The sequence below is a fragment of the Molossus molossus genome, unplaced genomic scaffold (assembly GCF_014108415.1).
Source record: "Molossus molossus isolate mMolMol1 unplaced genomic scaffold, mMolMol1.p scaffold_m16_p_4, whole genome shotgun sequence".
NCBI lineage: Eukaryota > Metazoa > Chordata > Mammalia > Chiroptera > Molossidae > Molossus > Molossus molossus.
Genome location: NW_023425377.1, coordinates 26,601,545 through 26,724,932, shown reverse-complemented (window position 1 = coordinate 26,724,932; position 123,388 = coordinate 26,601,545). Strand labels below are relative to the sequence as shown.

At 38.3% G+C, this 123,388-nt stretch overlaps 1 protein-coding gene across 2 annotated transcripts; it reads left to right on the top strand.

The window, feature by feature from the left end:
* Positions 1 to 12,827: 12,827 nt before the first annotated feature.
* On the top strand, positions 12,828 to 104,394 carry RBM27 (RNA binding motif protein 27). 2 transcript variants are annotated; one of them, XM_036240553.1, is made up of 21 exons: positions 12,828 to 13,048; positions 25,796 to 25,914; positions 27,317 to 27,441; positions 33,252 to 33,346; positions 34,031 to 34,224; positions 34,987 to 35,247; positions 36,664 to 36,957; positions 40,579 to 40,713; positions 51,826 to 51,990; positions 53,855 to 54,004; positions 58,717 to 58,861; positions 59,932 to 60,085; positions 63,984 to 64,262; positions 65,777 to 65,917; positions 70,733 to 70,852; positions 71,687 to 71,761; positions 71,895 to 72,059; positions 73,196 to 73,300; positions 73,428 to 73,616; positions 101,212 to 101,322; positions 103,214 to 103,672. In XM_036240553.1, the coding sequence occupies exons 1-21, from the start codon at positions 12,990 to 12,992 to the stop codon at positions 103,295 to 103,297; spliced, it is 3,165 nt and encodes a 1,054-aa protein (XP_036096446.1). In that variant the 5' UTR covers positions 12,828 to 12,989; the 3' UTR covers positions 103,298 to 103,672. The 2 variants fall into 2 exon arrangements, with proteins under 2 accessions (XP_036096446.1, XP_036096447.1); XM_036240554.1 differs by having other exon boundaries at positions 12,868 to 13,048; positions 34,984 to 35,247; positions 103,214 to 104,394.
* The last annotated feature ends 18,994 nt before the right edge of the window (positions 104,395 to 123,388 follow it).

The following is a 123,388-nucleotide window of genomic DNA, read 5'->3' as shown; positions in this document are numbered from 1 at the left end:
TTTATTACTGTCGATGGCATTCAACAGCCCAGAATTTAGAGATTTTATAACCATTTATGAACAATCTCCATTTTTAAGAGAGAGGTTGGTAACCTACCTGGTCCCAGTGCCAATCTCAGACTACTTCAACGGTGCTGCCGTTGAAGGCTGAGCTGTCTGGTGCGGTAGTCACCCGCCACATGTGGCTATTTAAATTTAATAATTAAAATTAAGTCTTTCAGTCGCACTAGCCACTTTTCAAGTGCTGGATGTCTTCTGTGGCGAGTGTTTACCCATCACCGGACAGTGAGGAAGCAGAACATTTCCATCATGGAAAAAAGCTGTTGGACAGTGGGGGTTCCCTCCGCGGTGTGGCTCCGCAGGTTGCGCGTCGTCCCCACGCACCGGGAGGTCGCCGGGTGGTCTTCCGATTCCGGCGGGGCACGTTCCGGGTTCGGGCTTGGTCCCGGTGGAGGGCGTGCGGAGGGAGCCCGTCAATGTTTCCCTCTCCCTCTTCCTTCCTCTCTCTGAAATCAATTTTTTTTTTAATTTTTTTAAGAAAAAAAGAAAAGTTGTGATTCCACCGGCCGGTAGCTTAGTTCTGGGTTGGAGCATGGTCCTGATGCGCCGAAGTTGCGGGTTCGATCCCAGGCAGGTCACATTCAAGAAGCCACCAGTGAATTCACAAATAAATAAGTGGATCTCGCTCTCGCTCGCCACTAGATGTGTCCCTTTCATGTCGATGTTTCTGTCTCTCTCTCTTCCTCCCACTCTATTTGAACAGAAATGGAAAAATGTCCTCAGGTGAGGATTAAAAAAGAAAAGAAAAGAAAAGAAAAGAAAAGAAAAGAAAAGAAAAGAAAAGAAAAGAAAAGAAAAGAAAAGAAAAGAAAAGAAAAGAAAAAGGACTAGGGGGGGGAAATATGTTTAATAACAAGAGGAGGTAATAGGGAGAATAAATGGTCATGGACAGAGACTTGGGGTAGTCAACACACAATGCAGTATACAGATGATGGGTTGTAGAATTGTGCATCTGAAACCAGTATAATTTTGTTAACCAGTGTCACCGCCATAATTTCAATAAAAATAAAATTTATTCTAGAAAAAAAATTTTTTTTTATAAAAATAAAATTTAAATTGTATATAATATGTACGAACTCCGAAAGAGTCTTGACTCTTTCCGACATTTCGCAGCCTGTGGGGGTCTGCTTGGAACAGGACTTCTGTAAAGGCAAATATGTCTGGAAGGCTGTGGTCCAAGGCCATTTTGCTGGCTATATGCAGGGTCTCTGGAACCAGAGGGAACACACAGCTCTTCTTAAAATTGAACATGTTTATGCTTGAGATGAAACTGAATTCTAACTAGGCAAGAGATGTGCTTATGTGTACAAGGCAAAGAACTAAACAGTGACATCTGGTGGCAAACTGAACAAAACCAGAGTAATCTGGAAAGGCAACTCCCGCTGATGGAAATTGGCATGGTTAGTGGCAAATTCTGAATCAACCTTCTTTCTAAGTCCATTGGACGTAGAATCTGCGTGATGCTGTACCCCTCAAGGATTTAGACTTATTAAAAAGTAAATAAATACAAGTGGATTTTTTTTCTTTTGTAAAGAAAAATAAAAGAGTCTGGAGGCTTTGGTTAGAAATAAATTATGAAGATTTAAGGATCTTAGGGTTTGCAAACCATAAACACAACTAGGCAACACCAAGTGTTTTGAAGAAGAAAGAAAAGTTAAGTGTTCCTACAGCAAAAAGTACATTCTGGAGAACAATCAATTTGCATTCTTATCCTGTGGGTTGGTAATCTTCTAGGTGACTGGTGGTCTGGATAATGGATGTCAGGTGGTCTGGATGTGTGAATATTCTTTCCTTAGTCTTTCAGGGGTAATTGGAGGGTTATCTAGAGGTCTTATGTGTATCCAGGCACTGATGCAGGACTGGAAAGTTCAAAATTTAAGTTTCCCTGATAGTGAAAACAAGAATAGAATCACTTCCTCATGCCTCAACCTACTTGATTTTAGTAATTTGGCAGCTTAACTATAATTTGGAAGACTCCATTGTATTTCTTCACTCTATTCACATATACATTTTTCAACAATAGTTTTGAAATACAAATCTAACGATGGCCTAACACAATGCCAGTCACATGATATGGGCTCAATAAAAATTTGTTGAATGAAAGGAGGAAGGAACCTTAGGCTATAGAGAACCTACCCATGGCATTCCTGCCTCTGGGCTCTTACACATACAAATACTCTCCATCACATTCCACACCTCCTTCCTTTAGCTACTAACCATTTTAACATCCCTTCCGGGCAGCCAAAGTCTGGGTTAAATGTCCCCTCCTAGATGTTCCCTGAAGCACCCCTTTCCTGCTCTCCTTCGGGAAATTTATCTCACTGAATTGTAACTGCCTGTTTATCACTAGACTGTAAGCTCAATGACAGCACAGGCTGCCTAGCACAGTGTCTGGTACGTAGCAGGTGCTTTATAAATATTTATTGAATTAATGAAAGAATCTTCATACTCCACAGCTCTTATAACTATGATTATACTTTCTTGTTCCAATTCTGCCCTAACCAGTACTATTTGTCATCTTTGATTCATCAGCTTCCAATCCACATTGGTGATTGAAATTATTCATAGAACAAATATGTATCAAGCACCTCCCAAGAAGCTGAGAAATTCTTCATAGAACAAATATGTATTAAGCTCCTCCCAAGAAGCTGAGTAGGGAACAAGACAAACATAGTTCCTAGCCTCATGGAGCTTACAGTCTAAAGGGATATTAAAGAAGAATATAAACAAGTAATTATGTAATAATAAATTATGAAAAATCTACTTCCATACTTCCAACATTATTTTTAATTTTCCTATTTAAGTGACAAATATTCTTCTTTTAAGGGTCATTTGGATTCCATTCATTCAAGAAAAATTATTTACCTTCTACTCTGTGCAAGGCACTATCCTAGATGCTGCAGACAACACTTGAACAAGACATGCGCCGCCCCCTCCTTGCAGTCTAGGGGAAGAGGGACACATTGAAGCAATGGGAGTGATGGGAAGCTGTGGAAGCATTTTAGTCAAGGAAGGAACATGATTCTATTTGTGTTTTATAAAGATCATTCTGAAGAAGGATTGGAAGGGAGCAAAAGTGGAAGCGGGAGGCTATCGTAATTGTCCAGGTGAGACGTCATGGTGGTTTACGCTATGGTGGTGGCAGTCAAGGTGGTGAAAAGTGAACAGATTCAAGAGATATTTGGGAAATGAAATTTATTACAGTAATATGGCTTTTTAATTGGGAATTGTCGACTCTTTGCTAGGCCGTGTGGAATCCCCTCTCTAGATAAATGAAATTAGAAAGGTTGCATAGTAAATAAGAGCTCAGACTTTGAATCAGACAGACCAAGTTCATCATTTACTAGCTAGGTGACCTCAGGCAATACAATTAACCACTCTGTAAAATAAGGGTAATAACAGTAAGTACCTCATAGGATTGCTATGAAGATTAAAGAAATCATATGTGTATAAATCACATATATCTATCTGAAATATAGTAAGCACTTTAAAATGTCAGCTATTTTTATTATTATTTTAGGAAAATTGGTCCATAAACATTAGTCTGAAAAACAGAAAAATTTTACCAGTGCCCCATAATAATCTCTTCCCTAGCCTAACTGAGCTAGTTATCACCATATAATTGTGTGGTATTCCTTCTCCAACTGTCAGATCACATCATGACATTCTTCAAAACTCCACAACAGAACTAACTTCCTCCTTGCTTTCTTTGCCCCAAACCCACCCCACCAGTAACTATACTCAATTCAATTGAGTCAGCATTTCTAAATTTAGATCCATAAAGCTATAATTAGCTTTGGCTTGTCTTTGAGTACTTTAGTATTTGTTTTTCATGCATATTTACCTGACTTCCCCACCCTTAGATGACACAGTCAAGGGAGAAATTGTGGGCACTTCTTTTGATACTTCTGTTCCACAAGCATCGGGCTCTCAGTGAATAGGGTGTCACTTCCCTGCCCTATTAGACACATTTTCTTTTTTGATTTTTTTCTTTATTGATTTTAGAGAGAGAGGGAGGAATAGGGAGAGAGATGGAAACATTGACGTTCTTACATTGATTGGCCGCCTCCTGCATGCCCCACACTGGGGATTTGGCCCCCAACCTGGGCATTTGGCCCCCAACCTGGGCATGTGCCCTGACCAGGAATTGAACCGATGACCTCTTGGTGCATGGGTCGATGTTCAACCACTGAGCCACACCAGCCAGGCTGACACCTTTTCTTTTCAAATGATTTTTTCCCATTAGTGTTCTACCTTTACTTTTATGCTTCCTTGAATGGTGAATAGATTTTTTTTTTAATGTTACAAGGAATGAGGATAAAGAGAAAATAGAAGAATCCTTCCAGGACTTATGGACTTAGCTGATCCTGGGCTGCTATGTACAACCTCTGAGAGCTAACAGACCTCAGAGGAACAGTATGTGCAGTGGTTGTGCTAACACGCTTTTGGAGTAAGATGCTTTGGTCTGAATTGAGACTGCTCTATCCCTTCAGCTTGGGACTCTGGGTCCTCATGTGTAAAATGTGGATGATCACAATATCTACCCCTTAGGCTTGCTATGAGAAAATGAGCTACACCAAGCCAGGTGATTAGTCCAATGCCTGGTTCAATGTAAGTGCTCAAGAAATACTAAGCTAAAGAGAAAAGAAAGAAAAATGTAGAACACTGGAAGGCAATTTGATCAGTGCTATGGTCTGAATGTTTGTGTCCCCCCAAAGTTCATATGTTGAAATCCTAATACCCAAAGTGATGGTATTAAGAGGCGGGGCCTTTGGCAGGTGCTTAGGTCAAAAGGATGGAGCCCTTATGAATGAGATTAATGCCTTATAAAAGAGAACCCACAAACTCTCCACCCTCTTCCACCTTGTGAAGACACAAAGAGAAGTGTGTGCCCTAGAACAGGGCCCTCGCTCAACCATGCTGGCACCCTGATCTCAGACATCCAGCCTCCAGAACTGTGAGAAATAAATTTCTGTTGTTTATAAGTCACCCAGTCAGTGGTATTTTCTTATAAGCAGCCCAAACAGACAAAGTCAGTCACTTAATGGAAATTCTAAATCTGACTAATGTGAACTAGGAACAAGTAGTCATGTTAATTAGGGAGAGTTTTATATTTAGACAAATGGAACCGAATTAGAGAAGTTGCACTTCTCAGGTACCAATGTTTTGAGCAGCCCCTCATGCCTCATTTTCTTCTGAAGGGGTAATATTTGTCATTCTCAGGAATTAGAAATCACTCACTCATGCTACACCACTCCAAACTAAGGATGCACAAGCTTCAGTCAGCCACCTTGTCAACATTCCACAGGGCATGGACAGCTCTGTCATGGGCTCGCATGGGAAATGTGACACCTGAGTCATCAAAACACTGCTTGTCACCAGCATTACCATCACCATTTGTGGAATAGTCCCAGGGCTCCTTAAGAAAAGGAAGGAAGGAAAAGAAGGAAGGAAGGAAGGAAGGAAGGAAGGAAGGAAGGAAGGAAGGAAGGAAGGAAGGAAGGGAGGAAGGAAGGAAAGGAGGCAGGGAGGGAGGAAGGGAGGGAAGGAGGAATAGACAAACAAGTAAAGACAACCCATCACATATTATTGAGATTCTAATTTCAGTTACTATATATATTTTTCTTTATCGATTTTAAAGAGAAAGGAAGGAAGAGGGAGAAAGAGAGGGAAACATCTATGAGAGAGAACATTGACTGGCTGCCTCCTGCAGGCCCCCTCTGGGGATTTGGCCCACAGCCTGGGCATGTGCCCTGACTGGGAATTGAACCAGTGACATCCTGGTGTATGGGTCAACACTCAACCACTGAGCCACATGGCCAGGCAGTAACTATATTTTTAAAATTTATTCTGTGCATTTTTTATGTTTACAAATTCTATTTTTACAGTATCAATGAAATTAGAGAGGTCTGAACTATATAAATAGGGGACATGACCACAGTTCCACTTTTTTTTTCCTATTAATTGCTCTGGTTCCCAATATTTTAGTAGCCAGAAGTAAGTATCTTTCTAGTTCTGCTATTTCACATAGAGTCTGGGAGTATGGACTCTAGTGTCAGATTACCAAATACTTGGTGTCATCCTTGATTTTTCTTTATGTTTCATACTGAAAATCTATCAATAAAACTGATTGATTCTACCTTCAAAATACATCCAGAATCCAACTTTTTCTCACCATCTCTTTCACTGTGAGTCTAGTTCAAACCACCACCAACTTTTGCTTGGTTCATTGCCTCCAGCCTGGTTTCCCTACCTCCACTTTTGTCTCCTCCAGTCTGATGACCATGAAGGCAGCCATAATGATCCTGTTTTTAAAACTTTTAAATGAGATCAGATCATTTTATTCCTCTGTTTAAACCTTCAGTCTTCCAGCCTCAATTAGAATAAAAATCCAGCCTGACCTGTGTGGCTCAGTGGATTCAGCAACGTCCCATGGATTGAGAGGTCCTGGTGGGGGCACATGCCCAGGTTGCAGGCTCCATCCCCATTAGGGGGTGTGCAGGAGGCAGCCAATCAATGTATCTCACATCGATGTTTTTCTCTCTCTCTCTCTCTCCTCTCCCTCTAAAATCAATAAAGGAAAAATAAATTTAAAAATCCAAAGTCCCTACCATGACCAACAAAGTCCTCCATCATCTGGCCTCTCTCTTTCTCTAACCTCTTCTGCCATTACTTTCCTCCTGGATCATTCTGCTCCAGCCCCATTGCTTCCCCCTCTTTTCAGAAACATGCCAAGCTAGTTCTTGCCTCAGGGTCTTTGTACTTCCCTGGAAAGTTTCTTTCCCAGATGTCCACATGAATAATACCCTTCCTATCTCCATACCACTGCTCAGAGTCCTTTTAGCTTCCACATCACTACCTTCTCACTTTACCTTATTTTTCTTTATAGAAGTATTCCACCTGACATATTATAGCTATTTATTTGTCATCATTCTCCTCCTGTTAAAATTGATCTCCAAGAGAATGACTATTTTCTTCACTGCTATATCCCCAGTGCTTATAACAGTGCTTTGCCTATGATAGGTTTTCAATCAATATTTCTTAAAAGGCAGAAAGGCTGAATGCACGCTAATCCATGCAAAGTTGCTTGGCAGAGAGCCTGGCACACAAGGAGTATGAGTTCTTATTATATGATGTGTCCAAACCCCAAGGGGCTATTCAATCCAAAGAAGAGAGGGCAGTTTTTCCCCTAGTGTCAGAGGAATAACCAGAGAGAACTGGAGTTTGGTCAGTCCACTACTGTTGCTGTTTCCTGCTGCAAATAAAATATGTCACTACTGAAGTGAAGCTGTGCACATTTCTCCTGGATGCTTTTCTAATCCACAAGGATGTCAGATCTGGGTCCCCACACAGATCCAAGAGGAACCCACAAAGACCTCAGTGAATGGGACAAAGACTGTTTCTGGTATGTGCACACTCAAAGATGCCACTTCGAAACTTTTCTTCCTGTTGACACTACTCTCAACTGTGTGAAGCAACTTTTTATTTTTTTATTTTTTTTTTAATCCTCACCTGAGGACATTTTTCCATTTTTTGTACAGATAGAGTGGGGGGGAGAGAGAGAGGAAGAGAGAGAGAGAAACATCGATGTGAAAGGGACACATCGAGTGGCTGCCACCCGCACGTGGCTGCCACCCGCACGACCAACCAGGGCCGGGGACAAACTGCAACCGAAGTACGCGCCCCTAGCGGGAACCGAACCCGGGTCTCTCCGGACCGCAGGCCGACGCTCTAACCGCTGAGCCAAACCGGCCAGGGCGCAACTTTTTTTTTTAAATTGACATACTTGTAGTCATTAAAGTTGTGAGAAATAATGCAGAGAGAACTCGTGCACACTTTTCCTGATTTCCCTAATGGTTGACATTTGCAAAACTATAGTACAATATCATAGTTAAAAAACTGACCTTGATACAAGTTTTAGTTGTATTCATGTGTGTATGTTTGTGTGTGCGTGTGTGTTGTGTATACACATATATATTTTATACAATGTTATTACTGCTGTAGTTCCTATATCCATCACCACAGTTGCTACAGAACAGTTCCAACAGCACAAGGATCCCTCATGTGGCCCTTTAATAACCACATCCACTTTCCCTCTGCAACCCCTATCTCCCTTCTCTGTTCCTAAAATTATGTTATTTTCAAAATGTTACATAAATGGATATATATATGTATACACACACACACACATACAATATGCAACATTTGGGATTGGCTTTTCTCCTTACTCAGCATAAGTCATCTAAATTGTTGCATGTATCAATAGTTCCTTCCTTTTTATTGCTGAATAGAATGCTATGCTACATATATATCCCAGATATATCCCAGTTTGTTTAGTCACTCAAATGTTTAAAGTCATCTGGGCTTATTCCAGTTTTGGGCCATTATAATATAAATATAGCTGCTATAAACACTCATATACAGATTTTTTTTTTCTTATCCTCACCGGAGGACATTTTTGCATTCATCTTCAGATAGAGCGAGAGGGAGAGAGGAAGAAAGAGAGAGACAGAAACATTGATGTGAGAGAGACACATCGACTGGCTGCCACCCATACGACCACAATCAGGGCGGGAGACAAACTGCAACTGAGGTACATGCCCTTAGTGGAAATCGAACCCAGCTCTCTCTGGTTCGCAGGCCGACGCTCTAACCGCTGAGCCAAACCGGCTAGGGCTCATATATAGATTTTTATGTGTGAACATAAGTTTTCACTTTTCTGGGATAAATGCCCAGGAGTATAATTGTTGGGTCATATGGTACTTGCAGGTTTAGTGTTTAGGAAAAATAATAAAAACAATTTGTTTTTCTGAGCAACTGTACTATTTTACATTATACCAGCAAAGAATTTGTGATCAAATTTCTTTGCATCTTTATCAGCATTCAGTATTGTCAGTATTTTAAATATGAGCCACTTTTATAGTTATATAGTGTGAAGCAACTTTTAAAAACTTATAACACAGTTCTCTTAGGAAAAGAAATCTACATTTTCATAACAAAGAGAGACTATCAGATTGACTCATTTGTAGGCCAATTCACCTTGTCTTTGTATAACTAAGATTCAAGTGACTTTTATTGAGGTGACTTTTCTCTGAGCCAGCTGGACTGCTCCAAGTGACTCAGACTCAGGAGAGACTGATATTTGATGGTTGTATTGTTTAATTAAATGATCATCTATAAATGAAGAGTCAAGATAGGGCAAGTATGAGCTTCCTTGTTAGTAATTCTACCAAAGCTTAGTTTAATTGTTTGTAAGGGAAGCACACTGTGATTGTAAATTTCACAGAGAAGATTGGAAATGACTCTCAGACTCTTTTGTTGTACATCTGGGACAGCTCTGACCACAGGGTAGAGAATAAGGACAAACAAAACAAAACAATTTGTGGGCACCACCTACTCTGATCCTGGAAGGCCTATGTACCCCTGTCAACACTTGTGTGAAATCTCATTGTTGACAATTTTTCTGGTTGAGGTCCAGTTATCCTCAAGCCAAGAAAGGAAACTTGCCCTGAATAAGGATGGTTTAGATGTCTGTTCTTTGTAGTCACTCTCTCTTCGGTGCCCCATATTAATAATCTATCTTTTCTTAGATAAATTGACATTTCTTTCTTTCTCCTCCTGTGAAGATAAAACTGAGAAAAAATAAATCTTTGTTAAGTAACCATTTTATCATCCACCTTAATTAAGGAAAGAACATTTGCCTGGCTGGTGTGGCTCAGTGGTTGAGTGTTGACTCATGCACCGGAAGGTCACTGGTTTGATTCCCAGTCAGGGTACATGCCCAGGTTGTGAGCCAAATCCCCAGTGGGCGGCATGCAGGAGATAGCCAATCGATGTTCTCTCTCATGGATCGTTCTTGGATGTTTCCATCTCTCTCTCCCTCTCCCTTCCTCTCTCTCTAAAATCAATAAAGGAAAATAAAAAGGAAAAAAAAAAAAGAGGAAAGAACATTTACTTAAAATCAGCCTTACTCTCTATTATTCAAGAACAGTGCCTAATAGATAATAAGGGGCTCAACACACATTTGTTGAATTACTTTTGAATAAATCACATATTTCACATTTCATTGTCTGATAGTGAGATAGTTAAGTGAAGGTTATAGATATGGGCTTTGAAGTCAAACACACAGAGTCAAAGCTGGGCCTTTCCATTCATTAGCTTCATGATCTTTCTGGGATGCAATTTTCTTGTCTGTAAATATTGTTTACTATCCAGGGGTACTTTGAGGATGAGTGGCAATAATACATTAGCACAGGGCATGTACTCAACAACTTTGGCTATGATTATTATTGTTTTTTTAAAGTATTTCCTTTGGCAGCACACTTTTTTTTTCTTTATTGATTTTAGAGAGAGAGGAAGGGAGAGGGAGAGAGAGATAGAAACATCGATAAGAGAGAACATCGATTGGCTGCCTCCTGCAGGCCTCCCACTGGGGATTTGGCCCACAACCTGGGCATATGCCCTGACCGGGAATCGAACCAGCAACCTCTTGGTGCATGGGTCAATGCTCAACCACTAAGCCACACCAGACAGGCTGAACCAGCTATTTAGCAAATAAAATGATCTGGGCATGGCAGTGGGATTGACTATATTGTGTCCCCTTTCCACTTCTGGAAAAGCAACTCTCCAACAGATGCTACTTTTTCAAGGTACGGTTTGGGATTCAATATCTACATTCAAAGCAGTAGTCCTAATATGTATATAACGTATTCAGTCTAGAAAAGTAATATAAAAACATCACAATTTGAAAAATAGAGGAAAGAGAAAAAATATTTTTCAGAGTCCCCAAACCCAAACATTACTATAGTAATCATGTCTGTTATACTCCCTGTAACATGCTTGGTTAAATAATGCCCTTGGTCACCAGAATGGCAGTATCTTAGCACCCTCACCCTGCGAAATGCATTCTATAAATACACTTGAAAAGTACTTTGAAATTCTTGCAGAGGAGTGATTTATTGCGATAAAGGCAATTCATGTTCCATTTCTTTCATACTATCAAGTTCCTGTCTAGCCTTAGGCCTAATCAAATCACTTTTACTTTTCTCTCTTTTAAATTTGTGTCATTTTGGCACAATACTTTATTTCTTTAGGGGAAATAAGTAAAGGAAATAATGAAGATAAGCACAAAGAAAGAAGGGGAGGAGGAAAGAGGGAAGAAGAGGCAACAGTTGGATGGGAGAAAGATCTGGGCTTGTTGTAAGATCTGAAAGCTTCTCTGCTCCATCTGCAGATGTGTGTGTTCTGGTTAAACCAGTCAGTCTCTTTGTGCTTTTTCTTCATTTGCAAAATTGGAGAGAGATATCAGTGAAGGTGGTTCATTAGAAGATTTCTAAGTGCATTTCATTTTTTATTACTTTATGTCAGGGTGTGCATAAACTGAAGCCAGCAAGCCAAACCCTGTTGGCACCTGTTTCTGTACACTTGTGAAGTGACCATTGGTTTTACACTTTTAAATGGTTGAAAAAAAAGAATCAAGAGAATAGTATGATGACATGTGAAAATTATCTAAAATTAAAATGTTCATGTAAGTTTTATTGGAACACGGCTGCAGTCATTTGTTTACAAGTTTACCTATAGCCTGTTTCATGCACAGGGCAGAGTTGAGAAGTTGCCAGAGAACTTAAGGCCCACAAAACTATTTACTATCGAGCCCTTTACAGAAAAAGTTTACCTGCTCAATATGCATATAGTATACCTGCTTATTTTGGGTTGACCCATCTCTTGTATATAAGGTCTTTGCTCATCAGGTATTTTTCAAAATATTATTATAACGCATAATCTCATAAACTGTCCAGCAACCTAAGAAGAGGGACTCAAGTTTGTTTTGTTCACAATTAGAATCCTACTGCCTCACACAGTGCATGCATATAGCAGGTGCTCGGTATTTGTTGTTGAATATACATTTTAACACCAGTGCAAAGCCAATTTCAAAACTCCATAAGGAACTTCTCGGTACAAACTAAGTTGCCTATTTCAGTAATTTAGATTAAAAAAATATATATATTTTTATAAAACTTTTTGCTGACCAAAATCCTCCCTGCAAAAACATCTCCACTGAATTTTAAAAATGCAATGAAAAGAGAATTAAAAAAAAAAAACTGTAATAGATTTTTCTGCCTACATAAAGCACATATGAAAAATACTGGTACATTTGAAATGGCCTCAGTTTTTTACATCCGTGCGCCACGTTTTAAAAATGACGGCTGGAATCCAAGGAATGGTTGTCAGAAACATTTCTGCGTAATTCAAGCAGAGCGGCAAAAAATACAAGCATGTGTATTGAGCAAAATGAATGTGTAAGAAAAAAAAGGTAAAATTTTGCATTCCTTGCAATGTGAATGTGTTGCATGTTGTGTTGCAGATTTACTACAGCTGAGTCATTTCGGGACATTAGTGCGTGTTTCCAGGAAAAAGGAGAGGAAGGAACCAGGCTGAGGGGCTCGTCGGGTTCCCCCAGGCACTCCCAGCAGCAGACACCAGTATTCCGCGGCGGGCGGCGGCGTGGTCAAAAAAGGCGCCGCGGCCCCTTTAAGAGGCACAGCACCTTCTCCAAGATACCATCTTGCACCAGGAGTTCACGTAAGCTCTCCACCTACCTTGATCCAGCCCTCCTTAACTGGGTACGACTGGCCGGCGGGGTGAACGAGCCCTCTCATTGGCTTTGCGTGCACGGCCCTCTGTCTTTTATTGGCTCTAGTGCCCGCCACTTCGCGCTATCTCCCGCCCTCCTGAGCCGTTGGGCTAGGTTGAGTGAGGGCTCTTGGGTTAGTTCCTGTTAGGCCCCGGCCGGGGGAGTAGGTTGAAGTCTCGTAAGATGCCCGGTGGGCTGGGGCACCGGGGGCTGTGAAGAAGGTGTGAGGAGGCGACGCGTGGAGACCGCGGCAGGCCCGAACGAGAGCGGCGGCCGAGCCCGCCTTCCCTGCACCATGCTCATAGAGGATGTGGATGCCCTCAAGTCCTGGCTGGCCAAGTTACTGGAGCCGATGTGAGTGAGCCTGGCTGGGCCGGGGCTGGCGAACGTGGGCGTTGGGGGCCCGTGGGGGCGTGGGGGGAGGGGAGGCGGCGTGAGGGAGGGCACAGAGCCGGGGCCGCCGTCGGGAGGTCCCGGCGTCGTCTTCTCAGTAGTACTATCACCATTGTGGGGGGGAGGGGAGAGAGGAGAGAGAGCCGGGGGCATAGAGACCGAGTGGCTGTGGGGCCTGTGGGGAAGGGGGCGAGGGCTTTAAAAATCTTGGGGTGCTCGCAGGGGTAGCAGGAACAGGGAGGGAATTAAAAACAAACATTGCTGTTTGGGAACTGCGAGGGATAGCAGGGCTATCGAGGGGTTTTTAAATGTGAATGTTGGCATCTTGAAGGGAATAGCAGGATATCGAGGGCTTTACAAACAATATTGTTCCGGAACCAAAAGATCCAGAAGCAGAGAGTATCGAGGGCCTTTTCAAAACATGAGGGCAGAAAGGGATGGGAGGGACATCGAGGGCTTTATAGCGATTAATGATGAGCTCTGAGAGTTCGGAAATATTAAAGTACTTGAAAAAATATGGGGTAGTTGAAAGGGAATTGTAGGCATTGAAGTATTTGGGGGAATTATTGGGGAGCTGATAAGTATGATAGCGAGGATTTTAAGGGACTTAAAAATGTTTTTGAGTTGATAGTACTAGGAGAACTGATTAATTTTAAATACCATTGAGGGTTGGGGAAAATTGAGATTTTTATACGTTTGGGGGTTGTAAGGGCTATTCTGGTATCTAATATTATTGTTGGAGGGGCTGAAGGGTATGTATACCTGCAGCATCTTGCTATATTCAGATATAGGGTATTGGTGGCCTGAAAGGAGTGATAGAAAGAATGAGTTATGGAAGTATTGTTGAAAGGTGTAGGGTTGTTGTTGAGGTGCTGAAAAGAATGAGGGGCTTGTTTTAAAGTAAATATTTTGGGTCGTATTAGGGACTCATGAAAAGGAGAGGAGAGGTACCAACTTTTTGTTTGTTGTATAACCATTTTAAAAGTGTAGTAGTGTGTATTTGGGACACTGAGGTATATATAGCTGATCTCTGAAACACATCTAGAGAGAAGGCTGGGGGGGGGGGCATTGAAGAGAGATATCATGAACTGTCTTGGGAAAGAAGGCGTGAAAAGGAAAGGGAAAGGATAGTTTCCTGCCCGCTCTCCTTTCTGCTGCTTGTCTTCCTTTTGGAGGTGAGGGCTTTCTGGCTGAAAGAAGGGGTAGAGGAAGAGATGGGCAGGCTTTGATTCATTAAATCAGATCACTTTAGTGGAAATACTGAGTTTTGCGAGGTGGAAGTGAAGAGTAGTTTGGGAGGTGTGTAGGTATGGTGAAGTTGGGGTTGTTGAGAAAGCTACTTCCCTGTTTATTTTTTAATCCTCCTGAGAAATCTTGTTAACCAACTTCTGTTGTTTTGCTACTCCTCCTTGTGAAGGCAAGATGTATAAGGGAGGCAACATTAAGGGAATTTTGAAGTCTGAAGTGTATTTGCATTATGAAGATGAGTATGTGAGTAGAGCAGAAGTATGAATAAATGTATACTAAGGGCTGCTGAATTTTACATTAGTGATGTAGGTGTAGTTAAAGTGAAAATGACTTATTGACACACTTGAAGGTTGGTAGAAGAATATGGGCCTCCTGAAGTGCATCATACTTTTTCTACAGTAGAAAGTTTTGGAGCACAAAGATGGAGATGGATTATGATGAAGGTGAGAAATAATAAAATTGATTTAGTAAAATTGACCATATTTGGAAAAGGCTGAAAAAAAGAAAAAAGTCTGTGTTTAAGAACACAAAAAAAAAAACAAAAACTTACCTCTTGCTTTTGTACACCTGCTGTTCATGTTGCCTTTGTGTGTGTGTGTGTGTGTGTGTGTGTGTGTGTGTGAGAGAGAGAGAGAGAGAGAGAGAGAGAGAGAGTTTTTCATACAAGCTCTGATTTTGTTTATTGGTAGAGAACCTTTTAAAAGTTTTAAATGTATATTTTATGTCTTGGATAGAAGGTGACAAGTTTTAATATTATAGTTAGTTGCTTTTTTTTTTAAAGCTCCCTAAAATGTTTTACTCTAGATAGTGTTTTTTTTTACCCCCCTTAATGTCAAAATTTAGTTTGGGTAGGAAGTTATATCTAAGGGTCTTTTCACTTGGCTTTTTTAGCTGTTTATATAGGTAAATGATCGTAGATATTCAGTAATTTTTATGGGTAAAAATTATCTTTTTGTTTTTTTAAATCCTCATCCGAGGACATTTTTTCATATTTTGTTCAGATAGAGGGGGGGGGGGGGAGAAACATCGACGTGAAAGGGACACATCGAGTGGTTGCCACCCACATGACCCAACCAGGGTCGGGGACAAACTGCAAGCCAGGTACGTGCCCTTAGCAGGAACCAAATCCAAGTCTCTCTGGACCACATGCAGGCTGATGCTCTAACCGCTGAGCCAAACTGGCCAGGGCTAAATATTATCTTTTAAAATGATTATTTGAGTTTAGTTTCCCCATTTGTTTTGAGTTTATGTTCAACTTAAAGTACATATCATGCCTCTTTTCTTTCTGTTCTCTTCAGTGTTTGTTACTTGTTTAGGATTTACAAAGATCTAGAATTACTATAACTTAGACTTTAACAATATAGTGGTGTTCATAGAATTAGAAAATTAAATACTTATTTTTAACTCACATAAGTAATGGTTTTGGATGGAAGGGTTTATAAGAAATAGTAAATACAAATATCACATGTATTTTCATTCTTAGTATGTTCTTATGGGAGATTATTTTTTGTTTGTTTAGCTATCCTAAAATGTAATAAATGATATGCTAAAGAGGGTTGTATTTGAAAATTTACTTTTTGCATATTCCAGATTTCAGAAAATTTTCATGGCTGATTGGCATGTTGCTACAACACAGCATTTCAGAGCAGTTGTTAGGCTTTCAGATAAATGTGGTTGCAGTGCATATGCTGGAATGGTACTGTGGCACGTGATTCCCCACTGCACTTTATTATTCAGCTTTCCAGTTAACTAAATTTATAACAGTTTTTATTTTTTAGGAGATTTTAAGCATATTATAGTTTATTTATGGTGAAATGAAAGCATGTAACGGGATATTTCTAAACCAATCCAGTTTACATGTGATTATTCCCTGTAGATAAGTTAGAAATACCATGTGCTGTTAAGAGCTCATCTCTTACCTACCACTCCTTTTGTAGATGTGGGACATATCTATTATTTGTATTAGAGGAAGACAGCCTGGAAGAAATTACTCCTTAACTGTCTGGGAAAAACCCAGGACCACTTTTTTAAAAAAATATTTTTATTTTATTGATTTTAGAGAGAGAGGAAGGGAGAGGGAGAGACAGAAACATCAGTGAGAGAGAACATCAACCAGCCACCTCCTGCATGCATCCCACTGGGGACTAGGCCCACAACCTGGGCATGTGCCCTGACTAGGAATCAACCCTGACTAGGGTCAGTGCTCAACTGCTGAGCCACACCAGCCAGGCCAGTACCACTTTTGTTGGCAATGCAGTAAAGGGGAGAAAAACCATCTTGGTCAAGAAGTTTCTATCTCTTTTCCTAGTGCTACATAAACAGACTGAACTCACAGATCTTATTTGGGGTCCTCATCTTTCCTCACTTTAATTTTTTTTTTTTTGGTACGTGCCCCTAACAGGAACTGAACCCGGGACTCTCTGCTCCGCAGGCCAAGGCTCCAACTGCTGAGCCAAACCGACCAGGGCTCTTTTCTCACTTTAAAAATATTTTAGATATCCTGGCTAGTGTGGCTCAGTGGATGTGCTTCGACCTATGCACCAGGAGGTCGCTGGTTCAATTACCTGTCAGGGCACATGGCCAAAGTTGTGGGCCCAGTCCCCAGTGTGGGGCGTGCAGGAAGCTGCTAGTCCATGTTCTCTCTCATTGATGTTTCTGTCTCCCTCTCCTTCTCCCTTCCTCTGTCTCTAAAATCAATAAAGAAAAAAACTTTAAAAAAAATATCCTAGATAACCTAGTCATAGAGGCTATGTAGGGATTATGTACAATTAGGAAATATTTCGGTTGCTTTCAATCAGGAATAACTGTTCATTTTAAGTATGGGAACCTCTTAAGTAAGGTTCTAAGTAAACCTTGGGGATAAATGAATCACTGAATAAATTTCTGCAAGTTTAGTGAAAGAAAGTTCAGGCAAGCGTTCTCAATAACATGCATATCTACCAAAAATGCCTTTAATGGGGAATGTTTTAATTTCTTTATATTATATGTTAAATATGTATAAACATATGCAATTCACTGATGCTTGTTTGGCTTATTGTAAATAATTAGTCTTTTTAAAAAAGGGTTTGTAATACTTTTTGGGAGTTACACCTATCCATCCATCCATTCATCCATCTTAGTAGAGCATCGTTATGTGAATCAGGCCATTTAGTTTGTAGTTCTGTGTCTTCAATTCACTGTGTGACTTTGGAGAAATTGTCTAACCTTTTCCTTTTAAACAGAGTTAATTTTATTAGCCTTTTACCTACCTTACAAACATGGTTCGAATACTAATGATGCAGACTTAATAGTGCTTTATGTACCTCAGAGTCATTAAATATAAATGAAATGTCATGGTTTTGAAATATGAAAATATACTAAACTTTGCAAAAGTATTTTACTTACTCTTAAGCCCCACTGCCACTTACAAAATGAAAATCAGGCTCAGCTCTGTGGCTCAGTGGTTGAGTGTCGACCCATGCACCAAGAGGTCGCCGATTCAATTCCCAGTCAGGGCACATGCCCAGGTTGTGGGCTAAATTCCCAGTGGGGGGGGGGCATAGAGGAGGCGGCCAATCGATGTTCTCTCTCATCGGTGTTTCTCTCTCTCCCTCTCCTTTCTTCTCTCTCTAACATTAATAAAGAAAAAAATATTTTAAAAAACACACAAGCCTTGGCCAGTTTGGCTCAGCAGTTAGAGCTTCGGCCCGTGGTCCAGAGAGACCTGGGTTCGGTTCCTGCTAAGGGCAAATACCTCGGTTGCAGTTTGTCCCAGGCCCTGGTTGGGGTCATGTGGGTGGCAGCCAGTCGTTGTGTCTCTCTCACGTCAATGTTTCTCTCTCTCGTCCTCCCTCTCTCCCTGTTGCTCTATCTGAAGATGAATGCGAAAGTGTCCTCAGGTGAGGATTAAAAAATAATAATAATAAAAGATAAATTTAAAAAACACATGAGCCCTGGCCGGTTTGGCTCAGCGGTTAGAGCATCGGCCTGCGGTCCGGAGAGACCCGGGTTCGGTTCCCGCTAAGGGCGCGTACCTCGGTTGCAATTTGTCCCCGGCCCTGGTTGGTCGTGCGGTGGCAGCCACTCGATGTGTCCCTTCACGTCGATGTTTCTCTCTCTCTGTCTCTTCCTCTCTCTCCCTCCCACTCTATCTGTACAAAAAATGGAAAAATGTCCTCAGGTGAGGATAAAAAAAAAAAAAAAAAAAGAAAAAAAAAAAAAAAAAAAAAACACATGAAATGACAGAGCTAGAATCTCATTGGGGGCTGCATAAGCAGGAACAGGAATTGCTAGTGCAAACCATAGTCTTGATATGCAGTTTCTGTGAGTACAGGCCATATCAAGGTCTTTTTAAGTGTCTGGGACATTGAATATATTGCCATCTCTGGTGGAAAAGGCAGCAATAAGGTTCACAGACTGAGATTATTTTATTGGTTCATATTTATTGGTTCATTGGTCATGGGGGGTATACTTTGTTAACTCCGGAGTGTTTACATGCTGCTATAGATTTGCAGTCATTATCAAGTTAAACTCTGACTAGTAATCTCTGCAGTTGCTTAAATGGTAGGAAAAATGATCACCTTGCAGCTGTTAGACCTGACCTCCCTGATAAATATACTACTTGGGTGAAGTGAGTATTTTGGAGGTATGTTCTTAAGGTTGCGAAGTACTGATAATTTTCTAACCTGTACTTAGTGGCTTCAAAGAATTAGTGTGCCTCTAAAGTGCTTGGGACTTGTTTAAGGAGACCATTCACTGTTTCATAGAAAAGGACATTATTTTGACCAGAAGACTTCTTGGCAAGTTTTAGTATACTAAGTTAAGAACATATTTGTTCTTATGTCTTTTGGTCTGACTCCTAAATATGTCTGACTTCATTCTTCCTGGCCCAATTGCTATAGGCTAGAAGCCAGAAGTTGCTTTTATAGCCCTATGTTTCCTACCAATGTTTCTCATCCTCTCACTGTGTTGTCTTTACACCATTATTAATGCCCTTTTTAACCATTTGTTATTTTGTACTGTAATTATTTGTTTTCACACCCATCTCTTGGCCAGTGACTACAGGGCAAAGTCTTTCTTGCTCAAAGTAATTCCATTACCTAGCAAGATGCTTGGCACTTAGTAAACATTCAGTAAAATGTTTAGATGGATGCATGTGCTCATATGTATATTTAGGTTGATGGACAATTACAAGAGTAAGATTTTTTTTTAATACGGTAGACCAGTTTTCTGGGTATACTTAGTTGGTGATTACTGCTCTGGGAGCCATAGTCCAAATATCAAAGTGATGTTTGCAGTTGATGCATGCATATATATTTTTTCCCTCCAAAATAAATTTACGGGTATTTTATTTCACATTGTATTCATTCATGAAAACCCTTAATTAACTAAAGGACAAATGAAAGCTTCTATTTGAAAAGAAGTAGAAGTACCAGTAATAATTACTCACTTATACTCTTTGATAAAATCAGCTCAGATTTTACTTATTTTTCCAGTAGTACTGTCTTATCAAAAGAATAATCTGAACACATCTCAAAGGCAGACTTTTTGTTTGTTTTTTAATTTATTTTTTTGTAAAATAGAAATGAAAGCATTATTGCGTTACAGCAAATATAGAAAGGAAAGAAAAGAATACAAATGTTGGGGTATATTTATTTCCAGTTTCTGTTCAGTAGCTGGTACCAGACTCAAATACACAGTTTTATTTTTTATAAAGTATTTTTTTTTCTTTATTGATTTTTAGAGAGAGGGGAAAGGGGAGAGAGAGAGAGAGAGAAACATTGATGAGTGAGAACATCAGTTGGCCACCTCCTGCATGCCCCCTACTGGGGATTGGGCCCACAACCGGGCATGTGCCCTGACCAGGAATCAAACTGGTGGCCTCTTGGTGCATGGGTTGGTGCTCAGTGACTGAGCCACACCAGCCGGGCTCATATACACAGTTGTTTTAATCTTGCTATCTCCAAGTGACTTTACATCAGAAGCATTTTTCATATTTGTGTATTGTTTCTATAACCATTACTTCAGATGCCTGTCTTATAAACATTGAACAATAAGAAAGGTTACCTTGACTTTACCTTTTCTGTTAAAAATAATGCTGTTTTTATACAGTAAACGTACATATTTTTAGTGTCTCTTAGGTACCAGTAGTATTTGTTGTATTTGGCTTTATCCTGAGACTGGTTTCCCATAAGTAAAACTACTATGCAAGTCAAGGAACGTGAACATTTTTTTTTTTTTAATCCTCACCCGAGGACATTTTTCCATTTTTTGTTCAGGTAGAGTGGGAGGGAGAGAGAGAGTAAAAGAGAGAGAGAGAGAGAGGAAAACATCAACGTGAAAAGGACACATGGAGTGGCTGCCACCCGCATGACCAACCAGGCCTGGGGACAAACTGCAACCGAGGTACGCGCCCTTAGCGGGAACCTAACCCAGGTCTCTCTGGAACTCAGACCGATGCTCTAACCGCTGAGCAAAACTGGCCAGGGCAGAATGTGAACATATTTAATGGTTGTAGATACACATTAGGATCAGGAGGTTTTTTTCCCCCTGTAGCCCAATAGCATATTCATTAATTATCTCACCTCTGAAACAAAAATTACACAAAGGGCCCTGGCCGGTTTGGCTCAGCGGTTAGAGCGTCGGCCTGCGGTCTGGAGAGACCTGGGTTCGGTTCCCGCTAAGGGCGCGTGCCTCGGTTGCAGTTTGTCCCCGGCCCTGGTCGGTCGTGCCCTGGGTGGTCGTGCGGGTGGCAGCCACTCGATATGTTCCTTTCACATCGATGTTTCTCTTTCTCTCTCTGTTCCTCTCTCTCCCTCCCACTCTACCTGAACAAAAAATGGAAAAATGTCCTCGGGTGAGGATAAAAAAAAAAAAAATTATACAAAGGTAGAACTTAAAATTGAGTCTATATTCAGAAATACATGGATTTTTTTCCTGACAGTGAAAAAGGTTTAAGTAGTCCTGGCTTTTTCCTGAGATAAATAGACTATAGTGATGTTTTAGTGGTGTTTCTTGGCTTGGGACCTAACATAAGGAAGGACCTTTACTCTTAGATTTTGGGATTGGGTATATGCCTGAAGTCTGTAAAGCTGATGTACTAGTTCAGTAGATTTGTCATACACTTGCAATGGAGATTTCATTAAGGAAGAGAAAAACAAATTTGAGGTTTTTACATATGAGACATTTTTAGGGTGATATTTTTGTTAACTTCCCCTGATAAAAATTAATCCTAATTGCTTTTTATTTTTTAAATAACTTAAAATAAAAGTTAGGTGATTGAGACATGTTCTTAGAACATTATTATGCAAGATGTGAGTTTTAAGGTCCTTATTTGGTTGAGACTTAGGATGCATTAGGTTGGCATGTAGATATACATTAGAAAAGTGTATATGCTGTGAAATAGATTTACTCCTGTGGAATTGCAGCTGAATTTTAGTTCCACAGGTGTGCTGTCTGCCTGATGTTGAGTAGACCACTTAATTTGTCTAATACATCTGAATTTATCAGTACAATGAATGAGAATTCATTGATTATACTGTTAAGCCTTTTAAAGACTCTTGGAGAATAGTAACTTTAGATAGGTATTATAACCTTTTAAAATCTGTTTGTTGTAATAGAACACCTTTTTTTGTCTAGACGTGTATAACATAGCCATGGATCCAAAATTTTCAAATCTGTTTTTTTCCAAAATATGCTTATTCCTATAGGTAAGCAGAAATGAATTTTCATAAGCTTTTGTTACAAATGAAGAGCTGAAAGGTTTTACTCTTGCTAGATATTACTTCTTGGGTAAGAGAAAGAAGAAGTGGCCTTGCGTTTGGGATCTTAGGCATGCGTAGATTTTTATGGCTTGTTAGGCTACTATTAGCGTGCTACCATAGCTATTATAGTATTGTCAGTTAAAAAATTTTTTTTTCCTTTATTGATTTTTTTTTTTAGAGAGATAGGAAGTGAGAGGGAGAGAGAGAGAGAAACATCCATGAGAGAGAACATCGACTGACTGCCTCCTGCATGCCCCCCACTGGGGATTGGGCCCACAGCCTGGGGATGTGTCCTGACCAGGAATCGAACCAGCGACCTCTTGGTGCATAGGTTGCTGCTCTACCACTGAGCCACACCAGCTGGACTTTTGTCAGTTTTTAAAGATTATATAGTAAGGGGTGGTGAAAGAATAAATAAGAACAAACATAAAGGTACAGAAATTGCTACATAATATTGCCCAGTGTGTTCAGTTGGTGTCAGTTATTATTTCAGACTGGCAGTTTCCCTCCTAGGGCACTTTATGGATATATACCAGGAGCTATCAATTTAAATAATCCCATTCCTTTGGCTATAAACATGCTTTTGTATTTGGTGCAGAATTCTATCAGTTATTAACAGTTAGTTCACTCACATTAAATAAATATTTATAATCTGTGATCACTTTCTTTTCTTGGTGTCTTGTCTTTTTTCTATTGTTTTACCTTCTCATAACTGTTCATCTTGAGTTTTAGCATTAGCACATAAAAATGTATTTCATTAGGAGCAGCCTAACTCTGCATTTGTTTTTAGAGCCTGAATACTAAATATATGTGTAAGACATCTGGGTATGTTTAACCCACCTCATCTATCCAGTAATCTGAATGTTTTGCCTATTTTTCACTAGAATATCCTTATCCAGCATTATACCATCAGGTCATGAGTCTCATTGAAGGTTCTCATAACACCAGAGGAAATAACATTGCTTCTTATTTATTTATTTATTTATTTATTTATATCATCACCCGAGGACACTTTTTCATTCTTTGTTCAGATAAAGCAGGAGGGAGAGAGAGAGAGAGAAACATCGATGTGAAAGGGACACATCGAGTGGCTGCCACCCGCACGACCAACCAGGGCCGGGGACAAACTGCAACCGAGGTACATGCCCTTAGCGGGAACCGAACCCGGGTCTCTCCGGACCGCAGGCCGACGCTCTAACCGCTGAGCCAAACCGGCCAGGGCTAACATTGCTTCTTTATGCCATTCTTTCTTATTTTTAAAAATCCTTTTCTTTCTGTGTTTAGAATATTTTCTTATCTGGGATCTGAACTTTCTAAGTAAAGGTAGAAATGTGATCCTCCTACCATTTGAATGCTGATTAGAATTATATTGTTTAAATATCTTAGTGTTCTCAGGAGTGAAATTAAGTCTACCTACATATCTCTATTTTGAGGTATTTATGGAATAACCAAAGTGCACATGGCATGTGTAACATATTTTTAAAGGCAGAAATGCTGTATATCCATTTTAGAATTCAGTAATTGCCCAGCTGGTGTGTTGCTCAGTGGTTGAACGTCGACCCAAGCACCAAGAGGTCACCGGTTTGATTTTGGTCAGGGCACATGCCCAGGCTGTGGGCCTGATCCCCAGTCGGGGGCATGTAGGAGACGGTCAGTTGATGTTCTCTCTCATCAATGTTTCTCTCTCTCTCTCTCCTCCCTTCCTCTCTTTCTAAAATCACTGAAGAAAAATTAGAATTTAGTAATTGGATTTACTAAGAATCTGTTCATGATTCTCCAAAATGTAATTTATACTTTTTACCTAAGAAAAATTCTAGCTTTCTTTTAAATTACATGTTTTTATTAATGTGTAACTTACCATCTTTGACACTTATAGTCTCTCCTAGTGCACTTTAACCCTTGTCCATAATTTATTTTTATTGGGTCTGAGTTTTGTAAAGTCGACAATCATTGAAATGTGCTCTCTTAGAATTTGGTGCATAAATGTGCATAAATGTTTTAAAAACGAGTCTTTCTCACAAAGTGTTAATACTGATAATGAAAAAATTACATTTTATTGGATTATGAATTTTTAAAAACATAGAAGAGAGTAAAGGTGCTTGTGCTTGATCTTTCTTTTGTTTGCTAATCTCATAAAGTTGTTGGAAATATGATTGATACTCCTGAGCTGAAACTAACTTTCTGGTTGACAATGGAGGTCCAAGGAGTATAGAACAAGATTAGTTGATTGGAATAGTGTTTTACAGGGATATGATCACTTTGCTTGCATATTGATTTTAATTACTGTCATTCTTAGTTTTTTCATTTTACCTTTATGAAGCCACAAAAGATAATGTGTTACTTAAATGTATATTCATGAAGAAAATAGAGTATTAATTATATATATATATTTACAACATAAAACTTTCAGTTCCATGTAATATAGATAAAATGTTAAGTCTGACAGATTGCTATATGTCAGGAGTTGGCAACTCAAGTATCATGTGCTGCCCTGGCATAAGAGATCATATAGGTTGTCAAAGTCAGGTTATTTCTGACTGGGGGAAAAAAAAGGTTAGAAGTTATCTCTTCCACCCCTTTTCTTAACCGTTCTGTTCTAACTCCCAGATCTTTTCTCTCTTGCTCATAGCTACTAAAGTGTTTGCCAGTAATATTTAAGATGCCATCCTTCTAGTGTTCTCACTTAAAAAATTTTTTTTTGTTCTTCATTGATTTTAGAAAGAGAGAAAGGGAAAGGGAGAGAGAGAAAAAGAAACATCAGTGAGAGAGAACATCTGTTGGCCACCTCTTGCATGCCCCCCACTGGGAACCAGGCCCACAACCTGGGCATGTGCCCTGACCAGGAATCAAACTGATGACCTCTTGGTGCATGCATGGGTTGACTCTCAACCAGTGAGCCCCACTGCCTGGGTAGTGTGTTCTCACTTTTTAAAAAAGATCCTTAAGGTACTTACAGAGAAGATTAGCAGTGCAGTTGATCTCCATTTTTGGATGGTGGTGCCTGGGGTTACAGGGAATGGGGAACATTGTCCTGTCACTTTCCCTCCTTCTTCCTCATTGATCCCATGGAACAGATAGCTCCTGAAGACATTGACAGTGTTTATGTGGGCCGGGAGTCAAGCTGAAGCTAAGGGTCAGTTGCCACCTTTTCCTTATTATGTTGAGAAAGTAATAAATACAGATTTGGTTCAAAATTCTGGGTATAATGGGAATAGGAGCAAACTATTTCATGAAAGTAAGGAGGAACGAAAACTCTTTTTTTGTGGTTGCTAATCCTCACCTGAGAATATTTTTCCATTGATTTTTTCGATAGAGTGGAAGGGAGGAAAAGGTGGGGGGGGGGTGGAGGAAGGAGGAGAGAAAAAGAAAGAAAAACATCTGTGTGAGAGAGACATTGATTGGTTGCCTCCCACCCCACCCCTATCGAGATGGGGGATTGAACCTTCAACCCAGGTATGTGCCCTTGACTGGGAATTGAACCCTTGACCCTTTGGTCCACTGGCTGTCGCTGGAACCACTGAACCAAACAGGCCAGAGCAGGAAAGGAAACTGTTACTTCCACTACATGTATGCTGTTTGTTATAATAGTTGCCTGTGTTTGCAGTCACTTTAAAATAAAGTTTTTGACATTTAGTTTTTCAAAATAGGGGCGACTTCATTCATGATACCACATTTGAAAAAACACGTTTTAAAATTTTTGTATTTTCTGTCCAACTAGATGTGATGCTGACCCTTCAGCCTTAGCCAACTATGTTGTAGCACTGGTCAAGAAGGACAAACCTGAAAAGGAATTGAAAGCCTTTTGTGCTGATCAACTTGACGTCTTTTTACAAAAAGGTAATTATTATGGGTTTTCCATCAAGTATTTAAGATTTTCAATGTAAAACTTTTTGATAAAATCTTGAAGATACATGCTTTAAAGGAAAGAAATTGGTCAGAGTCCTTTAATACTTGAATATACCCATTCATGCCTAATTATTTATCATGTATTTTGGCAGAACTGTTTTTACCTTTCCTTTCCTTTTCTATTTCTTTCCTATTTTGAAGCAGTGGTAACTAATGCTTTTTAGGTGAATGTTCTTTTGGGCTTGTGGCAGAGCCTAGTTAATGGTGGGGGGTGGGGGCTGGGGGTGGTATTAACAATTTAAAGATAATGAAGCTGATTATTCTTAGTATTTATTAAGGCACTGAAGCTTTCTGTTTTTTTCCCCTCTTGGCTGGGGCTTTTTGATACCCAAAAAGAGATGAGCATGTTCCTCTTCTGTTTGTGCCTTTAACTTCCCATCTTCTTACCACAAAGTCCTTTCTATAGTGCACAGAGATTCCTCGAGTCCTCCCCTGCTGCTTTTGTGACCTCATTTCCCACCTGTCCATCTCACTATTTATTCTAGCCACACTGACTGCTGTGCTGTTTTTTTCAACATGGCAAATATGTTCCCAGCTCAGGGCTTTTGAATTCTCATTACCCTTCCTTAAAACATGCTCTTGACTGGGAATTGAACTTGCGAACCTTCTGTGTGCGGGCTGACACTCCAACCACTGAGCCACACTGGCCATGACTGAAAAACAAATATTTTGACATTTATGTTTTTATTAAATTCATTTAGTCTCCTAGTTCAAAAAAGTTACAAAATAGAGCTGCTTTTAAGTAAAACGCAGAAAGATACTTTCATATAATTCTCATGCCAAAATTTATTTTTTCAACTGATAAAAAAATATTGTAATTAAAATTTTGAGTAGTCAGTGCCTTTAATCCAACAATATAAAGATGTACCATGAAAAGTCTCTCTCACATGTTCTTCATCTGCTCTCTTCTCCAGTACACATTTTTTGCGTCCTTTCAGAGTTTTTATGCAAATAAAAACATACAAATATTTGTTGTCTTTGAGATCTGATATTATCAGTACTCATTCTTTTCACATCTGCTCTGTATTCTGTATTATGTCTGTCACATTCATTTAAGTAGTCTTTTATTCGTGGAAATTTGGGTTTCCAATCGTTTATTATTATGTCCTAAAATAATCTTGCATATATATCATTTTGTACATCTGCAAGTATGTCCAAAGGATATAAAAGCCCAGAAATGGGATTATCCTCCAATAAGGGTTAGACTCGTTTTTTTAGTTCCACCAACAGTGTATGAGATGCCCCATTTACCTCAGCTTTGCCAGTAGAGTGTGCGTTAACAGATTTTTGGTTTCTCTATATGTGACACTTAAATATTACTTATCTTTCTTAGAAACTTCAGGTTTTGTGGATAAACTATTCGAAAGTCTCTATACTAAGAACTACCTTCCACCTTTGGAACCAGTTAAGTCTGAGCCAAAACCATCAGTCCAAGAAAAAGAAGAAATTAAAGAAGAGGTAATGCAAAGTTTTCTTTTGCTTTTGGGACATCTCAGGTCCTGTTACCAGTGTTATTCTTAGTTGGAAGTTGACCTCTTTATTAAGGAAGTGATTGATTAAAATTTGTGAGGTTTGAGCATGGTACAGATTCTTTTTCAGGGCTTCTTAGTTCCTTGGACTTGAAGAGTTGGAAGAATTTTGGATAGCTTGTTTAGAGATCCAAGAAATGTATTAGTAATATTGAAGAATTCAGAGAAATCTTATCCAGTGACTTTTAGAAAAAGAAAATTTGGTTAAATATGGAGGCTTAACCTGAAAGTAAAGTACTAATGAAACAAGAGAACTCATTAGGTGACACATTTTCATATAAATAGAGAAATAATTTCCTCTTTTTTAACCACATAGAGTTTTTTATAGTTAATGTAATTACAAATGTCACTCTTAGGAAAGAAAAGGAAAAAAATATTTTTACAATGTTGAAATACAAAATGTGATTATAGATGGTTTGAATTGTTTGAATCAAGGAAGAAATTTTATAAAGTTCATTTGTAATTCTTTTATGTATGGATAACAGTGTTTTGATAAGAATATATGTTTTAGTCCTGGCCGGTTTGGCTCAGCAGTTAGAGCACCGGCCTGCAGACCAATGAGTCTCCAGTTCAATTCTGGTCAAGGGCAAGTACCTTGGTTGTAATTTATCCCTGGCCCTGGTCGGGGTCGTGTGGGAGGCAACTGGTCGATGTGTCTCTCTCACATCAATGTTTTTCTCCCTCTCTCCCTCCCTCCAACTCTATCTGAAGATAAATGGAAAAATATACTCGGGTGAGGATTTAAAAAAAGAATGTGTGTTCTCAATTCAAGCTGTATGAGTTAAAGTAGTAGCTCTAAACTAAGTTACTGTTTCATTTGCATATCAGCAAAATGATGATCATAGTATTACTTATCTCTTTGAGGATTAAATGAGATTTTATGCACACATGCACACACATCCTAGTCCAGTGCTTGGCACATAAATGTGGTTATTATACAGAAATATTTTCCAACTTTTGTTTTTATTAATAACTTAATAAACTTTTATTTGTGAATAATTTTATACAATAAAAATTAGAATAGTACCACCAACACCTATATACCATCTACCTAGATTCACCTATTGAAAATTTACCCCATTTTCTCTCTCTATGCATACCCAGAATTATTTTTTTCTGACTCTTTGGTAGGAAGTCAGGTATATTGTGACCCTTCACCTCTGAATATTCAGTGTGTATTTTGTAAGAATACGGATATTTTCTTTAAAAAAATTTTTTTTCTTTATTGATTTTAGAGAAAGGGGAAGGAAGAGGGAGAGTGAGAGAGAAATGTTGATGAGAAAGAACATTAATTGGCTGGTTCCTGCAAGCCCCCCACTGGGGATTTGGCCCACAACCTGGGCATGTGCCCTGAGCAGGAATTGAACTAGCGATCTCTTGGTGCATGGTTCGACGCTCAGCCGCTGAGCCACACTGGCTGGGCTAATTGTCTCTTTTTGGGCTATGCTCAGTTGATGCATTTGTTCTGAGCAGGGTACAGAGGAGCAGATCCATCTAAGAACTAGCCATTTTGACTCTTTTTTTTTTTTTTTCTTTTTTTTTATTGGTACATGCCCCTAGCCGCTAGGGCCTAGTGGGAACTGAACCCGGGGCTCCATGGTCCACAGGCTGACGCTCCAACCGCTGAGCCAAACTGGCCAGGGCTGACTCTCTTTCTTGTTACCCACCTGAAAGAATTTGGATCATTGGAACAACTCATCCTGGTACTGGAAAAACGCTTGGGAGATATGTGCCATGATTTATGAAGCACAGTGCATTTAATATACAGTTGGAATGTTATTTGTAAATTTGTTGTAGTTATAATCGTTTATCAAACCCTGTACCCTGTCTTAGTTCATGAACATGCAAAAGAACAACCCATGAAGATAATAGATTAAAATTCCTTAATAACACTATACCATGATCATCTAAAGTGTTAGGTAGTTTTCTGAGATCCAACACATAGATTTATGACTAGAAGTGTGAGAACGTCTGGTACAGTTCTCCTCTCTCCCCTTTGGTTTGTCTGGAAATATCTTTGTTTCATTTAATTTTAGAAAAACCTATTATAGAAAATTTTCAACAGACATCAAAAAGAGATAGCATATTATAGTGAATTCCCATGTATTCATCACTCACCCCTAACAACCTATCAACCCAAGACCAGTCCTGCCCCTATCTAAAATGGTCTGATGAAATGGGGGGGGGGGCCTCAAAACTTGTGTGGCATGACAGGTTAAGATAATGAATTAAAACTTCTTATATATGTGTATAATGATAAGACTTCTAATAGATGTGAGATAGAAAAATTCAAGTCAGATCAGGCCGGTGTGGCTCAGTGGATTAAGCGTCATCCTGTGGACTGAAAGGTCCCGGTTCGATTCCCAGGCAGGGCACATACCCAGGTTTCAGGCTCAATCCCTCGTAGGGGGTGTGCAAAGGGCAGCCGATTGATGTTTCTCTCCCACATTGATGTTTCTATCTCTCTCCCTAAAAAAAAACAATAAAAAGGTATTTAAAAAAAAAAAAATTTAGCTCTGGCCGGTTTGGTTTAGCGGTTAGAGTGTCGGCCTGCGGTCCAGAGAGGCCCAGGTTTGGTTCCCCCCAAGGGCATGTACTTTGGTTGCAGTTTGTCCCCAGCCCTGGTTGGGTCGTGCGGGTGGCAGCCATTCGATGTGTCCTTTTCACATCGATGTTTCTCTCTCCCTTCCTCTCTCTCCCTCTCACTCTATCTGAATAAAAAAATGGAAAAATGTCCTCGGGTGAGGATTAAAAAAATAAAAATAAAAATAAATGTTTAAGTCAAGTGGACAACAAAGAACAAATTTTCAAAAAAATTGATTGATAGAATTTAGAGAAAGAGAGGAAGGGAGGGAGAGAGAAACATGTTTGTTGTTCCACTTATTTATGCATTTATTGGTTGTTTCTTGTATGTGTACTGACCGGGGATCAAACCCTCAACTTAGGTGTATTGGGACAAGCTACCTGGCCAGGGCAAAAACAACTTTTAAAATTAACATGCCCAACCCTGGCCGGTTTGGCTCAGCGGTTGGAGCGTCAGCCTGTGGACCAGAGAGTGCCGGGTTCGGTTTCCGCTAGGGGCGTGTACCAAATATAAAAAAAATAAAAAATAAACTTAAAAAAAATTTTAAATTAATGTGCCTGGTCATAATCTGATTCTATAAAGAAATCTACTTTTCATAGTCTTAGAATAATAGGATAAAAGTAGGTAAGAGGGTTTTGGTGTATGAAGTTTACATATATATTACAAATTCAAGAAATATAAGTCAATACCATGCCATATAATAACTTATTTCAGAATAAAAGTTTAAAATAATTTTGGAAAAACATGTTGACTACAGGAAGTTGTGTACAACAAACATGATGGTTTTTATTGTATTCAGAACTGTGCAATCTATCACCATGATCCATTTTAGAATATTTTCATTATCCAAAAAAGAAACCCCGCTACCCAGCAAATTAAATGGTTTTGACCTCAAGACTCCTGGAGCTGAGGGACCTCAGGAGACCAATGCAGCGAGTTTTAGAAGCTCCTACCAACCCTAATGTTTGCTGCTTTCACAAAGGAGACTTCATTAAAGACTGCAGTGACCTGTGGACGTCAGTTGAACTCTCTAAACAAGAAGCCATCATCTACCCACTTGTGTAGGGTGCCTCTCTAAAAAAAAAAAGGAGAAAGAAAAGCAAAAAAAAAAAGTACCCGTTAGCCATCACCCTTCAAGTCTTCTTCCCTACCCCCCATTCCTAGATAACCATTAGTCTACTTTCTGTCTCTATGAATTTGTCTTTTCTGGACATTTCATATAAATGGAATCATACAATGTATAGTCTTTTACGACTGGCTTCTTTCATCTAATTAGCATACTGCTTTCAAGATTCATCCAGGTTATAGCACGTAGGAGTATTTCATTTTTTTAAAAAATATGTTTTTATTGATTTTTTTTTTTTTTTTTTAAAGGGAGAGAGACATCAATGTGAGAGTGAAACATCAGTTGGCTGCCTCCTGCATGCCCCCTACTGGGGATCGAGCCCACAACCTGGGCATGTGCCCTGACCAGGAATTGAACTGGGAACTATCAGTTTATGGGATAATGCTCAATCCACGGAGCCACACCAGCTAGGCCATTTTCTTTTTTCTTTATTGATTTTAGAGAGAGGAATGGGGCGGGGAGAGAGAGAGATGGAAACATCAGTGAGAGAGAACATCTATTGGCTGCCTCCTGCATGCCCCCCCACCAGGGATTTGGCCCACAACCTGGGCATGTGCCCTGACTGGGAATTGGACCAGCAACCTCTTGGTGCATGGCTTAGCACTCAACCACTGAGCCACACCGGCTGGGCCATTTTTTTTTAATGGCTGTATGGTTATATCACATTTTCTTTGTCTAGTCATCAGTTGATGGATATTCGGGTTGATAGACAAGTGCTTTACACTTTTTGGCTGTTATGAGTAATGCTGCTGTGAACATTCATTCACAAGTATTTGTGTGGCTTTATTTTTCTTTTTTCTCCTGGATCCATGGACTTTTTTTTTTTAATCCTCACCTGAGGATAGGTTATTTTAATTGATTTTTAGAGAGAGAAACATCTATGTGCTAGAGAAGCATTGATCAGTTGCCTCCCATACGCACTTTGACTGGGGAGCCAATCCTAAACCGTTTTTTTCTTTCTTTTTCTTTTAATGCTCACCAGAGGATATTTTTTCATTTAGAGCAGGAGGGAAGGAGAGAGAGAGAGAAACATCAATGTGAGAGAGACACATGAACCACAACTGAGGTACATGCCCTTGACCGGAATCGAATCTGCGATTCTTTGGCCCAGGGGCCAAGGCTCTAACCGCTGAGCCAAACCAGCCAGGGCCCCAACCCTAAACCTTTTTGTGTACTGGACGATTCTCCAACCAACTGAGCCAACCAGCCAATGCCCTTTGACTTTTTTAAGAACGGTTTTTCTCGTTAGGAATTAACACATGTTCATCAAAGAGGTCCTTGAGGAATGCAAAATAGCCAAAAGAAGGAAAAAGATTTCCAAGTTGATGTCTTTTAAGTCTCAGTCTTTAAATCTTCATACCTACCTATGTGTCCCTTGTTCTTTTCTTCACCTGTTTCTTTTCCGTAAATTTTATTTTGTTGAAGAGACTCAGTCATTCGTCCTGTAGAGTGTTTACTGTCGATTTTGCTGATTGCATCCCAGTGAAGTAATATATCCTCTGCATTTCCTGTTAATTGGTAGAGAGAGTGATTTTCAAACCTATCTAACAATTGTGTAGTGTTTTTCCCAGCACCATATAGTTGGCATATTGTGGCTGCCATTTTATAACATTCGTTAACTTTTTGTTCCTGAAACCTTTTCTATGAAATAAATCTAAAGTTCTCCTCAAATGAATTATATGTACGAGTGTATCTTATAATTAGGAAAACATAAATCATTTTACTATATGATGCTTAGAAACAGAGATTTACTATTTCTGCTGTTTGAATTTAAAGAATGAATTTTTGTTTTCCTCCTACACTGCTATTTTCTACCTTAAATCAACACTTAAAAATGAACATATTGATGGTAATTTCAGCATCTTTTTTATGTTTCCCTGTTTCCAAACTTGTGTAGATGCGATTTGACTTTAGTATTTCAATTTATTTATTTATGCCCTCTTTGTGCCAGAAAGATTATCATCAGGTGGATGTGTTTTGTAATTTGTAGAAGAACTATTCTTGTTTATAATGAGTGTTTTCTTAATAGGTATTTCAGGAGCCAGCAGCAGAGGAAGAACGAGATTGGAGAAAAAAGAAATATCCTAGTCCCCAGAAGTCTCGTTCAGAATCTAGTGAACGAAGGTTTGTGTATATTTTTAATTAGAGGGACATTAATAACTCACTTTTTAGTTACATTACAAGGGCATTAAGAGGGATTTTAAAAATACGAACTAATCTCTCTCTCTTTCTGTACTGATTAAAGAAAGAGAAAGTTACCTTTATTTTTTCCATTCTCCCTTTTTTTGTCTTTGTCATACTTTGTCTTTTTTTTTATAAACAGGCATCATTATGTGCTTTACTCAAGAGCTCAGGGATAAAAGCAGTCTCCTTAGAGAATAATAATGAAATGTTCCATTTGGTTAGGGGTGCTTAGTATTAAAATCGTCAATCATATTTTATATTATAATTAGTGCATTCTATATTTTGAATCATCAACCTACCATCAAAAAATGAGTCTTTGTTTAGGAAAACTTTGTTTTGAGCCTTTTTTTTCTCTAGTTTTAAATATCTGTATTTTCCCCACCCCTTCCTATATTTTGGATTCACCTTTTTTTTTTTTCCATTTCTCCCCACCCAGTATACTTGAGGGAATGTTGTTTCTTTTTATATAGTGGATTGGAGAAATTATGTGGTGGTCTTATGGCCTCTAAAAAAGCATAGATGTTATGAATTTTGATTCATCAAGGAGAGCATTTCATACCATCGATTTGTTTGCAGGCTTGGTTTCTATAGTGTACATATGGCTTTTATATCTGTGTATTATAGGACACGTGAGAAGAAAAGAGAAGATGGCAAGTGGAGAGACTACGACAGGTACTTTGAACGGAATGAATTGTACCGCGAGAAGTATGACTGGAGAAGAGGCAGGAGTAAAAGCCGGAGTAAGAGCCGAGGCCTGAGTCGAAGCCGAAGCCGAAGTAGGGGTCGCAGCAAAGACCGGGACCCAAATAGGAATGTTGGTGAGTAGATGAGGGTTCCCCCTAAAGACTACATAGTTGCTTATCTTCCTATATCACAAGAGTACCAGAACTTCTCTTAAAGGCAGATGGTACCTTTAATATGTCTGAGCAGTGAATAATCTGTAATTGTCTCCAAAAACTTAATAACTGATTTTGTTACAAAGATAGGGCTTTTTTCTTGGGATACTATCAAAGGAGTTTTAACTCAAAGAAAGCTATGCATAAGTGCATTATAGTATGTACATGTCTAGGCTTAAGTCGGGTTGTCTAATTGAAACAAATGCCCTTTAATCAACAAAGCTATCACTGGAGGAGGAGGATTGCTGGTCCTTGCCCTCCCACCCCCTTTTCTCTCAAAAAATAATTGATTTGCTTAAAGGTTGCCTAGAGTTTATAAAATTAAAAAGAAAAAAAAGTATATACTGGGACCCCAACCACTGATCTCTTCGGATGTCATTTTTGAAGTCAATTCTTAGATAACATTTTTATTAAATATCAGTGAGAAGCTGGCCTTTCTTTAGTGTATATTGGTGTTGATGTTATAAAAGATGATTTTATACAAGTAATTGGTTAAGATATGTCACATTGTTGATGTTCCTGCTTTTAGAATATATTAATAATGAAAGCACTTTGACATATCGATAGCTTAGTAAATTTACTACAATATTCTCTCTCCTATTTTTTAAGTGCAAAAATAAAGTTATTTTAAAAATAAATGTCTGATCTCACTTGTTTCTTATTTTTATTTTGTTTCTAAAGCAGAGCACAGGGAAAGATCCAAATTTAAGAGTGAAAGGAATGACTTGGAGAGTTCATATGTGCCTGTGTCTGCACCACCTCCAAACTCTTCTGAGCAGTATTCCTCGGGGGCCCAGTCTATTCCCAGCACTGTTACTGTGATCGCACCTGCGCACCACTCTGAAAGCACAACGGAGAGTTGGTCTAATTACTATAACAATCATAGCTCTTCCAATTCTTTTGGTCGAAACCCACCACCAAAGAGGCGATGCAGAGATTATGATGGTAAAAATTCTCTTTTATTCTGTACCCAAAAGTACTAGTAAAGCAGATGTTGCTCATACCTTTTCATTGTAGTTCAGATTTTATTAAAAGGGATGAATGAAGTGGATCTTTTTTTAGGCAGATGATTATTTACTTGTTTGATTTAGTAGTTTGGCTCTTGTTAAGAGAAATGTCAAATTTGACCTTTTGCTTTTTGTTGTTTTGTTTACTTCAGACACTGTAAGTATACCACAAAATTTGGTAGAAACTAGGAATCATAAATGTGTTTACATGTTATTTATTATTTAAGTAGGACATAGAATTAAATCATAATTCAAGTGGTACCTTACTTTCACCCTAGTCTCCCAGCCACAGAGCTCTCCTTCCCAAGGCCAGTTTAATGTGATTAATTTCTTGTGTATCTTTCTAAGCATAGTCTCTGCATAAAGAGCTTCCTCAATATTTTTAGGCTTCTTAGTATTATGTATGTCCAAAAATGTGTTTCACCTTTATTGATGCACTTTTGGGGTGAAAAAATGCTGCAATGAAGAACCTGGTACATGGTGTCCATTTGAATATTTTATTTATTTTTTAAAATATGTTTTTAATGATTTGAGAGAGAGAGAGAGAAAGTGAGAGGGAGAGCAAGATAGAAACATTGATGAGAGATCAACATCAGTCAGATCAAACCTGCAACCCAGGCATGTGCCCTGACCTGGAATCAAACCAGGACCTCTCAGTCCATGGGACAACACTCAGTCCACTGAGACACACCGTCTGGGCTCCACTTGAATATTTTAAAGATTCAACTTGCAGATATAGCAAGAATGGTTGCTTTAGAATAATATGAAACTAGGTAGTGGAAATTAGATAATCTAATTCAAGTCTTTTATCTCCCCCCAGCCTGCTCCCATCCTTTGTTAAATTGATATTCGTTAAAAAATATCTGAATTTTTATTATGAAAATTTTATAGTAAATGAGTTAATAGTAGCTAGTAGCCTGTTCTTGACTCTATTATAATTTGCTAGCTCAACAAATCATAGTGTCATAGTGTAAAAAGTAGAGTACACCTGCCCTGACCTCAGGGATATGTGATGATTTATAGAATGACACTTAAGAAGGGTTTAGACTCCTTAAAGAAAAAAATTTTTTTCAAAAAAAAATCGATGTGAGGGAGACACATTGATTGGTTGCCTCCTGCATGACCCTGACCAGGGTCAGGGACCGAGCCTCAACCGAGGTATGTGCCCTTGACCAGAATCGAACCCACGACTTTTTGGTCTGTGAGCTGATGCTCTCTAACTGCTGAGCTAAACCGCCCAGGGCTTCCTTGGAGAAAATTTTATAATTTTGATTGGTGGGTGTTTTGGGAATTTTTTTGTTTGTTTTCTGAACTTTAAGTAGATCATAATAAGATTCTTCTTTTGTTGTTACAGAAAGAGGATTTTGTGTACTTGGTGACCTTTGTCAATTTGACCACGGAAATGATCCCTTGGTTGTTGATGAAGTTGCTCTGCCAAGCATGATTCCTTTCCCTCCACCTCCTCCTGGGCTTCCTCCTCCACCACCTCCTGGAATGTTAATGCCTCCAATGCCAGGCCCAGGCCCAGGCCCAGGTCCAGGCCCTGGCCCTGGCCCAGGCCCAGGTCCAGGTCCTGGCCATAATATGAGACTTCCTGTTCCCCAAGGACATGGCCAGCCTCCACCTTCTGTTGTGCTTCCCATACCAAGTAAGTATGTATTAATTGACTTTTTCTTTATTGCAGAATTACATTCCAAAGAATCTGTCCCTTTCAGCTCACTTGACATTACATTTAAAGTTTTTGTAAAGTAAATTAATAATGGAATTCAGAATATATTTGTATAATTAAGATATTATTTCCTTTTTCTCATCCATTGTTGCATGCATTATTTGTTGCACTCCAAGTGTAAATTTTATCAGTAGTGGCCTAAGCTATATTGACCTGGAGTCAAAATCTTGCTAAGTTGATAGCATCTTTAAAAAGCAAGTATTTTAAAGATGTCAGAGAAAAGAACAGCCAGTAACCTTGGCCATTGTGGCTCAGTTGGTGGGAGCGTCATCCCGTGCACTTGAAGTTTTCAGGTTCAATTCCCAGTTGAGGCACATACCTAGGTTCCGGGTTTGATCCCTAGTCAAGACGCATATGGGAGGCAACTGATTGATGTATCTCTCTCCTTTCCTGTCTCCCTCTCTCTTCCTCTCAAATCAATTAACAACAACAACAAAAAGAACATGCCAATAGTTTAATGAAGTTTCCTAGTCTTTAAAAAAAATTTCAAAATATTTAAATAATTTTTTTTTTTTTTATCCTCACCCGAGGACATTTTTTCACATTTTGTTCAGATAAAGTAGGAGGGGGAGAGAGAGAAACATCGACGTGAAAGGGACACATCGAGTGGCTGCCACCCGCATGACCCAACCAGGGCCGGGGACAAACTGCAACCGAGGTACGCGCCCCTAGCGGGAACCGAACCCGAGTCTCTCCAGACCGCAGGCCAATGCTCCAACCGCTGAGCCAAACCGGCCAGGGCTATTTAAATAATTTTTAAAAACTTTTATTAATTAAAGTTTATATTAAACTTTATATTTTTGAAATTGTAATAGACTGACAAGAAATTGCAAAGATAGTTTAGCATGATTCCGTGTATCAATCACCTAGCTTTCCTGCAACAGTGTTCTATATAGAACACATTTCATTCCAGTTGCTAAAGGTTTTGAGATATTTAGTACGCTTTTATTATAAAAGCGGTTGGAGCATTGGCCTGCAGTCTGGAGAGACTCGGGTTCGGTTCCCGCTAGGGGCGCGTACCTCGGTTGCAGTTTGTCCCCGGCCCTGGTTGGGTCATGCGGGTGGCAGCCACTCGATGTGTCCCTTTCACGTCGATGTTTCTCTCTCTCTCTCTCTTCCTCTCTCTCCCTCCCACTCTGTCTGTACAAAAAATGGAAAAATGTCCTCGGATGAGGATAAAAATAAATAAATAAAAAAAATAAATAAATAAAATAAAATAAAAAAAAACTTTTATTATGGAAAATTTCAGATATACACAGAGATGGAATAATATGTATACCATATGTCCCATTATCCAGTTTCAGTGGATTATCAATATTCATCTGTTTTTGTCTCATCCACCCCTCCATCTTTTTTGGTTTGTTAATTTTTGCTGGAGTAAATGTCAAGTGTCATATTATTTTTCAAGTATATGCTTCAGTATGAGTCTCTTCACTGAAAGAACTGTTTTTTGTTTTTTTATAAAAAAATAGTTAACATGTTGTTATTACATCTACCAAAATTAAGATTAAGAAATATTTGAGCCCAGCCAATGTAGCTCAGTGGTTGAGTGTCGACCCACGCATCAAGAGGTCGCTGGTTCGATTTCTGGTCAGGGCACATGCCCAGGTTGTGGGCCCGATCGCCAGTGGGGGGTATGCAGGAGGTGGCCAGTTGATGTTCTCTCTCATTGATGTTTCTATCTCTCTCTCCCTCTCCCTTCCTCTTTCTCTAAAAGCAATATAGGAAAAAAAAAGGAAAGAAATATTTGAAAATTATCATTTAAAAAACCTTAACAGTTCTGATTTATGAGAAACAGAAGTAAGACTAAACTTTTTAAATGTAATTGAAAAAATTATGGGGTGAATAAATTACATATGTGCAACGATATAAGAAAATGTCTACTTGATGACATTGTTAGGAGATTACAAACTGTTATTTTAAAAAATAATTATCATTCAGTTTAAGTGGTAAAGCACCTTAAAATTTTATTTATTTATTTATTTATTTATTTATTATCCTCATCGAAGACATGCTTTTATTGATTTATTTTTAGAGAGTTAGGTAGGGGGGTGGGGGAAAGAGAAACATCAAGAGGGAAACATCTTTTGCCTGCTGTGCATGCTCCAACCAGGGATCAAACCCGAGACCTTTTGGTGTACAGAGTGATGTTCTAGTCAACTGAGCCATGCTGGCCAGGGCTACTTTTTATTTTTGAAATTGTAATAGACTGACAAGAAATTGCAAAGATAGTTTAGCATGATTCCGTGTATCAATCACCTAGCTTTCCTGCAACAGTGTTCTATATAGAACACATTTCATTCCAGGTGCTAAAGGTTTTGAGATATTTAGTACATAAATTTGGTCAATAAAATATGTTTTTTTTTAACTTAGCATTTGGGAATATTTACTATTGTCATGTAACTAGTACAATTGTAAAGCTCAAGTTGAGATTTTATTTCCAGGTAAAATAGTATTTTTATGTATACAGAATAAAAATTATCTCAGTGTGGTAATATAATTTTTTAAAAGTTAAATCTAAGACTGTCATTTCCCCCCAATATTTTGCTATGAAAAATTTTAAGGAAACAGAAAAGTTGAAAGAACTGTACACTGAACATCCATATATATTCACCATCTAGGTTCTGTAATTAACATTTACCGTATTTGTATTATTACATGTCTTTTCATCTTTTATTTATTTCAGTGTGTTGCAGTCATTAGTATGCTTAAAACACGTTTAGCTTGAGCGTTCTATAGAACTTGACTGTCACCCCAGAGAGTTTGTTCAAGTCTCTTCCCAGCCATTTCTCACTCCTACCCTCAGAGGCAACCAATGCTGCTTTTTTCACCCTAGATCAGTTTTCTGTTTTAGAACTAAATGTTTTAATTACATAACTTCACAGTGCTTAAGCCTCCATATATCAAATTCCTTAATTCTGTTCTAAGCCAAAGTAGTATTTAAAGTATGACTATCCAAATTAGTACTTGTATAGTGAGGTTTTTTTGTTTTTCTTTAATTTTTTTCTTTACTGATTTTAGAGAGCGGGGAAGGGAGAAGGAGATAGAAATAGAAACATCGACGAGAGAGAACATCATTTGGCTGCCTCCTGCATGCCCCCCACTTGGGATTGGGCCCACAACCTGGGCATGTGCCCTGACCAGGAATCGAACCGGCGACCTCTTGGTGCATGGGTGGATGCTCAACTACTGAGCCACATCAGCTGGGCAGGTCTTTTTTTTTTAATCCTCACCCGAGGATATTTTTCTCATGGATTTTTAGAGAGAGTGGAAGGGAGGGAGGGAGAAGATAGAAAGAAAGAGGGAGGGAAACATCAATGTGAGAAAGACACATTGATTAGTTGCCTCCCACAGTGCCCCCATTGGGGGCCGGATATTGAACCTGCCACCCAGGTATGTGCCCTTGACTGGGAGATGAATTCACGACCCTTTGGTGTGTGGACTGACACTGTAATAACTGCGCCACACCGGCCAGGGCTATAGTGAGTATTTTTATTAGTTGGGAAATATTGATGATCTTTCACTTTTTATTTTCCACAGGACCACCCATAACACAGTCAAGCTTAATAAACAACCGTGACCAGCCTGGGACAAGTGCAGTGCCCAATCTTGCACCAGTGGGAGCAAGACTACCTCCTCCTTTACCCCAGAACCTCCTTTATACAGTATCAGAACGTAAGTGAATGTTTGACCTAAAATTGCTAGGCTGTAGAGAAGCCAGTTTTTTTCATATCAGTGTTATACTTTAAAAAATATATTTAATTTGTATTTCTATGGATTGTGCTATGTAAAATTGTATTTACAGGGTAGTTTACTGTGTGGTTATGCTATATAGCTGGATTTTAATTTTGTGTGATAATGGGAGAGAAGAGCAAGTTGTGTGTTGGAGAAGTCTGCTGTGCTGTAGGGCAGCAACATTTAGTCTCTTCTAAAGTAAATTTACTTTGAAGCTTCTGTTAAAAAATTGTTCCTCTGATTGAATATCCAAAACATAAGACTTTATTTCCTAAGAGCATACAAAAGATTGGATAAAATGTACCTAATAATTATTTAACTTGTATACTGAAATGAAGATAGAGAGCATCATTTAAATTAATATTTAGTGTTAGGTTATTTATGGCATTATATTTAAGTGTAGTAATATGTTTTTCTTGAACTCTAATTCTTTTTTATTTATCAGGTGATTTCTTTTGTTGTTTATAGTTTGCCGAGGCTTTTAAAAACGGTCTTTCTCCAAAAACATAAAAATAAGGTAGTTGGTTGTTAAAAATGTTGGATTGTGAGATTTTCTTTATAGAGCCAGGTAACTATGGATACATTTTTTTATGTAACTTTATCATAAACATTTTTTCATCTCTATCATGTTATAGAGAGGCAGTTCAGCAAAGTAATTAAGCCCAGGTTCAAATCCTGGTTTTATTCCTTCATTGTCATTGTGACATTGGGCAATTTACTTAACTACTCTGTATCTCAATTCCTGTTCTGTAAAATGGAGATCATAATAACATTACTCACCTCATTAAGGTTGTTTTGAGGAATAAATTAATTAATGCATATAAAGCTTCTAGAATGATACCTGGCATCTTGTAAGCTATATGTAAGGATGTTATTATATTATTGGAGGTATTATTACCTTGTTAAGCTTCAGCCTCTCTGAAATCATACCTGTTATTTTCTAATTAAGTCTCTACCTCTACCATCTCTGTCTTTATTTGTCAATGGAAATGCCACCCACCTAATCACCTGGAATGAATCTGACAGGACTGTCTCATTGCTTTGCTTTTTTATATTTAATTAATCAAAATAAATTTTTCTGTTTTTCTTTGAAGTAGCCCTTTCTCTCTGTTTCTACTATGGCTTCTGCTCTCATCCACACTTGAATCACCTCACATTTGATTACTGCTACTATCTTCTTGACCTCATTATGTTTCACCTCACTAAGTCACATCACATAATGTTGCTAAATTAATTTTTCTGAGAAAAACTAGTTCCTTGTGAGAACTCTTCAGTGGCCACTTACTTCCTTCTAAAGCATAAATGAACCTCTCTTTATGGCTTCTAACTCTTTCTATAATGTACCTCTCCCTTCTTGGTAATGTCTTTTCACTATTTCCTAACATGCATCTTCTCTGGTCAGGTCCTGTCTGTGCCCCTGTCATGGCTCAACTTTCTTTTTCTGTCTTTAGTCCTAGTAATATGCTCTCCTATTCCTTTTTTTAAATCCTCACCGGGGATATTTTTCCATTGATTTTCAGATAGAGAGGGGGAGGGAAGGGTAGGGGCAGGAGAGAAACATCGATGCGAGAGAGACACATCAATTGGTTGCCTCATTCACTACCCCAACCAGGGCCAGGATCGAACTGCAACCAACGTACGTGTCCTTGACTGAATCGAACCTGTGACTCTTTGGTCTGCGGGCTGATGCTCTAAGCACTGAGCCAAACTGGCCAGGGCTGCTCTCCTATTCCTTTAAGACCCACATCTTCTAAGTACATGGGGAGCATCATTGCTCTCTTCTAAACTCCTACGGTACCAAAAAGCATTTGTTACATAAAGACATGTAATTGTATATAGGCCTATTGTTTGATTTCTTTTCACATATGTAAATCTTATGTTCAGCTAAGCTTCAGAACAGAAACCATATCTGATTCTTAAGTAATTGTTCTTCCTATTTCATACTTAGTATGTCATAGTCTTCTAATTACTATAGCGTCTTTTTAAAGTGTATGTTGGTTTTACTGCAGATCTCATTTTTAATAACGGAAAATTTCAAACATATATAAAAATAAAGAAGACAATATAATGAACTCCCATGTACCTATCACCTACCTTCAATGGTTATCAATCCTTTTTCATCTATTCCCCCTGAATCAACTCCTAACACTATTTTGTAATGCCTTTGAACCTGTAAATATGAAAATGGATTATTTTTCTGAGAGTTGAGTCTGTTTTATATAGCACATCTTCATTTTATTACATTTAGCATTATGACTCATGATAAAAATTCCATTTTGTTCTTATTTTTTTGGTTAATCCTCACCTGAGGGTATTTTTCCATTGATTTCTTAGAGCAGGAGGGAGAGAGAAAGAGAACATTGATGTGAGAGAGGCACATCCATTGGTTGCCCTCTGCACAACTCTGATCAGGGCCAGGGATCGAACCTACAACCCAGGTGTGTACCCTTGACTGGGAATCAAACCTGCAACGCTTTGGTCCACAGGCCAACATCCTAACTGCTGAGCCAAACCAACTAGGGCTTTTTCTTAAAATCTGGCAATTGTTTATTTTAATATTGTTAAATTTGACATTGTGACTTACTTTATAAAAATTCCATTTTGATTTTAATTTGTAAAAATCTAGCAGTTATCATTTCATTGACTCAGCTTAATATTCATTAATTCAACATTTATTGAGTGCCTACTATGTGCTAGGCATTGTACTGTATACTGAAGAGCCAAGATGAACAAGATATCTGACCTCATGTTTCTTGAAGATGATTTTCTGTTTCTTTGTTTTTTAAGTTTATTTCCTTTTATTGATTCTAGAGAGAGAGGAAGGGAGAGGGAGAGGGAGAGGAAAAGGGAGAGAGAGAGAGAGAGAGAGAGAGAGAGAGAGAGAGAAACATCAGTGAGAGAGAACATTGATTGGCCACCTCCTGCATGCTCCCCACTGGGGATCAGGCCCACAACCTGGGCATGTGTCCTGACCGGGAATCGAACCGATGACCTCTTGGTGTACAGGTCAATGCTCAACCACTGAGCCACACTGACCGGACAGATTTTCTATTATTTTTTTTAAAACAAGACTATCTTGTGGTATATTGTAAAGGCCTTTTAGAGCAGAAATTCCAAACTTCTGTTTTTCAGAGGCTGGCAACATTTCTAAGAAAATTTGGGAGACCAGTAGAGTTAGCAACTTCTTATTTTGCCACATTAAGGACTTTATATGAAAATATCTAATATTTCAATTTTAAAAATACATTCAAACCCTGGCCTGTTTGGCTCAGCAGTTAGAGCGTTGGCCTGCAGTCTGGAGAGACCTGGGTTCGGTTCCCTCTAAGGGCATGTACCTCGGTTGCAGTTTGTCCCCGGCCCTGGTTGGGTCGTGTGGGTGGCATCCACTCAATGTGTCCCTTTCACGTCGATTTTTCTCTTTCTTTCTCTCTCTCTCTCTCTCTCCCTCCCTCCCTCCCTCCTACTCTATCTGAACAAAATATCGAAAAATGTCCTCGGGTGAGGATAAAAAAATTAAAAAATAAATAAATAAAATAAAGATACATTTAATATTCCAAAAAGACAACATCAAAATAAAGGACAATTCTTTTATATTTGATTTCATGAAATAGTGTTTTTTTTCTATTTTGACTCAGACCAATGAAAGGTGATAACTTTCTGTTTACATTTGTGATTTACTGCTTTAGAGGAGAATAGTCCTCTAATAATATAATAATATTATAATAATCTGTGTCAGTGTTTATAAAGAGATTTAGTTGGTTGGCAACTGAATATTTGGAAAGCTAGAAATATTCATATTGGGAAATTTAATTTTTTATTTAATGACATTTATTTGAAGTGGTTTGGGGGAGGTAGCTTGAAGATTGTAGGGGAAGTAATTAAAGCCCCCAAAGTCCTTGGCATGGTCTTTGGGACTCAAAACACAGGCTGTGATTGGTGGGCACTTTCCTCAAAGCCCACATAAGGGTTTGGCTTTGTTCTGCATAGCCAGTGCCCCAGGACAGGGCTGATTGAGGGACCAGACAAAAGTGCTGGGCTGGAAGGATGGACAGGATTCCACAGGATATCGGACAATTTAAAACTGTGCTATGCGAACTACTTTTTACCTTTCTTTAAAGTTAAAATTTGATCTAAAATTTATAGAGAAATTTGAAAACCTAAGTAATAGTTTCTGTTAGCAATCTTAACATAAACATTTTTGGTATAGTATTGTTTTTTTTTTTTTCTTTTTTACAGATAGAGTGGGAGGGAGAGAGAGGAAGGGAGAGAGAGAGAGAAACATCGACGTGAAGGGACACATCAAGTGGCTGCCACCCGCACGACCAACCAGGGCCGGGGACAAACTGCAACCGAAGTACGTGCCCTTAGCGGGAACCGAACCCGGGTCTCTCCGGACCGCAGGCCGACGCTCTAACCGCTGAGCCAAACTGGCCAGGGCTTTTTTTTTTTTTTTTTTTTTTTTTTTTTTCTCTGTATTGTTTTTCATTCATACATTTTTTTTATGTCTTTCTATTCAGTTGATTTAAAAAAAAAAATTGTTTTAGTGCTTTAATAAAATTGCCTTTCAGAATTATTTGTTTATTTTTGTAAATACTATAATCAGTAATTTCAAAAAAAATTTAGAGCTTCTTTCAGTTCAAATTAAGTAAAAAGCTATATGTATGTTTGTATTATAAGAGAGAACTTGAACTATTCTTAAAAGTTGAACAGGTTGAGAGATTTTAAATTATGGATATTTTATCATTAAAATTACTATTAAAATTCATAGCATAGTCTGGCCAATGTGGCTCAGTGGTTGAGTGTTGGCCCATGCACCAAGAGGTCTGCTGGTTTGATTCCTGGTCAGGACACATGCCCAGGTTGTGGGCCCGATCCCCCGTGGGTGGCATGCAGGAGGAGGCCACTCAATGTTCTCGCTCATTGATGTTTCTCTCTTTCTCTCCTTTCCTCTCCCTTTAAAATCAATATATATATATATATGTATGTATATATTATATGTTTAAAAATAAATACAAATAAAATTTGTAGTACCGAAAATGGAATAAATGGAAAACAGCAAATCAAACAGTATTTAGTTGTGAAAATTATGTCATTAGGGACCCAAAGTAAATATAGAAAAATGAAATCTCAATTTTTGTAGGTTAAACATATAGGACTGTGCTCAGTGCTAGCTATATACTGATGAATAAGGAATGATTTTTCTCTTGAGCAAAAAGTATAAAAATGGGAAAGAAATATGTAAAAAAAACAAAACAAAACTCAAAACCAATTACAGTGTATAAAAACTAAGTGAACACAGTGCCTCAGAAACACAAGTGACAAAGGAACTAATTCTGCCAAAAAGGAAACATTCATATAATCTGTAATTGTCAGTTGTTTTGAAAGAGGAAAATTGAATGTTTAAAGAAAAATAAATCAAGTATAAATCCTAGATATTTAAAAGTTAATGTCAGATGCTTTTGGTTTAAGAAAAAACCTTTCAACTTTTGTTAACATGTCACAGATACTGTTACCCTGAAAAGGAATGAAATAATAAGGTGTAAATGGAATTGTTTGGAAAGACAGCAGTATCATACACCTATTAAAATCAACTATTTCCTCTGAAGTATTTAAACATTTTACCCAAATTTGAAGTCATCAACTCAGTATCTGTTGTTTGGGTTTTCACAGGATCATTTTTTAAATTTTTTATCCTCACTCAAGGACTTTTTTTTTTTTCTTATCCTCACCTGAGGACATTTTTTCATTTTTTTGGTTCAGATAGAGTGGGAGGGAGAGAGAGAGAGAGAAACATTGACATGAAAGGTACACATTGAGTGGCTGCCTCCTGCACGACCCAACCAGGGCTGGGGACAAACTGCAACCGAGGTACATGCCCTTAGCGGGGACCGAACCTGGGACTCTCTGGTCTGCAGGCTGGCACTCTTAACTGCTGAGCCAAACTGGCCAGGGCCACAGGATCATTTTTAAATGGACTCTTTTCTGTCTTAATTTTGGTCTTTTCTTTTGCTTCTTTGTAGAAGATAGTAGAAATATTTTATTACTGCTAATCTCATTGTACTAGGTGTGTAGAAAATAGTAAGTAGAATATAACATCCTGGATTCTAGAGACTGATTTTTAGGTTGAAGGCAGTTGTCCACCTTCAAATGAATTTACATAAATTATCTTTATCTTTCTGTAACTACATTCCCTATTATCAACAATGTAAAATTATTCATACACTATATTCCTAAACTTGAGATTCCTCATTTAATTCTGTGGAAGGTATATTATTTCTCTGTGCACAATCATGAGTTTTGATGTTTAGAGCAGTAAATCAGTCTCCAGCAGAATCATTGTGTATTGTTTAGTTTTTCTCCCTTTGTGTCTTACTTGGATTTGTGTTGTAGTAGTTGTCTTTTTGCCTATTTGAACATAGAAATATTCATTCAAAGAAATAATTGTCATTGGGATATTTTTAATAAATAAGCTTTCATCTCTTCTTTAAATGGCTCTATTGAGTTTCTACTATGTACCAGGTATGGTGTAAGCCCTGGAACATCAGAAAGTGTGCCAGGGACCTTCGATTTGCTAATAGAGAAGACACATGATAAAATGGCCCAATAATTTGGAAGTATAGCTGTGTATTTTTTCTAACTGGGCTTTTAGTTTAAACTTACCTTGGGGTTTTTTTTCCTTGCAAATTCTCTTTAAAATAAAATCAGGAAAATTACAAAGAATAGCTAAATTTTGAGTTTGAATAAGGACTGTCTTCATCTCACCAGAGTTCATAATAATGTGAGTATGTTACTGTCAGGCATGTAAGATATGAACACATTAAGATATGAATATGAACTTGGCATGTTTGGAGTTTGGAATTATGCAGTCATACTCTGCACTGATTAAAACTAAACTGAGTGCATATAAATTGTGAATGGCTCATCTTCTGCATTTTTGTCACCTATTTGTTTTTTTAAAAACTTTGTTATGGAAAATTTCAAATATACACAGAAGAGCAAATACTATATAGTAATCCTTATGTACTCATTTATCGGCTTTGGTGTTTATAAACATATGATTAGTCTTGCTTCATTTAAAACTCACCACTGTCTAGATTATTTTGGAACAAGCCCCAAACATAACATTTCATCTGTAAAAACTTAGTTATGTACCTCTAAAAGATGAAGATTAAACACACATGATCAGAGTACTTTATCACACTTCCCAAAAAGTGTAACAATTGCCCTTTGTCAAAAATGCAGTCAGTGTTCCTGCCCCCCCCCCTTTTATCCTCACCCAAGGAAATTTTTTTTTGTGTTTATCTTGAGATATAGCGAGAGGGAGAGAGGGAGGAAGAGAGAGAGAGAAACATCGATGTGAGAGACACATTGAGTGGTCGCCACCCACATGACTCCAACAGGGGGCAGGGACAAACTGCAACCGAGGTACACGGTCCCCAGCGGGAACCAAACTCGGGTCTCTCTGGTCCAAGGACTGATGCTCTAACTGCAGCGCTAAACCAGCCAGGGCCATATTTCCCTTTTATAGCTGATGAATTTGAAGCTGGATCCAAAGTACATCTATTATACTTAGTAGATATGTTTCTTAAGTCTTTAAAATAATTTCCTTTCCTTTCTTTTGTTTCCCCCTTGATAGTTATTTTTTGAAGAAAGATAATTTGTTTTGAAGAATTTTTTTTTACATTCTGGACTTGGCACATTTATCTCCTGGTGTCATTTAATCATTCATCTATCCCCTGTATTTCCTGAAAATTGGAGGTTAGAGCTAGAGACTTAATTAGGTTCACATTTGGCTTTTTCTTTTGGGGGCATGAATATTTTATTGATGGTGTTATATACTTCCTACTGCAGTACATCATCATGTACATAATACCAAGTTGTCTCCTTTCTGTGTTATAAATATTCATCAGTTTGTATAGGTGTTTTTATCCTGATTCATCCATTTTAACGGTTGCTCATGGTTTCAGCAGCCATTGCAATTATTGCCTAGATCTGTTGTTTCATTAGGGGTTATAAAAGTGTGATATTGTGCCCTGGCCGGTTTGGTTCAGCGGTTAGAGCGTCAGCCTGCGGTCCTGAGAGACCCGGGTTCGGTTCCCGCTAAGGGCGCGTACCTAGGTTGCAGTTTGTCCCCGGCCCTGGTCGGTTGTGCGGGTGGCAGCCACTCGATGTGTTCCTTTCACATCGATGTTTCTCTCTCTCTCTCTGTTCCTCTCTCTCCCTCCCACTCTACCTGAACAAAAAAAAATGGAAAATGTCCTCAGGTGAGGATAAAAAAAAAAAAAAAAAAAAAAAGTGTGATATTGTAATTATATAATTTCTTCTATGTTTATTAGCTAGCATTCTACAAAGTAAAACTCGGCAGTGTTTACTATTTGGTTAACCTAAAATGCAGTTTTGACAGGAAAGACAGGATCAATGCTTGTTTCTTTTCATTTATCGGTTTCAGAAAAATGAATTGGTTTCCTAGTATCTTCCAAAGGGGACCACTGTATTTTTCTTTGAATATCATAATGAACTCATGGATTTTTAATATTTGATATGTTTCACTGCCTTACTGCACTTTTCGATGTCCAAATTTCATCTTTGAGTGTCTTCATGTTGGCTCCTGCACGTTGTTTTGTTTTTGACATGCTAGTGTTTGATAGCCATCTTGCTTCTGGAAGAATAAGGTATAACAAGGCGCACCACCAGGTTCATCTTATAAATTGTTTGCCCAAATCTAGAATCAGCCTTTTATCAAAGGAACTGTTTATTTTTGAAATAGTATTTAAGAGACTTCAATATGTGTTGAAGAAAATTAGGCTTCATCTGAGTAAACAGCCATCTTTCTGAAGTGTTTGAACGCATGTTCTTTGTCATTTGTTTAAAAAAAAAAGGCATTGTGTAAGCTAGCCCTTTAGTTTCCAATTTACTTTGAGATAGTTACTAATTAAATATACTTGGTACATTGAGTGCTGTATCATAAATTTAAACTAGTCACATGGACTGAAATGTGTACTTCTGTTTTTTTTCTCCTTAGCACACTACTTCATTCTGCAAGGAATTGTCTGCAGTAGGTCATTCTCACAACTTTTCGATCATTGAGGATATGTTGAATTGTTTTTGCAGTATAAAGATTGATCTTTTTCTAATGTAAATTTTGAAGGGATTGGTGCTGGGCATACAGTATGTAGTTTGCTGTACAGTTTATGTGGCACTTCCTCCTTTGTTTGTATATGGGAAGAGAAGGTAATAAAGTTTAGCACATCCATTTCCCTTCTACATTTACTGTGAAATCAAGTGGTTGCTTTGTGGCTTGTCCTATTAAGGTGTATTAAAAATCTCATGGAATTTTACAAGTTTTAGGTCATTTTGTTACTAGAAAGGAGCCTGGCCCTGAGTGGGTCTGCCTAGGGCCAGCCGGTAGTATGTGTGTGTGGGAAGAGGGGGGGGGGGGTACTTGACTTCATGCAGGAAAAGTTTTATAACATGAGTCCAGGTGAATTTTAGAGGACATTTATTAAAACTGGGGACAATGAAACAAGGAAGGGCTGGGGAAATGAGCCTAAGCTAGTCTGCTTTGGCTTACTAAGTGAGAGGAAAAAGAGGCCTCGGGGACAGGTTCAGGGGAGTTGTCTGGGACAAACTGCTGCTGCCCATTGCTGTCCTGATTGCAAGCCTCTCAGGTCCCTTAGGGTTTAGGAGATGCATGCCTGTGGGGGAGAAGCGCAGGTATTCTCCTGGGAAGGAGAGTTTGAGATGGGTCTTTTGTCTTGAGGCTTTTATTTCTCTCTTGTAGGTGGGAATATTAGCAGGGTGGGTCTCAGGAATCTTAGGGGTGGTGGGGAAGGGTTTCAACAGAATATTCATGTTTTCTAGGTGTGCTCCTTCAGGGTTGTGGTCTTCACTGATTGGTCAGTGTCAGGGGGGGTCATTAGTCATTGCAGCTGGTCCTGGTGTCGCCCACCTGGTTTTGCTGCTTTTCTAGGTCTGGAGCTAAAATACAACTTGAGATCTACATGTTACCTTTAGGGAGGTGATCTTTGTATCTGTTGTAAATTGCTGTCAGTTTGTTTAGTTGTCTGCCTCAGTTTCTCTATTCCACATATCCTGGCTTACTGGCCTGTCTCAGTTTCATCAGGTGTTTAAAAGATTCTGAATTCACTTTATTTTGTCACTTAGTGAATATCTGACTTTAGATATAAAATGTTAAGTAAATCTTATAAATAGGTCTCATATGGGGTAGTTTGTGAAAAAGATACTATTAAATGACTAACCAAAGGGAGGTTTTGCTCCTTGATACCTTGTCTTTTTAATCTTGTTCTACAATATTTGGCTTCATTGTGTCTGTTCTTACATCAACATATATAACCTTAAATGTGCTTCTTTTGCAAAGTGATTCTTTATATTGTGATAATTTCATATATACAGTGGCTTGTCTGTTTATCTGGGGGTTTGTCGTTTTTTTCCTTTGTATTTGTTACCCACCTGCTTATGGGATAACAAATTTTCACTTTCTTAATTTTTTTCTTTTGAACATTTCTTATTCTTTATGAGGTTATGCTTATGGTGGATTGTTTTTTTATTTTTTTATTTTCTAACGTTCTTTTATTACTGTTTTTTTTTTTTTTTTCCCTGTTCCCAGATATGGGAGTATATTTTTGTGCCAACCTGAAATTATGTGTTTGAGGAGGAGTGTATTGGTTTTGTCTTTTAACAGATGTGACAGCCTTTAATCGCATGTCTCATTGGATACAAAACTACATGCATAACAGCTCAGAGTTCATAACTCTGATATGGTTGATTGTTCAAATTAGCACATAGTTATTTTACTTAAATGTATAAAAGATGAAGATTATGCAGTTTTACTACCTATTTCTTACTCTTTCTTTATACCTCAGTGCATCCTAACCAGTTTGCATGTTTATTTCTTGAGTTACCTCTTTCTCAAATACTGTTCCTATTGGTGTACTTTCTTTGTTCTTGGCTCGAATCTTGGGAAGTACATCATTACCTAAGAGAAGCTTGTGACCCTTGAATCCAGCTGCCCTCCTATTCTTTTCTCTATAGGACAGCCCATGTACTCTCGTGAACATGGTGCTGCTGCATCTGAGCGACTTCAGTTGGGGACACCGCCTCCTCTGTTGGCAGCTCGTTTGGTGCCACCTCGAAACCTCATGGGATCCTCCATTGGGTACCATACCTCAGTCTCCAGCCCCACCCCTCTGGTCCCAGGTAAGCTTTGCTACAGATGGCCATCCACCTCTCTGATCTTGTGTACCATATGCTGGCCAGCCTAAGAGGACCTGGCATCCTGATCTGCTGTCAGAGATTCCTGTTAAAGCTCATAGGTAGTTTTTTTTCTGTTCTTCTTTGGTTTGTCCCTAGTGGCTGCTAGATGATGAGGCCTCCTGTGTGTCTATCATCTCTGGTGTCTTCTGTATTTATTTTCAGTGCCTCGGTAACAAAAGTCATGCTTGTTCCTTAAACTAGTTTCTAATATGATAGATAGGAAGAGAATATGTACTTGTATGTTTTCTAATCAGTTATATATTACAAGAAAAACTAGGTTAATTTGTCTTTAAAACAAAACAAAAACATCTGGTTTCTCTCTGATTGTGGATAAGCATTGTCTTTTTTTTTTCTCTGCCCCTTGTATGGACTGGCTGTATAACGTAGTGATTTCTTGAAAACTCTTTTCTATTGCATGTACATTTTGAAGATCTATGGAGTGCTTTGTGGGTTCTCATGAAGTTTTTAATATTTCTCACTTTGCCTTTCGATTTCAGTTCATTATAATTAACTACATAAAGGACTTTTAAGTTTCTTGAGTTTTGTGTTACTCCCAGGAATTATAGAACAAGGTCATTTGATTATGTAACGTCAAAACTTTCTGCAGCCTTAACTTGTAGATTTTCTGTCAAGAGAACCAAGTGGTACTGAAAACTTTTTTTGTTATAATTTGATGGTCTTACACTCTGAATCATAGAACTGATTGGTCAGTAGTAAAGATTTTATAGCTGAAATTTAATCTGAATGACTTAAAGAATTTTTCCATTGAGGAAAAATGAAGAAATGCGAGGACTTCTAAATCACAGTTGTGAAAATCAGTGTCTTCATTCAGTCTTAAACCTTTCATTTTATATAGGATGAAGAGGATAGATACCATTTGCAGATCAACACATTCAGAATTTTTATTAACACTAACAAAATAGTTATTTAGCATTAGAATTTTAAAAATTAAAAAATTGGCTGTTTAGAAGATACAGGGCAAGCAATAAATGTGGCATTGATGGGGTGGGTGGTAGTAAGATAATGATTACATTGATAAATATAAAATTTATCTTATTTAGCTTTTTGAAATAAAACACTTGAAATATGTATTATGTATGAAACCACTGTTGTCTCTCTAGTTTAAAGTGCAGATAACCTAATTAATAGATCTGGTTTTTTTCCCCCTAATTAAAAGAGTACCTAGAAATTGGTGAGACATAATAACAGAGGAAACTCAACCAGTCTTTTAATTTTTTTTATTTTTTTTTTATCCTCACCCGAGGACATTTTTCCATTTTTTTTTTTTTTTTTTTTGTACAGACAGAGTGGGAGGGAGAGAGAGGAAGAGAGAGAAACATCGATGTGAAAGGGACACATCGAGTGGCTGCCACCCGCACGACCAACCAGGGCCGGGGACAAACTGCAACCGAGGTACATGCCCTTAGCGGGAACCGAACCCGGGTCTCTCAGGACCGCAGGCCAACGCTCTAACCGCTGAGCCAAACCGGCCAGGGCTCAACCAGTCTTTTATATAAGGTGTTCCATGTATGTGGAAATTTCACTTAAAAATGTGTATTAAAGTTTGGATAAGGTATATCAATAATTAAGAATGGATTTGTCTGTCTATGTTTTGTGATGAAGCACTTTTATTTATTTTCCTTCCAATAGGTGTATCTATATATATGCTATAACTCATAGAGAAGTAAATATGGATATAATTATATTTATTGAAGAAAATTTATTTTTTTGCAGTTATTTTATAGTAATGAGAAATTATTTAAATACTCTCTGACTTGTTGTGTTTTGTTGTCTTATTATTCCTCAGATACATATGAACCAGATGGTTATAATCCAGAAGCTCCTAGTATTACTAGTTCTGGCAGATCTCAGTACAGACAGTTCTTTTCAAGAACACAGACACAACGCCCAAACCTGATTGGCCTAACATCTGGAGATATGGATGCAAACCCAAGAGGTGAGAACGCCTCGAACTTTTTCTGATGCTAAGTGTTATGCTAGAGCTGAGTATAACATTTCTAACCTCACTGTGGTCTAAAAGTACTTAATACCCTATCTCTGAAGGATGCTATGTAGTCACCTCAAATAAATGTTTTTGAATAGTTTATCTCCAAAGTTTATTTTAAAGCTATAATCAGAAAGTATTTTTATTTTTTATTCACTCTGAACCTTTATTAATTTATTTTTGTTACAGATGTTTCTCCTTTTTTCCCCATTGACACTCTCCTCTCTATCCCCCCCACCCCAGCATGGTTGTCTATGACCATTGGTTACGCATACATGCATGTAAGATCTGCGATTTATCTCTTACCCTCCCCACCTCCTCTTCTGAGGTTTGTCAGTCTGACCATTGGTTACGCATACATGCATGTAAGATCTGTGATTTATCTCTTACCCTCCCCACCTCCTCTTCTGAGGTTTGTCAGTCTGTACCCTACTTCTATGTTATCAGTTTGTTTTGTCATTATGTTCTACAAATAAGTGAGATCATGTGATACTTGTCTTTCTCTGATTGGCTTGTGTCGCTTAGGATAATACTCTCTAGGTTCCTCCATGTCGTCTCAACAAAGTATTTTTAAGTGAAAATAATACTAATGGTATTTAACTGCTTTTTTGTAGGACTTTAGGCTATTTAGCTATATAGTGGCACTATCCTAGATATAGGCCTAGAAAGATGAAATGCTATGGTTCCTTGCCCTCAAAGAACTGCTAATTTAAGGACCTACTTTGTATCATAAGTGCAGTCTTTTGTACTAGTAACAATTAAGAACATAAAATCTTGCAATGAAACTGACCATTTTTAATGTTTATGATTATACAACCATATGTTAGGACCTTTACAAAACAGAGTCACAAACCTTAAATGTAAGCATTTACCTTCAGTATGGGTTGATAACTTTCTTTCCCCATCTCAAAAAAAAATGTTTGGAGGAAGAATGATGAGATTTCAACATGTTATTATTATTTGAATGACTGGTCATGGGCCAACCTGACAATATTTTTCTGTTTCAGTTATATGGTGAACATTTGCCTATACTTTCCTATCCTGATTTTATTTTCTTTACTGCCACTAATAACATTATTGTCCCTACAGGTCAAACAGTTTTGTGTCAACTAAACCAAATGCTATTATTTGTATTACTATCTTTCATATTCTTTTTTTTTTTTTCCCCCACATCTTTATTGTTGAATGTAAAATGTATTACAGATGTTCCACATTTTTCCCCCATTGACCCCCTCCTCCCCACTCCCGCCCCCCTCCCACCTTTTCCCAAACTATTGTCTATGTCCATTGGTTATGCATATAAGTTCTTTGGTTTATTTCTTCCCACCCCCCCAACCCCTTTCCCTTTGAGGTTTGTCAGTCTAGCAATGAATTTGTGCTTCTTAATCCCTTCACCTTTTTATCATCCATTCCCCCAACCCCTTTCCCAACTGGCAACCAACAAAATGTTCTCTGTATCTATGAAAATGTTCCTGTTCTTCCTGTTCATTTTGTTTGTAGATTCAATTGTCGATAGATATGTATTCATTGCCATTTTGTTTGTTCATACATTTTATCTTTTTCTTGAAAAAGACCCTTCATCATTTCATATAATAACGGTTTGGTAGTGATGAACTCCTTTAACTTTTTCTTGTCTGGGAAAGTTTTTATATGTCCATCGATTCTAAATGACAGCTTTGCAGGATAGAGTAATTTTGGTTGTAGGTTCTTGGTTTTCATCACTCTGAATATTTCTTGCCACTCCCTTCTGGTTTGCAAAGTTTCTTTTGAGAAATCAGCTGACAGCCTAATGGGTACTCCCTTGTAGGTAACTAGCTGCCTTTCTCTTGCTGCTTTTAGGATTCTCTCTTTGTCTTGAACCTTTTGCATTTTGATGATGATGTGTCTTGGTGTGGGCCTCTTGGGGTTCATCTTGTTTGGGACTCTCTGTGCTTCCTGGACTTGTATGTCTGTTTCCTTCACCAAGTTAGGAAAGTTTTCTGCCATTATTGTTTCAAACAGTTTTTCGATTTCTTGTTCTCTCTCTTCTCCTTCGGGCACCCCCAAGATGCGAATGTTGGCACGCTTGAAGTTGTCCCAGAGGCTCCTTACACTATCCTCATTTTTTGGGGTTCTTTTTTCTTTTTGCTGTTCTGGTTGGGCGTATTTTGCTTCCTTATATTCCAAATCGATGGTTTGCTCCTTGGATTTACGTACTCTATTATTGAAGCTATGTAAATTATTCTTTATTTCAGTTAAAGCCTCCTTCGTTTCTAACTGTGCAGCGATCATTTCTGACTGGTACTTTTTTATGCTCTTGAGGCCCTCACTGAGTTCATTGAGCATCCTTATAAGCAGTATTTTGAACTCAGCATCTGTTAGGTTGCTTATCTCCATTTCGCTTAGTTCTTTTCTTGGGGTTTTGTTCTGTTCTTTCATTTGGGACCTGTTTCTTTGTATCCTCATTTTGGCTGCCTCCCTGTGTTTGTTTCTGTGTATTACTTAATGAGAGGTATGGGGCTCGCTGAGACCCGATGCTGCTCGTTTGAAAGAATTTAGGAAAAACCTGAAGCAGGATCCAAGACAGGCCAATCCGGTCTGGATGTAGCTGCTTTTTGTTTTTTTAATTCCGTAGTTGTAGGACTTCCATTCAGCTTGATTTCAGGCGGTTTTGGATGATGGTTGTTCTGTAGTTTTGTTGTAACTTGGATGTGGTTGTGGGAGAACGCGATATTGCGTTTCCCTACGCCGCCATCTTGACCGGAAGTCTATCTTTCATATTCTTTACCAACAACTTCTTAAAAGAGGTACTATTTTTATTCTCTTCTTACAAATACAGATACTCAGACTTAGAGAGGTTAAAGAATTTACCCCAGGTCACACAGCTATCAGTGGCAGAACTGGAATTTGAATCCAGGTCTACCAATTTCCAAGGAATATGCTCTTACTTTCTTTGCTATAAAGTATATATTGTTGCCAACTATGGAAATTAGTGGGAAGATCATATTCTTAAATTTTCACATCTTTGTCACTAGTTGATCTTTCTATGCATTTATATACAGCAATCCATTGATCTCTGTCAATGTAGAAGTTACATGGATTTTATGCAACAGGCTTGCATTGTCATCTTGGGCAATCACTTAATCTCTAGCCCTGTCTTTCTTGTTTATAAAGCACTTCAGTAAAGAAAAGCATTAGGCAATGTCAGGTAGTGGTGATGACTATTTTAGGGAAGACCTAGCATCTCACATTTTAGAATGCTTTATGTCATCACACTTGTTCTCTCCATTATCCTCTGAAAACACAACCCCAAGGACAGGGATCATATTTATTTTATTCACTAATTTATCCCTATAGTATAATACAGTTGTTGAGCTATAGTAGAGGCTCAAGAAATACATGGTAAATGAATGAATCTACATCATAATTTTCCTGTCACGCAGATGAAATGGAACATACCAGCAACCCCCATTCTTACCCCAACATCCAGTCTTACATATGTTGTTCTTTGCTGCTAATTTTACTTTTGATGGACTTACTAAAGTTAGGGAGAATACTCAAAGTATAGCAAGCATAGTTTTGTGTTAGTTTACCTTTTTGTTTATCACCCTCTTCCCACCCAGAGATAATCCATTGTAAGGTCAGTTTATCTTATAGTATTTTAATCTTAACTGTTGTCAGTGAAATGTGCTAATTACTGGCTCTGGACTCCCCCCCCCCCCCCCAACTTTTGAGTTTAAAATTTTTTAAACCTATAGAAAATCAAAAGAGTACAATAAGCACCTAAATACCTTCACTTAGATTCACCAATTGTTAATGTTTGTCATCTTTGGGCATGAATTCTTGTTTATGTGCTCACACACTATTTTCTCTCTCCCTTCCTCCTCTTTCCCCTTTCTTTTAAAAAAATTAAATTTATTGGGGTGATATTGGTTAATGCATTATATAAGTTTCAAGTGCATAATTCTATAATACATTATCTGTATATTGCACTATGTGTTCACCACCCAAACTCTAGTCTCCTTCTGTCACTGTATATTTGGTCCCCTTTACTCTATTTACCCTCCCACATTTGTTTCTTGAACCAACTGAAACTGTAAATTGTGACACTTGTTTATATCTAAGAATAAGACATAGTCCTATATAAGCACAGTATTATTGTCACACATAAGAAAATTATAATTCCATAGTAATATCTTATCCAAGTGAACTTCTTTTTTTGTTGTTGTGTGTTATGTGAACTTCTTATTTAATTACACCAGGGGACAAACAATTTTACTGTATTTATGGTGTAAGTTTGATTGCTTGCCTAAGGTGATAATTGTTCAGTATTTACACTGTAAAGTAAATAATTTATGGATAGATACTTTGGTAACAGATAAATATCTTGTTCTCCAAGAACCTTTCACTGATTTTTTTTTTTTTTTGCATCTGTTAATGATTCTTGCCTAAATCATTTGTTACATTGGGGTTGCCTATTTTTAAACTTAGATAATGTATGTTTTTTAAAAAGCAGGAAAAGGAAGCAGTTGATAAGTTTTTCTTGTTGCTTGGGTGTTTCTGAAAAGGAAATGGTAGTAGTTGGGTGCTATTCAAAGTGCTTCTTAGCTTTTAATCATTTTTGAAATTCTGAAATTCTCCAAATGTAATTCAGTGTCAGTAATGTTAATTTTTGTTTCCAACAGCTGCTAACATTGTCATCCAGACTGAACCACCAGTTCCTGTTTCAATTAATAGCAACATAACCAGAGTAGTTCTTGAACCAGATAGCCGAAAAAGAGCTGTGGGTGGCTTGGAAGGGCCACTCACAAAGAAACCTTGGCTCGGAAAGTAAGACCATTTGCTAATTAGTAACATCTAATTTGTGCTTTTATTATTTCTGTTTGCATTAGTAAATTTGTATGATTAAGAGTTGTCAGTCATTGATTATCAAACTATGTCTCAAAGTCAGGGTTCACAGAGACATCCTTAGAATCTCTTAAAAATTGAAAAGCTGCCCTGGTCAGTTTTGCTCAGCAGTTAGAGCATCAACCTGAGGACCAAAGAATCTCGGGTTCAATTCTGGTCAAGGGCATGTACCTCAGTTGCAGTTTGGTCCCTGGCCCTGGTCGGGGTTGTGTGGGGGCAACCATTTGATGTGTCTCTCTCACATCGATGCTTCCACCCCTTCTGTCTAAAAATTAATGGAAAAAATATCTTTCAGTGAGGATTAAAAAAAATAAAATTGAAAAGCTAACAGAATATTTATAATAGATATTAGCAATTTGTACTATTTATTTCTAGGCCTAAACCAATATTAAGAATTGAGACTCAGGCCCTGGCCCGTTTGGCTCAGCAGTTAGAGCGTCGACCCTCTAACCAGAGAGTCCCGGTTCGGTTCCTGCTAAGGGCATGTAACTCAGTTGTAGTTTTTCCCCGGCCCTGGTTGGGGTCGTGTGGGTGACAACCACTTAATGTGTCTCTCTCACATCAATGTTTCTCTCGCTCTCTTCCCCCCTCCCTCCCGCTCTATATGAAGATAAATGCAAAAAAAAAAGAGAGAGAAAAGAATTGAGACTCAGGAAATGAATGGAAAAGACAAAAATTCTGTACTTTTGCAGAATTTGAAAAATACATCATAAAAATAATACTCTTTTCTTGCTTTAATGTTAGATTCCTTGATAATTGTGGTGGATCTTTTTAGCATGATTTAAAAATCTTAGTTGGGCCTCTTCTTTTTGTGATTTTAGCCATTCAGCTCTTTTAATAAGGATGTGAAAATTATTTAGTACTTTCTGAAGAATGTTAAGTGCTTACAAAAGACACTTGAATAAATGTAAACTTACAGTCTTTGCTAACATATCTCTTGGCTAGGTACAAGGTGAGAGAATTAACCAAGATTTATTATTTTTTTCTTTCAGGCAAGGGAATAACAATCAGAGTAAACCAGGATTCTTGAGAAAGAATCAGTATACGAATACCAAATTAGAAGTCAAGAAAATCCCTCAGGAGTTGAATAATATTACCAAGCTCAATGAACACTTCAGCAAGTTTGGAACTATTGTTAACATCCAGGTAAATGTGCTTCTTTTTTTTTTTTTTTGGTTAATCCTCACCCGAGGATATTTTTCCAATGATTTTTATTTTTTATTTTGTTTTGTTAATCTTCACCTGAGGATATTTTCTCCATTGATTTTTTTTTTTTTTTTTTTTAGAGTGAATGGAAGAGAAGAGTGGAGAGAGAGAGAGAAATATCAATGTGAGAGAGACACATCTATTAGTTGCCTCCTGCACAAGCTTCTAGGGTATTGAACCTGCAACCCAGGACATGCCCTTGACTAGGAATCGAACCCATGACCCTCTGTTGCACGGCTGACACTCTTACCACTGAGCTATGCCAGCGAGGCTCCATTGATTTTTAGAGTGGGAGGGAGGGGGAGAGAGAGCCACATTGGTTGGTTGCCTCCTGCACAACTTCAGTCAGGGCCGGGGATTGAAATTGCAACCCAGGTGTGTGCCCTGGACCACGAATCGAACCCTCTACCCTTCAATCTGCAGGCCGACGCTCTAACCACTGAGAAAAACTGGTCAGGGCTATTTTATGCATTTAAAAAAAATATTTCTATCAACTCAGCTTGCCTAAGTGAGCCAGTGATTAATCTGATCACCTCTGCTAAACATAACTGTATGCCCAACTTGATGATTGAATTCTTAAGCTCAATTTATTTATTTATTTTATCCTCATCCGAGGACACTTTTTCATTCTTTGTTCAGATAGAGCAGGAGGGAGAGAGAGAGAGAGAAACATCGATGTGAAAGGGACACATCGAGTGGCTGCCACCCGCACGACCAACCAGGGCCGGGGACAAACTGCAACCGAGGTACATGCCCTTAGCGGGAACCGAACCCCGGTCTCTCCGGACCGCAGGCCGACGCTCTAACCGCTGAGCCAAACCGGCCAGGGCTCAATTTATTTTTTTAAATTGATTTGGTTCTTTTGTGCAACCTCTTCCTGAAAGACACCAGGCTACGTACTGTATTTTTATATTTTTATCTCTGGGCAAATGACTTTATTGCCTGGTTTAGTATTCTAACTAGGTAGGTGAGTTCTTTGGTCATTTCTAAGATTGTTATTTTATCTACTAACTGACTTTTATATTGTGAAGTCGTTTTTGGTTAAGGATGGTGCTAATCTTGAGAATTTTAGGCAGTGCAACATATTTTCTAACATCAAATTGTAGCTTTTGTATTTTGCTGTCTACTCATTAGATATTTGAATCCGTGGTTGAGTGTTATGCTATAATTGACTGTACTGGGAGACCTGTTTAGGTTGAAATTCTAGTCAGTTACCCCTGATACTTAGTGGTACCATCAAATAAAAATATAACTTATATAACTGAGCTTAAGAAGGTGGCCCTGGCTAGGTAGCTTGGTTGCTTGGAGCATCATCCCATGCACCAAAAGGTTGCAGGTTCCTGGTTGGGGCGTGTACAGGAGATAGCTGATTGATGTTTCTTTCTCACATTCATGGTTCTCTGTCTTTGTGTCTCTTCCTCTCTCTAAAAAAATCAATAAAAGCAATAAAATCCTCAGGTGAGGATTTTTTTTAAAAAGGTAGTATTGGGGGACTTGGTATTTCTTTTTTTTTCAAATATTTTTTTTCTTTATTGATTTTAGAAAGAGAGGAAGGGAGAGGGAAAGAGAACATCAATGAGAGAGAACATTGATTGGCGGCCTACTGTATGCTCAACTGGGGATTGGGACCATAACCTGAACATATGTCCTGACTGGGAATCGAACTAGCGACCTCTTGGTGCATGGGTCGACACAGCCACTGAGCCACATGGGCTGGGCAGGGGGATTTGGTATTTCAAAGAGAGTTGAGCCAACTATTCTTTTTGAGAGATATTTAAGCAAGTTTTATCCCTGAATGCAGAAGTAGTACATGTTTAATTTTATAGATTATTGGGAATACATTAAATAAAGTAAATAAACAAATTGCTCAAGTTCACCATGTAGCAATAACAATTGATAATCTTTGGATGAAAAGACATACTGTATTTATTTGTATGGAAGAATACGTACCCACACACTTTTTTTTTTTCACATTAAAAATGCTTCACACACTTAAAAAATACAAAAGATTTAATCACACCAAAAGTCTCTAGCTACTTTAGTTTTTAAAAATTTTTTCCTAGGTCATGATTCTTTATGGCTTTTAGAAAAATTATATGGCTTAGTGTAGATGAGTGTATTTGTCTGCTTGGGTTGCCATAACAAATCCCATAGGCTAGATGGCTTAAACAACAAAAATTTATTTTTGGGAAATTTAAGAACAAGGTGCTGGCCAAAGTGATTTATTATGAGGACTCTCTTTGTGGCTTGTAGTTGACCGCCTTCTTGATCTGTCTTCACATGGTAGAAGAGGAGAGATCTCTTCCTATAAGGCCACCAATTCTATCTGATTAGGGCCCCACCTTTATGACCCCCATTTAACCTCAATTACCTCTTTATCCTTAAAGCTTATTTCCTAATAATCACATTGGGTGGTTAGGGCTTCAACAATGAATTGGGGTAGGGGACATAATTTAATCCATAGCAGTAGACTGTAATTTATTTAACTGTTCTCTGTTGTTGGAAATTTATGTTGTTTCTATTTTATATAAAAACAACGTTGTGTTACCTGGCTGGTTTGGCTCGGTGATTGGAGTGTTGGCCTGCAGACTGAAGGGTCGTGGGTCCTGGTCAAGGGCACATACCTCAGTTGCAGGTTAGATCCCCAGCCCTGGTTAGGGTCTTGTGGGAGGCGACCAATCAATGTGGCTCTCTCACATTGATGTCTCTCTCTCTCCCTTCCTCACTTGGAATCAATGAAAAAATATCCTCGGGTGAGGTTCCCTCCCCAAAAAAGTAATGTTGTGGTGAGCCTCCATGTAGATAATTCTTAAATTATTTTTTAGTGATGCCTTGTAGCATTAAAGGGAATTTTAAGACCTTTCATTTGAACTCTCAAATTCTTCTTCAAAAGGGTTGTGTCAATTGATAACTCCCAAGTGCATTGTCTAAAACCTCATCAGCACTGTAATATGGATTCATTAAATTTTTTAATGAGTTTCTTAAGTGAAAATTTTTTTTTTAAATTACTATGTATACTAATTTACATAGATCATTTACCTATCCATTGTCTTTGCCCATTTAAAAAAAATATATTTTCTTTATTGATTTTAGAGAGAGGGGGAGATAGATAGAAACATCATTGAGAGAGAACATCAACTGGCTACCTCCTGCATGCCCCCCATGGGGGATTGGGCCCACAACCTGGGCATGTGCCCTGACTGGGAATTGAACCGAGACCTCCTGGTGCATGGGTTGATGTTAAACCAGTGAGCCACACCAGTTGAGCTTTGCCCATTTTTTATGAAAGCATTTATAATAATGCTTTCCATAGCTTTTGCTTGTCATAATTTAAAAATACTTTTTCCATTTGTTATTAATTTTGTTGATGGCATGTTTGGACTGACATAGGTCTTAAAATTTTACATTGTCAAATCTGCTCTTTGTCTTTATGGATTCTACCTTAATAGGTATGCACACAAGGGCTTTTCAGACCCTGAGATTATACAGATACTCACCTTATTTCTCCTGGGTTTTTATGGGGTATTTTGTTTGTTATTGTAGAATATTTTCTCTCTCTGGAGTTAATTTGAAGGTGAGATATTATGGAGGGATCTAATAGCTCTTTCCCAAGTGGTTAGGTAACAGATTATTTACTGAGTAATCTAACATTCTTCCATATATAATTTTGAAATAGGTTTGAAATAGGCATATTGTCTTTAGAGAACTTTATTTACAAAGGATTCACAGTGGATTTCAGCAGGCTATTTTCTAATTCTGAATTATTTATCAAGTTAATTGCATTTAGCTATTTATTAATATCTGTATTTTTGTTGTTGGCTTTTGTATTTTCTTACAGGTTGCTTTTAAGGGAGATCCAGAAGCAGCTCTCATCCAATATCTTACCAATGAGGAGGCCAGGAAAGCCATTTCCAGCACGGAAGCCGTTCTAAACAACCGATTCATTCGAGTCCTGTGGCATAGAGAAAACAATGAGCAACCAGCACTACAGTCCCCAGCACAGCTGCTCCTGCAGCAACAGCAAACACTTAGTCACCTGTCACAGCAGCACCATCACCTGCCACAGCACCTTCATCAGCAGTCTCCTGCTGCAGCAGTACATGGAGGTATCCAGAAGGTAATCTACTAGTTCACATGGAATTAGAGGTCCTCTAGTCCTACCCTCTAGATCAGTGTTTCTCAGTTTGGGTTCTTTGGCCTTTTATATCAGAGCCCCTCAGTTTGATCTGCTGACCAGCAATATCTGATCTCCTGGGAGCAATTTCTTGGGCCTCACTCCAACTATTGAATCAGAATTGCTATGTGTAGGGCCCAAGAATTTGTGTTTTAAAAAGATCTTCAGGTGATTTTTTTGTACCCTAAAGTTTGAGAAGTGCTGTTCTGTTCTACATCAGAATCACTTATCTGGGTACAAATTCCTAGGCTCTTTTTTTTCCCAACCTACAGCCAGTCTTCATATTTAAGAAATACCCTTAGTGATTTTTTTCAATACTAAAGTATTAAACAGTTCTGAACCTAGAACTTTTGAGTTTTGGGGTTAGAATCAGTTACCCTTGTACCTATCCTTTTGTTCTATTTTTTTCTATGTAGAAAAATTCTGTTCCTTTTAGAACTGTAAAGGAAGCTGCAGGAGAATGGGATTTTGTCTGTTGTATTTATTCTATCCGTAGTCCATAAAACAAGGCCTGGCACATATTGCTCAGAATACATTTGAATGAGTAGAAGAAGGGAGGAAAGAACAAACCACTATGCATTAGAGCCATTTAGATATTGATGGTAATGATAATCTCCTCCTGATGTTCTCTTGTTTGGATTAAATGCATTCAGATTTTATTTTAAAGTATTCCTTACATAGTCTTATCTTCATTCATCATCCTGCTCATTTGCACCTCTCTTTGCATTTCTTTTGTCTAATCCCCACTTCATGTTAGGGACCAACGGTGTATGCTTCCCCTAGATGTTGTAAATAGAAAAGTGATATCGTCACTTCTGTGATCATTAGACCCTGGTATATTGATGCAATCTAAGATTATATTATGTTTTGGGAGTGGTCATTACACACTGTTATTGATATTAAAGTACTGTCAGTTAAAATGCTTAAATCTGTCAAAGCATTACACATTAAAGGGAACATAGAAAAATTATTAGAAATGTTTTTCTGTGTGAGTATATACATATATATTATTTTGTTGCGATGTATTTCAGACATCCAAAAACAATAACATAACAATCATTGATGTATCTACCACTCCATTTAAAAAATAAAACCTTATAGCTTGTCAGTGTAGCTCAGTGGATTGAGCATTGTCCCATGGACTGAGAGGTCCCAGTTCGATTCCCGGTCAGAGCATATGCCAGAGTTTCGGGCTTGATCCTCAGTAGGGGGTGTGCAGGAGGCAGCCGATTGATATTTCTCTCACACATCGATGTTTCTATCTCTCTCTCCCTTCCTCTCTAAAAAATCAATAAAAACATTTTAAAAATAAATAAAGCCTTACAGATAATTAAAGCAACTTCCCTTCCCATTTTCATTCTTATCTTCCTCTTCAAGGTAATCACTATCCTAAATTTGTATCATTCCTGAGCATTCAAAAAATTTTGACCACATGCATGTTTATTTTGTATATACAGATAATGAGCAAACCCCAGACACCGGGTGCATATGTTCTTAACAAAGTTCCTGTGAAACATCGTCTTGGACACACGAGTACTAACCAGAGTGATGCAGCACACTTACTGAATCAGTCGGGTGGTGCTGGAGAGGATTGCCAGGTATGTGTTTCTGTGAGCCTCAGCTATGTTCAGAGTTGTTAACAAATTAATAATCATCCAGATTTGTAATGTCGTATTTCCCTCAGATAAGTGTCATAGCTAATGTAAATGTGGTAGGTATACTTCCCTAATTTTCATGATTCATCCAGAAATTTGCTAGTTAAACTAGTAAAGAGAGCTAGGAAAACTCTGAAAAACAACAAGGGGGCTAGCTCTACTTGACATCAAAAAAATACAATGAAGTCTATGTAACTAAAATAGTTTGATACTGGCACATGAAGAAACAAACCAGTGGAACAGAATAGAAGATAGAAAAATAGGCACACTTACATATAGGAATTTATTTGCCAACACGGTATCTTAGATCAGTGGGGGAAATATAGACTTTATGATAGTGGTGTTGGGCTAACTGGATAGTCATATAGAAAAGATAGAATAAGATTCATTTTTAAAATTACATAATAAACCAGGATATTTTCCAAAAGTATCTGAGATTCAGATGCTGATAGAAATGCTAAATGGTACAGCCCTCATGAAAGGAAATTTGGCAATATCTGGCAAATTTATATGTGCATTTACTCTAAACCAGTAATCTTCCTTCTAAGAATCTATGCCAAAAGTATGCTAGTCAAACTATGAAAAGAAATATGCAAGACCTGTAGACTCTGTATAATAGAAGACTGGAAACAACCCAAATGTTCATCAGTAGGGTACTGGTTACTTAATATGTAGTACATCTACACAATAGCAGATGTTCAGTTTTACAAAGGAATGAAGAACACACACACACACACACACACACACCCCATGTGCTTATTACTAGGATGTATTTAAGTTAAAAGCAAAATGGAACAAAAATGTATAGTCAGCCACTGTTGGTATCAGAAAGGTGCAGTGAACACATGTAAGCAGTTGCTTATAAAAGGGGAAAAAAATTCATATATATCTTGTGACTGTGACAAGAAGGGAAGAAAATAGGTAATTTTGACTCTCTTGTTATGTAGATTTGTCTTAGAACCATGTAAATGCTGCATGTAATTGTAAAAGAAAATGAAAGTAATCCCTAAAAATTAAAAAGAAAAATGAATTACCATGTCTGCATAAAGAGTCATTAAAACACATTATTTGACTATATATTCCTAATGAGATATACCCTGAGGACAAAAGCAATTTATAAAAGCTCAGCAGTCATATGGTTGGCTCTGTTGGTATTCTGAAACTGGTTTGTGAACATTGTAGGATAAATCAAATGAATTATACTGGTATCATTGACAACTGAGATTTTCATTGTGGTTGAAAAAAGAGATGTAATATAGATAAGGTGAAGTCAAAACACTGTAGTCCTGCATTTGAATTGAAATATCAATGCAAATTCAGGTTGTATTTTATCTTAAAAAACAAATAAGCAACAAAAAAACTCCAAAGCATCTTCCTAAGTCTATTCAGTGAAAAGCTCTAGAAACAATGACCAACCCAGTGGTAATGTTTCCCACCCCAAACCCCTAGCACACGAAGGAACCAGAGAAATGGCTTCTCCAAGATATGGGGCTGACAATGTTTCAGATGATCCTAGAATATTTTATCGAACCAGAAAGTGAGGATGTTGTCCAAGATCACTAGAATTCTGTCAAAGAATGAAATAATGTCATAAAAGCTTTATCTACTCACCAATCTTTTAAAAATTTAGAGGACAGAACAGTTAAAGGGTAACAGACTCTGGTGAATGCTAAAGGATTAGTGACCTGGTTTCTTCAACAAATAATTTTTAAGGAAAAGAAAGAGAGGGAACAGTATTAAAAGTGACTTTAAAGAAATATAACCAGTTACACTGTATGGAACTTTATAGATCCCAATTCAAATGAGGAAAATATTTAGCAAATTATAATGCAATCTGGCAGTGGGAATATTTGATATTAAAGAATTAGCCCTGGCCGGTTTGGCTCAGCGGTTAGAGCGTCGGCCTGCGGTCTGGAGAGACCCAGGTTCGGTTCCCACTAAGGGCGCGTACCTTGGTTGATGTTTGTCCCCGGCCCTGATTGGGTCGTGTGGGTGGCAACCACTCGATGTGTCCCTTTCACGTCGATGTTTCTCTCTCTCTCCCTCTTACTCTATCTGAACAAAATATTGAAAAATGTCCTCGGGCGAGGATTAAAAAAAACCATAAAATAAAAAGAATTATTCTTGCACGGCCAGTGTGGCTCATTCATTGAATGTCGACCCATGCACCAAGAGGTCGCTGGTTTGATTCCTGGTCAGGGCACATGACTAGGTTGTGGGCCCCATCCCCAGTGGGGGGCATTCAGGAGGGGGCCAATTTGCTGTCCTGTCTCATCGATGTTTCTAATTCTCCTCCTCCCTTCCTCTCTTTCTGAAATCAATAAAGAAAAAATATTTTTAAAAATATTAACTCTTTAAGTGTGGTGATGGTATATGGTTATGTTTTAGAAGTCTTTATCTTTAGAGATATAACTAAAATCTTGACATATAAAATGATATGTTTGGTATAAAGATGTAATTAGGGATTTAAATAAAACAAGGTCATTTTATGTATATTGATAATTGGTGCTGCTTGGTGATGGATATATCAAGTTTTTTATATAACTATACTGCTGTCTGTTTAAAAAAATTCCATTATACAAAGATAGGAAAAAAAACCCCACAAGTTATATAGTTAGACAGTCTTGACTTAACCTGCTTTTTTATTAGTTGTGTTAAATAATTCATGAGCTTTGGTTTCCTTTTCAATAAACTGACTTTCTGTGAAGATTAAAAAATTTCATGTTGGTAAAGCATGAAGGGAAAGTGCTTAGCACACAGTAAGTGCTCAGTAAATTTTAAGTATTGTCATTTAAAAAAAATATTTTTCTTTATTGATTTTAGAGAGAGAGGAAGGGACAGGGAGAGAGAAATGGAAACATCAATGAGAGAACATTGATTGGCTGCCTCGTGCATGTCCCCCACTGGGGATTGGGCCCACAACCTGGGCATGTGCCCTGACAGGGAATTGAACCCACGACCTCCGGGGCATGAGTCATAGCTCAACCACTGAGCCACACCAGCTGGGCTGTCATTTTTGTTTTAACCAATAATAATAGTAACATGAACAACAGCTGTGCAGGGTTTCTAACTACTTGAGAGACTTTTCTGTGTAAAGTAACTTAAGTTTGAGGATAATTAAGCATTGTATGATCGAGGGTGGTTTTGTATGTTGATATATTATTTACATGATTGAATTTTTCATGAATTTCTTAATATTATATCCTGTGTCCCTTATATCACATATTCAGTTAATTTAAAAATAAAGAGCAGAATGTGTTAGCGAAGACTTGAACCAGATAGATTGTAGCGTAACATGTAGCTAGCTTTGCTGTGCCTTAAAGAGGGGAAGTTTAACTGGAGAGTTATCTGTTCAGAAGAGGAAAGGAATCTAAATACCAAAACTAGCACAGTAAAGATAACCACCACCTTGCTTGCAAAGTGAGATCTGTGAGCTAGCTACTTAGGTTTTATTATAAACTCATAGCATTTGATTAAATATAATACTAAGATTATGATTACAGAGTACCTTAATTAGAATTGCAGTTACTAGAAACATGAGTTCTTATTTGGCATTTCATGTGTGGTACCTTTCAGCCAAAAACCACCAGGAACACACCTAGAGTTGAACAAGTTGAGTTTATTCAGCAAGGGATGGTACACAAACTGGAGGGCACCTCAATTAAGGGGTTCTAGAAAGGACTTATTTTAGGTTTAGGCTGTGTTAGGTGATGTGGGGTAGGATTTAATAAAACAGGAATAATTCTATGATCAGATATCTTAATAAATCTAGCTAGAAGGAGGGAAAACTAGAATGAGGAATATAATTAGTAAAGAAGTTGTAGTAATTTCTACTAGCCAGGATAGAGAGATGATTAGTCATTTTTACGATAGCATTTATATTTTTTTCTGTGTTCAGTCATGATTATGGAGTGATCTTGTTATTGTCATGGTCAAAGTCAGATCTATCATGTTCATAAGAGTGGCCTTGTTTGAGGGGGTGATATTCTGTGAAATTGTTTATGGGGTTTTTGTTTTGTTTTGTTTTAATCTTCACCTGAGGATATTTTTCCCATTTATCTTCAGATACAGTGGGAGGGACAGAGGCAGGCAGAGAGAGAGAGAGAGAGAGAGAGAGAGAGAGATCGATTGGTTGCCTCTCACCTGACCCCAACCAGGGCTGGGGATTGAACTGCAACTGAAGTATGTGCCCTTGACCAGAATCAAACCCAAGACTCTTTGGTCCATGGGCCAACGCTCCAAACTGGCTAGGGCAAAACTGTTTGTGTTTAATAGGAAGAGCTAGCTGTGAGGTGCAGGACAGCTCATAGATGTCAGGGCTTGTAGTTCTTTTCATCAAAATTAAAAGAGAGAAGAAAAATATGTGATTGCACTCAGAAACACATTATTGCAAAAAATTAATTTTTTAAAAAATTTGAACGTCAATCAAATTTATGTTTAAAGAGCTAGTCTTATAAGTATGGCTTTTAAATGTAAAATATAAAATTTAATCCCCCCCCCCAAAGAAATATATGCACTCTTTTTAAAATAACTTTGAGGCCCTGGCCAGGTAGCTCGGTTGGCTAGAGCGTCTGTCATCCCAATATACTAAAGTTTCAGGTTTGAACTCCTGTCACGGTACATATAAGAATCTACCAATGAATGCATGAATGGGTAGAACAGCAGACCACCCCCCCAATCAATCAATCAATCAAAAATTTTAAATAAAAAGACTAACACATTTCTAAGATTTAATTCAATCATATTTGTGTTTCACAGATATTTTCATCTCCAGGCCATCCAAAAATGATGTACAGCTCCTCAAACTTAAAGACTCCTTCAAAACTTTGTTCAGGGTCTAAATCTCACGATGTTCAAGAAGTTCTTAAAAAGAAGCAGGTAAAGCTTTGATTCTTCTTTTGTTAAAGAGGAAAGAATCCACTAAATTCTTAAGTGATATGTTAATAACATCAACAGTTGATGTTGTTATGGAACTCCATCATCATGTTTATTTAGCTACTGCTGGATACAGTGTACACTTGAACATAAGGTGAACAAACAGAAAAAATGTTTTGCAATTGCCTGTGATGGCTTCATCAAGCACAAGGAAAGGCTTTTTTCTGTATAAAAGTAAACAATAGCGAGCTGTAATTTTTTTTTTTTTTTCATTCTGCAAGGGATTGAAGCAGACATAATTCATTATTTATTTTCTTTTTCATATCATCTTAGATTTAAACTCACAGAGTTTTTCAAGTAAAATATAGGTATTATCTCAGTATAATTTGAGATTTAGTTAACAGGGATGAAAGGCAACATTTTTCTGGCAAAAGATAAATTTTGCTATTGTTTCTAATCTGTAGTTCATCTCACATTTTTATACTTCAAAAATAAGGATTTGGCTTATTTACATTGGCAAGGGAGAACACTTGTTTTTCCTCATAGGTACATTTAGGTTATTCAAGTGAATAAACCTCATAGATACAGCTAATTAGCATTCAGTCTTTTAAATATTTTTTTAAAGTAGTTATAAATGTATACTCCTTTGTATTGGAAGTGTTGGGAAAATAAATTTAAAGCTCTTATCTGTGATTTCAGCTATTTTTTGATTAGGGGGGAAATCTATCTTTATTATTGGAATGGCCCAGAAGAAATGAGTAGAGAATAAAGTAGCCTTATTTATCGTTGGCAAATTTTGTCATCCATTGCTAATTTTTTCTTTAACTGTTCATCTAGGAAGCAATGAAGCTACAACAAGATATGAGGAAAAAAAGGCAAGAAGTGTTAGAAAAGCAAATAGAATGCCAGAAGGTAAGACAAGAGCTCTTTATTTGACTGTTGGAATTGATATATAGAATGGGATCCCTAATGGTAAAAAATGTTAAGGGTTATTGATATTAAACTTTACTAAGCATAGTTTTACTTTTCCCTGTTTGTTTTATAGATGCTAATATCCAAGCTAGAAAAAAACAAAAACATGAAACCAGAAGAGAGAGCAAATATAATGAAGACTTTGAAAGAGCTTGGTGAGAGGATCTCACAACTGAAAGATGAATTAAAAACATCTTCTGCAGTCTCTACACCATCTAAAGTAAAGACTAAAACAGAGGTATCTGTTTGCATTTTTTATTCAACATGGGGATATTGAATGTCTTATGTGCTCGGCACTTTGAAAGTACAGTGGAACCCTTATGTGTCTAATATTCTCATGGGGAGATAATTATACTAACAAGTTTTAAAAATATTTCTATAGATATTCTGTACTCTCTTTGAAAGAGATGATAATACCCTGTTTGAATAAAGGTGTGTTGTTTTAATAGAAATTTTTAGTTCTCTGTGCTGAAAATGAAGCTGCTAGAGTGATGGCGAGCAAAGAGGTTATTTCCTATTTCAGCGGTTTTATAATAAATAATACTGTTGAAAAAAAATTTTTTTTTACAAGAGTCATTTGCTGTAGTATAGGTAAAAATGTGGCATTCTATTGGAAAGAATAATTGGAAGTTCTATATCCATTTAAGTCTAATTGTTAATTTTTGTTTTTTTTAATCATAGGTGACTACTTGCTTTACGCAGTGGTTCCATTATTATACCTCAGCTGTGTAGTGGGATTTTAGGTTAATTTTCAGCACTTTGAGATCAAGAATATGTCAGATATAAAGAACACAAAATCTTTATTTACAGTATTATATTACATTTGAAATTGTGGTTAAGATTGTTTTTTAAAAATATAATAAAAATGTTTTTATTGAAATTTCCCCCAATTGTGAAAATTAAAGAGAATATATATGGGAGAAAAATAATCTCTCATAATCACTTACCTAAAGACTGATTATTTGTCTCGAAAGAGTGGCAGTGGTTATAGGGTTCATATCTAAAAGCAGTTATGTAACTATTGTTTGTACTATGAATGAATTTTTACTGTATCATTTATTTTGCCCCTACTGTGTTTTATTTATGATGTTAATTATGTGAAAATCATTCTCAACCCCTCATCTCAGATGACTGTTTTCAAAGTGTGAGTTTTAGGCCATCTTAAGCAGTGAATTGCTATTTTTACTGATATCATTATAATCTCTACATGTTGTCAGTATTATATTCGTAAAGTTACTTTCTCTAAAACACCCGTGTTTATTGCACCCTCTCTCATTTTCCCAAGAGATCTGTGTCATTCTGTAAGTATAATGTTTTGAATAAGATCTTGGAAGTAATCCTAAAGATATACTTTAACTCTTAATTTTCCCCAAGGCCCAGAAAGAACTATTAGATACTGAGCTGGACCTTCACAAGAGGCTGTCTTCAGGAGAAGATACAACAGAGTTACGGAAAAAACTCAGTCAGTTACAGGTTGAGGTGAGACTTAAGAGGAGTTACTGACTCACCACGTTTAACATCTCAAAACATAGTTTTCTCTTTTTCTATTTTCAAAGTTTAATCTAACAGTGTATATTTTATTCTACCTTTGGTTGCTTTTATTCAGGCTGCACGGCTAGGTATATTACCAGTGGGTCGTGGAAAGACGATGTCCTCCCAAGGTCGAGGAAGAGGCCGAGGTCGTGGAGGAAGAGGAAGGGGCTCACTGAATCACATGGTGGTGGACCACCGGCCCAAAGCACTATCAGTTGGGGGACTCACTGAAGAGGAAAAAGATGACTTACTTCATTTCTCAGTAAGTTTTTAAAGTAGCAAATACTAACTCTAAAAACACTGTATTCAGCATTTCCTGGCGGCGTTCTTTATAAGTGTCAAATGTTTTATGGATTAGAAAGTAAGTTGTAAAAATATGGGTACTAGTAAATTTTTATTTATACATCTGAAGGTCAAGAAATAGCTCATGTTCTGTAATTCCATAATGCTACTCATCCCAGTGCTATCTCTGACTTTTATTTTAGGGCTGTTGCATGCTTTACCAGGTGTTTGTAGTTAAGTGAAAAGGATCAGGGATGAAGGCAAAATTCAAAGGAAGAATTTAATAGGATACGAGACATATTTAGTCATGTTCTGTATACATGTGCGACCATTTACTTACAAAGAAACGTGCAAATAGAGGTTTGATACAGGTAAACATCTTTATTATTTTGCACATAAACGGTATCTTCTCTTTTCAACAACTCATTAATTCACTCAGTAAATACTGAGTGTTATTTGTGCTGGAGCATTTGCACACATTATCTCATTTATTCTTAAACAACTGTACAAAGTGCATGTGAAATCCCATGTGTACAGATGGGAAAACTAAAGCTTAAAATAAGTTAACCAAGATGAAACAGTTAATAAGTGGTAGAACCAAGGTAGAAACGCACAATTGGCTGTTAGCATCAGAATCCTTATTCCTTAGATTGCTTTTTTTTTACATTTTTTTATCCTCACCCGAGGACATTTTTTCATTTTTTGTTCAGATGGAGTGGGAGGGAGAGAGAGGGAGAGAGAGAGAGAGAAAAAAAAAAACATTGATGTGAAAGGGACACATCAAGTGGCTGCCTCCCACATGACCCAACCAGGGCTGGGGACAAACTGCAACTGAGGTACGTGCCCTTAGCAGAAATCAAACCCGGGTCTCTCTGGACCACAGGCCAATCGATGTTCTAACCGCTGAACCAAACCGGCCAGGGCCTCAGATTGCTTTTTTAAGAGAAAATGTTTTCAGCCTTATTAAGCATTAAAGGTGGTGGGGGAAATCTTAAAGAACAAGGCTTCATTCCAGAATTACTTACTAGCTGGTGCTCATTAATCCTGTTTCACCCTATCGGAAAATTGTGGGTTGTAACCAGGTGTCCAGATTTTAGAATCTTTGGGCTGTGGCCTGTTCACTCTTGAGCCAGTTCTTTTACTAATCTGCCCCTTATTTTCTTTTTTTGTAAAGTGGGAGGCTAGCTTTAAGTGACTTCTTTGAGAAATAAGATAATATTTGGAGCACTAGACATGGGCAGGTTATTCGGTGGAAGCTGGGTGAATGTTAATTTTTTTCTTTTCTTTTTTTTATTTTATTTTTTAAAAATTTTTATTGTTTGATGTAAAATGTATTACAGATGTTCCACATTTTTCCCCCATTGACCCCCTCCTCCCCCCTCCCGCCCCCCTCCCACCTTTTCCTACACTATTGTCTGTGTCCATTGGTTATGCATATAAGTTCTTTGGTTTATTTCTTCCTACCCCCCATCCCCTTTCCCTTTGAGGTTTGTCAGTCTAGCAATGAATTTGTACTTCTTAATCTCTTCAGCTTTTTAACCCATTCCCCCAAACCCCTCCCTACTGGCAACCAACAAAATGTTCTCTGTATCTATGAGAATGTTTCTGTTCTTCCTGTTCATTTTGTTTGTAGATTCCATTGTTGATAGATATGTATTCATTGCATTTTGTTTGTTCATACATTTTATCTTTTTCTTCAAAAAGACCCTTCATCATTTCATATAATAACGGTTTGGTAGTGATGAACTCCTTTAACTTTTTCTTGTCTGGGAAAGTTTTTATATGTCCATCAATTCTAAATGACAGCTTTGCAGGATAGAGTAATTTTGGTTGTAGGTTCTTGGTTTTCATCACTCTGAATATTTCTTGCCACTCCCTTCTGGTTTGCAAAGTTTCTTTTGAGAAATCAGCTGACAGCCTAATGGGAACTCCCTTGTAGGTAACTAGCTGCCTTTCTCTTGCTGCTTTTAAGATTCTCTCCTTGTCTTGAACCTTTTGCATTTTTTTCCCCAGTATAATTTCTTTTTCATTTATGTTTTTGTTATAGATATTTTACCTTTTTTACCCCATTGGCACCCCCCACCCCACCCCACCTCCGCCCCGTCCCCGGCTTAGTTGTCCATGTCCATTGGTCATGCATACATGCATTATAAGTTCTGTGGTTTATCTCTTCCCACCCCCCCACCCCCTCTTCTGAGGGATGTCAGTCTGTGCCCTACTTTCATGTTTCTGGGTCTACTGTATTCCTCAGACTGTTATGTTAATTATATTCTGTATATAAGTGAGATCATGTGGTATTTGTCTTTTTCTGCTTGGCTTCTTTCACTTAGGATAATACTTTCCAGGTCCCTCCATGTCGTCTCAAAGGATAAGAGATCTTTCTTCCTTACTGCTGCATAGTACTCCATTGTGTATATGTACCACCGCTTTTTTATCCATTCGTCTACTGATGGACACTTGGGCTGTTTCCAGATCTTAGCTATTGTAAATAGTGCTGCTATGAACATGGGGGTACATATATTCTTCCTGATTGGTGTTTCAAGCTTCTTAGGGTATATTCCTAGAGGTGGGATCACTGGGTCAAATGGTAGTTCAATTTTTAATTTTTTGAGGTAACACCATATTGTTTTCCACAGCAGCTGCACCAGTCTGCATTCCCACCAGCAGTGTACTAGAGTCCCCTTTTCTCCACACCCCCGCCAACACTTGTTGTTTGATGATTTGTTGATGGCGGCCATTCTGACAGGTGTGAGGTGATACCTCATTGTTGTTTTAATTTGCATCTCTCTGATGATTAGTGATGTTGAGCATTTCTTCATACGTCTTTTGGCCCTTTGTATGTCCTGTTTGGAGAGGTGTCTGTTCAGCTCCTCTGCCCATTTTTTAATTGGGTTCTTTGTCTTCCTTTTGTTGAGTTGTATGAGCACTCTATATATATTGGAAATTAACCCCTTATCTGATACATCATTGGCAATGATGTTCTCCCATACAGTGGGTTGCCTTTCCATTTTGATGATTGTTTCTTTTGCTGTGCAGAAGCTTTTTAGTTTGATGTAGTCCCAGGTGTTAATTTTTTCCTTTATTTCTGTTAGGGGATGTATCAGTGAAAATTCTGCTCCGTATGATGTCCAAAATTTTGTTGCCTACATTTTCTTCTAGAATTTTTATGGATTCACGGGTCACATTTAAGTCTTTTATCCATTTTGAGTTTATTCTTGTGTATGGTGTAAGTTGGTCTAGTTTCATTTTTTTGCATGTAGCTGTCCAATTTTCCCAACACCATTTATTAAAGAGGCTGTCTTTACTCCACTGTATGCTCTTGCCACCTTTGTCAATTATTAATTGAGCGTATTGCCTTGGGTCCATTTCTGGGTTCTCAGTTCTGTTCCACTGGTCTATATGCCTGTTCTTGTGCCAGTACCAGGCTGTTTTGGTTACAGTCGCTTTGTAGTATAACCTGATATCTGGTATTGTGATCCCACCAACTTTGTTCTTTTTTTTCAAGATTGCTGTGGCTATTCGGGGTCTTTTTTGGTTCCATATGAACTTTTGAAGAATCTGTTCTAGTTCTATGAAATATGTCGTTGGTATTTTGATGGGGATTGCATTGAATCTATATATTGCTTTGGGTAGTATGGACATTTTAATGATGTTAATTCTTCCAATCCATGAACAGAGTATGTGCTTCCACTTTTTTATATCTTCCTCTATTTCTTTTTTCAGTGACCTGTAGTTTTCTGCAAATAGGTCCTTTACTTCTTTGGTTAAGTTTATTCCTAGGTATCGTAATTTTTTTGGCGCAATGGTAAATGGGATTGTTTTTTCAGTTTCTCTTTCTGTGAGTTCACCATTGGTGTACAAGAATGCCGTCGATTTCTTGACGTTAATTTTGTATCCTGCTACTTTGCGAAATTCATTTATTAAGTCTAGTAGATTTTTGATGGAGTCTTTAGGGTTTTCTATGTATAATATCATGTCATCTGCAAATAATGACAGTTTCACTTCCTCCTTTCCAATTTGGATCCTTTTTATTTTTTCTTCTTGTCTGATTGCTGTGGCTAAGACTTCCAGTACAATGTTAAATAAGAGTGGCAAAAGTGGACATCTCTGTCTTGTTCCTGTTCTTAATGGAAATGTTTTTAGTTTCTGTCCATTGAGTATGATGTTGGCTGTAGGTCTTTCATATATGGCCTTATGTCGAGATATGATCCCTCTATTCCCACATTGCTGAGCGTTTTTATCAGAAATGGATGCTGGATTTTGTCAAATGCTTTTTTAGCATCTATTGATATGATCATGTGGTTTTTAGTCTTCATTTTGTTTATGTGGTGTATCATGTTTATTGATTTTCGAATATTGTACCAGCCTTGCATCCCTGGAATGAATCCCACTTGGTCATGGTGAATAATTTTTTTGATGTATTTCTGGATCCGATTTGCTAATATTTTATTCAGGATTTTGGCGTCTATGTTCATCAGGGATATTGGCCTGTAGTTTTCTTTCTTCGTAGTATCTTTATCTGGTTTTGGAATTAGAATTATGCTGGCCTCATAGAACGTGTTTGGAAGTCTTCCTTCTTCTTGAATTTTTTGAAATAGTTTGAGGAGAATGGGTGTTATTTCTTTTTTGAATGTTCGGTAAAACTCCCCCGTGAAGCCATCTGGGCCTGGGCTTTTGTTTGCTGGGAGAGTCTTGATTACCTCTTCAATTTCCTTAGTTGTTATTGGTCTGTTCAAGTTTTCTATCTCTTCCGGGAATAGTTTTGGGAGACTGTGTGTTTCTAGAAATTTGTCCATTTCACTTAGATTTTCGAATTTGTTGCCATATAGTTGTTCATAGTAGTTAACAATCTTTTGTATTTCCGTAGTGTTGGTTGTTACTTCTTCTCTTTCATTTCTGATTTTGTGTATTTGGGTTCTCTCTCTTTGTTTCTTGGTGAGTCTAGCTAAGGGTCCATCAATCTTGTTTATCTTTTCGAAAAACCAGCTCTTTGTTTCATTGATCCTTTGAATTGTTTTTTTGGTCTCTATGTCATTTATTTCTGCTCTGATCTTTACTATTTCCTTCCTTCTACTTGCTCTGGGGTTTTCTTTTTGTTTGCTTTCTAATTCTTTAAGTTGTGAGGTTAGATAGTCAATTAGAAATTTTTCTTGTTTTTTGAGGTAGGCCTGTAGTGCTATAAACTTCCCTTTCAGAACTGCTTTTGCTGCATCCCATAGATTTTGTGTTGTTGTGTGTTCATTTTCATTGGTTTCCAGGAAGTTTTTAATTTCTTCCTTGATCTCCTCGGTGACCCATTCATTGTTTAATCACATGCTATTTAGCCTCCATGTGTTGAAATGTCTGCATGTTCTTGTTGCAATTGATTTCTAGTTTCATGCCATTGTGATCTGAGAATATGCTTGATATGATTTCAGTCTTCTTGAACTTTTAGATATTTAGTTTGTGTCCTATCATGTGGTCTATCTTTGAGAATGTCCCATGTGCACTTGAGAAGAATGTGAATTCTGTAGTTTTGGGGTGTAATTCTCTGTAGATATCTATTAAATCCATTTGGTCTAGTGCTTCATTTAGAGTCTCTGTTTTCTTGCTAATTTTTTGCCTTGAGGATCTATCCAGTGCTGTCAACGTGGTGTTGAAGTCCCCTGCTATGATTGTATTGTTGTCGATTTCTCCTTGGAAGTCCTCCAGAAGATTTTTAATATATTTTGGTGCTCCTATATTGGGTGCATATATGTTTATCAAGGTTATATCTTCCTGTTGGATAGATCCTTTCAATATTATATAGTGGCCTTCTTTGTCTCTAGTTATGGTCTTCATTTTCAAATCTATGTTATCAGATATGAGAATTGCTACCCCAGCTTTTTTTTGCTTTCCATTTGCTTGGAAAATATTTTTCCATCCCTTCACTTTCAACCTATGTGAGTCTTGTTGAGAGATGGGTCTCTTGTAAACGACGTATAGATGCGTCATGCTTTCTTATCCAATCAGCTACTCTGTGTCTTTTTATGGGAGCATTCAATCCATTTACGTTTAAGGTGATTATTGATATGTACTTATTTATTGCCATTTTTGTTTAGTGTGGTTCTATTTTTCTTCCCATTTCTCCTGCTAATTACAGCAGTCCTTTTAACATTTCTTGCAGTGCTGGTTTGGTGCTAATGTATTCCCTTAGCCTTTTTTTGTCTGGGAAGCTCTTTATTTGATCTTCTATTTTGAATGATCGCCTTGCTGGGTAGAGTAGTCTTGGATTCAGATTCTTGTTTTTCATGACTTTGATTACTTCATGCCATTCTCTTCTTGCCTGTAGTGTTTCTTGTGAGAAGTCAGCTGAGAGCCTTATGGTGTTCCCTTTGTAGGTAACCTGTTGCTTATCTCTTGCTGCTTTTAGGATTCTCTTTGTCTTTAATTTATGGCATTTTAATTACTATGTGTCTTGGTGTGGGCCTGTTTGGGTTCTTCTTACTTGGGACTCTCTGTGCTTCTTGAACTTGAATGCCTTCTTCCTTCACCAAATTAGGGAAGTTTTCTGTCACTATTTTTTTTTTTAATATATTCTCTATCCCTTGCTCATTTTCTTCTTCTTCTTCTTCTTCGGGGACTCCTATGATGCGAATATTATTACGTTTCCAGTTGTCCCATAGTTCTCTTAAGCTGTCTTCCTGTTTTTTAATAGTTTTTTTCCTTTTGTTTTTCTGATTGGTTGATTTTTTCTTCCCTGTCTTCTAATTCACTGATCCAGTCCTCAGCTTTTTCTACTCTGCTTTTTAAACCTTCCAATGTGTTTTTAATTTCTGATATGTCATTTTTTATCTCTTCTTGATGGTTTTTAATTTCCAGTTGGCTTATTTTCAGTGTCTCTATGTCTTTACTCATGCTGTTCAGCTTCCTCAAGATCATGGCTCTGAATTCTAGCTCTGTTAACATGGCTAATTCCTCCACATTGATCTCATCTTCGGTGGAGGTCTCTTGCTCTTTCATTTGGCTTCTGTTTCTGTGTTTCACCATTTTGGTTATCACTGTGGGCTTTAGAGCCTGTCAAGTTTTCCCTGTGGGTGTTGGTGTTCTGCTGTTTGTGGCACCCTCTCCTGGGTTTAGATGAGCGAGGGAGGACCCACGGTGAACACTGTCAAGTCTTACTTTCCTGGTTAAAGTTGCCAGCCCAGGAAAGGTACTGTACTGTTATCCTCTTGCTTTTTGCCTGGAGGCTAGCAGTTGAGGTTACTTGATGAGTTTTGGGTTGTCAGTTGATTGAAAAGCTCCCTCAGGTGCTTAGCACAAGGGGATTTCCCGAGGGTGGGGCAGATGCTGGTTGTTAGTGAGCCTCAATTAGCACTTCAATGGCCCACAGGGTGGGGTTGGATCTCCGAGGGAGGGGCTGCTGCCTCTCCCCAGAGCCCTGGGATGGAGCAATGTGGCCACCGTCCTGGGTGGCTGGTACTCCGCAAACGCTCTGGGTGCCCTCCAAATCCCGAGTGTCCCTACACAGCTCCAGTCTGCCCTCCCTCTGCCGGAGCCCATGGTGAGTGACTGTGACTGTTTTAGCCTCTGTCCCGGCTCTGCGCTGTGGAGCCGCCTGGGAGTGTAACTTGAGGGCACTGCTCCCAGCTAAGGCCGCTGCCGAGCTGCTGACCGGGGGCTCCCAGCCCCGTCTCGTGCCTTGGCAAGCCTACCGGGATGGAGTCAGTGTCCTTCGTTGTATGGTCCTCGCAAGCTGCTTTTCTGTTGGTTTTTCCCGTCAATTTGTCTGTGTTATAGTTGTAATTCCAGTTTGGTTCTGGGAGACGGTCTGTGTAGCTTCCGTTCACTCCGCCGCCATTTTTCCTTTCCTAATTTTTTTCTTTTAATATTGAGTATATAAAATTAAAACCCCCTTGCCAAATAAGTTGGGCATTTAGACCCAGTGCCACCTCAGATGAGGTGATACTGGGTGATGTAAAGCAGAATTTTTATAAATTTGTCTCTGCAGAAAGTTCTAGTTATAAAAAGTAGGTATAATCATAGGAAGCTGCATGCTCTGTCCTGAGTGTCACTGGAGACAATATATAGATGTTTTAAGTTTTAACCCAGAAGTGACGCTCATATGGCTCTTTCCTTTTCATAAGCAGAATCATTCTAGATCATCTCATGATAACCAGTTTTTACATAAATGCATGCTATAAGTATGAAATATAGCGTTTGGTTTGTGGAAAGAGGCATGGCCAGGCGTTTGGGGAGGGAGTAAACAAAGCTAAGGCAGATGAGGGAATTTCAAGGAGGAGACACTGCCATTGGTCTTGATGGTGTTATTTGGGGGTTTTTTTTTTTGGTTTTTGATAAAGTGCTTATCAGATAGTCTTGAGTACTAGAAACACATTTACCCTGGTAACAGATACTTGGCAGTATAGTATTCATTCTTTGCAAGAAATTTTGAAATATGTATGCCTATATATTACTGTAAATAGATTTAGCAGGTTTAAAGGGTAACTCTTCTTCAAGATATTTTATATCCTGCAAAGGCTATGGTAAAAATGTATGTTTTTACTGTCTTTAATTATTGTGAAAGGATCATGGAAGATTCATATTTGTATGAAAAATGATGCATCGGTTCAGGTGAAGTTATTCTGAAGAGTGCAGACCTAATTTTGGAGTCCTTCAGTTTATTTTTTATCCAGCACTCCACTTCTGAGAACTTAATCACAAGGGAATTGTTGGGGTTGTATGCAAACAATACCTGTGGGTATTCTCAGTGTAGCATGCTTAATATTTGGAAATGGAAACAATCTAAATGGTCATGGATACTTTGCTGCAATTTAAAAACTTGTTTTTAAAGAATAGTGACACAAGAAAATTCTCAGGATTGACTTTTAGGTTACAAATAAGTAGGATGCAAGATTAAATATAAACAAAAAAATAAAAGTGCATTAAATTGTTAGTTGGGTGACAAAATTCGTTTTTCATTTTTTTCCTTCGAAGCACTTCTCTATTTTCCTAGCTTTCCAAATGAACATATATTGCTTTTTAAATTAGGCCTTTTAACCTCACATTCACTTTTAGGTGAAACGTCAGCATTTTTATGGTGTATTTTAAAACCAAATTTGAGGATATGTGTTAATATTGGGCTTTTAGGTCCCAGATACCCATATAAAATATGTGTAAATTAAAGTATACACAAATTTAAAATATATAAAATATTTAACATATTATTCAAGCTTTATATAACAACATAAAACATATGTAATAATATATAAATATTTAAATAGTATGTATCAGAGATCAGCAGACTTTTTCTGTAAAGGACCAGATAGTAAATATTTTAGGTTTTTGAGGACTACATACAGTCTCTGTCACATTTTCTTTTTCTCCTTCTTTCCCCTCATCTGCCCCCACCTCTCCTTTTTCCTTCTTTTTCTTTTAAAAATATAAAAGCTGCCCAGCCGGTATGGCTCAGTGGGTTCAGTATGGACCCATGCACCAAGAGGCTGTCAGTTTGATTCCTGGTCAGGGCACATGCCCAGGTTGTAGGTCCAGTCCCGAGTGGGGGAGCATGCAGGAGGCGGCCAGTTGATGTTCTCTCGCATCAATATTTCTCTCTCTCACTTTCCTCCCTTTCTCTTTCAAAAATTAATCAAGAAAAAAAAATTTTTTTTTTTAAAGAAATTGAAAGCTATTTTTAGGCTCATGCCAGTTTGGCTAAGTGGTTAGAGCATTGACCCGGGGAACAATGGGGTATGGGTTTCATTCTTGGTCAAGGGCACATATCCTGGTTGCAGGTTCAACCCCCAGCGTATATATAAGACATATATAAAATTGTTCATAATAGTGGAGGGAAAGAGAAGAGAAACACCTTAAGTAGCCATCAGTAGGCAGTAACTATCAGTAGTTCACAAAAGAGGCGTTTTGGCGGAGGAAGGAAGGGAAAGGAGTACTTTCTGGGAAGGTTTATCTCACTGTTTTTTTTTGTTTTGTTTTTTTGTGTTTTTTTTTTTTATCCTCACCCGAGGACATTTTTCCATTTTTTGTTCAGGTAGAGTGGGAGGGAGAGAGAGGAACAGAGAGAGAGAGAAACATCGATGTGAAAGGAACACATCGAGTGGCTGCCACCTACCCAACCGACTGGGGCCGTGGACAAACTGCAACCGAGGTATGCGCCCTTAGCGGGAATCGAACCCGGGTCTCTCAGGACCGCAGGCCGACGCTCTAACCACTGAGCCAAACCGGCCAGGGCCCACTGTTTTTTTATATATATATATATTTTTTTAGCAAGACAGAAACATTGATGTGAGAGAGAAACATCGATTGGCTGCCTCCTACATGCTCTCTACTGGGAATTGAGCCCACAGCCTGGGCATATGTCCTAACGGAATCAATCTGGGACCTCTTAGTCCCTGGGGCGATGCTCAATCCCAGCCACACCTGCCGGGCATAGAAAGAACTTTTTAAAAAAGAAGTCTTATTTGTGTTTCTTTCATTTAACAGAAGTCTGAGGATATTAAAGACCTTCCTGAAGAATTTCCTTTAAATATTTATTTTTTATTTTCTTTTAACATTATATATTTTTTATTTTATTTTATTTACTTATTTATCCTCACCCAATTTTTTCATTTTTTGTTCAGATAGAGTGGGAGGGGGAGAGAGAGTGAGAGAAACATCGACGTGAAAGGGACACATCGAGTGGCTGCCACCCACACGACCAACCAGGGCCTGGGACAAACTGCAACTGAGGTACGCGCCCCTAGCGGGAATCGAACCGGGGTCTCTCTGGACCACACGCCAACGCTCTAACCGCTGAGCCAAACCGGCCAAGGCTTATTTATTTATTTTTTTATTAATTTATTTTTGTTACAGATGTTTCTCCTTTTTTCCCCCACATTGACTCCCTCCTCCCTGTCCCCTCCCACCCAGTCCCCAGTTTTGTTGTCTATGTCCATTGGTTATACATACATGCATATAAGTTCTGTGGTTTATCCCTTCCCTCCAACCCCCCTTCTGAGGAATGTTAGTCTGTACCCTACTTCTATGTCTCTAGGTCTGTTTTGTTCATCAGTTTGTTTAGTTCATTATATTCCAGAAATAAGCGAGACCATGTGATATTTGTCTTTCTCTGCTTGGCTTGTTTCGCTTCGGATAATACTTTCAGGTCCCTCCATGTCATCTCAAAGGATAAGGGATCTTTCTTTCTCATAGCTGCATAGTACTCCATTGTGTATATGTACCACGACTTTTTTATCTACTCATCTACTGATGGGCACTTGGGCTGTTTCCAGATCTTAGCTATTGTAAATAGTGCTGCTATGAACATAGGGGTGCATATATTCTTTATGACTGGTGTTTTAGGCTTCTTAGGGTATATTCCTAGAGGTGGGATCACTGGGTCAAATGGCAGTTCAATTTTTAATTTTTTTGAGGTAACACCATAGTATTTTCCATAGTGGCTGTACCAGCCTGCATTCCCACCAGCAGTGTACTAGGGTCCCCTTTTCTCCACACCCTCACCAGCACTTATTGTTTGATGATTTGTTCATGGCAGCCATTCTGACAGGTGTGAAATGATAGCTCATTGTTGTTTTAATTTGCATCTCTCTGATGATTAGTGATGTTGAGCATTTCTTCATATGTCTCTTGGCCATTTGTATGTCCTGTTTAGAGAGGTGTCTCTATAGATCCTCTGCCCATTTTTTAATTGGGTTCTTTGTCTTCCTTTTGTTGAGTTGTGTGAATATATATTTTGGAAATTAACCCCTTATCTGATAAACCATTGGCAGTTATGCTCTCCCATATAGTGGGTTCCCTTTTCATTTTGATGGTTGTCTCTTTTGCCATGCAGAAGCTTTTTAGTTTGATGTAGTCCCATGTGTTCATTTTCTCCTCTGTTTCTGTTGCCTTAGGTGATGTATCAGTGAAAATTCTGCTGCGTATGATGTCTGAAATTTCGTTTCCTGCATTTTCTTCTAGGATTTTTGTGGAATAATGAGTCACATATAAGTCTTTTATCCATTTTGAGTTTATTCTTGTGTATGGTGTAAGTTGATGTTCTAGCTTGATTTTTTTTTGCATGTAACTATCCACTTTTCCCAACACCATTTATTAAAGAGGCTGTCTTGACTCCACTGTATGCTCTTGCCCCCTTTGTCCAATATTAATTGAGCATATTGTCTTGGGTCAATTCCTGGGTTCTCTGTTCTGTTCCATTGATCTATGTGCCTATTCTTGTGCCAGTTCCAGGCTGTTTTGATTACAATGGCTTTGTAGTCTAACCTGATGTCTGGTAATGTGATCCCTCCTACTTTGTTCTTTTTTTTTTCAAGATTGCTGTGGCTATTCAGGGCCTTTTTTGGTTCCATATAAACTTTTGGATTATTTGTCTAGTTCAGTGAAGTATATCGTTGGTGTTTTTTTTTTTTATCCTCACCCGAGGACATTTTTCCATTTTTTGTTCAGGTAGAGTGGGGGGGAGGAGAGGAACAGAGAGAGAGAGAGAAACATCGACGTGAAAGGGACACGTCGAGTGGCTGCCACCTGCACAACCAACCAGGGCCGGGGACAAACTGCAACCGAGGTACATGCCCTTAGCAGGAACCAAACCCGGGTCTCTCAGGACCGCAGGCCGACGCTCTAACTGCTGAGCCAAACCGGCCAGGGCTCGTTGGTGTTTTGATGGGGATTGCATTGAATCTCCCTTTAAATATTTTAATATTAAAGTTTAGGTCAAGAGCTGAAAATTTTAAGTGATAAAGACTTGCTTAAGGGCATGTGCTTAAGGTGCATTTCTTCACCCTTGGTTAAAGAGAGGTTCATCTAGTTTCAACAGGGAAGGTAATGTATACTAAATCTTTGGAATACTTAACCTGTACTTTAGCATTTTTAGCATATACATCAGTTTTTTTCTTCTGTTTCTTTTTATTTATTTATTTTTAAGAGAGAGACATTGATTGGCAATATGCATCAATTTAACTACAAGATTTTTGGTTGTTTGATTTAGCTGTTATACTCAGTGATGTAGGGTAAAACTTGATTTTTTTTATTATGAAGGTAATACATGCTTTTCAAGATGCATTTGGCTGCGAGTAACAGATAAGTAAGTTGAAAAATAGGGACATTCATTTTATTTTTTCAAGAAATCTAAAGGTAGGAACTTTTAGGATCGATTAATTTAGAAACTCAGCCACACAGGTTCTTTTCATGTTTTTCCTCTGCTCTCCTAGGATGTTGGCTTTTGTTCTTAGGTCTTTTATTTTATGGTGTCGGGATGGCTGCAGCAACAGCAAACATCACAGCTTCTAACAAGTTCGTTCGTTCAAAGGCAGATAAGGAAGAGTACCTTTCTTATGACATTTTAAAAAATAGTGAGATAGCCCTGCTGGTGTGGCTCAGTGAATTGATCGTCATCCCAGGGACTGAGAGGTCCTGGTTCAGTTCCTGGTTAGGGTACGTGCCTAAGTTGTGGGCTCGATTCCCAGTAGGGGGCGTGTAGGAGGCAGCAGATTGATGTTTCTATCTCTCCCTCTCTCTCTAAAAAAAATCAATAAAAATGTATTAAAAAATAGTGAGATAGACCTTCCCAGAAAGTATTCCTTTCCTCTCCTTCCCTCCTGAAAACAATTCCTCTTTTGTGAACTAATGATGTTTGCTACCTACTGATGGCTACTTGGGGTGTTTCTCTTTTTTTTTCTTTTTCCACTATTGCAAACAATTCTATATATGTCTTACTGGATTTGGCATGTTTGATTATTTGTTATGTGGGACAGATCTCCACATTGCAAGACCTTTAACACCTTTTGTCCCACCTAATGAAAGCCAGAAAGTGATGTTTAGTCAGTGAGACAACCAAAATGCCCCGTTGAGTGACGTTATTGTACTCAGTTGAGAACCATTGCTTTAGGTTAGTTTGTAGGAGTGAGATGATTGGAGCAAAATGCATGCATATTTAAAATTTTGGTACAACTTGTCAAATAACCTCCAGGAATGTTTTACAAAACTATACATATAGTGACATTGGCTGAGAGTACCTGTTTGCCCATACCCTAAACAGCACTTGATTTTTGTATTTCCACTAATTGTTTTTTGTTATTTTAGAGAGTAAAAAAGTGAGAGGGGAGGGAGGGGGAGAGAATGAGGGCAGGGAGAGAGACATCAAAACATCATTGTGAACCCTGGCCAGTTTGGCCCAGTGGTTTGAGCATCATCGGCCTGCAGACAAGTTATGTGTTCAATTCCGGTCAAGGGCATGTACCTTGGTTGTGGTTTGGTCCCCGGCTCTGGTCAGGGTCATGCGGGAGGCAACCAGTTGATGTGTTTCTCTCACATCGATGTTTCTCTCTTCTCTCTTTGTCTTTCTCCCTCCCATCTCCCCCCTCCCACTCTATCTGAAGATAAATGGAAAAATATCCTCAGGTGAGGATTAAAAAAAACAAAACATCAATGTGAGAGAGAAACACTGATTGGTTGCTTCCTGCATGTGCTCTGACTGGAGGCCAGGGATTGAACCTGCAACCCAGGTACGTGCCCTTGACTGGGAATTGAACCCCCGACCCTTCATTGTGTGGGCCAACGCTCTGACCACTGAGCAACACTGGCCAGGGCTGTGTTTTTCTCTTTGCCAGTCATGTGATTGATGAATGATGATTGACATAAATTTGGTGTCAGTCTCTGATCTGGGAAAATGGCTGGCTAGATGAATTTCTCTCTGAGTAACTTCTGCCTCTAAGGTTCCAAGTACTTTAAAGTTATTTCATATAACTTTTCATGGATGGTACATAATTGATTTGTTCATATTTATACATATATTCTAATGTTAACATTTAATTTGAATTATTTTATTTGTATATGTAAACACATATACAAAGTGTAAAAGAAATAACAGTGTATCCAATGAAAAATAAGATTTCCTTCTACCTCCAGTCACTCAGTTTCACTCCCCATAGGGAATTATTGTTACCCATTTCTCACATATTTTCTCAAAGATATTCTCTCTATATCAGTGGTTCTCAACCTTCCTAATGCTGCGACCCTTTAATATAGTTTCTCATGTTGTGGTGACCCCCAACCATAAAATTATTTTCGTTGCTACTTCATAACTAATTTTGCTACTATTATGAATTGCCATTAGAAATATGTGTTTTCTGATGGTCTTAGGCAAGCCCTGTGAAAGGGTCGTTTGACCCCCCCAAGGGATCGCGACCCACATGTTGAAAACCACTACTCTATATATATGTATTATTTGATCTCTCTTTTACACAAATGGTGGTATGCTCTACAATTTTTTTGTATATGCCCTTTTTACTTAATATGTATGAGATTAACAAAGATTATACTAGCACATATGGCTGCTTTATTATTTGTAATGGCTGCATGGTATTTTATTGCATAGATGTACCATACTAGGTTTAAACAGTCCCATATTAATGGACATCTCACTTGTTCCCAATATTTCATTATTTCAACCATATTACAGATATATGTGTGAGAGAATATATTTATGTTTGTGTAGAAAAATAGATATTTTAATGGGTATGTCACATTTTAATAGGTCAGTCTTAAATATTTTAAAGTATTTTTTGGAATTTTTTTGATAAAGTTAATATAGCCCTCACCGGTTTGGCTTAATGGTTAGAGTGTCAATCCACATACCAAAGAGTCGTGGATTCAATTGCCAGTCAAGGGTACATACCTCAGTTGTGGGTTCGATCCCTGGTCTTGGTTGTGGTTGTGAAGGAGGCAGCCAATCTATGTGTCTCACGTCAATGTTTCTCTCTCTTCCACTCTATCTTAAAAAAAAAATCAGTGGAAAATCCTCCGGTGAGGATTAAAAATAAATAAATAAAAGTTAATGATGTAAATGGTTAATAAAAATAAAAATAATTACTTTCTTAATTGTTACTTGCTTTTAAAAGGTAGGCACTGTTCTTGCATAGCTTTAGGTATAAAAAATTATGAAAATAAGAACACATACAGCCCTGGCCAGTTTTGCTCAGTGTTTAGAGTGTCAGCCTGCGAACCGAAGGGTTGCAGGTTCAATTCCTGGGCAAGGGCACATACCTGGCATTTGATCTCTGGTCCTGGTGGGGGTTTTGTGGGAGGCAACCAATCGATGTGTCTCTTTCACATTGATGTTTCTCTCTCTCTTTCTTTCTCCCTTCCACTCTGTTTAAAACTCACTGGAAAAATATCCTCAGGTAAGGACTTTAAAAAAAAAAAAGAATACATACATGAAGCTCTCACTTAGAAAAATATTACCACAGTGATATCATGTTATAAATACAGGACTGCATTCCAAACCTTGCTTTTTTAAACATAAATATCTTAGTCATTTAGTAGTTTCTTAAACTTACAAAGATAATACTCAGTTTAAAAAGTTTATGGAAGCAAACTATACCAATTAGAAATGTATATTCAATGCTTTATCAGAAGGTAAAGTCCCATATACTTGTTTCTCAGGTGAAGAAATAGAATACTCCCAACACCCCAAATGCCTCCTCCTGTGCCCCACATCACTGTCTTCTCTCCTCCTCAGAAAGTAACCATTATTCTCACGTTATGATAATTGCCTTCTTACTTTCTTTATACAGTTGATCCTCATTATTTGTTATTTGTAAATCCACCTATGCATTAAAATGTATTTGTAACCTCAAAATCAATACTTGAGGTATGTTTGTAGTCATTTTCAGACATGTGCAGAGCTGTAAAAAATTTGACTCAGCTGATACGTGCTTTCCCAGCCAGCTGAGGTCAGTTGAGGCAACACTCAGACTGCTTGTTTACGATCTTGTGCTGTATACGAGTTCTTTTCACAGCCTCTTTAGTGCCATCTTTTACTCATTTTTGTGCTTTTTATTAGTGATTTCACTATTTAAAATGGCCCTATAAGTGTGCTCCTGAAGTGTGCACCTTCCTAAGTTCAAAAAGGCTGCCCTGACCGGTTTGGCTCAGCGGTTGGAGCATCAGCCTGTGGACCAGAGTCCCAAGGTCGGTTTCTACTAGGGGCACATACCAAAAAAAAAAAAAAGAGGTTGAGAAGTGCCTTAATGGTGAAGATGGGTGTTAGATCATCTTTGTTCAGGCATGAGTTATTGTGATTTTGGCTGTTAATGAGTCAATGTTCAGGAATCAATAATATATATATATATAAATTAGGTGTCTTTAAACATAAAGCAAGGTTATGTATTGATCAGTTGAGGAAAATGTTTTGACCAGAGGCTTATAGGAACAACACATCAGTATTTGCTAATTCAGTCCTTATAGTGAACTTTATATGACTACTGCAAAAAAAATAGCCAGCTGAGGTTTTATCAGCTAATTGTGCATTTATAAATGTTATAGTATTATTCTGCCTGTTTACAAAATTTATATGAATGGAACTGCACAGTATCTGATCTTTTTTTTTATTGTTTAAGATTAAATTTTTAGATTTTATTTGTGTTGTTACATGTAAAACTAGTTTGCCATTTTTATAGATACTCATTTTCAGTTGTATAGAAACGATTTATTTTTTGGTCTCTATTAATAGGTTGTTTTGGGTTGTTTTTGCTTTATTTTTATTTATTATTGAATTTATTGGGATGACATTGGTTAATAAAATTATGTAGGATTCAGGTATACAATTCTATAATATATTGTCTGTATATTGTATGGTGTGTTCAAGTCAAGTCTCCTTCCATCCATTTATTCCCCCTTTACCCTCTTAAATCTCTTTCCACCCCTCTGTCCCTCTGGTAATCACCATACTGTTGTCTGTCTGTGAGGTGTGTTTTTTGATTTTGCTTAATCCTTCACCATTTTCACCAGCCCTCCTGTCCTCCTCCCCTCTGACAGTCTGTTCTTGGTATCTATGAGTTTGTTTCTATTTTGGTTGCTAGTTTATTTTGTTCGTTAGATTCCACCTATAAGTGGAATCATACGGTACTTCTCTTTCTCTGACTGGCTTACTTCACTTAGCATAATACTCTTCATGTCAATTCATACTGTCAAAAAAGGTAAGGTTTCCTTCTTTGTGGCTGAGTAGTATTCTGTTGTGAAAATGTACCACAGCTCTTTTATCCACTCATCTACTGCTAGACAATTGGACTGCTTCCACACCTTGGCTATTATAAATAATGCCGCAATGAACATAAGGGTGCATATATTCTTTCAAATCACTGTTTCAGGTTACTTCAGATATATTCGCAGAAGTGGAATAGTTGGGTCATAAGGCAGTTCTCTTTTTAATTTTTTGAGGTAACTGGATAGTCCTTTCCACAGTGACTATACTAATCTGCCTTCCCGCCAACAGTGCAAGATGGCTCCCTTTACTCCACATTTTTGCCAACACTTGTTTCTTGATGTATTCATGATAGCAGTGGCCTTAATTTGCACTTCTCTGATTATTTAGTGGTGTTCAACATCTTATATGTCTGTTGGCCATGTGTATGTTCTCTTTGGAGGTCCTTTGCCCATTTCTAAATTGGATTGTCTGGTTTTCTGGCGTTGAGTTCTTTAGTATAAATTCTTTTTCTTAAAAAAAAATTGTTTTCTCTTATTGATTTTAGAGGGAGAGGGAGAGATAGAAACATCAATGAGAGAGAACACATTGATTGGCTGCCTCCTGCATGCCCCCCACTGGGGATTGGGCCCACATTTTGAGCATGTGCCCTGACCAGGAATTGAACCATTGACCTCTTGGTGCAAAGATTGACGCTCAGCCACTGAGCCACACTGGCTGGGGGAGCTGTATAATTCTTTATAAATTTTTTACATTATACCCTTATATATATCACTGGCGAATATGTTCTCCCATTCAGTGGGTTGTCTTCTGATTTTGTGTATGGTTTCTTTTGCTGTGCAAAACCTTTTTAGTTCGACGTAGTCCCATTTGTTTATGTTGTTTTGTTTCCCTTGCTCAAAGAAAGGCAAGCAGAAAAAATACTGCTACGAGAAATGGCTGAGATTTTACTGCCTGTGTTTTCTGTTAGGACTTTTATGGTTTCAAATCTAACATTTAAATCTTTATTCATTTTGAGTTTATTCTTGTGTATGGTCTAAGAAATTGGTTTAGTTTTATAGAATACACTGTCTTTACCTCACTGTATGGTCTTGCCTTCTTTGTCAAATTTTGACCAGAAAGGCATGGGTTTCTTTCTATGCTCTTTATTTGTTTTATTGATCTATATATCTATTTTATATGCTAGTACCATGCTGTTTTGATTACTCTGGCCTTGTAGTATAGCATGATTTCTTCAACTTTGTTCTTTGTCAAGATTGCTGTGGCTGATCTGGATCTTTTGTGGTTCCATATAAATTTTTGAAATATTTGTTCTACTTCTGTGAAATATCATATACCATTCGTATCTTGATAGGAATTGCATTGAACGTATAGATTGCTTGAATAGTATGTGCATTTTAATGATGTTAATTCTTCCTACCCATAACATGGTATATGCTTCCCCTTATTTGTATCTTCTTCAGTGTCTTATAATTTTCCAATTAAAGTCTTTTACATCCTTGGTTAAATTTATTCCTAGGTTGTTTTTTTTCTTTGCTTGTTTTTTGATGCAATTATAAACGACAATGGTTTCTTAGTTTACTTTTCTGTAAGTTCATTATTGGTGTATAAAAATTCAACTGATTTCTGGATATTTATTTTGTATCCTGCTACTTTACTGAATTCATTTATCAGTTCTAGTGACTTTTTTTTTTTAATCCTCACTCAAGGATATGTTTATTGATTTGAGAGAGAGATAGGAATGGAGGGAGGAAAAAGAGAAATATTGATATGAAACAGAAACATAGATCGGTTGCCTTCTATATGTGCCCTGACCAGGAATCAAACCCACAGCATTTTGGTGTACAGGACAACGTATCAACTATCTGAGCCACTCAGCCAGGGCAGGTGTAGTAATTTTTTGGTGGAATCTTTAGGGTTCTTTATATACAGTATTATATCATCTGCAAATAATGACAATTTACTTCTTTTCAATTTGGATGCCTATTCGGTTTTCTTTGTCTGATTGCTGTGGCTAGTACTATGTTGAATAAGAGTGGTGAAAGGAGACATCCTGTTTTTTTCCTGATCTTAAGGGGGAAACACTTTTAATTTTTGCTTATTAAGTATGGTATTGGCTGTGGGTTTGTCATATGGCTTTTATTATGTTGAGGTATGTTCTCTCTGTTCCCATCTTGCTGAGAATTTTTGTCATAAATGGGTGCTGGATTTTAACAAATGCTTTTTCTGCACCTATTAATATGATCATGTGATTTTATCCTTAATTTGTTTATGTGATGTATCACATTTATTGATTTGTGCATATTGTACCAAACTTGCATCTATGAAATAAATCCCATTTGATCATGGTATTTTTTATTTTTTTTTATTTTTTATCCTCACCCGAGGATATTTTTCCATTTTTGTACAGATAGAATGGGAGGGAGAGAGAGGAAGGGAGAGAGAGAGAGAAACATCGACGTGAAGAGACACATCGAGTGGCTGCCACCCGCACGACCAACCAGGGCCGGGGACAAACTGCAACCAAAGTACGTGCCCTTAGCGGGAACCGAACCCGGGTCTCTCCGGACCGCAGGCCGACGCTCTAACCGCTGAGCCAGACTGGCCAGGGCGATCATGGTATTTTTAATGTATTGCTAGATCCCGTTTGCTAATATTTTCTTGGGGATTTTATCATTTGTGTTCATCAGAGATATTTGCCTATAGTTTTCTTTCTTTGTAGCGCTTTTATCTGGTTTTGGAATTAGGATAATACTGGCTTCATAAAATGACCTTGGGAATCTCCACTCTTGAATTTTTTGGAATAGTTTGAGACAAATAGGTGTTAGTTCTTCTTTGGTTGTTTGGTAAATTCACTGGTTTTTGTTTGTTGGGAGTTTTTTAAATTATTGCTTCAATTTCAATAGTTGTAATCTGTTTATTCAGATATTCTGATTCTTCCTGATTGAGTTTTGGGAGATTTTATAGTTCTAAGAATTTATCCATTTCTTCCAGATTGTCCATCTTGTTGGCATATAGTTGTTTGTAATATTTTATTACAGTCTTTCATATATCTGTGGTATCAGTTGTTACTTCTCCTTCATTTCTGTTTTTATGTATTTGGGTCCTCTCTCTTTCTTGACGAGTCTTGTTAGAGATTTGTCAATCTTGTATATCTTTTTAAAGAACCAGCTCTTGGTTTCATCGATCTTTTTTTTTTTTAGACTTTATTGTATTTATTTCTGCTCTGATCTTTATTATTTCCTTTCTTCTACTTGCTTTGGACTTTGTTTGTTGTTCTTTTTCAAGTTTGAGTATAAAGTTAAATAGTGTATTTGAGATTTTTCTTGTTTCTTAAGGTGTACCTGTAATGCTATGACTTTGCCTTTTAGGACTGCTTTCAATGTGCCCTGTAGATTTTGGGTTGATGTGTTCTCATTTTCATTGGTTTCAAGCTATCATTTGATTTCTTTCTTGATCTCATTGTTAACGCATTCATTGTTTACTAACATGTTATTTAGCATCCATGTCTTGGTGTGTTTTTCAGTTTTTCTCTTGTTATTGATTCTTAGTTTTATGCCATTATGGTCAGAAAAGATGCTTGAGATGACTTCAGTCTTTTCAACTTTCTTACAACTGTTTTGTGTCCCATAATGTGGTCTATCATAGAAAGTATTCCATGTGCACTTGAAAAGAATGTATATTCTGCTACCTTAGGGTGAAATGCTCTGAAGATATCAATTAAATCCATATGACCCTGGCCAGTTTGGCTCAGCAGTAGAGCATTGGCCTACGGACCAATGAGTCGCAAGTTTGATTCTGGCCAAGGGCATGTACCTCGGTTGCGGTTCGTCCTTGGCCCTGGTTGGGGTCATGCAGTCAATCAGTCAATGTGTCCCTCTCATGTTGATGTTTCTCTCTCTCTCCTTCCCACTCTATCTGAAGATAAATAGAAAAATATCCTTGGGTGAGGATTAAAAAAAAAATTCATATGAACTAGTGTTTCATTTAAGGCTGATGTTTTCTTGTTGAAGATCTATCCATTGATGTCAATGGGTTGTTAAAATCTCCTACTATAACTATTACTGTTGATCTCTCCCTTGATGTCCATTAAGATTTGCTTTATATATTTAGGTGCTCCTGTGTTGTGTGGTGCATAAATGTTTACAAGGGTCATATCCTTTTGTTGGATTGTTACTTTTATCATTATGTAGTATCCTTCTTTGTCTCTTATAGCCTTTGTGTTAAAGTCTGTTTTGTCAGATATAAATATTGCTATCCCAGCTTTCTTTTCATTTACATTTGCATGATATATCTTTTTTGATTCTTTACTTTTAGTCTGTGTGTATCTTATGTTCTGAGGAGGTCAATGTAGACAGCATATTTATGTAGACAGGTTCTTGTTTGTGTATCCATTCACTACCCTATGTCTTTTGATTGGAGCATTTAAGTCATTTACATTTAAAGTGATTATTGATAGGTATGTATTTATTGCCATTTTATTCTTTTAACTTTCTGTGCTGGTTTTTTTCTTCTTAAAGAAGACTCTTTAATGTTTCTTGTAATATAGGTTTGGTGATAATGAATTTTTTTAGCTTTTTTTTTATCTGGGAAGCTCTTAATTTCTCCTAAAATTTTAAGTGATAGCCTTTCTGGGTAAAGGAGTCTTGCTTGTAGGTCCATGCTTTTCATAACTTTGAATATTTCATGACTGTCTACGGCCATACCGCCCTGAACGCGCCCGATCTCGTCTGAATATTTCATGACTGTTTTTGTTCAGAAATCAGTGATAGTCATATGGGAGCTCCCTTGTAGATAACTGTCTCTTTTTTTTTTGCTGCTGCTGCTGCTTTTAAGATTCTCTCTTTGTTTTTAACGTCTGCTATTTTAATTAGTATGTGTCTTGGTGTGGGCCTCTTTGTATTGATCTTGTTTGGGACTCTCTGTACTTCCTGAACTTGTGTGTCTTTTTCCTTCTCCAGTTTAGGGAAGTTTTCAGTTATTATTTCTTCAAATAGGTTCACTATTTCTTGCTTTATCTTTTCTGCTTCTGGTACCCCTATGATGTGAATGTTTTTATATTTCATGTTGTCTCAAAGATTCCTTAAACTATCTCCAATTTTTAAAATTATTTTTTCTTTGTGCTGCTCTGATTGGGTATTTTCTGCTACCTTGTCTTTCAAATATATGATTCAATCTTCTGTTTCATCTAACCTACTGTTTTATTCCTTCTAGTGTAGTCTTCATTTCACATATCATATTCTTCATTTCTGGCCAGTTCTTTTTTATGGTTTTTATGTCCTTTTTCATGCTGCTGCTCTCACTAAGTACCTTGAGTATCCTTTTAACCTTTTTTTAAAAACTCTATATCTGATACATTGCTTGGCTCCATTTTATTCAGCTCTTTTTCTGGAGAGTTCTTCTGTTCTTTCAGTTGGAAAATGTTTCTTTTTCTCCCCATTTTGGTTGTTTCTTTGTATTTGTTTCTGTGTATTAGATAGACCTGCTATGACGGCCAGTCTTTGTAGGGTGGCCTTATGTAGTAGGTGTCCCGTGGGACCCAGTGGCACAGTCTCTTTTGTCACTGAGCTGTGTGCTTCATCCCTTGTGTGGGTTATATGGGCCCTTCTGTTGTAAATTGAGTCTTGATTACTACTGACCCATTTGTGTGTGGTGTCAATCCTCAGGCTGGCTGACTGTGAGATTAACCTCAATCACAGTGTATGAGCTGCTGTGCAAGTGTTGACTACATGAAGCGGAATTTGCCTCTGCAGGGTCTGGTGCCTGCCGAGACTTCCCTTTTGATATGGTGCTGGTGAAGCTAATTGGATGCAGCTCTGAGGTCTGAAGCTGGCCCCCTGGGTGTGTTGATTCTGGGGCCTCTTGCGAGGAACTCTGGTGCTAGCCAATGTCAAATGCTGACTGTGACTGGCCCTGGGGAACCTGTTTGGAGCTATAAGTGATCCAGTTTTTGGCTATTCTTGCTGGGTCTGGGTGTGTGTGGAAAGGACCAAGCTGCACACCAAGGCTACCTTTTATCAGCACTAGGCTCAGGAGCAGGTCAGCAAAAGTCCCAAGGTACCCTGGGACCTTCTTCCACCTGCCTCTGCCTGCGGATGCTTATTAGGCTCAGTCATTGAAGGAGCATCTTTCAGTGCTCAAGTTGAATGAGGTAGGTTTTCAGTGAGTCACCAGGTAGCAGCAAGTATTGTTCACCAGATAGATAACAGGTTCAAACTCAGTGCCATTGTTGGGTCTGAGGCCACTCAGCATATGTCTCAGGGTATACCAAATCTGACTCTCACCTGCTGGTGTGAAGGGAGGGCTCTGCACCCATCGAACATGCAAGGGAAAAATGGCCCCCGTCCTAGAGCTCCACAGTTCAATGTGTCTCAGATTCTACAGCTGCCCGATCTCAGCAGGGTGGGGCCGTCAGGAGGATGGGGCTAGTTATCTCCTTTGAGGGAGAGGTGCTGGTCAGGCTTGGGGGTAGTGGCCACTTTCTCAGAGCCACAGAACTCTGTCCCAGATTCTGCCCAGACCTCAGCAGGGCAGAGCCATCAGGAGTTGGGAGGGTGGGGTTGCTGGGAGCCCGGAGAGTGGGGCTAGCAGATTTCCCGTGAAGGAGAGACACCAGTCAGGTTCATGGAAAAGTGGAGGAATGGCCCCTGACCCAAAGTCACACAACTCAGTCACTGACATCTCTTGAGTCTGCCCAAATCTCTACACCCGAGCCCAGGAGCCCAGGCAGCCGACTCTTCAGCAGGGTATAAGCTTCACAAGGGATGCAAGGGGCAACAAGGATTTTAGAGGGTGGGGCTGTTGCATTTCCTTAGGCTGATGCATCATGGAGGGGAGTGCTCCTACCAAGAAAGATGGTATCGGTGGTGTGGGAGTTTGACTTGGCATAGGGATCCTGGGACTGACCCTTCAGCTCTCTTCCCCAGAACCACAAACTCTGGTCTCTCCTCATACGACTGTAGTCCATCCACCCTCCCTCTGCCAGAGCCCAGGGTGAGTGTCTGCGAATGCGATTTTGTGTCTTGGCCCTTTAAGAGGGTGCCTGTGTCTCTACCTGGCAGACAGAATTTCTGCTGCTTTTCACAGCCAGATGTTATGTGGGTGCCTCTTCTCAGCTCTGGTGCTCTGGGCTAGGGCGTCTCTCTTGGGGTTGAGACCCCACACTTCTCAGGGGAACCTTTGCAGTTTAGATATCCCTCTGGAATCTCAGCTGATGCCTGTGGGAGCGGGGCCAGCCCTTTTTGCGTCTCCGCACTTTCTGCTAGTCTCGATGTGGCCTCTTCTGTAAATCCTTGTTTATAAAACTCCTCTTCGGCTAGTCTTCAGTTGGTTATTCAGGTTGATTGCTCTATGTTTTAGTTGTAATTTCAGTTTGGTCCTGGAAGGAGGTGAGTGTAACATCCACCTACTCCTCCACCATCTTGGATTTGATCTAACTTTTTTTGATTAATGATGTTGCCATGAACATTTTTATAGATGTCTTTTACTATATATACATACACATTTCTGATGGATATATGTGGAATTGTTGAGTGAACTGCATGAGTTTTATTAATTTAAATGCCAAGAGTTCCTAACTTAGTATTATTAAAATACAGTTGACCCTTGAACAACATCAGGGTTAGGGGTACTGGCCATCTGCACAATTGAAAAATCTTCATGTAATTTGAGTTGGCCTTCTGGATACTTGGATTCCCAGTCATGGATTAAAAATACAGTTGACCCTTGGAATCGCTGTGTGTAAGTGGATCTGTGCAGTTCAAACCTGTGTTGTTGAAGGGTCAACTGTACATCTTTATTCTAATTCCTAATCTAATTTGTTATAAATTAGATAGTGGGAGTTTATATTTTTAGTTCTTGGCTACATACAAATTAAAATTTTAATAATTTCTCTAGTAATTTGCATATATGCAATATGTTTAATACCTTAAAGTTCCTTTTGGAAAAAAAGAATGCTACCTTCTTTGGAGGGCAACAGTTAATATAGGTTAAAAATCTATGTATTTTTCTGATTATAAAAGTAACATGTCTTTATTTAAAGTTCAAATAACAAAGTCTAAGGATTTAATAATGTATAACATGGCTGCAATAGTTAATAATCATGTATTGTATAATTAAAATTAGCTAAGAGAGTAGGACTGTGAGGTGATGTCTGTGTAATTAACCATGGGGGGAATACCTTCACAACGTATAGATCAGATCATCATGTTGTATACTTGAAATATCTTACCATTATATTTGTCACTTATACCTCAATAAAACTGAAAAGAAGAATTCAAATAATTACAAAAACCAACAAAATAAACAGTTTCTCTATAATTGGGCTATGTGTTAAGGGATAGAGTAAGGGCAAGGGATGTCACACACACTACCTGATTTCCCCCCCAGGTTTATTGAGATATAATTCACATATTAGTTTACATTAGTTTAAGATGTACAGCATAATGATTTGATATATGTGTAATTCTGAAATGATTACTAAAATATGTTTAGTTAACATTCATCACCTTACATAGTTATTTTTTGTGGCGAGAATTTTTAAGATCTGCTCTCTTAGCAACTACCTGATTTTTGAAAGGTGGTGGATGTGCATTTTGATACATCAGTTTAGTATATCCCACGAGTCTAATGTTTGTTTTCAGGTTATAAACAATTAACCCCAACAAGGAATAATGGGAAAATTTCCTTAGATCACAGGCCAATATCTATGCCTCACTTAATGTACACTATTTCAATGCAGTGATCTGAGTATTCTGTGGAAACATTTGGCAAATGTTTCATGAAGCTTATCAACATTTTTCTTAGAAAAAACTAGAGTGAAATCCCACATTTAAAAGAACCCCTTCTATCACGTTTTTCGGGATTGAACCAAGAATTGGGGTTATTCTACAATCCAGCAGGGTTAGTAGGAAAGCTGTAGGAATAACGAAACTTTCCCTTTCATGAAACTTTGGGTTCCTATTGTTTTGTCTCTGTTGCTTTGTCTTTAAAATTAAACTTTTGCTTTCTCTTATTACTGAAATAATGCCGAGGAGGGGGGAAATGTTTGTACTGTAGTACAGAGGAATAATTTGAAGCTGAGCAAGTTTACCTTGAGTTAGGATAGTAGGTGTTTAACATTTGTTGAATGTGTAGATGAGCTGGGGAGTACTTGCTTTAGTTGTATAACATTTCAGAATAGAAGTGAAAATAGCTTTGTCAAATAAATATAGGTGGGTTTGAAAGAGATGCCATATGATGAATAAACAGTTTTTAAAATAATTACATTTTTAAGGTTTCAGTCTAAATATGTAGATTATCAAAGCAGTAGGCTAGTAATTGTATTAAGATAGTATTTGTTGTCCTTATGATGACTTTTCTAAGTAATTTATTATCCAACCAAGACAGATTTTATTTACATGACAGAAAAATAAAACATGGACTGTTAGGGCAAACCCGAACATATGGTCCACTAGTTAAAATGAACTTCATTTTTTCTAGCTTTCATTGGAGATTGTTCATAGATCCACTTTAACAGACTTTTCTCCCGGTCATTACACTTTTTAAGTAGCACACAGTTTGAAGGAATCATTAGTAAATGTGAGTACACACTTCTGTGTTTTTCTAAAATCTGTTTTAGGCTGCAAACCAAGGGTCAAAATTCAAAGACCGTCGGCTGCAAATATCATGGCACAAGGCCAAGGTGCCTTCTGTATCCACAGAGACCGAGGAAGAAGAAGTCAAGGAGGAGGTAAATTTAACAACTGAAAATAAGAGTTGAAAAAAAAAAAGATTCAATTAGATTATTTCCCAATTATATATTTTTTTCTGACATTAAAATAAGTAGTATAAAAAATAAATATTGAATTATTTCATGAATGCAGTTAGCTAAGCCTAGTCTAGAAGTTTATTAAAGCATCAACAAGTACAGAAATATAAAATGCTCTTTGGGGGATTAGTTTCTGGTGTAAGAGAGACTTTTTTTATTGGCCTTTATTTGGGCTCTAGATATTTTTATTATGGTAAATGAGGACATGGATTATATGAACAAATTAAGTTTAGCTGGTTATTTAAGCTTTTTGCTTATTTAAGTTCCATAAGTAATAGATTTTAGTTTCTTTCTTTCTTTCCTTCTCTGTATAGTTGGTTAAAATGATAGTATAAGAAAGATAGACACAAGAGGGAAGACTAAGAAAGTCGGGTTTGTTTGTTTGTTTGTTTGTTTATTTATTTATTTATTTATTTATATTTTTTATCTTCACCCGAGGGCATTTTTTCACATTTTGTTCAGATTGAGTAGGAGGGGGAGAGAGAGAGAGAACAATCGACGTGAAAGGAACACATCGAATGGTTGCCATCCTCAGGACCCAACCAGGGCCGGGGACAAACTGCAACCAAGGTACATGCCCTTAGCAGGAACTGAACTCAGGTCTCTCTGGACCACAGGCCGACGCTCTAACTGGTGAGCAAAACCGGCCAGGGCAAGTCAGGGGCTTAAATAATACAAGTACTAAATAATCATCTTAAAATATATGAGAATTGATTTTGTCTCTTATTCCTATATTTCTGATTAGCTTGTTAAAATGAACACCCATCCAACATTGCAATTTATTCCTTATTTATCACAGTTTTGGTTTAAAAGATATTTAGCATTTATGGTTGGTCAAGAGTCTTTTAGCCATATAGATAATGTTATATAATAAAAGCAGAAACATTTCCTGTGTTAAAAATGAAAATCTTGGTATTTGGGGGAATATTTGCAGATACTTCTACTTTGTGTAACATTTTACATCTTTATATAAGGCTTGGAATGTCCCTGTCATGGGGAAGTTAGTATATTCTTCCCTTGTAAATATTCAGATATTAAAGGAAAAGTTTAGGAGTTTGGTCATTTACTTGCCTCATTTTTTTTTTTTTTAATTAATTTATGTATTTTTTATCCTCACTCGAGGACACTTCCCCATTTTTTTGTTCAGATAGAGTGTGAGGGAGAGAGGAAGAGAGAGAGGGAGAGAGAAACATCGACGTGAAAGGGACTCATTGAGTGGCTGCCACCCGCACAACCCAACCAGGGCTGGGGACAAACCACAACTGAGGTACCTGCCCTTAGCAGGAACCGAATCCAGGCCTCTCTGGACCGCAGGCTGATGCTCTAACTGCTGAGCCAAACCGGCCAGGGCACTTACCTCATTTTTAAGTTAATAGAATAAAATTAAATTTTATCAAAAACATTTCATAGGTATTTTTACTTTTATTTTTTCTACTAAACGTTTGTATATTATTTATTTTTCGGATGAGTTTAGAATGCACATCTCTTCCTATTAAGACTAAAAAAAGTTAGTAGAGGAGAAGAATATATATACAGGGTGGGACAAAAGTGGGTTTACAGTTGAGTTTGCAAAAGTTTATTCTTGTATTTTTATTTATTATTGTATTATTTTATATATGAACAACTGTAAACCTACTTTTATCCCATTCAGTACATTTAAAAAAATGTTTTGGATTTTTTGCTGTGTAAGATACTTGTAAATCCAGCCTTTGTATTTAGTCTGTTATATTTGGTTTGTTTGTCCTTTGTCCTAAAAAGTATTTTATTTTACTTGTTTGTACCAATAAACATATTTTACTCTCTCCCTCTTTAGGAAACAGAAACCTCAGATTTGTTTTTGCCTGATGATGACGACGAAGATGAAGATGAATATGAGTCTCGTTCATGGCGAAGATGAAATCTGAAGCAAGCTGTATAATTTTTAGGAATATTGTTTAGAAGAACAACTTTTAAAATTATTTAAAGACGTCAATGAGCCAAAAAATTTTTTTTTATTTTTATTTTCAACACAGTAGATTTAAGGACAGCAAGTTTACTATTTAAACACATCTCATAACTGTTCATGATATTAAAGCACCAAAGGCCTAGTGACTTTTACACAGTTGTGAAGATCCACAGGAATGACATGAATAATCTCTAGAGCCTTATTTTCCACACCACCTGTTTTTGTTGCTATTGGTGTTGGATTATGATGTAAATGACAGGGTGTTCAGAAATTTTATTTTGAATTATAATCTGCTGATAAAATTTCATTAAATGTCAAAATTGCCTGGAATCTCTTAACTCTTAGCTATTATGGATGGGTCGTCAGACAGTAGGAGACATTTGTAATTAAAATACCCTTTTGCTTTCAAGAGTTGTCTTGGAAGAAAATTAAATTTATTTTGTTTTTGTTTTTTTACTGAGGAGGAGCCCAATTTGTATTAAATCTAAATTGGGGGGGGGGTGTTGTGCAGTAGTAAGTGCTGTTTTAGTGTAAACCATAAACTCTGTGTTCTTAAATGCAATAAGTTAATGGAAGCTAGCTCCATGGTATTTTCATTCTGTCATGATATTAACTCTCCTGGACTTCTTGTTGCTGCTGATCCTTAATTTGCTTCGAAATTAGTTTTTTTGTTATTGTTATTGTTGTTGTTGTTGTTTTTAGTGAGTATTGGTTTAGTTGTGTGTGTGGTTTTTTTTGTTTGTTTGTTTGTTTTTAAACATTCTCAGAATATGAAAGGTTTTCACCTACTGCCCCTTTCCCATCCCCATTTACTTTCTTCTGCCTTTTTATTACTAGGCCTGACTTACCCATCATTGAGAAAAGGGATTCTTTTGGGCCACCAAAAGTCAACCCCTAATAAAAAGTTTAAACCAGCACCTTGATAAATAAGTGTTTTGATGAGAATAATGGAAGGATTTGTGGGGCGAGTCAGTCACCAGTTAGTTTTTCTTTTTTAATGCTTTAGTTTAGTTAATAGTTACACAAAAGGGTTAAAAAGTATCTGAAATTCTTTTCCTAAATTTAAACCATGATGGTGAGGTGATGGGGTAGGGTGAGGGTGGAGTAGGGTAGGGGGATGGGTATGCTAGTAATAAATGAGAGTCATGACTTTGATCAGATGACCTTATTTTTTGATAATTTTGTAGCTTGTTGCTACTCAGGAACATACACCTCCTTCAGTAGACAGTTTCCTTCACTGTGTGCATTTTTACTGTACACTGTATAGAGTAGAGTATCTGTTAAGTAAAATATATATGTAAATTTATGTCCTTGTGTTCTGAATGTTAGGTGGAAAAGTAGAGGAGCAACACTACACTGTATTGACCCCTGGGGAAAGAAAATGATTAATGTACATAGGATGTTACTTTTTCAAGGGTATACACATCTATGTTTTTATATGTGTGTGGTGTGAAAATTTCAAACTTCCTGTTGGCTTCAGAGGGTTCTTGGTAATCACTATATCAAGGATTTTGTTTCTTGAGGTAAAGACTGTTTCTTAAAATAGAAACTATTCACTAAGAAACTTAAAACCATCAGAACTCTAGACTTACTTAGCTACAAGTAGTTAAATCCCACATTCTGATTATCCTTTCTTTTCTACTTATTTTCTTGGAATGAAGTGTCAAACCAGGATCATTTTTACATTCATGCAACTTCCCCTTCAAAATAAAAAGGACTTCCTCTTCCTAGGTTGTTATTATATTTCTGAAAACACTGAAACTAAAATAAGCTTATGAAAGCATGGAAAATGTTACAATGGGGTACCTAGAATAAGCAATCTTGCTCCTTCCTCCTCCATCATCTCTAATGAAATTTGATGTCTGTGGCTCAGTCGGTATATATTTTGAGAGATTCATTGTGGTGAATATTTTGAGTCCTGACAGTTTAAACGTGATAGAGGGAACAAAGGATTTATATATTTTTTGTACAAAGTTTTTTCTTAAACTGTATAATTTTGTAAATAATTTGTTTTTTTGTTTTTGGTTTTTTTTTGTGTACTAAAACTACCAGCGTATAGATTTCAATAAGAATTGTTGTATTTTTGTATTTGGAAACTGAAAATTACAGTAAATTAATGGAGCTGTAAGAAATTTTCAGTAGACTGACAGTTCAACAGAATGAAATTCCTTTTCATATGATTTTTTTTTAACCTCAGAATTGACATCTTAATTACACTCTGTACAGGGAAAGTTGAGGGTTTGTTTGCCTTTTTAGTTATTGAGGAGGGGGTGAAAGAGAAGGGTGTTAAAGTGAAGAATGGACACTTTTTCCAATAAGATTTGAGACGCTATGTATAAAACTTCTTTTCAATACACCTTATATAAGACTAAAATACTTCTTGACTGTCCTAAGAGTCTAAAACATCTTTGACTCTCAGAAATGAATTTAAAATATGGGTTAAATATAATACTAAAAATTTTAAGTTAATGTTAGCATAAAATAGTTGAATGTATATTTTTCCTTTAGAATTTTTTTATCCCCTCCCTCAAATCCCCAACTGTTAGAATTTCTTTTAAAAGTAAGCACCATGATTTGTTTTCTTGACATCTTCAGTCAGCAGAGATAACATATATCATCCAAGGCAAGCTCTATTCTTTTTATATATGACGTCTTTCTAAGTAGCTAATGACCAATCTGCGTAGGTCAGCCTGGTTCACTAGTGGATTGCTGCCCAAGCTAAAAATGGTAACCCCAGGGAATGCAGAATTTCCCTCAATTTCTTCATGTTGTAACAGTGGGAAAACATTGTCACTAGCTAAGATAATAAATTGGAAAATGGTCTTGTTAGAGTGAAAAGGGTCCTAGTGATGGATCATTATTTCAAAAAGAAGAAAAAAAATCATGTGAAAAGGAATAGTGATTCCTCTTTATGTATAGTATGCCTGTATTATAGTTTTTACAAAATTGTGAACTTGTGTAATAGTATAATAGGAGATATTGTTGAATTTCTAACTGTTTATACATTTAAATTCATATATGTAATGTTTGTTTTATCAATTACAATCTGAATTTCTAAGAAGCATGTTGACTTTTGCAATAAAGATGCAATATGGAATGGTTCACAATCGGAAAAAAAAGAAAAAAAAGATAAAAGTATTATGAATTTAAAAGAATTTGGAAAATTTATGAACCATTCCAAAAATTATAACAATCACCAAAAGAGCTGTAATTCTGGCTTGTTCTGGAACGAAAGAAAATGTGTGTGTATGCTTGCTTGTGTGAGCATGAGTGAGAAGTGGATATGTTTGTGTGTTTTGTGTTGGGTATATGTATGTGAGAGAATGCCACTCTATTTGGGTACTGAAGTCACTGGCTATCAAATACTCAGTAGAAGAACTTCCTCAGCAGGGTGGTCTTGGAAGTGAAGGAGAAGGGGATTAAAGTATTACTTGTAAGTAAGTTTTGATAGCCCTATTTCTTTGTTCATGATGGGTCTTGGTATCCCAGATATAAAGCACAAACAATTTTATAAAAGCATTTATTTTAATGTTATCTTGATGATATCCAATATGCCTGCCAACAATAGGAAGGATGTTTTTCTTAAGAAGACTAGAGAGATGGGGAAGAACACCTTGAAGAGATGACCCCCAAATGTGACCTCTAATTGTAAGGAATAACAAGAGAAGAAAGTGATCTTAGACTTGAAGGACTGGGAGGTGACGAGAAGGGGAGGTGTATCACTTGGGCTCATATTTCTCATTTTAAAAATTACTTAGGAAATTCCCCTTTAAAAGATTATTCATTGTCCAAGAAGAGTCTTTCCATCTCAGCTTATACAGGAGAATACTAAAGACGGAGTAAATTTCATTTTCAGTCTTTTCAAATAAACAAATTTTATCTGTATTTTATGAATTAGGTAAATGGCAAATAAACTGTGTGACCATGTGTTTTGAATACATGATCATTTATCCTATATCTCTTTATAATAAACATTAGTTCTGGGAATTTTAGTGGGAATGGGCACAATTCTGAACATAGTTATGTCTGCTTAATATTAAACATTTACTAAAATGGACCTCTCATTAACAGATAATTGATTTTATTTTTTACTGATCTTGATGTAAATTATTCTAAAGCCAAGGATAAATGTTGAATCATGAGCCCCAGTATAGTATCTAGTTTGGATCTAATTATGAAGTAAACAGAAGATACTAGCATTTATGTCAGAACTTGGGATCCTTTTAGATGGCAGAGTCAGGGTTGCTTTAAACAAGGGCAGACCTGCACATTTTGTGTCACTTTTTAGTGTGCATAGTATTTGAGGGACCAACGAACACCGACTGAAAAATAGAAGGCCATCAACGGCTATTGCATGTACTATGAATCACCTTCATTTATGCTGAACTGATTTTATTGCCAAGTGTTTTTTCTACAAGATCGTCTACTGTTTGGCCTCTCACCTGGTTCTGCAATCGACCTTAGGTTAACTAAACCATCTCAGCATTCTGAAACAGGCGACTTGATACAGGTGAAATGAAGGTCAGAATAGTGTTTGATGACCCTTCACAAAATAGTTGCAGTTTGAGTCTACTTTTTTCTTAGGCTTCTGCAAACAGATTTTTTTTTTTTTTTTTTTTTTTTTTTTGCTTTTATGTTGAGATAGAGCAGGAGGGAGAGAAAGAGAGAAACATCAATGTAAGTGAGACGCATCGAGTGGTTGCGATCCACATGACCCCAACCGGGGCCGGGGACAAACTGCAACCGAGGTACGTGGCCTTAGCGGGAACTGAACCCGGGACTCTCCTGTCCGCAGGCCGATGCTCTAACCACTGAACCAAACCGGCCAGGGCTCCCCACTCCCATGTTTTGGCGGGGGGTGGTAATTGGGCATGGTAAACATTGCTGTTACTTTTCTTTCTTTTTTTTATTTTTTATCATCCTCACCCGAGGGCATTTTTCCATTCTTTGTTCAGGTAGAGTGGGAGGGAGAGAGAGGAACAGAGAGAGAAAGAAACATCGACGTGAAAGGGACACATCGAGTGGCTGCCACCCACACAACCCAACCAGGGTCGGGGACAAACTGCAACCGAAGTACGTGCCCTTAGTGGGAACCGAACCCGGGTCTCTCCAGACCACAGGCCGATGCTCTAACCTCTGAGTCAAACTGGCCAGGGCTGCTGTTACTTTTCATTTATGTTATATTACCTTTCTTTTTGTGAAAGAGGAGCTAGAAAAGACCCTAATTCCACCGCCTGTTAGCTTGTTTTCCATGAAAATAAGTCTATTTCCTATATCCCTTCAATTTTCTAAAACCACTTCATATAGTTCTCTTACTTTGATATAGTGGTCCATTAGTAATTTAAAATAATAGTTATTTTATTTTTTTTAATCCTCACCTGAGGACATTTTTTTATTTTTTTTCAGATAGAGTGGGAGGGAGAGAGAGAAACATCGACATGAAATGGACACATTGAGTGGCTGCCACCCACACGACCCAACCAGGGCCGGAGACAAACTGCAACCAAGGTACGTGCCCTTAGCGGGGACCAAACCCGGGTCTCTCTGGACTGCAGGCCCACGCTCCAATCGCTGAGCCAAATCGGCCAGGGCAGAGTTATTTTTTTATATAGAAGCACTAGCTTAGTATTTGATGATTCAAAATTGTTCTTAATTATTTGTCGGGGAGTTGAGGTGTGGAAACAAGCCCATTTAGTCAGCTGGCCCTGTTTCTATTGATACTGCTGTGTAAAGACCTTATAAAAATGAATGTCTTAACAGTTTTCTAAAGTCCTTGTGATTCCATCTTTTCTTATTTTCCTCCAGACGCCTATTATTGTGAGATACGATGTATTTCTCCCAATTTTATTAATTTATTTACTTATTTTTAATCCTCACCCGAAGATATTGCGCCATTTATCTTCAGATCGAGCAGGAGGGAGGGAGGAAGAGAGAGAGAGAGAAAAACATCGATGTGAGAGAGACATCGATTGGTTGCCTCCCGCACGACCCCAAACAGGGCCGGGGACAAACTGCAACCAACGTACATGCCCTTGACCGGAATCGAACCCGGGACTCTGGTTCATGGGCCGAGGCTCAACCACTGAACCAAACTGGCCAGGGCTATTTCTCCCATATTTTAATTAAATTAGATAATAAGGGCAAATATAGACCTTGTTCAATTATTTTGGTTTCTCAAGGATGATTTGGCCTCAAGGTTAAGGATGTGCACCTGTTTAGTTTGAGTTCTTAAGCCAAACACTGCCTGTTGATCCGTGTAAACATCTATTCCTGTGTAAACTGGAGTTCTAGTTCCTGAACTGCCTTCCAAGTGTTTTCCTTTCCTGTAGGATTCAAGTTTTTAACATTTAGAGCCTGTAGGGGGCTCTAGGAGGCAAATTTTAGTCAGCCTTAGAGCGGTGACTGAATGGTTTTTTTTTTACCCCACAGCGACTCACAGTAAAAAACATTTTGCATTGTGAACCAGTATATACACTCACACACTCCAAACCCAAGTTTACCAAACAATACCCTTATTATTCAATATGCTCCTGGTGTTTTTTATTCTATTTCTGTCAGGACTCACTATTTGGCTTTCAAAATTGCAGTTTGGAAAACAGGGTGAATTCAATTTTTAATCGCTGTCTTCCTTGCTGTGACTTACTCACTACTATCTTTTTTTTTAATCCTCACCCAAGGACACCCCTTCATTTTTTGTTCAGATAGAGTGGGAGGGAGAGAGAGGAAGAGAGAGAGAAAAACATTGACGTGAAAGGGACACATGGCAGTCTCCCACATGACCCAACCAGGGCCGGGGACAAACTGCAACCGAGATAAGCGCCCTTAGTGGGAACCGAACCTGGTCTCTCTGGGCCGCAGGCCGACGCTCCAACCGCCGAGCCCAACTGGCCAGGGCTTCACTACTATCTTTAATATAAAATATAACTTAACATTCTGTATTTTGCTTGGAAAAGTAGTTTAGAGTCTGAAATTAAAGGTGAAAATATATACACCAGTATCTCAAATGATTACTTGATGTTCTTGAACATGAAGGTTTTTTTTTTTTGTTTTTTTTTTTAGTTTCTTTAATTTTTAAAATAGACAACTATGAGTGACTTTTTAAACTTGCCTGCAGTTTTATCTTTCTGTCATTATTTGTCCTGGGAAGAGAGTAGAATACTAGCATATCGGTGCTACTTTTTATGAAATTCAAGTCACTTTGCAGAAATGATTTGTTTAAACAAAGGCTTGCGAAGTCTATACAACCACAGCTCTTTAGTGACTGAGTCAATAAAAGATAATTTGGTTTTGAGTTTTACACTTAGAGTCACCTTAGCTATCAGCCATCAAAACAGACTAAGTTTGATGTCTCTGTGAGAAAATTGTACACATTCCAGCCTTGTGCCATTGAATGTCACTCTTCAAACACGTTCTCCTGTAGGTTTCTAAGAAATAGGAGATACTGATAGACCTCTGTATAAAATATAATTACCTAATCCTTGCCACCCTTCTTACTTGGGCAAGTGCGTCCTTTGTATCTTTTCATGTCTGAGCTTTTCAAGTTTCTAAAATGTAAAGAGAAAAATTAGTAACATGTTGATGAGAATATTGACATATCTTCAGTAATCCACAGAAAGAAAACTATTAAGTCTGCAAAATAATGAAATCAGCTCTAACTGTGGAAATGTAAGTTATTTGTACATTTCAGTATTTCTGTCCTCTCTATCCATATACATTTGTTTTGGGATTCCTTAAGCAATAAAACTTGACTTTCCTTCAATACCATGGTACCAAGTAAATATTTTCAACTAAACTGGTTTATTATTTTAAGCTATTCACTTTTTAAAAATAATAACTGGCATGTATTGAATGTAGACTGTGTACCAGGAATGACTCGATAGTTTGCCTGCATTCTGTGTTTGCCGCAGCCCTTTGAAGAAGGTGCTCTTACCTACATTGTTCAGTTTGAACTGAGTTTTGGAGAGATTAAGTGGTTCCAGGAGGTCACACAGCCTGTAGTGGCAGGGCTAGGATTTGAACACAGATCTGACTCCAACGCTCAGCTCTCAACCTCTGTGTTCTGCTGCTTCTAATAAAACGGAATATTGCTAGTCCATAGAATGTCACTGGTCTTTTATATTAATGTCTGTCAGACACTGCCATTCTGGCTCGGTCTATTTCATCTGCCTTGGATTGGAACCAGGCTCCCTTGGGGAAGCAACGCTGTGTTTTTAGGTAGCATATTGGAAACCATCGCAAACAGTGTTTATATATGCTAATTTGTAGGGAAACATTTTAAAGTAATTTCCTGTGACCTCCTTAATGTACTGCCAGCTAGTTTGATACATTTCACAATAATTTGGCTATATCATAACCTATGTTTATTTTATTTTCAATTTTATCTTAAATATTTTCCCTGTGGCAAACTGAATTATGATAATCTTGCAGTATTTCTACCTTGTTTCTTTGTGTTTTTCAATATTTCTGGTGCCTTCTTCCTTTTAACCTTGGCATTTAAAAAAAATCATGTTGTACATAAATAAGTTACATGCTTTAATTTAATGATGTTTTCATATAGTATACTGAATTTTCTAGGCAGAAAGTGCTGAGAATAGCAGTGTTCATTTATAGTTATGTTTATGCCATAGATTTAAAAAATATATCTTCTCAGTGAGTAAAACTGATGTTCATGCTCTGTCATCTATAGAATTATTTGATTTCTGCACGTTCAGGTTTCTTGTTGTAGTAAATAATTCTAAAGCCTTGTGGATTTCTAATTTTAGCTATTTTTGGCAACTATAAAATGTTGCCATCCGCAAAAGAAAAAGGGAAAAATGTAAGCACCCTTGGGAGAAAGGGGCCTTTTTATTCTTTGACAGTCCATGAGAAAACTGGGCGTGTTCAAATAGATTCAATAGAAGAAGATTTTTATTCTTGACAAATTTAGTAGCCATTGGGAATATTTCCAGTATGGTAACTGTGTCAGGAAAATTGCTGAGACAAAATGATTGTAACATTCTCCTTATTACATTACATGTTTTTAAAAGGTGTTTATCCCTAAGATTTGGATTGTGTCATTAAAAAATACTTTGCTGTCATCAAATGCTTAAAAAACATATTTGCTATTTTTAAAGCATTACCAACATGTTTTCCTTTGTAATATTAAAGATGGGGAAGAATTGTATACATAGAACTTAATTTCTTAGAATCATAATTATATATTTTTGAAAAATTTTCTGCCAATAACTTTAAAGCACTTCTCTCCCTGTGATTTATTTAAATCCTAATAAATTATACATTTCTGCACTTTAGCCATTCATGTGAAAATTATTTAGAGCCATCTCAATAGAGTCATCTGTGTGGTCTCCTGAGGCCCCCAAAGATGTCAGAGAAGTTTCATTCACTCTTACTTTTATGTTTTCAAATGGCTATTAATTGATTAATCAGATAAAGCTGAAGAAAAGTCTTTAAAGATTGAAGTGAATGATTAAAATCTACTAGAAGTGAAAACTTATTCCTGTTAGGATTCTATGTTTGTGGCTAGCTTCTGTGCAGAGTTCCTGATATTTTTGGAAAGCTATTTGTGAGCTGTAGGCACCTATCAATTTATCAGAAATGGCCACATCTTGGGGGGAAAAAAAATAGAACCTAACTGGTATGTTCATATATATTCAGAAAACTTTGAACATTGTATGTACAAACTACACAGTACCCTGGCTGGTTTGGCTCAGTGGTTAGAGCATCGGCCTGCGGATCAAGGGATCGAGGGTTTGATTTTTGGTCAAGGGCACATACCTGGGTTGCAGGGTCAGTAGATCCATGTGTCTTTCACATCAATGTTTCTCTCAATGTGTCCCCCCCTCCCCCACCATCTCTCCCTTCTACTCTACCTAAAAATCAATGGAAAAATATCCTCAGGTGAGGATTAACAGAAATAGTACAAGTACTTTGTTTCTCCTTTTTTTTACAACCCAGGAGAATTGCCTTTTTATTCATTTTGAGGTTCAATTATCTTCCCTGGTGGTGGTTTTATGCTCCATGGGCATAGACTGGGAGAAATGGTTACCGTAGGTGATTTTACTTGTTTTTCTTTGTGGCTACTCTGCCTTTTATTTGGTTAGTTTTCATTTCATTCACCAATTTTTTAAAAAATTGTTTTTCTTTATTGATTTTAGAGAGAAAGGAAGGGAGAGTGAGAGAGATAGAAACATCAGTGAGAGAACTTTGATTGGCTGCCTCCTGCATGCCCCCAGTTGCGGATCATGCCCACAACCTGGGCATGTGCCCTGACCGGGAATCGAACCGGGGACCTTTTTGTGCGTGGGTCGACCCTCAACCACTGAGCCACACCAGCTGAGCCACCACACACAATTTTAATGGTGCTAAAAAAGATTGTAAACTTGGAAATGGAATTGTGAAGACTATTGTTATTTTTCTAATATATTCCCTATGAATTTTTAAAAATTTTAATTCTTTCCTTAAGCATGGTACTATTCTGTGTAGTACCTTTAACGTCAATGTTCCCAGTCTGAGAGATGGCAAGCAGAACTCTCAGGAGTTCTGTCTGTGGTGGCCCAGCTGGTGTGGCTCAGCGGTTGAGCGGCGACCCGTGCACCAAAAGGTCCCCGGTTCAATTCCCAGTCTGATGCAGGGAGCTCATCTCCCGCAACGGTGGTGTTCCCCAGCCGCAGAGTGGTCAGGAGATCCCGGGCTTAGGGTTGAAATAACATTGTCTCCCATTTCAGTGCTCTTTATGTGATCCACTGTGCTGCGTGTTTTCAAACTTTTAGTCTTTCAACAACTCTATGAGGTGTACTAAGATTTTTCCCATTTTGTACAAAGGAAAACGGAGGCACAGATAGGTGTGTCACTCACAATCTCAAAGCAAAGGCAATATTTGAAGCCCCCTTAGATCTAACTTCAAAGGCAGTCTTTTAATCATTGCTTGATGTTCACATCCTAATTCTGGCTACCTGTGTGATCTGGGACCTATTCGTCTTTTGAATGCTCTATTTACTCATATAAAATCAGTATTATAATATTAGTACCCATTTAACATTCACAGGATTGCAATAAACATCAAATGAGTTCATGTTTCTGAAAGTACTGTGAAATGTAATCCACTCTTAGCAGACTTAAACGTCACTAAATCGTCTGAATGGAGTTACTCTTACCTACAATTGAATTTTCTACGTTGGCTATTACGTCTTGCGGGACTGCCTAAATGTGTTTGGCAATGTTGGAGAAAAGAGAAAGGAATACTGCATACCTGAATTTGCACCTCTACATTTCTTTAATATGCCACATTAATCAACGAGATAGAAGACAGCTAGACTCTAGGCACTGACGTTTTCTAACCCTTAGCAGTTGTAAGTGTCTATTACATCTAGCCATGCGGTGAGTCAAGTCCCAAGCCCTTACAGCAGATGGCCTTTTTCCTGCCTGGAATCCCCTTGTCAGTCTTCCACAGAAGAACGTGAGTATTTTTACCTACTTATGAAAGGGGCGGGAGAGAATAACAGAATAGAGAGCTAATCGTAGTGGCATATTAGCCATAGTTATAAAAATATTAATCATCCTTTGCCATGTTAACTGTGATCGCTCTGTTCTGATGAAAGAAAAGCCCACTCTGACCTGGCTGGGAGGTGTGTGCCTCGGAGCTTGCCTCGGGAATGCTGTCCATTCTCCTGACCTGACGACAAGGGGGACTCCCTGACATCATAGAAAGATTAGCAACCTGATTATCAGAACACTGAACAATGGACCCGTGACTGTGACTTGCTGGCGACCAGCCCCTGCAGCCCATGGCCCACATTCCTCCCCCCCCTTTCCTGTAAACAATTTACCCATTTTTTATTCTTTTTGCCCAACTGCCCTTTCTCACATGATCATTTTCTCTCTACCCTTTATAAGCAGCTGGCAAGTGAGGGGAGGCAGAGCAGATTCTACGGGATGACCCGCCGCTCCCCTATACTTCTGGCAAATACTGGAATAAACGCTCATACACGATTCAACCTCTTCTCTGCTTAATTGGCTCCAGTAGTGACAGGTGGCCTGCGCCCACTCGTCATCCGGTTTCACTTATGTGATATTATAGTACAGAAGAGCATAAATGTTTCCCCAAAGTCTCAGGCCTTGACCTGGGAATCTAACAGTCACATTTCAGAATCATCCTCACTGCTGCTCCATTGTTTGCCATGTGATCTGCTCTAGCCTGATAAATCCTATAGTGTGAATCTCTCAGTTCAATAAAAAGAAAGTTTTTCCTTGCTTTAACAGTTCTGGACAGTGTACATGCTGGTATATAAAATGGTGGTCAGGGAATTATATTCTAGGGTGTGACCACCAGGAAACAATTAAAATAGTACAATTGAAGGAACTATTTTGCATATAGGCTATATTGGGGGGATACTCGAATTAGGTGTTAAATAGAAATATTATTAGTAGCGTATGTGAAGTAACTGCACAAATTGTGCATGGATTTTCTGTTTCGAGATAAAAGGCAGAAAAATATGTAAAAGCAAGCTGTTATTTTCTCCATATTTATAAATGTATCATTCAAAGATATACACTGAAAAGAATTGTATTCTTAAACTATTAGGCATTTCTTTTTTAGTCAGTTCTATTGTAACCATTTAAGCAAATGTATTGATTTATTGAACATTCTGGAGGATAAAAATGTTTGAAACACTCAAAAATAGATGCACATTTTGTCTGGAAAGAATGGAACCTTTCCTGTGCTTCCTCCCCCTCCTCATTTCTAGTTTACCCCACTATTAAAGTGAGCAGAGGGGTACTTTTTCTTCTTGGAGACTGTTTTTATATCTCTATTTTACACTTCCTCAGGACATTATCTCTCCCTGCATAAAACTGCAAGGCTTTCTCTTTTTTTAATCCTCACCCGAGAACATTTTTGCATTTTGGGACCGGGGACAAACTGCAACTGAGGTACGTGCCCTTAGCGGGAACGGAACCTGGGTCTCTCTGGTCCCTGGGACGACGCTCTAACTGCTGAGCTAAACCGGCCAGGGCAGGGCTTTTCCTATTTTAAAACTCATTCCCTGTAGCCAAGGATTCCCCTGTAGGAAGGAAGAAGTCTGTGGCCACCCGACTCCCTCAGGGACAGGCCAGGGGCACTTTGCTCAATTCACTGGGCCTCTCTCTTCTTTGTTTTCTGCCTTATTCTTTCTTGTTGGAGTGATTAACTTAATATGACTACCCAGAAGCCAGAGGCGAAGTTACATTTCAAATTTAAAAAAAAAAAAAACCTGGAGAGCAGGTGTGAAATTTCTGATAATGGCTTTATCTGGACTAGATCTGGAACATTAGGTGAAGGGGTCTATTCCACTGTCATTAACATTACCTGTGGATTTCATTCTGACACTGCACTGCAACTGCAAAGAGTAAGCACTTGTAGAAAGAGGGGAGGGGAGGGGAGGGGAGGGGAGGGGAGGGGAGGGGAAGGGGAGGGGAAGGGAAGGGGAGGGGAGGGGAGGGGAGGGGAAGGGGAGGGGAGGGGAGGGGGGAGGGGAGGGGAGGGGAGGAGAGGGGAGGGCCTATTTTACAACCAAAATGGTGCTTTTTTAGGCAACAGACTTGGGAATCAGGTTGTCATTCAAACCTTTACAACATCACAGTACTTTACACCTGGGGTCACAGACTACATGGCAATTTGGGGCTTTCATGTAGGAAAATATCACTGACTCTTGTCACTCTATGCGTTGGTAGTAATACCAAAAATCAACTTCCAGAATCTTTGAAGAACTCAACTACTGCGTTGCATCAGAAACAAATGAGTGTCATCTGCCCATTTGTCTTAGGGGTATATTAAATTATAAACACGGAGGAGGCATTCTTGCTGTTTCCCCTCCAATTTGAGTTGATTTTGTATTACCTAATGAGGCTAATAAGTTCAGGTGTTTTATAAGAATTATCTCTTCCTGAGCAATAAGAGGCCAGTAACACTGGGAAGAAGAGAAATTCTAGAATAGCTGTTCGATGTTCTTTCTCCTGGCGGCTGGTTTAATTGTTATGCAATACACTCTACAGATATTTTGGTAATGGGTACAATGACAGAGATTGCTTTTTTTTTAATTTATTTAGTACAGATAGAGTGGGAGGGAGAGAGAGAGAGAAACATCGACGTGAAGGGACACATCGAGTGGCTGCCACCCGCACGACCAACCAGGGCCGGGGACAAACTGCAACCGAAGTACGTGCCCTTAGCGGGAACTGAACCCGGGTCTCTCCGGACCGCAGGCCGACGCTCTAACCGCTGAGCCAAACCAGCCAGGGCCAGAGATTGCTTTTTAAGGTCATAATAGTATCTGTCCTAAAGTAAAAAATCCCGAGCGGAAGTTGGTGCAGATCAGTTCAATGAAAGAGTGGTCTGGAATTGTCATTTTGAATACCTTCGGAGGCGAATGAGAAAATGTGCGCAGTGTGTACAAACACATAACTAGTTTGGGAATCAGCGACCTCTCCACTCCCCTCACCTTTTTTCATGTTTTGGTTTATTAAGTGTTTGTGATTCTACTTCTGATTAACTGCATTCTGCTCTGTGAGCGTGTATGTGTTTTTACAGATCACATAGCAAATCAGCATGTCCTTCGGGTTAGAAACGTGTGGAGAGGGACAAAGAAACGTGACCAGTGTGGGTAGAAAAGACCTAATACAATGTTGCTGCACACCTGAGTGGCTCTCTGCATTCACTTGGTCTCTGTACAGAAAGCAGCGCCGGTTACACGGCCTGACAGGTTGTGTTGTTTAATAAAACATGGGAGTGACACAGAAAGCTTAGGCTGCACCATGGGTTTGATTTTGTTGGTACAGCTAATGGCACAGATGCCCTGCTCAGCCCCTGCCTATTTCCCCCACATTTGTACAAATGAGATACTTCTAGAGAGCTTGGTTTTGAGTAACAGGCTCCCCTCCCTTTGTGATGTTTCCATTTTAATTTCACACCCTAACAACTGGTCCAGGGATCGCTGATGCAAAAGGAGTATTCCAGGGGCTGGTGGAAAGCAGGGGAGGATGGAGATACTGAAGGAATCTATTGTTGTTGTGTTGTTTCATGTCTATTTCCTCTTTGCTCTCCCAGGGTCTGTGGTGGAAACCAACCTGCTGAGCAGGCACAGGGAGGAACACTTGCAGAGGCACTGAAGAGAGCTTGGCCCTGGAGTGGATTCATGCCCTTGAGAGGCTCTTGCTTCAAAGGTGAGACGGTCATTCTGGCCCACAGGAGCACATGGCTTGGTCTGCTAGACTCGGGCAGGGTCTGCCCTGCCCCACGTGGTGGGTAATGCATAGCTCATGAGTGCATTGTACGAGCTACTGAAAATAGCCCCCTCCCCCTGATTATTTTCTGGTAAGTAAAGCAATATTTCAACCACATGTCCTCACCGCCCATCAGTTGACACTCACTCCAGATGCCTGCAGAGATCAGACAGGATGCCAGTTTATTCACTAGCAATATAACTCCCTTTCTCTCCGAGCAAGGAAGCATTAGAGTGAGGGAGAGGGACTTCGTTTCAGGGGGTAACCTCAATCCACCCTGATTTGCGACAGCAGATCTTTCATAAATGTTGACACTCTTTAAGTCATAATAAATGATGCGAGACACATAAATGCACCATGACACAGGGTGTTGAGAATCCCTGCCTTTGAATACTAGCTCCAGAATCTAACTGCACACCAGAAAGTTCTTGGGGAACTTTAAAAAATATAAGTTGCAATAAAAAAAATAGGTTGCTAGGTCCTGGCTATGAAGATTCTGATTCAGTGGTCCTATAGAGGGGCTCGAGTACATACACACACATGAACACATGCACACACATATGCACACACATGTATAAATACACACACATATATGTAGCATGAGAAGTACTTCCTAGGATCACTCCATATATTGACCCCATGGAATTCAGCAGGCTGCAAACTGGCGACTTTCCCAAAGATGGGGCATCCCCTGTGACTCTGGATACAAGGTCTGAGTGCTGTAAGTGCTTTTGAAAGGATCCACCTCTCAGTCTGCAGCGTGGGTCAGGACAGAGCCCTGGAAAAGGGTGCAGTCAGCAAACCAGTCCCCGATAGCTCCCATTTGGGTCCATACATTGATACGACCATCCTGTAAACCTTCCTTGGAACACGAAGGGAGTTGTTCAGAGGGTCAGGAGAAACATCATGACGGAGAATCTGAGTAAGATGGAGCCTGTCACTGTCATTCTGTCACGAATGCCGTGGCTGTGCCGAATGTGAATTCTGTGTAAAATACCCAGCACCATCATACTCATAAATCGACCACAACAAAGCTGTCTTGGAAATAATATAGTAACTCACAAACTTGCTCATGTCACAGAGGAAGCAAATGTAGGAGCTGGGATTGAACTCCAGATGGCCCAGCTCTCGGAAATGTCCCCACTTTAACTGCGACCCCCAAACTACAGATCACAGACCTGCAGGGGCTGTGTTAACACAACCTTTGCAACTCAAACAAGGAAGCAACAGATTTTATTCTGACCGCATTTGTATGAGGTGAAAATGAAGGTTTGAATCATTTCAGATTTGTATGTGATGATTCCAAAATTTACCACCTTAGCACTCATTTAACATCCAGGACAGAAGCTGAGTTTAGAATATTATGGAGCCCTGGCCGGGTAGCTCAGCTGGTTAAAGCATCGCCCAGATCAGGGTCCAACCAATGAATACATAAATAAGTGGAACAACAAATTGATGTTTTTCTCTCCCCTCCTCTGCCCCCCTTCCTCTCTGCCTCTCAATCCCTCTCTCTAAAATCAATTTTTTAAAAATTTAGACTGTTATCTGGCTGGTGTGGCTCAGTGGTTGACTGTCGACCCATGCACCAAGAAGTCACCGGTTCAATTTCCGGTCAGGGCACATGCCCAGGTTGTGGGCCCGATTCCCAGTGGGGAGCATGCAGGAGGAGGCCAGTCGATGTTCTCTCTCATCGATGTTTCTGTCTCTTTCTCTCCCTCTCACTTCCTCTCTCTCTGAATAAAGGAAAGAAAAAAAAATTTTTTAATGCTTATGGAAATCGGGCAGCTTTCTAAATGCTGTTTTAAAGATTAGCCGTCTCACACATTCCACATCTAATATTATTATTGCTTAATGTAATGCTTAAGTATTGGAAAACGTGAACAGAACTTGCTCTGACAGTTTTACTCTGTGCCCAGTCGTTTAAACAAATACTGCCTTGGGGCCAGTGAGCCGCCCACGGTCACTGTTTCCTGTCATCGCTGTACATATACATATTTTTTTTTCTATTTGTGCCTCTTTTATACTCATTCTATTCTTCAAGGTTGTCTTTATGAAGATACATCTGTTTAGCTTTGGTGATTAGCAGAAACATTAGCAGACCTACTGTTTCAGAGCATAAATAATTAATGGATGTTCCTCATTAATTTCTTCTGAAACTGACTCTTGTTAGACTACAGTTAGATGTATTTCTTGAATTAAGAGCAGATATAAGGAACGGGGACTCTGCCTATTTTGAAAACAGACCATTTACTTTTGAGGGAAAATGATGACGTGAGAGTCCACCGAAGTCAATAAAAGGAAACCTCGCTAATACGACGCAACACGTCTTCTGTCTGCTAAGGGCCTTCATCACGAGGTGCCTGCTCTGTGATGTTTCTCTAATTTTCCACACAAACCTGCCGTTTTTCCCCCAGTTTAACACAGGTAGTAACTATTTATGGTATGGGCATATTTATAAGATATTGCAACACACCGGCCTTTTAATCAGACAAATCCGAAACACAAGGATTCCTCTGTCTCTGCAGCTGAGTCCCTCCCTCTCTTTGCTTTGCAAGCAGCCCATTTCGTCACTGCTGGGGTCCCCTTAGGGTGGATGTACATACAGTGACATGTTCGCCACCGTTTCGTTTTTCAGTTCCCTCGCTTGCTATTGATTAATACACAGCCCCTTTAAATCATCTGTTCAAATTAATGGGCAAACAATTAAAAATATAGGTTCTGAGGCAAATAGTCCAGTGAAATGCTTCCCCTAAGAGCTTTAGCCTAATTAATAGTTAGATTTCCTTCTATGAAAAAACATCCGTGTTTGCCTGGTTCTGATTCCCAGAGTAGGTAAAACTCACCCTCCATGTGTCAACAAAATACCCCTTGGACTCCCCAAGGACCTCAAGAAATGTTCAGCTTGGCTCTAAGCGGGGTTACACTTTACCCAACCAAAGGCAAATTGTGGTTGATTTAAAAATAAAACAACAGCCCTGACCAGTTTGGCTCAGTGATTGGAGCTCCGGCCTGCAGACCAATGAGTCGTGGGTTCGATTCCGGTCAGGGCACGTACCTCGGTTGCGGTTCGTCCCCGGCCCTAGTCAGGGTTGTGTGGGAGGCAGAGTCGATGTGTCTCTCTCACATCAATGTTTCTCTTTCTCTCTTTCCCTCCCTCCCTCCCTCTCACTCTTTCTGAAGATAAATGGAAAAATATCCATGCTGACTTCTGAAGATTTATCCCAAGGTAATAATGTCAGCTATTAATGAGAAATGTTGGTATCAACCTGAAAGAGCATTAGTAGATTGAGTTAATACACTATAGTTTGGCAATACAGCTGAATAGACCCCACCCATTAGAAATAAATAATGTCACAATAAAAATAGCTAACTTTTTGCCCTGGCCGGTTTGGTTCAGCGGTTAGAGCGTTGGCCTGTGGTCCTGAGAGACCCGGGTTCGGTTCCCGCTAAGGGCGCGTACCTCGGTTGCAGTTTGTCCCCGGCCCTGGTCGGTTGTGCAGGTGGCAGCCACTCGATGTGTTCCTTTCACATCGATGTTTCTCTCTCTCTCTGTTCCTCTCTCTCCCTCCCACTCTACCTGAACAAAAAATGGAAAAATGTCCTCGGGTGAGGATAAAAAAAAAAAAAAATAGCTAACTTTTTGAACATGTGAAACACAATGCTAGGTGTCAAATAATAATTTTGCAGGATGTCTCTAAAAATGTCTTATTTAGTTTTACAATAATCCTTAAGGTGCATATTATTAGCCCCATTTTACAGATGAAAAACTAAACCACAGAGAGATTAAGTAACTTGCCCAGGGACACACAGTGAAGAAAAGGCAGACCTTGGCTATGAATCCAGGCGAAATGAAATTTTAAAATTGTCCCCATTGCCCTGGCCGGTTTGGCTCAGCGGTTAGAGCACCGGCCCGCGGACCAGAGAGACCCAGGTTCGGTTTCTGCTAGGGGCACGTACCTCGGTTGCTGTTTGTCCTCGCCTCAGTCAGGGTTGTGTGGGTGGCAGCCACTCGATGTTTCTCTCTCTCTCTTCCTCCTGCTCTATCTGAAGATAAAATGCAAAAATGTCCTCGGGTGAGGATAAAAGAAAAAAATTGTCCACATTGGTTGCTAAAGGTGAAAAGGACATTATGAAACTGATTTTCCAGTAGGCTCCCATTTTAATTTTTAAAAGACAGTTTTTCTTTTTTATGTATTACTTTTGCATTTTTGTATCTGGAAAAAAATTGCTTTTACACCTGAGATAAAATATATGCAGTTATATTTGACCTAAGTGTGTTGGCTAGATAGGACTACACTACCATTTCTATTTCATGTCTACTTAACGATGTCAAGATGATAGTCGTTCCTTGAGCTTGCTGTCTAACTTCAGCAAAGAGCATGCCACTTGTAAAAAAGAAAAACTTTGGAGAAAAGTCTAAAGCCCCAGTTTGCTGTACGATTTATTTCCACTGTAATTTAGAATTGATGCATAAAGAAAAAGCTAGCCAATGACTCTCGCGTATCTACCCGTGGAATGTACCCAGGGGGCTGTGGCCGAGAGGCCTGCAGGGCGAGAGTTAGGTGAGGATACCCAATGGGAAAGCGCACACCAGGCCCTCACAGCGCACCCTCAGCATCGGTTTCTTTGATAAACGGCGTCATAAAGTTGTATCGAAGTGAATATACATTATTAGTATTGCTTACCATGTTTATGATCCGCTCCACATCAAAGTGACATAAAAAACAGAGTTAGGACCAATTAATATCCAATTGCTCATCAAACTTTAATTTGGCTTTTCTTTCCCTT

Bases quoted from the DNA above. Each gene is read 5' to 3' on its own strand.
- RBM27 (XM_036240554.1), top strand. From the start codon at position 12,990: ATGCTCATAGAGGATGTGGATGCCCTCAAGTCCTGGCTGGCCAAGTTA. The intron at 33,347-34,030 runs GTTTGTGTATAT...TGTGTATTATAG, and splicing joins TCAGAATCTAGTGAACGAAG to GACACGTGAGAAGAAAAGAG. The intron at 60,086-63,983 runs GTAAATGTGCTT...ATTTTCTTACAG, and splicing joins GAACTATTGTTAACATCCAG to GTTGCTTTTAAGGGAGATCC.